Genomic DNA, 122,202 nt, shown 5'->3' on the forward strand with positions numbered 1-122,202 from the left:
GGCTCAGCTGCAAAGTGCGTCCCCACTGGGCACAGATATGAAAGGATGTAAGGGCTGCTCCCCGACACTGTGGTTCTCCAGAACATCGCTGTGCTTTATCGTGCAGCACTTCACAGTGTCTTGGAGTACCTTATTGTGTGTCCTTTTATTTATCTAATGTGTGCCTCCTCATTAGGGCAGGGGCCTTACATGTCTTTCTTGTTTTGTATCCCCAGGGATAAGCATCAGACATAAAATAATAACTCAATATACATTTATTGAAGAGATGAATGAATGCATGATTAGGTGGGAAAATATATTAATGAATACGATGGTTAAATTATATGGATGGATAAATGAATAGATGGCTATGGATGGATGGATGGGAGGGTAGATATATAACTGTATAAATGGATGGATAGAATGACTGAATGATCTGGAGGGATAAATCAATATAAATGGATGGCTAAGTATAGACGGATGGATGGGCAAGGGATGGGTAACAGGATAAATGGATGGAGGGAAGGATAATGAGTGATGGATGATGGGTGAATAATGGATAAATGGGCCGATGGATGGATAGATGAATGGGTGATTCAATGGATGGATGGACACCTTAGTGAATGTACAGGTAGATAAAAAGATGAAAAGTATAAAGGAATTAATGGATAAATTAATGAATGTGTAAATTAAAGGATAAATGGATAGTTCAAAAAATGGATGGATGGATGGAGGGGTGGGATGGATGGATGGGTGGATGGATGAATGGATGGGTGGATGGATGGATAGATGGATAAACTAAAGGTTAGTAGATGGATGGATGTTTGCCAGACTCCATACTAAGCACTTTACACACATTATCTTGTTTTATCTGTACAGAAATTCCATGAACAAAGGAATATTTCCATTTTACAGACAAGGTGTGTGAGCTTCAGAGTAAGGAAAAATCACTTTCCATATTAGACAAACAGGAAATGGTGGGCAGGATTCAAACTTAGGTCTGCCTGACACCAAGCCCTGTGCTTTTAACCACCATGGAAACCATCCTTCCCTTTTCTCCTCAATTTGAGAGGCAGAACTGGGGACCCCAGCCCCCATCCTGATGCCCATGCTCTGACAGCATCCAGATTGCCCAGTCCAGGTGTCCGTGTTGCTCCTCTGTCCACCAGTGAGTCAGCACCACAAATCTGTGCGGGCACATGTGTGAGCATGTGTGAGGGGCTGTGAGGTCTCTGCAGACATGTGAGTGTAGAATGAGGTGACAGAAAAACAGATCCAATCTCTGGGATGCCCCCTAAGTATGAGGGACATTGCACAGCCAAAGGCAGGTCCAAAGAGCCTGGTAGTGACCGCCACTGTCTGTTAGGTGGCTGGGGACCAAGCCCCAGCCTGAGGTCATTCCCAGGAGAGGCCAGGTCCAGCCCCCTAGGTCATGTCCCAGTGGGGAAGCCTGGAACACAAAGGGGGAAATGGAAGAGAACAGGGCCGGGTCAGGGAAGGGAGCTCTGGCAGGCAGCCCCCGGGCTCACCAGTGTGCCACACAGAGGGGTCACGAAGCCCGGGCCCTGCCGCACAGGACGAGCAGGACACGGGGAAAGCGAGCTGGAGGAGGGGACTGTGGGTGCCTCTCAGACTCCCGATCCAGGTCCCTCAGGGGAGCGGCCAGGTGGCTTGTAGTCGAGAAGCCAGCAGACCTCAGCAGGCCTTGTCATCAGCGCTGACTTCCACGTAGGGCAGCCCCACGGGCCAAGTGTCCCGAGGCCAGTAGCGGATTTTGAGGATTTGGTCTGGCATCTCGTACCTGGCGTCCACCATGGCTATGGTGGCTATGCCATAGGGGAAGGTGATGCTGATGAGCACATGCCTGCGGGGAGCAGGGAGGTGAGGGTGCGGGATGCCACCAGCTCCCCCCTCCCCGTGGTCCTCATGGCTCCTGACCTTCCCAAGGGGCCTCCTGGACCTGACCCCACTGACCGCGGCTGGTCCCGCTATCTGGGCCTCCCCTCTGCCCCCAGGTTTCTGCTCTGAGCTCTGGCATCTGAGGCTATTTGGTTCTGGGGCCCCGGACCACAGAGCAGGTGCTTACCAGATGCTGTGCATGTAGAAGAAATTAATCTGCTGCCAGAAACTGCAGAGCAAGCGGTCACTGATCCAGCTGGTCAACGCAAAAGCCCACAGAACCACGGAGACCTCCATTAAATGCCGAAGCTCCTTATTGTTTGTCCTCAGGAGGGAAGAAGGGGAATCAGAGCCTGAAGGGGCTGATGGGAAATTCCTCCATCCAAGGAGATGAGACTGGGAAGAGGGAAGGATCAAGGGTGGCAAGGGGGCGGGGCGTGATCTGGGCTTCCTGCTAACATTTGCTGAGCGCTCACAGGATGCCTGGCGCAGTTCTGGAAGTCCTGATAGACTCGACTCTCAGTCCCCACAATGACGCCATATTCCCATTTTGTAGATGGGAAAACGGAGGCATGTGAGATTAAGGTCAGACTCCTGATCCAGGCCCCTCAGGGGAGTGGCCCGGTGGCTCCGTAGTTGAGAAGCCAGCAGACCTCAGCAGGCCTTGTCACCAGCGCTGATGTCCACATAGGGCCGCCCCACGGGCCAAGTGTCCCACCCCCACCTGAAGTTCCACAGCTAGAAAGTGGCAGAGCTGGGGTCTGACCCAGGGCTGTCAGATGGCAGACTGCGTCACCAGCAAGCCTTTCTGTGTTTGCTTGGGGCTGTGACTGTGTGAGCGCCTGTGAGTCAGCACATGGGAATGCATGTCTGCGTGGCTGTGAGAGTGTGCATGTCCGTGTGTGGGAGGGTGCATTCTCCAGAGGCCACATCCTGGGACAAGTGAAAATCAGCATTTGCATTACCCCAACAGAAGTGCTGACCCAGTGTCCCTTAGGGAAGGGCATATGGGGGATTAATGAGGCAGTATCTCCTTTATGGGTTAAAAGCGTAACCTAAACCGCTGGCCTAAAATGGGACAGTTTGACCATCAGAAAAGAAAAATGAGTAAGAAGTGGCGAGATCTGAATAAAGTCTGCAGTCTCGGTAGCCATACTGCTCCATCGTCAGTGTTCCCCTTTTGTGATGGTGTTAGGGTTACAGAAGATGCTGCCACCGGGGGCCCCTGGGGGAGGCTGGGGGAAGCGTACACAGGATTCTGCTATTTTTGCAACTCGCTATAAAAAGTTAACGATATAGCACAGTGACTGCTATGAACTGAAACCCTTCTGAGATATAAACATCCATGCGTTCATAATGCCACTTTAAAAAAAACCCCACTTCATTGGTCCCAGCTAGAGACAGCGAAGGCACTAACTCATGACTCTGGAAACCGGTAAGTACAGGGAAAGAATCAACGATCTACCCTGTCTTTCCAAACCATGTTTCAAGGTTTTGCTGAGCGCAAGTCCCTCCTGATGGCAGAGCTCCAGATGATCAATGCAGAAGAAATCACAGATTCCACAAAAGATGCTTTTGCAAAACCGCTAATGAGATCATAGGTGGAGGCAGCATGCATCGCTGCTGAAGTCATCAGGTGAAAGGTCAGTGGGAAACTTTATAATGAAGGGACAGGCTGACACTAGCTGAATCTACTGATCAACCTTAACGGGGCTAAACGTGGGAGAGCCGCTCGTTACGGTCTCCTAAGCGGATGGAACAAGAAGCACCCAAGGGCCACACATGAAACACTCCAGGCTAAAAAAAATTTAAACCTAAATCTAGATCAAACTATTAATCCCCACGAAATACAAAAGCAGGAATAATAATAATAAGGAAAAATGTTGAAAGACACCACAGGAAGCAGTCAGCCAATATTCTACAGGACAATTGATCAAGTTTCTGTTATCAAGTAAGAGGCCCAGAGAAAGAGGGAGAGAAGGGAAACCGGCTGCGAAGTTAAGAAGATCGAAGAGACTGTGTTTGGATCCTATTCAAAGAAGACCAGGTGTAGGAAGGCCCCTTGGGGAAATGGAGGCGAATGGCGCACTCTGGGTATCAGATACTATTTGAAGCAAGTATTGTTAACATCGTTAGGATTGCGCGCACCATATTTTCCATTTGTCCCTCTAGAGCCTTTCCTTCTCCACTCTGCCTTATGCTCCAGGGGTGCTGAGCTGCGTAGACCAAATCCAGGGGTTCCCTTGTCTTTGGGCTTCCAGCTGTGGTTGGCCCTCCGGAGACCCAGCAGGAAATCAAAGGCTGAGAGGAGGGCACTGCTTGGATATTTACTTCCCTGGCTTCCTCCCTGCGGAGTCGGCCCAGGCTGGCCACAACTAGTAACTGCTCTTGAGGCCCCAGCCCTTGCCGAGGAGACCCTCTCCTCGGGGCTGTCTCTTTCCAGACTCTTGCGATCGCTCTCTCCCCTAGACCCCCCACCTCAACGTCTCCTGATGGTCACGGAATCTCACTCTCCTTAACACGGATTCTAAAGGATCCCTAGTGATTCCCTTACACCTTGCCCTCTCCTTTGGAAAGAACCCTTTTATTCAGCTCACCTCAAACGGCCCCCACTTGAGAGCTCCTTCTCTATCTTGCTAAGACCTAGCATGGGCTAAAAAAAATAATTCTTTATCAGGTGAGTTAAATCCTGAAAAATTAATGGGTGCATGATATGAAATCTGGAGGGGGGAACATACAATGCAGGTGGGCAAAATGCTGATGGTGGCTGGGACTGGCTGGCAGCACATGGAGGTGTATGGTGCGACGCTTGCTATGTGCATGTGTGTTGGGAGGTTTGCATGATAAAAAGGACAAGGTCTGCAGCCAGACAGCCTTCCATTCTAACCCTGCCCTTTCCCCTTGCTAGTGGATGACCTTGGGAAATGGGCACCCCCTCCTTGAGCCCGGGGTGAGAACTCTGTGCCTGAAATGCGGTGAGTATTGTGGGGGTGCTGGAGGGGGGAGGGAGCCACCTCCCTGGGTGCCTGCAGCCACCACCCACTTCTTATACTCGTGGAAAACGATGTAGAGGATGTGCCCGGCGATGCTGTTGAGGGCATATGCGTTGACCATGGGCCTCAGGAAAGACAGGAGGGTGCTGACCACGGCGGTGGCAACGATGAAGCAGATGAACCGGGACCTGGGGGGGAAGGGCGCGGCTACAGAGGAGGCTGTTGGGTAGGGAGAGGCCTGGAGGTTCAGGCAGGGCCCGAAGGCCTGTGGCTGAGGCAGATGGGAAGAGGGAAGGGGATCGGGGGAAGGCCTTGAGGCTCCCAGGGGAGTTCAGCAGAGGTCCCCAGGGGCCCAGAAGCATCAGATGAGACATCCCAGGGGGCCCAGGTGAACCCGAGCAGGGGCCGGAGGGAGTCCTGGGGCAGGGGTACTAGGATGCCATGAGGGTCTCAGGGAGGCTCAAGAGGACTTAGGTCAGCAGAGGGGACCAGGGTCCGGGTGAGTTCAAGGGAGGAAGCGCAGGGCCCCAGAGGCCAGTGAGAGAGGTGTCTCAGAAGGCTCAGAGGTCCAAGCAGGGTCAGGAGAGAGATTCAGAGGGGTCTCGGGTCAATAGAGGGGTGCAGAATCCTAGGAAACACTCCAGGGAGCCCAGGTGATGGGCTTGGGGGAGTAGTCCCTCTGACCCAGGTAAGCTTGGGGTCCTGGGACACCCAGGTAGGCTCAGACAGCATCTGGAGAGGGTTCCCAGGTTATCTAGGTAGGATCAGGGAAGGATTTCCAGGGGAGGACTTGGTGTCCTGAGGACACTCAGAAGAGGGGTCCCTGGAAGCCCATTTAAGTCAGGCAGGGTCAGGAGAATATCCTTAGGTGGTCAGGGGTGGGATTCCAAGGACTCTAACAGGGCTTGGGGAGGGGACCCAGGAGCCCAGGTGGGTGCTGGTGGGATCGACAAAGGGCCAGTCCCTGCCCCACCTGTTCTCCCCCAGGAAGGTGGGAAAGTAGCAGCGGGGCATCCATATACTGTAACCACTGGCCAGTAGCCACAGAATAGAGATCTCATCCAGCAGCTGACCCAGGAAGCTGAGGGTCATGTGGAAGTACGTGGAGAACAGGCCTGGAGCAAGAGACAAAGGCAGGTGGTCAAAGGGGCTGTGACTCCCCGCCCCTACCACCCCACTGTTGCAGATCCCCACTTACCTACAACCATGAAGAGGATAAAGGTGACATAAGAGTAGCGGGAGCGTTTCTGGGCATAGGGGTGCATCAGAAACATCATGAGAGGCCCAAATATGAAGAAGGTGACATTGCTGAACTGGAGAAGAGGAGGAATGGGGAGGGGATGGTCAGGCAGGGTAGGCAGAGGAGGGCTGCCCCTCTGTCCAAACGGTCAGACATCAGCCAGTTGGTCACTTGCTCCCTTTAAGACAATCAATCAACCCAGAGGTTGTCAGTCTTTCAGCTGATCTTGACAGTCAACTGGTCATCAATAATGGCACTCCATCCATTATTCTGTAGGTTCATCCATTCATTGAATGAATGTGGCAGATACTACCTACTAACCTTCTACACACCATCTCCTCCTTTTTCTTTTAGAAGTGATATTCCCCAAAGTTTAGCTGGGCACACAGCTACTCAACTAAAGACTACATTTCCCAGCCTTCCTTGCAACTCATCGTGTGTCCTTGTGACCTGGTCTGGCCAATGGGATAGGAAAGTAAATGAATACGTTATCTCCTGGCCAGTACTTAAGAAGCAATTTAAGGCTTGCCCTCCCACTTGCTGTGGACTGAAATGCAAATGTGGTGGTCATGAATAGGCCTTGGCCTTGTAGACAAGGAAAGACAATGTAGAGTTGCCAAGTAGAGATGAGCCTTTCTTACCAAACCTTATCTGGATCACAGACTTCAAAGCAGAATAAAAGTTACTGTTTCAAGCCACTAAATTTTACAGTGAGTTGTTATGCGGCAGTAGCTAGCTGAAACAAAAAGGAAATATTACTGAAGGCAGGATGGGTAGGAAAAACTTCCCAGGAGAGGAGGAAGGGACACAGAGGCCAGCAGATATGGCTATGTCTTGTTCAAAACCCCACAACTGAACAGTTATGTTGTTTGACCAGGTTACCTGTCTCTCTATAGTTAGACACCTACCACATTCCAGGCCCAGGCAATGTTTATTACTACCAGAATCTTATCTCAGCCTCAAACCAACCATACTGGGTAGGTATTAGCATAACCATGTTATAGAATAAGACACTGGTTCTCAGAGTGGTCAAGGTTTGGCCCAGCTCACCCAGGTGGTAAGTAGTGAATCTGGGATTTGAAACCAGATCCCATGTAAGTGTCTTGTGTAAGAATCAGAGTCCTGTTTATCACAGCAGCAGAAACTATTTCATAGGCTCCATTCAATGTTTGAATAGCATATGGGTCAAAGTAATAACTAACAATGACCACTAAGAATATGGCAATAAGGGAGAGAGTGGGGATTGCAACCCACCAATCATCCTCCCTTCTTCCTCATTAACCAAACTGTGATTTGATTTAGTATTAGGAGTTCATGTCCTTCTTGGGAAGAAGGCCCCAGACAGAACCAGCAAAAGAAAAACAATTAGTGCAAGCAAATCTGTTTCTTCCCTTCTTCTAACTTGGCCACTCAATTAAAGACTACATTTCCCAGATTCCCTTGCAGCTACACATGACCATGTGACTAAGTTCTGGCCAATGAGACATTGGTTGTGTTCTTAAAGGCAAGGGCGCGCCTCCCGGTAGTCCTTTCTGCTGGAATGCGTAAGTGGCAGGGTAGCTTCTTGGGCCATAGGGATGAGGGCAATGGCCTAGAGATGGCAAAACAACCATAGAGAAGGAGGCTCCTGGGTCCCTGGCACCACAGAGCTTTCATACTAGCCCTGGGAAGCTTATGATTAGATGTTATGTAAAGGAAACATAAATCTGTATCTTCATTAAACCACTATTATTTTAGAACTCTGCCACAACAACCAAACCTTTACCTTACCTTATATAAACCCCCTTTCTCCCTTGCTCAATAAACCTGAATTTTGTTCATGCATCAGCAGGGCATGGCCCTCAGGAAGACAGGATTTAGCTGCAGGCCGTGAGTCAGCCCATTGCAATGACTGGTTAAGGAATGGATGTGTGATATAATTCTGACTAATGAAGCATGATGGAAGTCCGATGGACTTCTGGGAAAGTTCTCTTTACCAGTGAAAAGGCCTTGGGACATTGCTGTGATGTTTAAATGCGGTAGCCATTTTGCAACCTTGAGGAAACAAGGCAGAGAACAAAAACAAACTGTCCAGGACAGTGGTTCTCAAACTTTTTGTTCTCAAGCCCCTCTTACATCTTTAAATGTCATTGAGGAACTCAGAGTGTGTTTATGTGAGCTACATCTTTCAAGATTTACTGTCTCAGAAAGTAAAACTGAGGGATTTTCAAAACACAGGTCCACATAAGTACACGTTCCCTTGGCCGTCAGAAAGATGGTGTCATCTCCTGCCACGAAGCCACTGGAACCCCACTGCTCTCATGAGATAATCAGAGTGAAAAAGGCAGATAATATCTCTTCATATCACCATGAAAATTATTTTGACCTTGAGGAACTCAAGGGGGGGGTCCCTGGCAATATTTCAAGAACCGCTTCTCTAGGGACGGCAGAGCAGAAAAATGGAAAGAACCGAGTAGCCTGATGTTGTGGAGCTGCTGAGTTAACCTATTCTGGAACTATCTACCTTCAAACTTCCTCTTATTTTTTTAAATAAGATATTGTCCTTTCTATTAAAGCTGTCTTTAGTTGGGTTGTTTTGTTTGAAACCAGAGCGTCCCAGTTCATGGGCCTCAGAATCCCAGGGACATGGGTTGAGATCCATCTCCCTCCCTCACTAACTACGGGTCGTCGAGCAGGTGAGTTCAATGCCCTCCTCCCCTCATGTCTGCATATGAGACATCTGCACAAGGCCATCTGCCTGTTCGTGTTCTTGCCCCAAAGGTCCCCGAGCCTTACTAGCCTATGAATACAATTAATGTCATAAGAAAATTTGCACCAGAATTTCAAAGGCTCAGAATTTCCAACTGCTCAAGCAGGACTTCAACGCCCTTCAAGGTCTCCCCCAGGTATCTCTGAGCCACCGTGAGTACCTCACATGAGCTCAGAAACAAGTGTGATGGTCTTCCACCAGCCAACTTGAGGCCAGCCAGCTTGCTTGCACCATTACAGCCTCCCACCCCAGGTCTCATAAAGGTCTCCTCCATTGCCTGTGGCCCGTCTTAGAAAGTGCAGAAATGGCACTCTGTTAGCTGAGGAGCTTTGTTATTTCTCAGAACGCCGGTCTTAAGGATGCTGGCTCAAAATACAGAGCCCAGTGGTGGGTGTGGGAAAATAGTCACCCAATACAAGGTCACCACCTATGGGCCTAGGTCCTGGGTGTCAGCACAGGTTCCCAAGGCAGAAGTTCTCTTAGTTCTAGGGAAGCCCACAGCTGTCTTTGGGTGACGGTGAACCAGCTCAAAGTACACAATTTGAGAACTCAAGCCTGGCAAACTGGTTTCCCAGCCCCTGGTCCCACCCATGCCCGTGTTTTCTGTGCCAAGGTCTCTGGTGCCTGCCACTGGGCAAGGTCAAACACATTTCTGAGACAGGCATTCAGCACACACACACAAAAACACACACACTTGCCCTGCCTGTATCCTGAGACCCAGCCCCACTGGAGCAGACACCTATCCCAAACAGAGCCAATCAGATTTTCTCTTCTGAGAATTTGAAACTTGAAGCAGACACAGAGCCTGGGAATCACCAAAATGGAGTCACGCTCTTGGCAGCTCTCTAAAGAGACCATAGGATATTGTCGAGATGTTTAAGATATGGCAACCATGTTGCCACCACGAGGAGACAAGATTGAGAACAAAAGCAAATCCTTCTGCCGAATCCTCCCCTGAACCCAGACTTGCTGGGGTCCCTGCCTTCCCAAGCAACTCTTCTTTCCATTTTCTAAGGTATCCCAGTATCTATCCAGGGCATTGTCCCTTTTTTGTTTGTTTATTTTAGATTTTTGCTTAAGCTAGCTTTCCATGGGCTGAACCCAACCCAACCATCACCATCGACACATTATCTAGGGTTCTTTGGTAGCAAGCAACAGAAAATGACTTTGGTGACTTACACTGTAAAGACAAAGGTGTATGTGTATTTATTTACTCATTCACTCATTTACTACAGGAAGCACATTAATCAAAGGAATCACAGAAGACAAGAAAAAACAGAAACCAGAACAGCTCTGAGCCTCAAGTGGACAATCTCTCCGGGGGGCGACTCTGAGCACACACATGCACACGAGGCTGTGTTCCATCCTTAGGCCCAGACCCAGGAATCAAATTCTGGAGAATATGGCCTGGGACACATCCCACCCTTTGCCAGAGGAGCAGGAGCGCTTCAGCTGACCGTCCCATCAAGACTACCGGGAGGAGCAGTTGGATGTCCAAGGACAAGGACACTGTGGATACCGGATGGGCGAAAGCCCAAGCACAACCAGCGCCCCCCTGCCCTCAACCAAAGGCCAGCCCTGGGCACTTCGAGCATGCCCGGAGATGCTGAGCCAGCCAGTCTCCCAAACTCCAACCCTTCCATTTAAAACAGATCTGTGACTCCCATCAATAAAATCCAAACTCCTAAACGTGGCCTATAAACTCTCTCCATAACTCACCTATCTCCACCTTTATCTTCAGAATCCAGGCGGAAAGGATAACTCAGCTCCTCTGACTGAGCCACAGCTCTTACTCTTAGCTCCAGGGGTTTGCCATGCTGTTCCCACTGCCTGGAACACTCTCTGCTTGCACTTACCCTCCTTTGCAGGGCCAACTACTACTCCACCTTTCACCTGGACATCACCCTCTCCATGAAGCCTTCCCAGGCCCCCAAGGCAGAGTCAGGTGGCCTTCCTTCGGACCCTGTCCCTCTTTCCTAACACTTGTCCACTTGACCTGGAACTCTCTGGCTCTCCTGCTAAACGTGACTTCGAGAATAAGGGGCTTCGTCTTCCCCCTTGCCCACCGTGACCTCAAGAACTGGAACTCAGTGGGACCACCAGTCACACGTGCGAAAACACTTGGCAGAGAGCCCTGCACCTAGAAAGTTCTGGACAGAAGGCACCACGATCAAGGGAAAGGGACTGGGGAGGGTGGGTGGGAAGGAAGGGAGAAGGGGAATAAGGGGCATTATGATTAGCACACATAATGTGGGGGGGGCACGGGGAAGGCAGTGTAGCACAGAGAAGACACGTAGTGACTCTATAGCATCTTACTACGCTGATGGGACAGTGATTGCAATGGGGTATGTGGGGGGGACTTGATAATGGGGGAGTCTAGTAACCACAATGTTGTTCATGTGCTTGCACATTGATATCAACATAATAAATAAATAAATAAATAAATAAATAAATAAATAAATAAATAAATAAATAAATAAATAAAAAAGAAGGCACCACAATCCTTACTTTCTCGTTTTTTGACCACATGAATTTACAGAGGTTGTTTTTAACCTTCCCACACACCCCCAGCTTTCTAGTTCTTGTTAGGAAGGGAGGAAATGGGATCTCAAGAGGTGGGGCGAATTCTCTGAGGCGCACGGCTCTGGGGGACTCCGCACTGTGACTGACCTCCTGCCTTGAGAGACGGGAGGACTTAGACGGAGGGGCAAATATTAAGAGGGGGCTCCCTGCTTCAACAAATAGCAAGAGCTGCTGTTACTGTTGTTCGGAGAGATAATAATAGCAGGCTTATGGCTGGGACAGCTGCCCCGAGCCCAGGGGCGCACAGACCCAGGACAGGAGCAGGCAGGTCAGCCCCGGAGCAGAGCGGACAGAATGAGGGCGGAGCCTGTGACTAATGGGCTTCGACCAGATGCAGAATGATAGCATCAGAGGCCGCCCCAGTTCCAGGGTCTCCCTCCCTTCCCTCTGGGGCTGGGTCCCCACGTTTCTCAATCTGTGGCCCCACCCAGACTCTCTGCCAAGCTGGCGAGGCAACTGCCCGGGCCCCCGTGTCCAAAGCCAGCCCAGCCCTGGACACGCGTGGGCTGGACTCCCAGGCGAACCCCTGTAGGATCTCCGCCTTCATTCATTCATTCACACAGCCATCCACCCATCTATCCATTCATTCACCCAGCCATCCACCCATCTATCCGTTCATTCATTTGCTCAACAGCCGTTCTTTCAGCGCCTACTATGCACACAAGGCCCTTAGTAGTGCCCAGAGCCCCTGCCCTCACCAGGGACATCCGCACAGGGTTTGGGGGACATTCTGTTCCTCATCTTCCTCCTCTACCTCTGAGCACCACGGCGAGGATTTAGAGGACCAAGCGCCAGGGGCCAGGGAGTTCCGGCTGTCTGGGTCACTGCTGAGAACCTCCGGCGTCTAGAACAGTGCCTGGCACACAGCAGAGCTCAGTAAGCTTTGTGGAGGAGGATGCACGCGAAGAGGGCGCGTACGCGACGTGAATACGCCTGGCGTGCGCGCTCCAGTGGCTCGCATTCCACAGTGGTTTGCTTTTGATCGCCGGCACCCCGGCAGAGCAGCTGGTAAATAGCTGTGGCTGGGATAGCTTAGGGCCGGACGAAGGGGAGGGAGGGGAGAGGCAGGCAGGAAGGAGGGACAGGGAAGGAGAGAGAGGGCAAGGAGAGAAGCAGGGAGAGAGGGAGGGAGGGAGGCTGGGCGACCTGCACGACTCGCCATCGCTGCCCTGAGGAAAGGCAGCAGGGGGAGCCCTTCCGCATTCGCCCGGCTGCCCTGGGCTGGCACCGCAGCCCCGTCCCAGGCCCACCGCGCACCGCTCCCGGTCCGCCGCTGTTCTTCCCGGCATGCCTCCTTTACTGTCTCTGCCCTCCCCCTGTTACTGACCTCCCGTGACTTACCCGAGCACCGGAGACACACCTGTTTTACCCCCCAGCTGCGTCCCCAGCACCCACCGTGCTAGGCACCCAGTAGGCACCCCGGGAACATTTGTTCCATCCGGGGAACCAACCCTGCATCACCAAACACCCTGGGTGCTTTCTTCCCACTGGCAAGGCTCAGACCGCCACCATGCACATCCCGCCCTGTCACCTGTCTACACCCAGTCAACACGTACCTGTGAATGCGGGTGCAGGGTCGGGGCTGCGGGGCCAGAGCACCAGCCGCAGTGCCTCCCTGCAGGAGACTCAGTGGCACGAATTAAGATGCACACAGGTCACCATCAGTAGCTGAGTGGCCTCACCGTGCCAGGGTTAAGTGAGAGCCTCTGGGACCAGGTAGCTGGGGTTTAACTCCACAGCTTAAAGCATTCGCACCTCTCGTGTGCTTGCAAGCGACATGCTGTGCAACCTTGGGGAGGAAACGCCCCCTCTCTGAGCCTTTATTTCCTCTGTAAAACGCAGAGAATAAGAGTACCTACTTACAGAATTGTTACGAGGCTTCCAGTAAGTGCTGTTTGTTAAAGAGAATTAACAAATGTCAAGTAAAATTAACTTTTGCATGTCTATGCTGTTTCCTTCTATTAATAAAGCTCAATGTATTCAATGCTCAGGGTGCTCCAGGAGCTGTAAGATCTCTATTTTAAAAGATCTCTAGTCTTTAACTGATATAACTTTTAAATTTTTTAATGTTTAATTTCTATTTTAGAATTGATTAAAAAATGAATTTGATTTTTAGCTCTGCTTTTTAATTCACATCCTGTACGATTCACTCTTTACAAGTGCACAAGTCAGCGGGTCTTGGTCTCTTCACACAGTTGTGCAGCTATCACCGCTATCTAGTTTCAGAACACCCATCACCTCAAAAAGAAACCCCATCGTCATTAGCAGTCAGACGCCATCCCTTCCCCCAGCCTCTGGAAGCCACAGACCCACGTTCTGTCTGCGTTGCTGCCTGCTGTGGACGTGTCACAGAAATGGGGTCACACCTTCTGTGTCTGGCGTCTCTCACTGAGCACCGTGTTCAGAGCCATCTGCATTGTAGCGCGTGTCGGGGCCCCACTCCTTTTTGTGGCTGCGTAATATTCCTTTGCAAGGACTGACCACATTGAGTTCACCCACGCATCTGCTGATGGACACTTGAGAGGCGCAGCAGCTGTTTTATCCTCTCAACAGTCCTGTGAGCCCCTGACAGCTGCCCCCATTTTGAAAAAGTACTTGCTCCATATTTGCTGGATGAAAGGAATGAACAAGGTTTTCTTCCTAGCATGTACCACCGCTGGCATCCTGTCGTCTTAATTTTGCTCCTCCTCCACCCAGGACAACAGCCCCTTGAGGACGGGAATTTTGTCTGCTCTGCCCACCAGCATGTCCACAGAGCCTGGAATGGCGCCTGACTCAATCACTTATTGAATGGCAAGCAAAATGAAGGGGTCATTCTTCCCTGGAATTGGACCCCTCCATCACCCCAGGGGGCCAGGGTCCGACCCCCCAGCTCTTCTGTGCCCCTGCCCCAGACTCCTCCTCATTCCCACCCCCGTGCGTTTGCCTGTGCGGTTCCTGTGCCAGGCACGCCATCCCTGTGTTCAGTATCAGATCATCTGAGAGGGAGCTTCCTGGAGAAGATGAGACGTGGGGCTCCTGAAGCTCTGGCAGGACCCCAGGGAGGAAACGCAGCAGCCCAGCTGCCGCTGGGAGCTGAGGGGCCTTGAAACTGCTTCCCATGCCACTTGAAACTCTCCTAAGCTATCAGCGGCCGAGGAGGAGGCCATCAGGCCACACAAGCAGGTGCAAACTGGAGCGGTCCTAACCTTGACGCTTCAGCCTGACCCACCCAGCCCAGCCCTTCCCACATCCCCAGCCTCTGTTCGTGTTGGCTTAGCTTCCTGACCTCAGCCCATCTGTGAGATGCAACCAGGTACCCCGCTACACCCCTTCCAACATCACTGATTCTCCCCTGCTCAGAAGTCACTCATGGCTCCCCAGTGCACTCAAGAGTGGCGCACACATGCCTCTAGCTGGTGTGCCTGATTCGGCCCCTGGAAACCTCGCCCACCTTTTCTCTCACCTGTCGGTCCCTCCCCCACCGGCAGCCTGGGCTCTGGCTTCACGCCACCAACTGTTTCTTGACAGGCTGTTCCCTCATCTCACCTTTGCACCTGCTGTTCCATTTGCTGTGTATGCTTAAGAGCACGTCCACTCATTCCCTCAGCGCTGAGGAACCCTCCCCACGCAGCACGCCGAGGCCCGATGCCCCACTCCACGGCCCCTATTTCTGACCCCTTTTTCCTGCCCTCGGCCTCGAGCTAACCATTTCTAATTCTGAACCTGCCCCCTCCACAGCCTGGAAGTACTCAGCCTCTCTGGGACCTCAGAATCACCATGCACAAACTGGCTGACAGCATTTTAGTTGAATGAATGAGTCCAGAAATGAATATGGGCTAAATTTCAAACACTCCGACCTGCTACCCAAAACTTGTCTGTCTTCACCTCCTCCCAGATTCTAGCCACAGGAACATACCTTCCCAAACTGGTCCATTCCTCTCTGACTTCCAGCATTCAGTATACCCTTTTCCTCTCATCTCCCTTTTCCCCAAGGCCTACCCCACTTGGTGAGCTCCTATGCATCTTTCAAAACCCCACTCCTAGGTGGCCCCTCCTGGGAAGCCCCTCAAGCCTCAGCTGAGGCCTCTTGTGCTTCCTTCCTCCATCCCCCAACCACATGGGGCTGGGCTCTGCCTTCCCTGGCCCCAGACTCAGAGCACCTTGCAAGCAGAAAGCATAAGGCCTTTCCAACCATGAGTCATGTCTCCTAAATGGATCATGATGAAATCAATGCAAACAGGTTTTTTTTTAATTTCTGCTACATATTTTGTCTTTCATTTACATACCTAAATCAAAAGCATTCTTTTAAATAGCAGCAGAGTATATCACCAGCACGTATTTGGCCCTACACAGATTGAGAAAATGTTATGGCTTCCTTTTTACTAATTCATTTATTTCTTGCAAATGCAAATGACTCAGTGATGACTGTCTACAAACCTTACTGTCTATTGGGATTCTCTCTGGAGGTATAATGGTGGAGACAGGGGGTAAGGGGAACGTAAATTTGTCAATCCACATCTTGACTCAACTTGGCAGACTGCCCATGGTCACCACAAAATAAGCACTTTTTAAATTGCTGGTTTAAGAGGTCAAAAAGAAAAAATTGTGTTGTTTTCTGTTTGGCTGGGTTAGCGTGTGTATGCGTGTGTGTGTTTATTTATTTATATAAAACTATATCAGAGGCTGGCCAACCGTGACCCTCTGCAAGGCCAGTCCACCATCCTGTCTTGTGTGGTCCAAGAGCTGAGAATGATGTTTATGTTTTTTAATGATTGAAAGAATTAAAAGAATATCTTGTGCCGTGTGAAAGTTGTGTGGAATTCGCATTCCAGCATCAACAAATAAAGTTTTATTGGCACGGGGCCACGCTCATTTGTTTACATGAGCTGTCCTGGCTGCTCTCCAGCTACAATGGTTTCCATCAGTAGTTTCAACAGAGACTGTATGGCCCCAAAAGCCAGAAATATTTAGCGTCTGGCCTTTACAGCAAAAGTCGGCCAACCCCTGAACTCTATGATTTCTTAGCTGGGGTGATGGGCTTGGGGTGTTCAGATGGTTTTAGAGGAGACAGCCTTAGGGCATTGGTTTAAAACTTCACTCAGATTCAATGCTTCATCCCCTGACTGTTTTTGTTGGAACCTTTTTGATAGAAGAGAAGAGAAAAAACTCCAAATGTGTTCATGCCAGGAAAGGTTAAGTTTTATTTTGTGAAACTTTTGCTTCTGTTTGCTAAGTATCTGGAAATGTACGTACTGGGTGATAATGACGTAGACGTCCCCTGGCCCATGCCATGACCGGAGGAAATCTGAGACCTGCAGCCTTGGAGAGTTTCCGTGGGTTATTTAAGTCACTACATTTAGAGTTGGGCTGAAGGAGGGCTGGATGGAGGAGAATTCTGTAGGGCGGCGCGCACCCGGCCCACACCTCAGTCAGCCCTTTCTCCGTGCCTTATGGGGGAGCCCCCACCTGGGGGCTGGGCTGGACAGGGAACGTCCTGGACTGCCACAGAAGCCAGGGAGAAGGGTTCCAGAGCCCCAGATCCTCTTCACAGCCCCCAAGGATCAGCACACTCAGCCCCCTTCCATTTTTCAGGCGTGGATACAGCGGGTCAGCAAGAGTCAGTATCTCTGGCCAGAAGGAGACCACAGGGAACCCTTGGATCTCAAACCCCTGCCTCCCTGCTCTGGGAAGTGGTGAGGTCAAAGGTATCAAGGTCAGAGCCACTCAGGCATCCCACTCCTCCAGCCCCCGCCAAAAGCTTCCAAGGCCCAAGTTCAAATCCCGGCTCTGAGCGCCAGGGTGACCCTGGGCATAGCTTCCCACCTCCGCAAACTCCCGTTTTCTCCCCTGGATGGTGGAATCAACTCTGTCATATATATCGCACCTTAATCTCAATGTCATTGGGCGATTAGGTGAGATTTCTCACACAGAGTGTTTAGTATTTAGTATAACACCTGGCATACAATAAGTGCTCAATAAACATATTGCATTTAATAAATAAAGGATTGCATTGCCCACCATACATGGGGCGCCTATATCACATGTGGGGCATGGAGAGAGAGGCGCATTGCCTGCATTACCCACCATCCCAGGGCTCCACAAGGCAGGCACTCTGCCTCATTCAGCGCACCATCCCCCAGCATGCACAGGAAGAGCGTAGCTGCAGGTATCTTTGGCTGCTTACATCTTTCAAGCATTGGTTAAATGCCACTGTCATTTAGGCATCCAAGATTTCTGAGCCCTCCCAGTGTGGCCCAGTAACAGGGGCTGACGGAAGGATGGCCAGCTTTCCTGGTAAGCCCAGAACCGAGGGGTCTCCTAGGACATGGGACTTGAAATGCCGAAACCAGTACAGTCCCCAGAAACCCAGGATGAGCTGGTCAATCTGGGCTGGGAATACAGCTGAGAACAAGGCAGACACAGTCACTTCCTCCAGGAAGCCCTCCCTGATCCACAAGCCCCCCTCCACCGGCTCAGAGGCCACCTCTGGGCCCCCCAAAGCTGCCTATGCATCCCCGTCACAGCACCGTCACCCTCCGCTGTGAATGCCTGGACTCCCATCTGTGTCCTCTGCTCTGGGAGGGCAGAGACTGGCTCTTTTCCTAGTCCCTGTTGCATATTCAAAACCCATCCCAGAGCCTGATGCCAAATGGATGGATGAGCCAGCACTCCTTGCTTAACAGATGAGCGAACCGAGGCTCCAAGAGGCGAGCGCTCAGGCAGGATTCCCCGGTGGGGCTGTGGAGAAGCCAGGCCGCGAACCCCGGTCCAGTGAGGCTGCGCGCCCCCCCCATGGCCAGCCCTCCGGCCTGGCCCTCACCGTGTTGTAGAACTCGGCCACGAGCTCCGAGTGCTGGAAGTTGGTCTCGCACCAGTCCACCTCGGAGCTCTGGTAGGCGAAGATGCTGGGCATCCTGGCGCAGCACCTGCCGTCTGCCGGCTGCTTCTGGCAGAGAGGAGCCCGCGAGCCTGGGAGGGCCAGGCCCAGGCGAGGCGGGCAGAGGACAGCCCCGTGCCGTGGCAGGTCAGGAGGAAAAACCTGCCGGACGGCTCCCCGGTTGCACCAGGGCAGCCGAGTTGTGCAGTGGCGGCGGCCGCCTGGGATAAGCCAAGGGGCTGGGACCCTTCAGGCAGCGCAGCGGCGTGGGTGGGGACGGAGCCTCCCTTCCCTGCCCACTAGGAGTGGGAGCTAGGGGGACTGATTTCAGAACAGAAATTTAAAATAACAACTAGTTAACCCACCCACTGAGATGAGTGGCCTTGCTATCCCCACTTAACAGATGAGTAAACTGAGGCAGAGGGTGAAAAGTCGCTGGCCAAGGGCATGCTAGGTGATAATGCCCAGGCGTGAGAACAGGCAGGTGATGCAGTCCCCAGGCTCTTCCCCATTGGGTTTACTGCCACAGTACCATCAGAGCTCCAGCGGCACCTGCCCTTGGGGCTTGGCTCAGCTCCCTGGAACCCTGGGACCCTCGGCTATGTAACCTTCCCCAGTCACCTCTCCCTTGGGGGTCTCAGTCTTCCTATCTGTTATGGGTGGTTGGCTTGGATTGAAGCCATTTCTCTCGCATAGTTAAGAACCTCATATGCCTAGGGCACCCCAACTTCCACCAGGGGTCATCTTCAAAGCCTCTGTGAGGGGAGGAATTTGCAGAATCCCAGGTCTGAGGCCCCCAGTCCTGACTTCCAAGGGCTGTGGGAAGCTCTGGTTTTAGAGTCAGAATGAGTTTGAATTCTGAGTTTCTCCCCTTCCTATGCTGTGTGACCTGGGCAAGCACATGTACCTCTCTGAGCCTGTTAGCTCATCTGTACTATGGGGAGGATGAGGACAGACCCATCTGATACAAAGGCACACAGAGATAAAGCAGGTCAGGGGCTTCCCTCACTGCCTAGCCGGCAGTGGGCCCCAGATAACTAGAAACGGGTTTTCTTACCACAGGCTGACCTTGAACTTCAAGGCAACCTTACGGGAATAACAATAATAATGGCACACTTTTACTGACTACTTACCAGTACCAGGCTGTTTTCTAAGTTCTCAGCATTCACAATCATTTCATCAGTGCTCTTAACAGCCCTAAGAACGATGAACTATATTGCTATCTCCATGTCACTAGTGAGGAAACCGAAGCCCAGAGAGGTTAAGCAATTTACCAGCGCCACACAGCTAAAAAGAAGAGAAGGCACGTCACCTCAACTCTTAGGCCTCAGTTTCCTCATCTGCAAGATGAGAATAATGACAGTATCTCCGTCTGCGGAGCGGCTGTGAAGATTCGAGGAGCTGATAGAGTGTTTGCCTAGGAAGCCACTTCCCGGGAATGCGGGGACCTGCATTCAGAGTCACCGGACTGGGTGGCAAGTACCCCACTTCCTTTTCAATCCCCAATTTGAAGAGAAGGGCTCAATGGGTGCTAAGACCTACTCATGCCTCTTAACACTTAACCCCTTTTTGTTTGACCGAAAGCCCTTCATCAGGTTGGAATACAGGGACATTGTTTCCACTGCATTTCTTTTTAAATAAGCTTCTCTTAGGTCTGGCCATGTCCACTTCCCACTTGTGGCAAGGTTCCAAAGTTTCTTTTTTAAAAATTAATCAGTGTAAGCTTTATAATTCTGGAGGTGGTTCCACAAATCTATATATGTGAAAGAATTGCATACAGACACATATGAATGTAAAAGCTCTTGAAATCAGATCTGTAAATCTTATCAATATAAATGTCCTGGTTTTGAATTTGCATAGTTACATAAGATGTAGGCCTAGAGAAAACTTGAGTACAGGGCACACAGATCTTTGTATAATGTTTGCAACTTCTCGTGCTTGTATAGCTATTCAAATATACAGAGGTTTTTTTTCAATAATCGATTTAGGCTTTCAATTGGCAGAAGAAGCAAGAAAACGTAGTCCGTCCACACACTGAAATATTACTCAGCCTTAAAAAGGCCATCCTGACCCCTGCCACAGCGTGGAGGGACCTCGGGGACACGGTGCTCAGTGACAGCAGCCAACACAGAAGGACAGACCCCGTCTGACCCCACTCCCGGGAGGTCCCTGGAGGAGCCCCGTCCACAGAGACAGAAAGTGGGTGGCGGGGCTGGGGGCAGAGCTTTGGGAAGATGGAAGGTTCTGGAGATGGACAGTGATGAACTGGTTGCATGACAATGTGAATATGCTTTCCACCGCCAAGCTGGACATACAAAAATGTGTAAGATGGTACATTTCATGTTATGTATACTTTACCCACAATTTTTTTAAAAGTCATTGATTGAGGTTCTTAAAGGGGGCTTTACTTCACAAAGTATCTTAAATAAGGGTTTGGGTGGGAGATGGATATAGGAAAATCCTGAGGGTGTCCTGTGAAGGTCAGAACCTTGGGAAATATCAAGACTATACAAGCTGAGGACTCAACCCAGAGCTGACCCTGAAAGACAGGAGGCTAAAGCTGGTGTTGTCACTGTTATTATTATTATTAGCTACATGGTGTCAAATGCTCTATGTTTGCACTCTGCCGGGTGCTCAGCCAGCCAACTTTCTAGATACTCTGGGTGGGAATGATGTCAGGTTTGGAGATGAGAGAGAAGTTCCCGGAGCCTGGATTAAAAGCTCCGCCTGCCTCTCGGCTCCCCTAGGGCAGTCCCACCAGGTAGCCATGGCCGGGCCCCTAAGTCCCCTCCCCGGGTGGGCCAGGATGTGCGTCGCTCCCCGCAGCCACCCAGCCTCCCATAGCCTAGCTAAAGGCAGGGACTGGACTCCGGCCCACACGGGGGCCATGAGGGGGCGGGCAGGAGGCTCCCAGATCCCTCAAATCCAGGGCAGGGCACAGTGGCTGGGATCTGGCTCTCCTGGGCCTGGGTGAAGGGTTTAGCAGCAGGAAGGAAGGTGGGGTCAGGCGCCCACACCCAGCCCCGCCTGGGGAGTTTGGGAAATCACTGTGCGTGCGTGGAGTCAACTAGGAAAACAGGGCAGCCGGGCAGGTGTGCGAGGGCCGACGTCATGCTTTCTCTCCGTTCAGACGGTAGTTTTATGGTATGTGTACTTTACCAGAACTGAAAACAAAAGCTGAAACAAAACAATTACAGGGAAGAATGCTTCTAACGATGGAAGGGCATGAATGACATGCTAAGTGAAAACAAAGTAGGTAATGAACATGTAGCAACACCCAAATCTTTGTAAAAAAATATATATATACATACATATACATATACATACATGTGCATATATGTATGTGACTTCTTAGAGCTGAAAGTGATCAGTATCGACCGCATGACTTATCTCCAGACTACAGAATCATCAGTGACTTTAATTTCCGCTTTGCAAACTTGTATTTTCTATGATGCACCTGTTACTTGGTGGTTACCAAGACCCAGAAAAGTCCGGGCACCTGGTCAGCCTCCTCGCCACCCCCCATGGGGGTCTACCTCCCACCCTGATCTCCCCAGGGTGGGATGCCCACGTTGCATGAGACGGCCCAGGGGCAGGTGAGCGGGAGAGATGGAGGGCTGGCTTTAGCTGGCCTGGGTTTCACCACGTGATAAAGGAAGAAGTAGCCGAGGGGGCTGGGGATACACGTCCGGGAGTCACTGTAATGGCGTAGTGACAGGCCGCGGCTCGCAGGTGGCGAGGGGCAGGCGGAAGGGGAAGGACCCGCAGGTGACAGGGTCTAGCGGAGCTCAGGGCTTGTCTGAAGAGGAACGCCAAACGGACTGCGCTGGAAGGGCAGGAAGCGAGGGTCGGTGGGCAGGGTGCTCCCGGCGTTCGCACGCTGGAATGTGGTGCCGTTTGGGGAAATGAGAAGGTCCCGAGTAAGATGGGGAGAGCTGGGGGCTGAGGCAGAGCCGTAGGAATTGAAAGGCACGTGCCCTGAAGGATCAGCCAGCTCCGCGGGCCTCGACTGAGGACGATTCTGCCCCCCTGGGGGACACTCAGCTGTGTCTGGAGACATTTTGGGTTGACTTAGGGATGGCGGGGGGGCTTCTATTGGCATGGAGGGGGTGGAGGCCAGGAATGAGGTTCCCCATCGGACACTGCACAGGGCAGCCCCTGCAAGCGAGAATGGTCAGCCCCCCACGCCAACAGCACCGAGGTTGCGGAATCCTTATGCGGACACTGAGGTCACTGCGCGTGGTGCCCAGAGAAGTTTCCAAGCAAGGAGAAATGAACCAGGAGGCAAAATAGCCAAGGGCTGGGAGGACATGACCTAAGGGTCGCCAGACAAAGCCTCAGGGACGGGTAGCGGAGTATTGTTTGAGGACCTGAGATTCGACATTGCAGAGTTTCAGGGAAGAGTCAGAAGCAAAGATGGAACCAGGACACCTACCTCACCCCAACAGCGGCAAGAGCTCAGGGAGCAGGGAGGGCAAAGAGCCACGATTTAGGAGCTTACAGTCCTCAGGAGGCAGCCAGGTTTCTGTTGGGGGAAATAGGTGAAGGCAGTGTTCTGAGGACAGGTTGAGAACCTAGGGAGTTTTGCTGTGGAAGGACTGTGACTTTCTGGGGGGTGCACAACGGAAGCAGTTCAAGATTTGAGGAGGGCCATTAAAAAATGAAAAGGCATTCCATTAACTGGAAGGAGATATCTGGAAATATGTATCTGATGAAGGACTTATGGCCACAATATATAAAGAACTCTTACAGTTTAAGAAGAAGAAGGCAGACAAAATGCAAAGGGCTCCACACTGATGCTTCGCAAAAGATGTAGAGATGGCCAAAAGGCACGTGAAAAGATGCTCACAATCATTAGTCAGAGGGGAAAAGAATAGCGTAACCACAGTGAGATACGGCAGCACACCATTGCAAGAACTAAGATTTGAAGACAACCACTGTCCATACAAAGTCATACTGATGAAGTGGAGCAACTGGAACTCTCATACGTTGCTGGTGGGCCTGTAAAATGGTGCAACCACTTCGGAAAATGATTTGGCAGCTTCTCCAAAAGTTAAATACACATCTTCCATATGATCCAGCCATTCCACATTCGGTATTTACCCAAGAGATGCAAAAATGTATGTTTCCACAAAGTCTCGGACACAAATGTTCACAGCAGCTTTATTTGTGAGAGCCCCAAGCTGGAAATGACCCAAATGTCTATCAGCTCATGAACAGATGAAACTCCAGCACATCCACAGCATGGAATATTATTCAGCCATGAAAAAGAATGAACCAACGAATACACACAATAGCACTGTGAATTTCAAGATTATTATGCTGAATGAAAGGAGCCAGTCACCAAAGACTGTATTCCATATGATGCCACTTATACAACATTCTAGTAGAGGGAAATCTAATCTAGAGTGACAGAAATCAGATCAGTGGTTGGGGATGAGGATAGGAGAGGGCTGACTGCAAAGGTACTGAACACATCTTTTGGGGCTGACAGAAATGTTCTCTATCTTGATTGGAGTAGCATGGTGGTTATGCAGATCTGCCCAAATTAATCAAGCTGTACCCTTAAAATGGAAATCTCTAGTATCTACAGGATTCCTTTTGCTTATGACAATTTCTGTTGCTTTTGACCAACAACCATGACTGGCGCATCTGCCCCCACCATTACCTCACACACCCACTCTCCACCCATTACCGTTCCCTTGTTGATTGAATAAGTGCTCACTGAGTGCCCACTATGTGCCAAACGCTGTCTGAGATGCTGAAGTAAGCGGTTAAAGGAAGTGGAGAAAAATCCTTGCTCTGGTGGGCTTACATATCAGCAGAGGAGACAGACAGTAAACAAAATAAGCATTAAACGTATAGTATGAGAGCCCTTCTCCAACGCCAGTGCCCATCTGGATCGCCTGGCAATTCTGTGGACAGGCAAATTCCTATTCGGCGGGTCTGGGGCGTAGCCTAAGAGTGCATATTTAACAAGAACCGGCTAACGGTGACACTGCTGGCCATGAAGCATGCTCTGAGTATGAGGTACTCTGCTAACAAATTCTGTGTCAAGAAAAATAAAGCAGAAAACAGCGATAAGGTGTGCGAGGAGATGAGGGTAGAGTCTTTTATTTGTTCTTATCAAATGTACATCACAGTGGTTCAACAGTCCACCTCCCCCTCATCCCACCCCTGCCCACAGCCCTCCCTCTTCATAACCACTACTCACTTCTCAGTGTCTATGAGTCTAATGCTGTTTTTGTTCCTTCTGTTTTGCTTTGTTTTTATATTCCACAAATAAGTGAAATCATATGGTATTTGCCTTTATCCATCTGGCTTATTTCACTGAGCATAATACCCTCTAGCTCCATCCATGTTGTTGCAAATGGCAGGATTTCTTTTCTTTTTATGGCTGAATAATATTCCATTGTGTATATGCACCACATCTTCTTTATCCATTCGTCTACTGATGGACACTTAGGTTGCTTCCATATCTTGGCTATTGCAAACAGTGCAGAGATAAACATAGGATGCATGTATCTTTTTGAATCATGGATTTTGTTTTCTTTGGGTAAATTCTTAGGAGTGGGATTCCTGGGTCAAATGCTATTTCTATTTTTGGTATTTTGAGGAACATCCGTACTGCTTTCCACAGCAGTTGCACCAATTTTCAGTCCCACCAACAGTGTAAGAGGGTTCCTATTTCTCTACATCCTTGCCAGCATTTGTTGTTTCCTGTCTTTTGGACAGTGGCTATTCTAACTGGTGTGAGGTGGTAGTTCACTGAGGTTTTAATTTGCATTTCCCTGATGATTAGTGATGGGAAGCATCTTTTCAAGTGCCAGAGTGGGATCTTTGACTTTAAATAGAAGCGTCAGAAGGTGAGCATGGACTTGATGGTGGTGGGAGGGAGCCATGGGCGGGAAGAGCATTTTAGGCAGAGGGAATAGCCCATGCGAAGGCCCTGGGTTAGGATGTGCCTGCTGGTCAGGGGGCCTGTGTGGCTGGAGCAGAATAAGCGAGGGGCAGAGGGGAAGGTGGTTAAGTCCGACAGTTACGGGGCCAGAGGGAACACCTATCAGATTGTGTAGAGTGGTGTGGACAGTTCTTAGGATTTTGAGGTGACTGTGGCAGGAAGCCATAGAAGGATCCCAAGAATGACATGAGCTCAGCTTTTAGTTTTTGAAGGCTTCCTCTGGCCGATGCGGGGAGAGGGGCATGCAGGAGGGCAGGAGTGCAAGCCGGGATGCACAGGAGGAGGTGACGGCAGCTGTCCAGGCAAGGGAGGAGGCATGGGGCAGGGGGCAGTGTGGACAGGCAAGGAGGGACTGAGTTCTAGCTAACCTTGGGAGGCTGAGCCCCTGGGATCAGCCAACAGATTTTGGGTACCGTGAGGACAGAGAGCAAGGATGATGTCACGTTTTTTGGCAGGAGCAAGTGGAAGGAAGAAGAAGCAGGCATAGGGCTGGGGACTGCGATTAATAATTCATTCAAACATGTTCATTTTGAGGTGCCTATTTAGACATCCAAGGGTAGGTGGGAGGGAGGGAGGGAGGTCTGGAGCTCAGAAGAGATAAAGCTGGGAAGCATTACATGCGTGAATTTAAAGCCAGGACACCAGAGGAGATGACTGAGTGCATGTGAATAAAGAAGATCAAGGACTGAGCCGAGGGACTCTCCAAGGACAGGGGTCTCTTTAAAAGACAAATCTGATAAGAGAAAAAGGAAATCTTTCATCACAACCAAGACACCCATCAACAAGGGGCTGGTGAAATAAATGATGGGTCTTCTACAGAGTGGAATGCCATGCAGCCCCCAAAAAAGTGGAGGGTGGGTGGCAGCCTGCCTGCAGTGACTGGCATGCACCCTCTGCCTGTTCTTTCCTCCCTTCCACCCAGCTCTTGGAAGGTGAGGAGGGCCCCCAGCCTAGGGATGGTGGAGGGGTGAGTGGAAGGAGGTCTCTGGAGACTTACGGTGCAGCGCCACCCTGCCCACCCTGGGTGCCCACCTCCAGACTATGACTTGGAGAGAAAGACATTTCTATCCTCAGTTGCTGGCGCTTTGGGGCTCCCCTCCCTTGAAGCCATACCTAACTAATAAACCCTAGATCAGAGCTGGCACTCAATAAATATCAGTCATATTCCACCATGGATACTTGATCTTTTTTTATTAATTTAGAAATTTAGATGATTTAATCAGGCCCCTCTTTCTAGACACATACGTCCAATTCCTTGCTAATGTCAGTGTGGCAGTCGGTCTCCGGAGATAGCCACGGTCACCTCCTCCTATCTCCTGTGCCCCCACCCCTCCTCACACCAAGAGGCGACATCCCCTCCCCCTGCCCTTGAGTCTAGGTTGGGCGAAGTGACTTGCTCTGACTGACAGAATGTAACAGAAGGGCTGCCACATGATTTCTGGGCCAAGCTTTTAAGAAGAAGCTGGTTACCGTGTGAGCAGTAAAGACCACCATTCTGTGAGGAAGCCCAAGCAGCCACGTGGAGAGACGTCCAGCCAGCCCAGCTGAGCTCAGACACATGACCACAGGATGTTCACGTGGCTCTTCCCACCCCAGCAAACCCCATGGAGACAACAAGCACTTAGCTGAGCCCGGGCCACATTCCCAGATAGCGACAAATAACAAACTGCGGCTGTTTTAAACGCCTAAGTGTATGGGAGGGATTTGTACGCAGTAAGAGCTAACTGAAACAACAGGTGTATAAACAGCCCTGCCATAAAAAGCCTGCAGTGAAATCTTCATAATCTCCTTGGATCACTTCCTAAAAATTAATAACTAGAAGGGGACTGTGAGAATTTAAAATTTGGTGTCAACTTAGTTTCCAGATTAGTCGTGGTAATGTCCACCGGCCATTTGTGGGAGTACCCATTTATCTAGTCTCTACAGCCCTGAGCGTTTCCATTTCTTTCTTAAATTTTCAGTTTCTGTCAGTTTAATAAGGCTGTTTTGCATTCATCTCAGAAAAGGTAACAGTGATCGGAGCTTCTCTCTCTCACTATGGCGGACAGCCTAGAAGGAGTGGGTGGGATGAGCTAATTTGCAGCCAGGAATCAAAATACTTCTTCCTTCTGAAAGTTCTGAGCAAACAAAATTTGGAGGAATAAGGCACATATTAAATATTTGAGCGTCTACAATATGTCATGTTCTGTTCAAAAGCTGGGTTTTTTTGTGTGTGTTTTTTGTTTGTTTGTTTCTGCTATTTCAGGTCACTACCTACTATGAGAAGTGATTTTTTAACTGGGAGCAATTCTGCCCTCTCGGATGACCCTTGGCAATGTACGAGACATTTTTGGTTGTTATGATGGAGGCAGGGAGTTGCTATTGACATCGAGTGGGTGCTGGCCAGGGATGTTGTTCGTTCAGCATCCTATGACACACGGAATGGCGCCCCCACAAAGATTTATCCAACCCAGAGAGTCAATAGTTCCAAGGCTGAGAAACCCCAATATTTAATAAATGACATAGGATAGATAAAATAGGAAATATCAGAAGGCATTGCTCAAAGTAAAGGTAAGTATCATTTCATAAAATTTTTGTGTTTTTGTGTACTTGGACATTATATAAGATGTATTTCTCCTTGAATTGTAATAAAAAAGATTTAATAAATACCGTCCCAAGACCCACAAAGCTGAGTAAGACCACAGAGCATCTGGCCCCTGGAGCTCACATCCCACAGACAATAAAGAGGGAAATGAATGAATTGATGGACCTGTTTTGGGTAGCCAGTTAAAAAAGGCAAACGTTCCAGCAAGAGGAATCAGGGAAGGCTTCTCTAAGGAGGTGACGTTTGAACAGACATTTATGTGTTGGAAGGAGTTCAATTCAAGAAGCAAAAGCTGGATGGAGCTTCATTTGAGGAAAAAAAAGCCAGCCCAAGTTGCTGCTGGAGCCCAGGGAGGGAGGGAGGGTGGAAGGAGCTGGGAACAGAGGTCAGCAGGGGTGACTGGGAAGATCTCAGGCAAGGGAGGGACATGGTTCAGTTAGCTTTTAGAGGATCACTCAGGCTGTGAATGAAAAAGTAGCAGTGGTGCAGTGGGCCAGGGTGATGCTGGACCAGTGAGGAGCACATTCTCAAGGGCGATTAAAAAGGATGGAGAAGGTGAAAAGTAGTTGAACTCTGGACAGACAGAGCCGGTGCAACAACGGAGGCAGTGAGGGCCAGCGGAGAGGGGACATGCCCAGGTCAGGGACTGCGGGGGCTGTGGCATCTGATGGCCCAGCCCTTCTCCCTGGGGCAGGGTGGGAGCTCCAGCCCTAGGGGAACCGGTTGGGCAGGGCAACCCACCTGACTCACAACAGAAACTGGCACAGCCCATGCTGCCCACCTGCCTCCTCTGCCCCTGCTGGGGACATGCCACTCCCAGTGCCCAAATGCCAGCTCACCACCACCACCCCGCAATCCCCACCAGTGAGGCCTGGATCTGGGCCTTCTGCCAGGGGTGCCTCCAAGGCCTCCTCCAACCTCTTCTACTCCCATGTCCTTCTCCAGGTCTTGCCCCTGATTCCATAGGCAGGAGTGTCTGTGCCTTCCATCTCCCCATTCGACTGGGCCTCACTGCGAGCATGGAGGGGACAAAAACCACCCTTATCAGGGCACCCAGAATCAGTTTTAGAGACCAGCACCAAGGTTTTGGCTCTCTAGTGAACTCCTACCTATGTGTCAAAACCCACTTCAAATGGACCCTCATTTAGGAGGACTTCTTGGACCCCCATGGTTCCTGGTCTAATACATCAATAATTAATATTATCAGTTGCTAATACAAACTACGCACTTCCTATGGTTCAGGACCCATTTGGAGGACCTTGTGCACAAGAACCCTAGGATTTATTATCCTCATTTCACAGATGGGACACAGAGGCTCAGGGACACACAGCTGGTGAGGAGCAGAGCCCAGGCTTGAGCTCAGGTGGCTTAATACGCTGCCTCAGCAGCCGGTATCATTCAGTCCTTCCCTGCGAGGTGGATTTGATCATTGCCATCTTCAGATAAGACCCTTCAGGCCCAGCGGGTTAAGTGGGTGCAGCACGTGGGGAGCTGTTGACAAGACCATCAGCTCTTAACCTACATCCTTATCACCTCTTCATCTCTTGGTTCAAAGTGTAGTTGGTGAACACCTACTGTGTGCCAGACACCTTTCTAGGCTCTGGGGACAAAATCGGGGACAGTTCTGAGAAGGTGACATGCGAGCTGAAAGATTTTTAAAAGTCCGCTTTTGAGATGACATGGAAAAAGAGAGGCCCCAAATGGTTACCGGAAACTTTCCTGCTTCTGTCCCTGGACTATTCTCCTCCCTCTGCCAGGAATGCTTTTCCCCCCTTAATAAACTCCTATCCATCCTACAAAACCAGTTCCAATGCCCGGCCCTCCTGGGAAGCCTTTCCACACCGAGGCCCCAGGCTGGTCCACACCACCCACCTTTGGGCTCTTCCCAGAGTCTGGGGTCCCGCCCTCTGTGCCACGCACGACCGTAGATGAATGGGAAGGTCTCCGTTGCAGTCAGCCCCACCAGGTTAGAGGTTCACTGAGGCCAGGGGCCGAGCGGGTACGACGGAACTGACGTGCAAAATGAGGAACAACGACTGCGTCGGGAAGGGAGGTGGAACCCACGGCTCTAACAGCTCTCGGGCTCAGCACAGACCCACTTCCTCCTCTGGCCCCGCCCCTGCCCCGCCCAGCTTTCCTCTCGCGGGCGGCCCACTGGGCCAGGAACACGCGCGCAAGGCGCGCCGGGAGCTGTAGTTCCGCCATCGGACGGAAGCCGGGACGGTCGTGTGGCGGGATGTGGCCCGGAATACGGGTTGGGGGGGCCCGGGTGGCGACAGGCAGGTGCCCCGCGCTGGGGGCTCACCTCGCCGCCCGCCTCTTCCCGCAGCGGACGCCCGGGGTTCGCCTGGCCCCGCAGCAGAGCCTGCACGCGACAGCGGCCCGCGCCCTCCCGCTCATTCCCATCGTGGTGGAGCAGACGGTGCGGCGGCCTCGGGGACACGGCCCGGAGCGGGGGCCGGCGGCGCGGCCGGACCCGGGCCCTCACCCCCATCTTTCTCCCCCAGGGCCGCGGCGAACGCGCCTACGACATCTACTCGCGGCTGCTGCGGGAGCGCATCGTGTGCGTCATGGGCCCGGTGAGTGCCCCGCGCCGGCGCGGACCCCACGCGCCCCTTCGCTTGGAGCCCCTGGACCGTCTGACCTCTCCGCCTCGACTTTCCAACTAGGCTCCGCTCTGGCGCCAACCTGACACCCGCTTCCTGGGTACCTAGACCCTCCGACGCCCCCTCCTGGCCCCCAGTATCCCACCCCCGTTCACCAGCCACTTCCTCAAACCTTCTGATCTCTGACTTCCTCACCGATGATCCTCCTCCCCGTTCCTGGGCTCTAATCCCTCTTCCCAAGCCTCCTGAGCCCTTGCCTTACTGTGTCCTTAGCCCACTGACTCCCCTCTTCCTGCGCTCTAAACCCCCTAGGTCCCCAGCCACCCCCACCACATCCTCTCCTGGCTCGTGAAATCTTCCCGGCCTTCCTACTTGGGCTCTGACGCCCATGCTGGTTCCCTGGCGCGTCCTGTAACCGCCTCCCTCCATCCTCTCCCCACCACCCTCATGTGGGGCCACCCCCGCGCCCCCCACTTGCAGATTGATGACAGTGTGGCCAGCCTGGTTATCGCGCAGCTGCTGTTCCTACAGTCTGAGAGCAACAAGAAGCCCATCCACATGTACATCAACAGCCCTGGTGAGCAGGGCCTTCCTGCACTGCGTGACTCGGGACAGAGACCCCCTATCAGGGATGTCCTCTCTGGAGAAAAAAAGGCCGTGGAGATGCCTTCAGAATCCCAAAAGCATCTTGAAACGTCTAAAAGCTGCCTGTTCTTTGCTTTTTAGCCTGGGTTCAGAGTCGGCAGCTGGACCTGTCTCTTTGATCCCACATGTATCATTTTACCAACATTTTTTAATTGATAGATTCTACCACCCCCAATGCCCCCTGAAAAAAGAATAGCCGATTTTGAAGGTCTCCTGTGCCAGCACTTTTCTAAGCACTTTACAGGCATTCACCTCACAGCGGTTTCACGGGATAGGCGCTACTTAGTTATCCCCAATCTACGAGGGGACGTCGTGGCTGGGTAACTTGGCCCGAGTGACACAGATGATAAGCTGCCCAGCCAGGGGCATACCCAGGCGGGCTGGCTCCGGAGCTTCACTCTCAGCCCACCCCACTCTCCCGATTTCCAGTTTCTCGTGAAGATTTGGCAGACCTAGCTCCTTAGTCCACGTGCACATGTGGCCACACAGCTCACTCTGGGGGACGCACTCTCCTTTTTCCCCCACCACACTTGTGTCACCTGTTCTTGCCACCTCCCTGTCCCTGGAAGTATTTGCATTTGGGACCCCTGCATTAAAGGGCTGCTTCTCCACCAGTGTCCCCAGGACCAGGGGCTGCCATAGGGAAAGGATGGTGGGAGAAGCTGGCACAGGCCCTCACTTGAGCTCCTGCCCACAGGTGGCATGGTGACCTCAGGCCTCGCCATCTACGACACGATGCAGTACATTCTGAACCCCATCTGCACGTGGTGCGTGGGCCAGGCCGCCAGCATGGGCTCCCTGCTTCTTGCCGCCGGCACCCCAGGCATGCGCCACTCGCTCCCCAACTCTCGCATCATGATCCACCAGCCCTCCGGGGGCGCCCAGGTGAGTGCCAGGCCCTGCGAGCTGCTTCGGGGTGCAGGAGAGACAGGGTCTGGCCAGAAGGACTGACTGGGCAGAGGTCCAGGGGTGTCAGTGTTTTAAAATGCAGGTTAATTGTTGTTTAGACATGGCAAGGCCACCGTATCAGGAGAGAACTGCCAGCAACAAGACAGCTTGTTAGTTTCCAAGAGGAGGGGGCACAGCACACCCCAGGGCCACACGGGGACACACCAGGATCAGGCAGGAGGCAGAGGGGGCAGGAGGCTTTACTGTGGTTTCTGTGGGAAATAACGGTTGAGGCGAGATAAATGGGCTTAAGATTCACTGGCATGAATAATTTCTCGGGCTCCAGGGTGTAGGGACTGCCTGAGTTGTCTGGCCCTGGCCCTGGCCTTGGGGTGATCAGGGAAGGGGAATAGTGTCCCTGAGTGTGAGCACCCCAGACAGGAGGTGGGGGGCTTTATGTAAAGGTGTGCTTGTAGGTGAACTGTTTGCTCTCTACGAGTTAGCTGTCCTGGGAGGGGTCATTCCTTCCAGTGAGTGAGGCCCCACATGCAGAAAACCAAAAAATGAATCAATACAGGAAGCCTTCCTGGGGTGGTGAGGACAAGGCAGGATGTGGAGGGACTCACAAAGCCCTGTCCCACCTGCTTGAAAACACACAGCCTGAAGCCCAGGGGAGACTCCTGAGCCCCCATCTCCAGGCTCCCTGGGAGCAGTGACGGTTTCCATCTTCCTTGCCCCTCTTGCCCCACCCCTCCCCTGGCTGCATGTCCTCCAGGGCCAAGCCACAGACATCGCCATCCAGGCAGAGGAGATCATGAAACTGAGGAAGCAGCTGTACAGCATCTATGCCAAACACACCAAGCAGAGCCTGCAGGTGATTGGTGAGTGCCCTGCCCCCGGCCCCAGCCTCGCCCCCTTTACTTTACCCAGCACGCCTGTCCCCGCCAGGCCTTGCACCGAGCCTGGTCTCCCTACCGCGGCATTATTGACAATGGGGTTGTTGGAATCATCCCCAGTTGCAAAGCCCCTGTTCTAAACACCTTAAAAAGACCAGTTCACAAAATCCTCACAAAAACGTCATTGAAATAGTGCAAAGGTTTGAACAGCGGCCTCAACAAAGGACATTGTACATGGCCAAGAAACAAGAAAAGAGGCTCATGATCTTCTGTGATGATGTGTTAAAAATAATCGTTAGTTACTAGACACAGGCAAATTACAGCCACAGGGAGACCGTTCCAGCCCAGAACACTGAAAGCAGGAAATAGTGACACCACCGAATGCAGACAAGAGTGCGGAGCATCTGGAACGCCCTCCACCGCAGGCGGGGAGGAAGTGGCACACCTGCCCCAGAAAGCCGTTTGGGCTACTGGCTGAGGCTGAACATGCAAAAGGTGCTGTGGTTCCCCCACGGCGAATAACTGTCAGCAAATAACCAAGAGAATCGAGCACTTGCGTCCACCCACAAAGCTGCACCCCACAAAGCTGCAGACAGGAATGCTGAAAACTGCCCTGTTCATATGAACCCCCAATGGGACATTGCCCCAAATGCCCAGTCAATAGAATAGGTACCCTGGTGGCAGTTTATTTGCATGGCAACTAGATAGCGCAGTCCACAGCGGCACCCAGCAGCCTGGATGAATCTGGGTGGAAAAAAGCGAAGGCTCTATGACCCCACGTATTTAGAGCATAAAAACAAGCCTCGCTCATCTCTGGCATCAGGCCACTGTCAGCGTGACTACTCTTGGGTGGGAGGCGTTCATGGCTGGGGGTGGGCTCCAGAGTGGTGGTGTCAGGGCGTCTAACGCTGTCCTGTTTCTTGATCTGGGTGCTGGCCATGGGGGCCGATGGTCAGTCTGAAATTCTTCCCACTGTCCACTTACAATTGTGTCCTTCCCTGGATGTGTGTTATACTTTGATAACAAGTTAAAAAAAAAAGTGAAAAAAGTGAAACAGGTATTTTACAGATGGGGAAACTGAAGCACAGAGAGGGGAAGGCCAGGGTCACACAGGGAAGAAGGATGTGCACATACGGGCTCTTCATCTTAACCACACACATCCTGCCACCCACTTGCCCCGCAGAGTCGGCCATGGAGAGGGACCGCTACATGAGCCCCATGGAGGCCCAGGAGTTTGGCCTCTTGGACAAGGTTCTGGTCCACCCTCCCCAGGACGGTGAGGACGAACCTGAGCTGGTGCAGAAGGAGCCGGTGGTTGCAGCGGCAGAACCCGCCCCAGCAAGCACCTGAGCGCCAGACCCCATCCTCGGAGGAAAGTTGAGCCAGGCGCCTGCTGGACACCCTACTGCCCCTCCTTCCTGGGCCTGGAAGGACCCCTTGAGGAGCTCTGGATTGAGGGGTGCCCCTAAGGGCAGGTATCCTGGCAGAGACACTGATTTTCAATTAAATCTTTGTAGTCTTTGTTCCTGGTCTTTGGTGCTTTCCCTCCCTGCTCTCCACAGGGCACTTGCATGTGCCCTTCATGAGGTCCCTGCTGCTTTTGCACTGACCCCGAAGCCCTGACCTTGGACTCTCCAACTTCAGCAAAGTCTACGGAGCAAACACTATATTCCAGGCACTGTTCTAGGAGCCCTGACATATCGTGAAGAGAACACAAAAATCCCTGTCCTCAGGGTGTAGACAGTTTAAAAACAATCAGGGGACAAGGTATGCAGAGAGAGAGAGAGAGAGAGAGAGTGTGTGTGTGTGTGTGTGTGTGTGTACGTGCGTGACACTTTTAGATAGGGTGGTCAGCAAAGGCCTTGCTGAGAAGATGAAGTTTGAACAAAGACCTAAAAGGAGGAGAGGGAGGGAGGCAGCTTGGTATCTCGGGACACAGCAGCTGGACAGAGAGCATAGCAAGTGCAAAGGCCCTGTGGCAGGGCCGTGACTGACATGTGGAGGGATCAGGAGGAGGCTGCGGTGGAGTGAGCAGGTGGGAGAGTGGACAGATGAGGACAGGAAGGGCAGATCATAAAAGACCTGGTGGGTCTGAGCAAGGACTGAGGTGAGCCGGGGAGCGGTTTTTTTGTTTTTTTTTTTTGAGAGGGCATCTCTCATATTTATTGATCAAATGGTTGTTAACAACAATAAAATTCTGTATAGGGGAGTCAATGCTCAATGCACAATCATTAATCCACCCCAAGCCTAATTCTCGTCAGACTCCAATCTTCTGAAGCATAACGAACAAGTTCTTACATGGAGAACAAATTCTTACATAGTGAATAAGTTCTTACATGGTGAACAGTACAAGGGCAGTCATCACAGAAACTTTCGGTTTTGATCACGCATTATGAACTACGTGGAGGGTTTTGAGAAGAAGAATGAAAAGCAGGAGAATAATGGCCCCAATGGAGCAGTGGGAGAAAGCAGCCAGCACAGAAACCTGGAGACTAGTTAGAACAATCCAGGTTTTAAAGGCAGGGCTGAGAGGTGGGATGTGAAGTTTAAGAAAGAAAGTAATCTCCAAGTACTCTAAGGTTTTGGCCCAAAGCAGCTACACAGATGGAGACGGTTAACTGAGATGCAAGGGCCGCAGGGAGGAGGAGGTTTGGGGCAGGGATCGGGAGCTGGTGTGGGACATGTTATGTTTGATGTGCCTCAGACATCCCAGACGATGGGCAAGTCTGGGCGCAGAGTTGTGAATAAATACGTAGGTGACATCAGCCTGTCACTAACTTCCCAGTCAGGCCCAGAGCTGGCCACTGGGTTTGGCGCGGTGGAATCCCTGGCTGCCTTAAGCAAGAGCACTTTCGGCTTTGGGGGCCAAAAGCCAGACTGGAGCGGACCCATAGAGAAGGGGCAGGGGAACATCGCAGCCAGGCAAGTCTCTCGAATTTTGCTGTAAAGGAAAGCAGAGAACATGGGGCTGTCGCTGGAGGGAGAAGTGGGGCCAATGTACTTCTAAAAAGATAAGCCATCTTTAAAAAGGACCACACCACCTCATTTTCAAAAATTAGGTGTTTCATAATACCCAAATTTTCAAGCCTAAAATAAAAACAGTACAATACTCACTACAGTCAAATATTCAACCAGTGTTCAAGTTTCTCCAGTGTTCTTTCTTTAGCTTATTCAAACCAGCACCTAAACAAATCACATACCTTGCAACTGGTTGACGATATCTGAAGATTTCCCCTTGATGTCCCTCTCCCTCCTTCTCTCTTCTTGGAATTCACTCAGAGAAACAGGGTCGTCGGTGGACTTCCCGACCGCCTGGAAGTTGATGATGGGGCCGAGCAGCGCTGTGACAGCAGTCCCTGTTATTTCCCGTAACTCAGAAGTAATCTGTCTGATCAGATTCGGGTTCCACCTTTCGGCAAGTGACCTCCTGGCTGGAGGTGTGTGCTTCCACGAGACCCTGAAGTGGCCTGTCCCTCATGTTGACAGGTTAGGAGCCCACGAAGAGTCTCGTCTGACCCACTAAATATTCCAATAAAGGCGCAAAATAGTGATACGCCGACTCTAGCATTAGAGGAACAGGGATTTGGGGGTTTGTTTTATTTAGAGGGTGGAAGCCGGCCCGCTAGCGGGAATGACCCGGTAGATGGGGGGAAATGGGTGATGCCTCATTTTGACCTCAGACCGAAGCCCCTAACTCCACAAACTTGGTCCCACGCCCTAATGATGGCCTTGACGTCACTCCCCTGACCTCAGTACCCTTGACCCCTTCGTCTCAACCCGACTAGTTAACCTCTAATCCTAGACGACTTCATAACCACGACCTCGGCCCAAATCCTTCTATGACCCCTGACCTCGGACCCCAGACCAGATCCCACCGTCGCCCCACCCTCTGGAGGACGGACAGCCAATAGTCTTAGAGGCAGAGGTCGATAGCGTCCAATGACGGGAGAGAAGGAAGGTTCGCGGGATCCAATAGCGCGAAAGGACAGGCTGAGCAGCAACCAGTAACCTTGAGCAAGAGGCGGGACTCTGGGGAAGGCCAATCGCTGGAGGGAGCCGGCGCAGCCACAGCCAATGGCTCTGGGGCGGGGCTGCCCTGACCGGCCGCTGCAACGACCCGGCTCCGGGTTATGGCTGGGAGTGGGCTGCAGGTGCTACGGGCGCTGCCCGGGCCGGGCTGGGTGCGGGGCTCGGGCCCAGTCGTGCTGAGTCGCCTGCGGGACGCAGCCATGGTGCGGCCTGGCTTCCTGAGCGCAGCCGAGGAAGAGACCTTGAGCCGCGAGCTGGAGCCCGAACTGCGCCGCCGCCGCTACGAGTACGACCACTGGGACGCGGTGAGGCAGGCGCGCCGAAGGCGGGGCCTTGTCGTGGGGGCGGGGCCAGGGCGTAGAGGGCGGGGAGGGGGCAGGACCTGGGGGACGGGGACAGAGCCTTGCAGCAGCACGCGGATATTGGCCACGAGAAGTGCACTTTGGTGCTGAGGGCAGGGCCGTAATGGAGGCAGCACTGAAAGTGAGGCGTTTCTGCGGGGACAGGACCAACATTAGGGACGGAAACGGGTGTGGGGCGGGATGGAAGGTCACCGGCTGAGACGTGTGGGATCCAGTTGTGGGCGGAGACTGAGGCAGAATTGAATACTGGGGCGGAGCCAGCTCTAGGGCCGGGATCTGGGACTGAATTGGAGCCGAGCCTTAAGGTGGGCACAAAGGCCTGAGGCCCGACTTAGAGGGGCAGTGGTTGTGTTTGAGACCCAGGATCATGGGGTAAATAGGACCAAGGCTGTGAGTTGAGGTTGGGGTCTACGGTCCTCTGGGAAAACCAGCCGTTTGCACCCTGCCATGCCCCCCGCCGGGCCTGTGTCCCCATTCCCCCTGAGACATTCCTGGCTTGACCTGGGCTCTCTGTGCAGGCCATCCATGGCTTCCGAGAGACAGAGAAGTCACGCTGGTCCGAGGCAAGCCAGACCATCCTGCAGCGCGTGCAGGCGGCGGCCTTTGGCCCTGACCAGACCCTGCTGCCCTCGGTGCATGTACTGGACCTGGAACCTCAGGGCTACATCAAGCCACACGTGGACAGCGTCAAGGTGGGCAGAGGCCGGCGCCTTGGAGCTGCTGCTGCGGGGAGGGAGGAAGGGCTCCCAGGCCAGAGCCTGACCTGCCACCATGCTGCCTCTTGCAGTTCTGCGGAGCCACCATCGCTGGCCTGTCCCTGCTGTCTCCCAGTGTCATGCGGCTGGTGCACACGCAGGAGCCCGCCCTGTGGCTGGAGCTTCTGCTGGAGCCAGGCTCCCTCTACATCCTCAGGTACTGCCTGGCCAGGAAGCTCCACCCCACAGTGAGTCCCCAGAGGCCCGCCCAGCACTTGGAGCCGCTTCTCCTTTCAGCCCTCCCGGCAGAGGGTCCGCCTCCCCCTGCGCAGCCTTAGCCTCTGCCCTCTCTTGCAGGGGCTCGGCGCGTTATGACTTCTCCCATGAGATCCTTCGGGATGAGCAGTCCTTCTTCGGAGAGCGTCGGGTTCCCCGGGGCCGACGCATCTCAGTGATCTGCCGCTCCCTCCCAGAAGGGGTGCGACCAGGGGAGCCCAGGCAGCTACCCCGGACTTGCTGACCACCACGCCCTTCCCCCAGCTTCTTAGAGACGCTACCTGTGAATAAATTTGGAGAATGGACAAGCTGGCCTTCCTTGCACTGGCCGTTCGCTGGGGCAAGCAGCTGCACAAGAAGCCCAGGGCACCACCTGCTTGCCCACGGGGCACTAAGTGGTAGGGTCAGGGCACACACTGGCTGAACACAGTCACGAGGCTGCAGGAGCAGTTGCCTTTATTATGTTCCTTGCTGGCAGCCCCAGCCCACCTCCCCTTCTCATCTCAGCATCCCAAGTCGTCAATAAATAAGTCCACAGACCTCTCTAGCGGCTGCAGGGCCCAGGCTGGGCGGCCTCAGCCTTAGCCGCAGCCACAGGCAGCTGCCGAGAGCTGGGGCAGCCGCTGCCAGTGGTGGCGGTCGTCGAGGAAGGCCACGTCAGCGTAGCGGGTGGGCCGGCAGCAGGGCCCGCCATGGGCTCGGCCCTGGCCCCACAGCCGGGCCAGCGTCAGGCCATGCTGGGTGCGGGCACCACGGGGACAACTGCCGGCACAGTAGTGGAAGATGACCGTCTCCTCCGAAGTGTAGCCCAGGCCCAGCTCCACCACTGGCAGAGACAGGCTCCACAGCTGGCACGGGCCGACCAGGGCTCTGCGCAGGCGGGCACCTTGGGGGACAAGGGGCAGCTGACAGCCAGCAGGGTCTGGGTGGGACAGAGTTGGGGAGCCACGCAGGGTCCCATGGGTCCTTACCCAGCTGTGGCCTCCAGGTCCCTCTGTCTGCTGCAGCCTCAGACAGAATCTCTCCCTCCGCTGCCACTGTAGTCCCGCGAGCCCCAGGGCCCTCGCCCAGGCCCAGCTGCAGTGACAGGAGCAGCAGAGAGCTGAGCAGGGCTCTTCCCGTGGCCATTGTGACAGGCAGGTCCTGTTGGTGGGGATGCCCTGCACCCTCAATTTATCCCCCTGCTGGGCTGTGGAGTAACCTCTTCACTGCCAGCTGCTCTCTAGGCACAAAGTTCCCCACATCCCACACTAGCTTGTCTCCCAAGTCCTCCAGCCCAGGCTGGCTGGCTCCTTCTGACCCACACCGTCCTTCTGAGAGTTAAGGGCTCATCCCCCCAACCCCACCCAGACATTCCACAGACCCGTTTCCGACACCCCTCCACCCCCTGATTTATGAGTCTTGTGGCGGCCAGGGCTAAGCCCAGGGCAGGCAACTGGGGTCCCCACCCCACCTGCTGTCTGGAGAGGTGGGGGTCTCCACAAGTCCCCAGATGTCCCTCCCCACTCAGCCAGGGTGCTGGGGCTCAGAGGTCCCCATGTGGGGCACCAGGTGGAAAGGATGTGTGGAGATGAGGTGTTTGGCAGGTGCTGAGCTGACAGGGACGCCCCGTCATGGCTCCCATCTCGAGGATTAAGACATCATGCCCTTGTCTCCGGGCCTGGCTGAGCCGGTGTCAAAACAGGAAAAGGGAGAGGCTGGGGGACAGCCAAGAGCTGGGACACGGGGCAGGAAGCTCGCCCTGCAAGGACTCCAGTCTATGCCAACCTGAGGGCCCTAGGCCCTCAGCCCTGTCCCCGGGTCCCGGGGCATCAGGGTGGGAGGGAAAGGGAGCAGCAACTTCCATGCCCGTCCTGTGACCCAAGAAAGAGGTCTGTCCCTCACCCGAGAGGGTCCCTCCCACACGGGCTTCTGAGAACGGAGGCACGGTGCGTTCAGTGTGTGTGGCACGGCTGGCACGGAGGGGCTTGCGCAAGCTTCTGAGGCTGAGGAAATGGTTTGAAAGGCGCTCAATCTCAACACAGACAACACTGAGTTAAAACTCAGGTGAGACTCTGCACCCAAGAGCCAAACTCAGCATCTGAGCATCTGCTCCACACGGCTGGGTGTGGGACAGGCATGCCCCCGTGCATGGCCAGGAGCGGACACAAAACAGCTGGCATGTGCTGCTGCAGCTCCCATCACAACCCTCGGGCCCACGAGACCCGCTTCAGGAGCCCGGCTCACACCAGGGGCAAAGACAGGAGGTGTATTCACTGCCTTTTCCTATCAGCCAGACTGGAAATGACCAAAACCGCACCACAGCGGCTGCTTCAGTAAGTCTGGTGTGCTGGTTCTTAATGCTGTGTTTGCTAAGACCACTCGCAGTACCTGTCTAAAGGCACCAGAATTAAGAAACAGCTGGGATTTGGCTCTGGGTCCGGCTGAAAGCAAGGCCCTTGCTCCTAACCACTGGGACGCACAGCCCGACGGGGAGAACTCAGACTGCTGTCCTCGCAGTAGGGAGGGCAGGTGCAAAGCTGCCAGGGCTGGGGGCCAGCACCTCTCTCCCGCCGTCCCCAAAGGCCTGGCGGAAGGACAGGGAGGGAGGTTGGACCAGCCTGGGGCATTCTTAGGAATTAGCCTGACATCGCAGGCATTCCCACTCGGCGGCCAAGGACCTACAGGGGGAGTTTTCCACCCACCATCTCTAGCCAAGGGGAAGACAAGCCCAATACCCTGCCCCTGCCGGATCACTCAGGTAGAAGGGGCTCAACAGTAGCACCTGCTGCTGAATTCCAGCCCCATTACCATCAGCAAACTTGAAAAGCCCACCCACTACAGAACACCTGGAATGCTGGATAGAGTAAATGCATAACCAACTTGTAAGAAAACAAGGGAAACCCCAGAAACATCAGTTAAACTGAAAAATAGAGCTGAGATGCCAGCATCAGTGACAAAAGGGTTGGGGATTTTGTGGCCAGATAGGAACAGAGCCCCTGAGCTGAGAACCCCCCAAAATGGACTCATGCCAGGACCCCTGTGGTATCCAGGCCCCTGAGCTGAGAACCCCCCCAAACTGGACTCAGGCCGGGACCCCTGTGCCACCCAGGTAGGGGGCAGAGGCAAAGACCATCTGGGAGGATTTGCCTGCAAGTAGACCACCCCAGAGGCCCCCAGACACAGCTCCCGAGCTGGCCATGAGACCCCCCCCACTGAAACTACAAAGGGAAGCTTAGGGAAGGTCCCGAAATACAGCCAGAAGATAGAACAGGATGCCCGTGAGCTTCTGCTACCAGGTGTGCCTGGCAGAGATTGTGAGACAAGGATGCTTAAAAATGTGGAAGAAGGGACCACAGAATCGGGCAAGACGCTCCAAACAGACGAGCTGATGCAAAGAAACAAAGATATCTTCCAGAATTGGGCAACAGTCTGGGAAGGAAGCATGAGGCGGATCAGTGGTGAGGAGCGCAGCTGCGGGAGGAGACAGAGCAGGAGCCGTCGGCCACGCGGGGAGGCAGAGGCCAGGGGAGGACGAGCCCAGGCGGCGGCTGGCGGGGAGGGCGGGGTGGGCCCTCACTCCTTGAGGGAGAAGTGCATCTTGTCATTGACCATCTTGCGCTCGGGGTTGAGCCGCTTGAGGATCTGGGCCAGCACGTTCACGGTCTGCTCACTGCTCAGCCCCGTCTTCTTGGTCTGGAACTTCTTCAGCAGGTCCTTGGTGGTCATGGGCTTCCGCGTCAGGTAGCGGCGCACGGCGTCCTCGGTCACCTGCACATCACTGGGCGGCCGGCAGGGAGGTGGCGTCAGCAGGAGACCCTCCCTCCCTGCCCCTGGCCCTGCCCCTGGCCCCTTGTCAACTCACCTGCCGCTAGGGGTTGACTTCCCAGACGGGGGCTGCGGCGTTGACTTCCCCGACAGGCTCTGGGGCCCGGCGTCCAGCCGCAAGCGCTTGGCTGCTGGTGTCTCACCGGTCCGCTTCCCTGGGGGGCAGGCTGGGGCTGGGTTGTGGAATAGGGGGGGGGACGCCCAGGCTGGGTGGTGCCAGGATTATGGTTACAAGGGGCTCAGGGTCACACAGGCTCTGCCCTGGACGTGGCCCAGTGGGGAGGGCACGTGCAGAGGTCAAGGGTCATGGTAAGGGGCACTCACCCTGTTCCAGCTTGGTGGCGGCTGCCCGCAGGGTAGACCACGTGGTGCTGCTGTCTGCACTGGGCGTGCCAGGCCGGCTGTTGCCCCTCGAGCTGCCGCCGGACAGCTTCCGTTCCCTCTTCGGGGGCGTCTTCTTCTTCTGCAGAGACCCGGGTGAGGACGTGAGTGTGGAAGTGGATGCCACGCCGGCCTGCCGCGCCGCGCCGCCCACCCGGGCCTTACCGCCATGAAGAGGGCGGAGGAGGCCTCGCTGTCGATGTCGCTCTCCTCTGAGCTGTCCGACTCATCGCTGCTGTCTGCGGGGGCAGGCGGTCGTCAGCCGCAGCCTCAGGCCCGCCCCGGCCCTCCCCACGTCGGGCTCCCCGAGGCCCACCCCTCCTGCGCCTCCTCTCCTGCGGCGCGGCCGCCTTCCTCTCCTCGTCCTCCTCCTTGTCCCCCTCGGGGGGCGGCTTCTCCTCCTCGCTGTCCTCGCTGCTCTCGCTGCGCTCATCCACGCCCTTGGGGCCCTCCTCCTGCTGCTTGACCTTGGTCTTGCTCTCCAGCTCGTCCTGGGAGCTGCTGGAAGGCAGAGGGCAGCGGAGGGTGGGCATGAGCCCCACCGGGGCAGGGTGGCACCACCTCCTGCCGGTCTCACCTGGAGCCATCGGACATGTAGTCCACCTCCTGGCCCTCAAAGTCCCCATCATCGCTGTCCTCAAAGGCCTCATCATCCGACCCCTTCTTCTTCTTCTTCTTCTTCCCACCGGCCTTGGCGGGCACCGCCTTCTTCTTGGCTTTGGGGGCTCGGCCGCCTGAGGAAGCACAGGGCTCGGCTGGGGGCTCGGCAGCTCCTGTGCCTTGTTCGGGGGTCTTGCAGGGAGGGGCACGCCCGGGAGCAGCCAACTTGTGGGGGAGGCCGAGGGCTTGCCGGGACGCAGCCCCCACAGAGAACCAGCCACTCCCAAGTCTATCCCCGCAAGAGCCGCTCTCTGTCCCTCGGGCACTCAGGGCCTCCATCCTCTGCCCTAAACCACCCCCAGGTGCCCCAGGACAGGCATCCACAACTAGCCCCAGCCCCGGAGCCCGGAGCCCCGGCAATCGTTCAGCCTGGCCTGCCGCACCCTTCCACGGAGAGCCCCATGCGGCCGTGGGCGGCCTTCCCGCCGTGCCCTCTGCTCCTGCCGCCCTGGTGCTGCCCTGCGCGGCCCACCTGCGGCACCCTGGGCTCGTTCCCACGGGAACCGCCTGTGAGACTCAACTCTTCCCTCCCTGGCTTTCCCGTCACTCAGCCACCCGGACTAATGACAAGCCAGGCACAAAGGAGGCGCCACGCGGGCCTCACCCTCCTCGTCGCTGGCCTCGCTGTCCTCGGACGACATGTCCAGGTCGTCCTCCAGGTCATGGATGCGCAGCTCACTGGCCCTCCCGCGGCCGCGCCTCTGCTTGTCCTCCTCCTCCTCCTGGTCCTGGTCCTTGAGCCGCCGCTGCTGCATGATGCTGAAGTGGTTCAGGACCTTGTTCCTCCTGCAGCGGGGTGCGGAGGTGAGGGACGGGCGGGGCTCTGGAGCCACCCAGGGAGCGGGGGGGTGAGGGGTGGCCTGGCCCCCCGCAACTCCCCGTCAGCCGAGGCCTCAGGAAGAGGGTCCCGGGTGGCACTGGCGGCCCAGCACCTCTCAGCTCTGGAACTTTCTCAGGCAACAGCATCTGCCACAAGCAGTTAAGCCCGGCTGCTGTCACTCTCATTTGGGGGCACCTCCTTTCTTATGGCAGGGGCACTGGTGTTTCCGCTGACTGTGGCGATGCAAGTTTTTAAAAGTGCAACTGCATTTAATGAGAGTTTAATGAGAGCTGGGACTGTACATAATAAAGAGCACGAGCCGAATTCCCAGGACACGAAAAAGGAGCGAAGGGCCAGTGCACCGTGAACAAACTCATCTCTACTGGATGGACGCTGACAAATGGCTAAGGTGGCCAATTTTTGGTGTTGTATAATATAATTAAAAATTTAATTTAAAAAAATGAAGCGCTGACCCCTGCTACCATGCGGAGGGACCTGGGGACACAGTGCTCAGGGACATAAGCCTGACACAGAAGGGCAGATCCCGTCTGACCCCACTCCCAGGAGGTCCCCAGAGGAGCCCCTTCCAGGGACAGAGTGACAGTGAGGCCGGAGGCTGGGGGAGGAGTTGGGGGGTTAGTGTTCCATGGGGACAGAGCTTCCGTGTGGGATGATGGAAAGTTCTGGAGATGGGGGGTGGAGGGTGGCTGCTGCACGATGATGGGAACGTACTCTGTGCCCCCAAAGCGTGCACTCAGGAATGGTTAAGAAGGTAGATTCTGCACTGCGTGTATTTTACCTCCAGTTGATCCAGCCACAGATCTACTGCCAGGGGGACGCCAAGCGGCCAGGACAGCCCACCCTGCCCTGCCGATTCCGGCTCCAGGGCTCAGCTCAGCCACTGCCTCCTGGCACCCAGCGACCAGCATGTCCCAACGGGTTCGTGTGTCTCCCCAGCAGACTGGGGGTCCCTGAGGGCCTGGCAAGTCTGAGCCACTCACTCACCACTGAGCCCCCGGCAACCAGCTGGATGCAGAGCTGTGGTAAGGCCCCCGTTGCTAACCATGCTGGCTCCCATAATGGGGATGCGGGGAGATGCCAGCGTCTGTGCCCACTCACCTTTCCCACTCCTCCTCGGCCTCCTCGGCAGTGAGTGTACGGTGCCGGGCCAGCGGCGTGAAGTTGTACCAGTTGTGCACTGGGAAGGCCTCGAAGGCCCCGTCAGGGCACTGGGTGAAGACGTAGTAGGACGTGTTCTCTGTCACACCGCCCTTCTTTACGCCCTTGAACCTGCAGAGGGCCATGGTCACAGCCCGGCCTCAGGACCAGCCCCCGCCCATCTGCACCCTTCGCCTGCCTCCTCTCCAGGGCCCTGTGGATTAGCTGAATCCAAGGCTGGGGCGCCTCGGCTGGCCCTGCGGCATGTGAGTCCCGATTTCCACATCTGGAAACCAAGGCCAGCACACCCAGCCTCCCACAGCGCGCTCAGTGCTCCCCACCTGGGAGGACCTGTTAGAGGAGCCGGGAAGGGCACACACCCTGCAGGAAGACCCCTCTGCATTGGGCCCTGGGCCCCGCCTCGTGCCAGAACCACCCTCACCCTTTTCTTCCCCAAAAGCCCAGGCAATCTTATGGTGTGACCCTTCCAGTGCCTACAGCCTTCAAAGCTCCCTGGGCCCCGACCACCCCTAACCAGTCCAGCTGCATCCCGGCACCCACTGCCCTTTGCTGTCCACCTGGCCTGTCACCGTCATGCACTGTGACTGTCCCCTACGGCTCAGCGGGCCATTCTGGGCCTCTGTGTGCACTATCCTACCAGGAGTGCCCTTCATTCACCCCATCTGTGTCCTCCCAATTGTCATGACCCCAGGCTCTGGGAGGCCCCTTAGCACGCACACCCAGGGCCAGCGCCCAGCTCCCTGCGTCCTGGTGCTTGGAGCTCCTGCACAAACACCTGCCCAGTTTGTCCTCGACACTAAAACCCCACGAGGGAGGATGTGCTGCCCGCCCTGTACATATGGGACATCGCAGTTTGGCAAGGGCACCCAGCAGAGGGGGAGGACACTGGGGCGCCACCACCGCTACCTCTCACCTCCTGCCCGATTTGCCATTGACGCGGAGCAGCCAGGGCTGGTCCTCTGGCCTGAACTCCTTGAGGACGATCCCATGCTTCTTCCTCCGGGCCTCCTCCCGGAGCTTGCGGTTGAACTCGCTGCCGGCACCCGACTCAGGCATCTCCTCCTCCTGGTAAATCTTCTTGTTGCTCAGGTCCCGCTCCAGCCGAGCCTGGGGGAACGGGGACGGGAGAACAGGAAGCAAACCCCTCATCAGGGGGCCTGCCTTTGCCCGGCTGTGCCCTCTGCCAAGAACACCCTTTACTCCCATCAGGCTGAGCTGCACTCAAAGCCAATTTCCTGCCCGGCACAAAGCGGGTAGAATGTTGGCACTCAGTGAGTCCGGGTGAAAGAGTATGGATAAGCCTTATGCTATGTCTAGTTTTGCAGCTTTTTGGAAGTTTGAAATTATTGCCAAGTGAAAATTTGAAAAGAAAAAAAAAAGACAGTAAGATCATTGTGGTGACAAAACAAAAGCAGAAACAATGAAAACTCCCTGCTTGGACCTGGCCCTTTTCTCTCTCTGCATCTGACTCGACAGCCCCATGAGTTCAGGTGCTAGTAAAGGCTGGGGTTTTCCAAATTTCAGTCTCCAGGCAACTGAGCAGCAGATATTAAATCCTAAAGTGCACACACTGCCTACACAGGGTATTCTTCCTCTCGACACTAGAGGATGGAATGACCCACACTTCAGGGTGCCGCCTGCAGAGTGCACGTGACCAGACCACCGGCTACATACCCGGGCTCCTCCACACAGTAGAATACTGGGCGGCCCAAAACAGGAGGCAATCACTCGGAACAACCCCCAGGACACATCAACTTAAAAATGCAGGATGACCTACATTATTTCCCACTGTCAAGATTTCAGACCGCTGGGGCCCAAAAGATCCTGTGGGCTGGCCCTCTGTTTTTAAAAATAAAGTTTTATTGGCATACCTATGCCCACCACTTACATATCATCTACAGCTGCTTGCACTCAACAAGGGCAAAGTTCAGAAGTTGCAACAGACACTATCTGGTCAACAAAGGCCACCATAATTACTAACTGGCCCTTCAAGAAAAGGCTTGCTGACCCTGACATCCAGGACCCAGAATGAGAGGCTGACATCCTCAACAGCCACAGCAGAAGCTCAAAGACCACAGAACCAGACCTTCACGATTGGAGGGAACGTGGTTACCACACCAGGAATTGATACCCAGACAAACTATCCCTCCTGAGGCTAGAATAAGGTCACTGGTAGGGATACGGAGACTCACAATGTACTTCCCACACCTCCTTTTCAGGAGCTACCCCAGGACATGCCCCATTAGGACAGACGAGTAAACAGCTCTGACCCCCTGAAGCGGTCAGCCCTCGAGAGTGCAGGGCCCCTGCCTGGCTTGTTCCCCCGTCAGTCCGGGAGAGGGCCTCAGGACAGCTGCTGAAAGGAGACTGGCACAGGTTTCTGCCTAACCGATGCCCCTGGGGGATGAGTTGACTGCTGGGGGAGGGGCCGTCCCTTGTGGCTGTTAAGAGAGCTGTACCCACCACCGCCCGGGGGATTTGTAATAAAGGGGTGTCAACTCCAGGAGGTGTTTTCCAGGTAAAGTAATCCCCCCATTAGTTTTTTAGGGGATGCACCCCTCCATAAATTAGGATCTTATGGGCTGTTGTCTCCCTGTGATTAGGTTTTTAGGGGAGTGACAAGATGTGATAAAAGCAAGGGATGATTAGTGATAGATGCATGTCCCCCCACAATGATCAGGAAAAAGGGTATAGGTAACTCTGGAGTTACTAGTGGCTGGGAGGTCACATAAGGTGACAACTACTCGGGTGCTACACTCCCCAAGGTGACTGGTGATAGGGTATGGCCCCTCCAAGGGGATGAGTGACTGGGGCACATATTCTAGGTTTTCAGGGATGGTTGGGGGCTACCCTTGTTGATGAGGGATCAGGGGTGGTACGTTGCCAAGATATTTATCAATTTCTTCCTCTTGGCCCCATTCAGGGGCAGGCTTCCCATGATGGGCGGGTCATGTCTCTTCTGCATGATCAATGATGGGGGTGCTCCCCCACCGAGTGACCCGGGACTTGGAAACACTGTGACCTCTTGGGATAATTTTGCTGAGGCCAGCGTTAGTGTGAGTGTGTTTGTGTATGAACAGGTGTGCCGCTGGAAATCCTGACAGGCAGTCACCCAGGCAGCTCTCAGATGAACGGCAGTTTGACTCCCTTAGCAGAGGGAGTCCTGAGCAAGCATCCACCTGCCAGCATCCACGCGGGCTGCTGTCACCTCACTCAAATACTCTTATCAGCTCAACTACATGATAGCGATATTTTCGAATAGCCAAATAGTCACAAGACAGACCTGTGCTCACAAACAAGAAGAGAGGTAGGAGTTGCCAGGCTACGGGAGGCTCTGAGGTTGCCATCTTTAGACTTCCAGCCTGCTAAGCGGAAGCAGCCTCTGTGCCTTCCAATGCCACCCCAGATACCCAGACCCTCCATCCCAGTCTCCCAAGTCATATATCCAACTGCTTGCTTACTATCTCCTTGATGTCTAATAAGCAGCTTGAGTAAGATGTCCAGAACTGAATTCTCAAATACTCTAAACAAACTGCATCTTCCCCAGGCTTTTCCATAAATGGCACTGTCTGGAATTTTGCTCTGGCCCCCTCACCCCTCAATATCCAGTCACCAAACCCACTAGAATCCAACCACTTCTCATGATCCCTATCGGCTCCAAGCCCCGCATCACCCACTGGGACCAGTGCCGATGCCCCCTCCACCCTGCTCTCCCTTCCTCTACCCTCGACCCCACTCCTTCTCCCCACAGCAGCCAGATCACCTTACAACTTCAGCTTAAAACCCTTTAATGGCTCCTGCTATAGCGTGACTGTTGGTGCTGCCCTACCCCTGCAAAATGCATATGTTAAAACCTACCCCCCGGTGTGATGTTAACTGGAGGTGGGCCTCTGGGAGATTAGGTCCTGAGGGTGGGGCCCTGGTGAATGGAATCAGTGCCCTTATAACAGAGACCCCCGAGATTCCCCTCGACTCTTCCTGTATGTGAAGACACACGGAAAATGACCATGTATGACACACGGAAAATGACCATGTATGAACCAGGAGGTGGGCCCTCACCAGACACTGCGTCTGCTGGCATCTTAGTCTTGGACTGCTGTTTATAAGCTGCTTAGTCTCTGGTATTGTTAAAGCAGCCCAAACAGACAGCTCCCAGAGTTCTTTCCAGAGCCTGTGACAAGCTGGGGGTTTGGACACCATCTGTGGGATGCCACCCCCTCCTTCCCCCAGATAAATCTAGACCAAAAACGCCCATCAGTGGGCACAAGTTCTAAATGTTCTCCTTTAGGGACAGGTTCCTGTGGGGCCTGCCAAGTCTTACAGGGATACCCAGCGGCTCAGCCTGGGCCTTAGTCATGATTTTATGTCCACTCAGGGAGATCTGAGGAAGCCAAGCCAATAAGGAACTATTCATTACCAACCCCAAGTCCAGGATCAGACTCTCGCACCCCTTCAGAACTGGGACTCACCTGATTCCAAGTAGTCAAGTTGACTTTATCAGCTGCATTGAAGGCCATGATATTATATTTTTTGGTTGTGTTTCTGGAGTGGGCAAAAAAAAGCAGTACTCAGTCAATCATTCATTCAACAAACCCTCCAAGGCTCAGCCCTTTCTGTGAGCCAGTGCTGGGGGACCCACTGAAGACCCCAGAAGTTCCCTGTCCTACAGTGAAGCCGGATCCGTTCTCTCCCAACTCCAAGCAGAAGAAGAGCAGAAGGAGAGAGAGAGATGTGGGGGAACCCAAGATGTGGGGATAATGGAAACTCTGCCCTGGAGATGGGGGAGGGCGGGCAGGGTATGTGTCCTGGAACTCGGTGTTGCAGGACAGTCTAGAACGCACCCAGCAGTCACAGCCGGGGAGAGGGCTTTCCTGGCAGACGGCTGCACCGTACTGCGTGTTACTGTACAAATGTATTCATTCATTCTCTTTTAAAAACAGTGACGCCCGCACAAAGGCCTCAACCTCGGCTCCGCCATCAGGCCGCTGCCAGTCTGGAAGGGGAACTGCTTCCACGCCTGGAACCTCTTGGAAGTTTTTTTTTATCCCTTTGGGGGGAAGTGGGAGGCGGGATCAGGAACTTACTTGGGAACTCGCACGACATACTCCGTGACATTCTGGCTGCCGGGGCCCTGCGGGGAGAGCAGGCGGGATGCTAAGTGCGGGGCTGCGGAGGTCGCCACACGGACCCCTGAACCCCGCCCCATACTCACGAGGGCCGCCATGGGCGATGGTTGGTGACTGGGATCCGGTCGGGTGTGGGTCCTTTTCGTCTCCTCTGGGGTCCCCGTCTTTCAGTCCCGGGGCAGCCGCCCTCGCGATGTCGAGTCTCCAGTCGAGGACACACAGCGTCGGTGTCACTGATCCTGGGAGAACTACCCGAAAGCGGCGCTGGGTCACCGCACCGCCTCAGCGCCGCGCCTATCACATTTGCGCCTGCGCCGCAACCTACTCGGAAGTGCGCTTCTGCGGCGGGCCTCGTCGCGATGGCAACCTCGTCCTCGGTGTCGGGCCCCTCCACGCGCTTCACGTGTCCCCCAACCTCACTCTTCAGAGGAGCAAGCCCCGGCTGAATCTGAACCGAAGGACACCCCTGTCGCTCGCGCTCTCTGTCACCGCCACACACAGGGCTGCCGATTTAGTCAAGACGTGTGGGAACGCCTTTCCCGTTACGTCCCACAAAGAGCGCAGGGCATCCTGGGAGAGGAGGGAAAAGCAGGCTCAGCTTGAGGGCGCGCGTGCGCCTTGCGCAGGTGCCGCCCCACTACGGAAGTGAGTCGCAGCCGGCCTCCTCACCATAGCAACCGGGGCCTGGGGAGCGCAGAGCCGCTGCGCCTCCACCTGAGACTCTTTCGGGTTCAATTCCTCCCCCTGCCCTGGACAGGGGACCCCATCATCTCGCCAAAGGATCGGGCCAGGGGCGCTTATGTCGTTGAGCTGAGCCAGGAGGGGTCAGGGCCTGGGTGGGGATGGAGTGCGAACACCGCACAGGCCGCTGGCGGAATGGTTCTTGGGGCAAGTCCAAGCTGCCCCCGATGGGCAGGCCCCCGAGGCCGCAGGAGAAGGGTAACAATGCAGGGAGGCTGGCTTACTAGGAGGAGAGGAAGGAGGCTGAGGAGGGCAGGAGGGAGGTGCAGGTATCCCACCCCCAAGTACAGGTGTGCACACGCCCCCTACCCCCATGGTAGTAATAAAATTGCGCATGCTCACAGATCAGCCACTCATCGATCCGCCTAAGCGCCTGCTGTGCTGGGTTGGGGCGGTCCACGCGGCCTGTGTCAAACCGGCTCCCTGTCCTCTCGGACGTGACAGTGTAGTAGGGGAGGCAGCCTCAGAAGATGGTATCTGCAGCCCAGGAGGAAACGGCTGCCACAGGAAGGAGCAGGCGGCTCCGAGGGCCCAGGGAAGAGAGGAGGTTTACGCTGGGCAAGAGTGCGGCATTGGAGTTGGCTAAGCAAAGCGGGGAAGGAAGCAAGACACCAAAATTGCACCAAAAACACAGCACCCCATGGACATGTCTGGAGGTCGTGAACATTCATTCATCACCCACTACTAGAGTGTCAACTACTAGAAATACAGGGACAGGTGGGACAGAAATAGTCCTTGCCCTCATGGAGTGCAGTCTGGCTGGGCTGACAAATAAGAAAAGCAACCAGGCAAAATCAGTATGGATCATGGTGTAAATGGAGCTCTGAGACAAGGAATGACGGGGTGGGAGGCTCTTTGGACCAAGCTTGGTGAAGGCCTGATGGGTGGAAGGCAGTGGGGCAGCGACTTCCCAGATGGAGGGAACAGCAGGGAGGAATGAGTTTGGCAAGTCTGGGGGGAAGGGCAAGTATCTGCCCCTCTCTGGGCCTCAGTTTCCTCAACTGTACAAAGGGAGGATAATATCATTGTGACGCTTCAAGGAGATGCTGTGTGCACAGAGCCTGGCCTGCCTGGGTTGACATCCGCATCACAGCTACCCACAGCAGCACTAGCCCTCATCATGCCTGGGTATACCACCAAGCAAGACGCAACCTCCCCCATGCCACCCCAGGGCCAAAGTGAATATGCCAGCAGACCTGTGTCCAGTGCCCCCCACGGATACCCACTAAACTGTGGACACAGTCACCTGGGTGCCTCCTGGCCCCTATGGGCACCAATCCCTCTCCCTCCTCTTCCCTGGGCACCACAGGCATCCTCAAGTCCCCTTGGTCATCTTTGTGATGGGTGGCCCAGGTTGTGGCAAAGGGACACAGTGCAAGAACATGACAACCAAGTATGGCCTCTGCCACGTGGGGCTGGGCCAGTTGCTACATCAGGAAGCCCAACATAGCACCCGGCAGGGCCAAAAGATCCCTGATATCATGCTGCAGGGGTTCCTGGTGTTCACAGTGAGAGCACACGGGCACAGGGGAGGGGCCGGAGGGTGCACATGGGGAAGAACCTCCTGAAGAGGCCCTGCGGGAGCCGATGGGTTCAGAAGGCCACGGTGCCCAGCCTGGCCATGCTTTGCTGTGTGAGCCTTTGTGTCCTCATCTGTAAAATGGGAAAGCAGCTGGACTGACAGGCAAGAGGTTGTAGTGAGGGTTGGATGAGATCATTCCTACAAAGCGCTTGGCAGAATGCCCGGCACTTGAGAAACATGCAGTAAAATTACCTGATGTTCGTTCCCTTTGTGACCCTGGGCACATTTATCATTGGCTCCTTCTGCACCCCTTCCCTTACCATAAAATGAAGTTCACCCCAGTGCCCACCTATAAGGTAGCAGTGATGAGTAAATGGGACCCAGCAAGCCTAGCACACAGCAGATGCCTGCCCAGTGGATGGTCACTGGGCCTCCAGAAATGCCTCTAGAGGTCCCAGGACACCAGCGCTGTCTCAGAATCCCAGGCACTGGGCAGGGAAGGTGCTCCCCCAAATTCACCCTGAGGTCCAGACCCAGGAAGAGAACTTGCCAAGGGGACCACACAAGTGAGGAGGTCCCCAGGGCAACAGACCCACCCACCCGTTTCCCCCTCAGGGTATCATCCTGGATATGGTCAGTGACAACACGCTGTCTTGCCCAGAGAGCCAGCGCTTCCTCATTGACGGCTTCCCCCGGGGGCTGAAGCAGGCCAAGGAGTTTGAGCGCCTTGCGAGTGACCCAAAAGTGACTCACAGGGGGTGGTGATGCGTGGAGCTCCTCCTCTCCCTACCTTGGATGGAGATGAGGAGGGGTGAGGCTCAGGGCAGAGGAGCTGACAGAGGGAAGTGGAGTTTGGTATTAAGGGGCAGTCAGGAGGTTGCTGGAAGTGTCTAGAACCTGGGTGGAGGGCAAGGACAAAGGCATTTTAATATTTCCTGCACCATTCTTGGTACCTGGTAGATTAACCAGAGTAGCAGGTGGTTTAGCTTCATCTCTAGGCCGTAAAGGTGGAATAGAGTTACTCAGCCACCTATTTATTCAACCATCTGGATAGCTCTTGAGGACAAGCTCTGGGCTCAGGCATTCATGGCACAGACTTTGTCCCTGCTCTTAGGATGCCAACAGACAGGCACAGAGCAGCACATGTCATGCCACACAAAACAGAGCGATTTCTGGGAGCAGTGCGTGCCGTGAAGAACAGAGACAGAACGTCATCCTGCCGAGACGCCAGCAGGCCTTCCGTTTGGGTGGTCCAAGGGGCCTCCCTGGAGCAGGGCCATCGGAGAACTGAGTGTGAAGGGGGCGCCAGCCCAGGGTCAAGGGAGTTCCTTCCAGTTACCTGTGCACACCAGCAGTGCCTACTTTAGGAAACCGCCTGGTTGGGCCCCTGTGCGACGAAGAGGCACAGCATTTGGAACCGGCTGAGCAGGGAAAACGAACTGCCGATCTGCAGGCTGTCCCAAGACTTGGACTCCAGTTGAAAGGCCTCCCAAGAAGTCCAGGCGGGAATCAAAGGTAGCCAGAGTGGGGCTGCTATGCCCCGGGCAGGTGGGGCCCTGACCTTTGCTGGAACCTCTACAAAGCCACTCCATCAGTCCTGGGCAGGGAGCTCTGTGGGCAAAGCCCTGGCTAGTGGATTTCTCTGCCCTCCTGGGCCCCGGGCCAGCACCCAGTCACACACGCCAGCCAGGTGGACTGTGCAAATGCCAAAGAGTATCGGAACTGAGGCTACCGACTCCCGGCCCAAGGGCCCCATTTGGCCCGTCGATGTGTGTGGTTTGGACTCCACAGCACTGACACTTTTTTTGAATTAGTGACCAATCTTAAAAAATACAAGATGCCACATCAACACTCCCAGCTTCTCTTGAAAATCGCCTGACTTGGCAACACAGGGCCTGCACATCCCCATGGCAACGGCGCGTGAACGCGTCCTGAGCTTTTTACTGAGCCCAACGCTGTTCTCGACAGACCACCGATGAACTCTGATCCTCTGGAACATTCCAGAAGAATGTTTCTCGCACTGTCAAAATCCTGCATTTTCATGGCGGGATCGGGCAGCTTGCCCAGGGCCACACTGTTTAGGTGGTGGAGGCAAGACTTGAGCCCCAGCAGTCAGGCTGCAAGGCCCCAATTTTAACCACGCTGACAGGGTGTGCTGGGCTCTTTCCTGAGGTTGCATGGTTTTACCCTGAGGTGAACAGGACACACGGTCACCTCTTGTACTTGTGTGTCCGTCAGAAGTGAGAAAATGACAAACACCCGGTTGGGCTGTGTGGGAGCATCCAGGAACCTTGTCCCCTAAACGCCTATGGGCAGGGGCCCATTCATCTGGGTCCTGTTTCTCCCAAAGCCTCACCTGTAGGGAAACACCCCTGTTCACAGAAGAACACTTTAGAATAATTAGGGGTTCTTAAACGCTTTTTATTAATTATAGCCTCGCAGGAAGTTGCCAAGACACTGGTGAGGTCCCCTTGGGCCCCTTCAGCCAGCTCCCCTGAGAGGTGACATCCTTTTGGACCATCTCAAAAACCAGGCCACCAGCACTGGTTTTTGTTTTGGCAAGTGATGCTCACATTACATTTGCCAAAGTGCTATCAGGGCCTTAAAAAAAAAAGGTATGTAGAAAACAGAAGTTGCTGGAATGCAGGGTCTTAAATAACAGAGCTGGAAGTGACTCTAAAGTTGGACCATGAAACTATGCAAAGCCTCCTGCTTAGAAGCACGGGATAGACTGAAGGCACACACGTCCCCATCCTCACCAGGAAAGAGAAGTGCGTGTGGCATGTGTGCGCCTCGTGCTCCTGGAACAGAAAAGCCAGGAAGGAAACATCGGCGTTTTGGTGATCGCCAAATTTCAAACGCACACAAAAGTAGAACGGCCTAACGAGCTTCCACATACCCAGATCAAATCCTTATGGACACCTGGCCACATTTGCTTTTCCTGTGCCAAAACATCCTGCCATGACTGCCCAGGGTGTGTTCTGAAGGGCTCCCCAGGTCCCTGTACAGGAGCGCCCTCACCCAGCACCTTCAGAGATGACTAACATCAATCCCATGAGGCCATCTGATGCCCAGGCCTCCTTCGCAGTTCTACATTCTCCCGCTTCCTGACACGACTTCCCACCCCCGTCTTTCATACATCCCGTCCCGTCCTGGAATCAGCCATCCCTCCAAGGAGCCCTCTCTCAGTGGTGTCCAATCTGGGTGCCCAGGTACACGTTGCCAATGGGCTGTCATCATTCTCAGGCCTCTCCAGGGGACAGAGCTGGGAAACATATACTTCTGAAAGGAAAAAAAAAAATCGCAAGTTCATCCTATTTCCAGTTCATACTTAACATTAGTCATTTGCTGCTCTTTCCTCTTTCCCTAAAAAGTGTGGTTCCTACAACCACTAACATACTCATTTGCATGACACCATTAGATGCAAAATCCTTTCCAAGGGATGAATATACAGTATCAACTGCTAAGAATAAAAGCAGGAAGTTTCTGCTCTCTTTGCCGCTCTGCCTTCCCTTACAATGTATCTCGCTGTGTGTAGTATGAACACCTGGTGGCTTGGGATAATTGTTTTCTCTGTGTAGTTGGGTACATTTGTTTTCAGTTTGGTTTTCAATATTTAGGGATTGCTTTTTAAAATTTAACTTCTGAATTTGTAAATTGATGACTCTAATGTCAACACCACATAGAAAGGTATCTCCAGAGAAAGCCTGGCCACTCCTGATCCCAGACTGTGCCCTCATTTTCCCCATAAGCAACCTTTTCATTAGTTTTGGGGTTGTCCTTCTGGTGTTTATTTTTGCAAATATAAAGCAGGTGTGTGTGTGTGTGTGTGTGTGTGTGTGAGCAATCCACACAAAAACTAACAGCTGATAGATACAAGTCATTATTTTAAGAACTTTACGATACATCCTGAATTCATGTCAGCAGCATGAGGACCTCCTCACCGCTTTGTGCTCCCGTAACCGCTGCATGCGGTCGCCCGTCGTTCATTCAGCGCATCTCTCAGAACAGGAAATTGTTGGACACTTACTGCTAGACAATAAGCTATTTGCTCTCTTTTGCCTCTGGAAACAATGCCATGCTAAATGACCTTCGCATGTGGTGTCATATGTTGCCTACCGTCTTTAGGGTGGGTTCTTAGGAAACCGATGCTGTGTGAAAGAGAAATGGGTGGAGCACTTTGCTAAATACCACCCCCCTCCCTTATCAGCAATAGATGAAAGTGCCCATTTCCTCACAGCCACATCAGCAGAGGTTGCTGCTGAAACTCTGGGTCTTAGTCAGCCTTCCTACGTGTGAATGCTATTTCAGTATAGTTTTAAATGGGCATTTCTCTTACTATCGGGTTAAGCATCTTTTCCAAAGCTTAAGGGCCATTTTTATTTTCTTATTCTGGGCACTCTTTGTATCTTTTGCCTATTTTCTTTCCATTGGTCTTCTTGATTTCTAAGAACTCTTTATATATTAGGACTTTTAGCCCTTCGTAAGGATTGCAAATTTCTTTTCACCCAGTTTGTCAATTATCTTTTGATTTCTCTTTGTTGTGTTGCTGCCATGTGAGTTATTTTTTAGATCACATTTATTAACATTTTCTGTTATTTCTTTTGGATTTTGAGGCATTTTTTTTTTTCCAATGCTAGGTTCATAAGGGAATTCATCCATAGCTTATGTGGTACTTGTATTATCTTATTTCTTTACATTATTTATATCTCTGATCCACTTAGAACTTCTCCTAGTTTTTGGAATGACTAAGTATTCAGTTTGAACTTTTCCCAAATTGCAATTCTGTTGTCCCAGCATCATTTAAACTTTTGTCCCTTCTCCATTGATTTGAGATGCCATGCTAGCCATTTGCCAACTTACTGTTCACTTGGGTCTATTTCTGGACTCTCCATTCAGTTCCAGGGGTCTGCTGGGCCTCCTGTGCGGTGCTGTTTTAATTACTGTGTCTTTTGGAGGTGTTAATATCTGGTAGGGTTATGTACTCCTTTAATGGTCCGACACCCATGGCATGTCTGCCATTGCCGCTTGCCTTCATAAATGAATGGTAGAATCAACCCAACTCAACTAAAATATGTCACAGTTGGATCAAATTAAAGTTATAAACTGAGAACTCCTGGTTCCTTTAAATGTTGAATCCTCCTACCCAAGAACCTTTATATTTTCCTTTTGTTGCAGTCTTCAAGTCACTTAAGAGTATTTCATTGAAATTTTCCCAAAGACTTTGCACATTTTTGGAAAAGTTTTCCCCAAGCATTTTATCTTTCATTCTTGTTGCTGTTTTAAGTGGGGCCTTCTTCCTAATGGGATAACTGCTCTATCCTAGTTATCAAATTCTCTAAAGTCTGTACTAGTTCATGTTATTTTCTTGAGTTGTCCAGTAACATAATCACATTATCTGCCAACAGATGTGGCTTTCCCTTCCTTCATATTCAGGTTTCTCAAACTGCCTTATTTTCTCTCCTTGCTTCAGCTAATCCTCTCAGAGTGGCCATTTCGTCTCGCTCCTCACTTTCGGGGGAAAGCAGATTTCCCTCAAGTAGGGAGCTGGCTGAAGATGTACTCATCAATTCCTAGCAGGCTTTTAAGATAAAAATCAGGAATGTGTCAATTTTGTCAATTTATCCCCTCTGTGTTTGTGAGGATGGGTATTGGGCTTTGTCTTAAGGTAGCAGTAGGATAAATTTTATTGAACCATCTTGCTGTCCTGGAATGAATCCCACTTGGTTGAAAAAAAAATTTTTTTAGTGCCCTTTTGGATTCTGTTATAAGGAAATCCTGGAAGAACTTGAAGGAACTGAGACTCACAGTGGGCGGCCATGGAGATCCAGGTCTCCGTGAGGCGGGGCCGGTTGGGGAAAGCAGAGTGTGGTGTGGGCAGTGGTGAGCCAGGGACTCGCAGTGTCCCCTGGGTAAGAGCAAGGCAAGTAAAGACTTAGCTTAAACCCAACTTAAAAGGGACATTTCAATCTAAACATCCGCCGACCTAGAACTAGCTAAGTAAACTGTGGTACATCCACACAGCACAATACTATATAGTGGTGAAAAAGAATCGGGAACCTCTGTATGGGCCAGTATAGAATCATCTCCAGTTATACTGAGTGAGTGAGATTAAGGGACAATCAGTATCTTCACCATTTGTATAAAAGAGGAAAAAAACATCAGAGCTGGATTGGCTCCCAAAGCATATGCCTAAAATAACTCCAGGAGACACAGGAAACAGATAACGTGGTTGTCTCCAGGAAGGGTGTACCTGGGTGGCTGCCCACGATGGGGAACTCTCCGCTCTCTCCTTTCAGTGTTGCTTGGCTTACCGCTCTGCCAGTGCCCCACCTATCCAAAAAATAAACAACATGGAAAACAAAAACTTGGAACTAAAAACATATAGACCTGGGGGTCCAGTGATTCTTTACTGGCTGGCACAACCCTCGATTTCTGACCTCTGGGGGAGCGTGGTGGGCCACTGCACCCAGCCACTTTCTCATCCAGTCCCTTTATGGCTGCCTTGGTGGGCCAGGCTGCCAACATCGTCATTGTGTTCGACTGTTCCACGGAGACCATGGTCCAGAGAGTTACACGCTGGGGCCGGGTGAAGCACCAGGCAGATGACTGCGAATCTGCCATCCACCAGCGCCTGGAGACCCACTATACCATGTGTGAGCCCATCTTGACCCTCCATCAGCAGAAGAACCTGCTCTGAAATGTACATACTCCTGGTTTGACACCCACTCCATGCTTCCCCAGGAAGCAGGTCCGGCTTGAACAGCACAGGGGTCATGCTGTGACCTCTCCAGGCCTCTGTTTCCCCCTTAAGGCAGTACATGTACAGACTCTGGCCTCTGGCTATGGCAGTATTTCAGGTCTAGAGGGCCAATCCTTGGCTCCAAAAAACTGCCAAACTATATACAACCTAGAACATAACTGCAAGACGTAGGATTATGACAACTCGTGAACCACAGTTTACCTCAAATCCAGTCATAGATTCTCAAAGTGGACAGGGACCCATCCCATTTCTGTACTTTCCATTGCTATCAAAACAGGGAACTTCGGGGGCGTTCCCATTCTCAGCTGGACAGGAGCCTGAGCTGAGCTACCGTGAGGGACTGTGATGCCCTATGGAACCAGCTTCCACGAAGATGGGATGGCAGGGTGGGCGGGTGACCCCAACCACTTATGGCCTATTCCAAGGGACAGCGTCTCTGCAGAGCTTGTGGCTGAGCAGCCGCTGTGAGAACGTGTCGCCTGGTGGTGCAGCCTCCCTGAGCCCTCCCCTTCCCTTCCCTTGCCTGGCCCTGGGATCACACCTCATCCCCGACTGTCACTTAATAAGGTGTCTGCGGATCGTTTCCCCCCTGCTGGGGGGCAACGTCCCTGCCGGCTCAGAACGGGCCCTTTCACCCCCGCGCCTCTCCATCTTGGCAGAAGACTCCAGAAAACATTTTTGCTAAGTGCTGCTCTGTCACTGAAAGCCTGAAGGGAGACGGCAGGGGGCTGGGGGTTCTGCCATTCCCCTCACCCCAGAACCCACACAGGGCTCAGAACGGGGTGCAGTAGCTGTGAGGTAAGATGTCTGGTAGCCCTAGTCTAAGCGGACTCCCCATGTGAGCCTGGAGCAGCACCTCCCTCTTTGTGGGCCTGCTGCCTGTGAGGAGGGCTGGCCAGGGGGGCCACCGATGAGGACCCTCACAGTGCAGCTTCCAGACACATCTCCACAAGGTCTCGGGGTTGTGGCCGGCCCCACCTCAGGTGGCAGCGGTTGGGCTGCTGCTTGGCACGCCCATTCCCAAGCCTGTGGGCCCAGACCTCCGGGTTCTCAATCTGAAATCCCATTCTTAGGAGCACAACACGCTTGCCTGTCAGGTTGACTGCCCCCAGGCCAGGCAGCACCAGGTGGCCCTCAGGTCATGTGCCAGAGCTGTCTTTACCTAGGGAGGCCATGGCCTGCCCCATGCATGGGAGCTGGTGCCACTTCCTTGCCCAAGCCAAGTTCCACCTCAGGGCCCGCTATCACAACAGGCCACAGCCAGTGGGTACGGAGGCTAGGCACCTCCCGGGAGGCATGACCGCGCGTCTGCTGTGGTGACAGGCTGCATCCACGGCAACACCTGTCCCCAGGGCTCTTCCTGGGCCCTTGCTCCCAAGTTCCCAGAGGGAGAAAAAGGGTGGGGGAGACCGCTGGGGCCCAGCCTGCTATTCTCTTCCCGCCAGGCAAGACCAGAAGAGTTCTCTTTGGGGGGCCCACACCCCCTCTCTCATCAGCCCACCCTGTACCTCTAAACCGGTTTCCTCTACAAACACAACTGCGGCCAGCACGCAGATCTTAGACAAAAAGCACTTTATTTAACCAAAAAAAGGAGGGGGGGTGAGAGTTAGGAAAGCACAATGCGCCTGCAGAAAACTATTTTCTTTTATAATTCTGTTCTTAAAAAAAAAAAAAAGAAATAAAAAACACAACACAAAGCTTGTAATTTCCAATCACCATTATCAGGCCTTTACAACATCTATAAAGAACAAACATCTGCTTCAAAACTCTACAGGGGGAGGGAGCAGGGGGGAGAGAGAGAGAGAGAGAGAGAAAGAGAGAGGGAGAGAGAGAGGGAGAGACGGCACCCAGCAGACATGGGGAGGTTTTGTTATCATTTATTTGTGAAGTTAAAAACGAGCGATAAAAAGTAAAAACTGCGATACAATTTTTGTTCTCAATTTGTTTTCGGTTTCAACGTCCTCTTGAACAGATGACACAGACAGAGCAGTCCTGGGGTGGGGAGCCGGGGAGGGCGCGGGGGAGCGAGCACGGGGAGCCTGGGAGGGCAGAGGAGCGGGGCAGGAGCAGAGGCTGCGGAGCTGGACGGGCAGGCAGGGGGGGGTGCTTCCCTGCCTATCAACACCTGGTCCAAGGAATGTTCCAACTCTAACTAAAAAAAAAATAGCAAGAGTGACTTTTTTTTTCCTTTTCAAAAGTTTATTTTAAAAACATGAAGAGCGCCAAGGGTTGTGGGGAGAAAATGAATTGCTTTCCCCTGAAAGAGGCAGTTTCAGGAAGGAGGGCGGGGGATAAAGATTTATATATATATATATATATAATTTTATAGGTTTTGCTTTTTGTTTTTAGTTTTTAAAATTTTTTTTAAATTTTTTTGCAGAGATTTAGTTCTATCTTCTATGGCTGGCTCAACATGAAGGATCCCAATTTTGAAAGAAAGCAAGCATGAGACACACAGAATGGGCGAGAGAGCGAGAGCCCGGCATGGCAGTACCCGGCCCCCGAGCCACTCGGTGAGGCTCCTGGCACCCCGTGGCAGCCGTCGCTCTCTCACCAAACGTAGAAAAAAAAAAAAGAAAAAGAAAAAGAAAAAGAAAAAGAAAAAGAAAAAGCCCCCAAACAGAACAAAATGGAAAAAAATAATAATAAAAGATTTTCACAGATGAAGAAGTTCACATTCATTCGATTCACTGAGCCTGCAGAGAGGGAAGAGATAGGAATCGGTCACTGCGGGGTGGGTGACGGGGGCTCCGAGCCTTGGAGGCCCAGGCGGGAAGGACGTGTCTGCACCAAGTGCTCCAGGGACTCGGCCCACGTCAGCCCGGCGCCTTGATGGCAGAGGAGGAGTGACACAGAGGCAGGAGAGAAGCAGGGGCCGCAGGGAGAGACAGCGGGGAAGCGCGGAGAGGGGGTGCCCTGTGTCTTCAGGAACAGCACAACATGACAACCAGAGATCACGGTGTCCCCACAACACCCCTGTGAGGTAGGTTGGAAGGTGGCAGCGATCATCATGCCCACTTCACAGACAAGCCCGGGACACAGAGGCGGGCGCAGCGGAGGGCCCGGGGCCGGTCCCCGCCACAGCCAGGGTGGACTGCAACACGCAGTCACTCAGACACCAGGGGAAAGATTGTGGGGATAAAAATAGAAGAATAAAATGAACAAAACCAAAAAAGTAATGCAGAAAGGGGAAAACATCCATTTTCTTCCCAAGTGGCCAGATTTCGAGTGAGTCAGCAGCCAGGATGTGCCCAGCGTGTGCGTGGCTGGCCTGCCCCCACCCCCAGGACTACCCACCAGTTCCACAGTTTCGCCTTGTACTGGTTTTGCGCTCTCCCCCAGCATCACGACAGCGTTACACAGGAACAAGCAGGCCGGCGGAGGGAGGCCTCTTCGTTTAACCTCTGGACCCAGCGCACATGTCCCCCGGCTCGTGGGGACTCCCGGAGACTGGCCACGCGGCCCCCGCTGCAGGCATCAAGGACACACCCCGCAGGGGAAGGGATTTCCGGCGCTACCCACTAAGGCAGGATGGACGGTGGCCGGGGGTTGGAAGGAAAAAGGAGGAGGAGGAGGGTGGCAATTCCCACTTGCCTGCTGCTGTCCCTGCTGTGTGGGTGGAGGTTGGGGGCCGCCAGGACCTGGGGTCTGTCCGTAGTATGCAGCCTGCTGTCTGTAATACTCAGCCCAGGCGGCACTGTAGTCCGGCTGGGAGCCTGGGGGAGCTCCCGGACCTCCTCCGGTGGCCACTTGAGCTGCATGGGACCAGAGGGTGAGTGGCTGGGGATGACAATGGGGCCCACCCCTCCCCAAGGCCCCCCGGCTCACCCTGCTTCTTGTAGTACTCTTCCCAGGCCTTGGTGTAGTCCTGCTGCGGGGGTGCTCCCGGCTGCTGGGGTTGCTGGCCTGCGGGAGGCGAGCGCAGGAGGACAGCATAGGGACGAGGCACCTCCCACCCCTCTGGCTGACTTGAGCCCTTGTGACAGCCACATACTCACCAATTTTTTTATAATACTCTTCCCAAGCCTTGGTGTAGTCCGACTGGCCGGCGGGTGGGGGCTGTGGGGGCTCACCCTGGGTTGGGGGGGCTGCGGGGGCTGGCGCGGGGCCAGGCACAGGGCCTGGGGGCTGCTGGTAGTAGTGTGAGTAGTAGGCGGCCCAGGCGGCGTTGGGGTCCGCAGCAGCTGCAGCGGCCTTATCTACAGGGCAGCAGTGCGGGCTGAGATGGCACAGGAAGCCGGCCCGCCAGCCCTGCCAGGCACCCAGGCTCTGCCCCAACCCCACTTGAGCGGCCTCACTTACTTGGGTCATGAGGAGCAGGTGGTTGCCACTGGGGGTACGTATTGCCCCAGCCCTGGGGTGGGTACTGGTGAGGAGGGGGGCCCCCGGCACTGCAGGACAAGAACCGAGGAACATGTGAGAGGGGGCCGCTCCTCTGCAGGGGCAGGGACTGCTGACAGGAAGGGGCCTGGGCCAAGCCTGCCACCCAACGGGGCTGCGGGTTCTTTGCCAAAGGCCAGAGACAGCACAAAGAGCGTGGCCCACACTGACTGAGGACACTAAAGCCTCCTCACCCTAAATCAACATGTGTGGTTTGTGTATAGGTTGACACAGACGAGGATCTTCTTTAAAACCCAGTGTCTAGGAAATAGGGGCTGGAGGGGGTATCCCTGTGCAGCCTGAAAAATCCACACTGCTGAAAGGTAGGATGGATCTCTTGGTGGTGGGTGAAAACAGGACCTGCCGCTATTCCTGCCAGCAGAGCTACCCCCGCATCCCAAATCCCAGGAAGCTGGAATACTCACTGAGGGGGAGCCCCGGGTGGCCCCTGATTGAAGGGTCCGGGGTTGAAGGGACCCATGGGGCCTGCAGGACCTGGTCCCCCAGGGCCTGGTCCGACTGGGCAGAGGGGACCCTGGAGGAAGGAAGGTGGACGCGTCAGTGGGTGGGCGCCAGTGGCTGAGCCCAGGCTCCCAGAGCCCCGCCCGGAGCCCACCTCGATCTTCTCCTCGATGAGCTGCTTGGCATGGTCGATCTGCTGGGGTGAGCCCCGGATGATGAACAGCTTGAAGTTGGGGTCCCCATTGGGAGGCAGCTGCCGGGAGATCTCCACGAAGGCGCCTGTCTGCTGGTTTATGGCTTTCACGTTCTCACCACCTATGGGGGCCACAGGCAGTGAGAGCAGGCGGCAGGAGGGTGGGTGAGGGACAGGTTAGTGGAGGGCTGCTCACCTCGGCCGATGACCAGCCCACACTTGTGAGTGGGGATGGAGAAGGTCATCTCCCCGCCAGGGGGACCCCAGTTGCCTTGGCCCCTTCCACGACCCCGGCCCCCTGGGGGCATGCCAGGGCCCCCTGGAGGGCCTGGAGGACCACTCTGCAAGAAAGGGAGATGAGGGCAAATACAGGAGGCCAGCCTGGGCCCTGGTCCGCCCTTGAAGGCTGGGCCAGTCCCCTCTGACCTCACCAGCCCTCAGCACACCCCGTGTCACCTACCCTGAGGCTTTGAAGGAGGTCATTGATAATCCGCGCTGCGTGCTCACACCTGTCTGGGGGCCCCATTATGTGGGCTATCTTCTCGGGACCTGTCCCGTCATCTGAAGCCAGCAACCAGAGATCAGAGAGACAAATTTAGAGAAGCACAAGTCCGAACCCTGGTACCACCACCTCCTTGAGGCAGACACCATGCCTGACGAGGTGTTAAAGACACCACAGGCTCAAAGGGCGGCTCTCGCACCCCATGCCCTCGGACAGGGAAGGAGTCAGGCTGGTCCACGCTCCCCCGAGAACCTGCCAGCTGCGGCAGACGCTTCCTTCTGCACTTGGCACCCCCATTACTAACAGCTGCATCTTTCAGAGCTGAGAGCTACTAGAAATCCCTGAAGAGCAGCAGAGGGCCCCCTCCTTCCAGACCTGTGTGTGAAGGAACCCCGAGCTGGGCAGTGACCTGATCCAGCCCATGATACACAGCCGGGCCAGGCCATCTGGTGGGCGGAGGGACCAGGTGGATTTGATGGGTGAGGAAACCAGCCCCTGGGGACTTGGAAACTCTGCCCGTCACCAGCTCTGTGTGGCTATTCCACAGGGGAGGCAGACAAGATGCATTCACAGAAGCCCCACAGCCTGAACGCAGTGCCCAGCTGCCTGCAGTGAACCCCAAGAGGGATGCCAGGACGACGGGAGCCACCCGCCCATGCAGCACGGCCCTGACCTTGCTTAAACTGGATCCGCACTCCAGCATCATTCTGGATCTTCTTGATCATCTCCCCACTCCGGCCGATGACCACTCCCACCGAGTGCCTGGGCACCGGTACCTGAGGGATGGAGCCGAGGGTCAGCTGGCCCCCCGTAGCACTGCACAACCCACCCGGGGAGGCCTGCACTCACATCGATGCCCCCGCCAATTCGGGATCCATACTCGTTCCGGTCCCCAAAGCTGCTCTGGTCACGCTCCCGGAGGATGTCCATCACCATCTCGCAGGCTTGCTGCGAACACACAGCACGTGTGCATGCCTGGCACCGTGACCCCAGCCTCCCCAGCCGCAAGGGGGCCCGGGCCTGGGCTGAGGACTGACACACGGGTGTGAGCCCAACACGGAGCCCCATTCACCTGCTACCCTAAGAGGCAGACACAGCCAGCACCCCTGTTTTCCAGGTGAGAAAACACAAGATGAGAAACCTTAGGCTACTTGCTTACATACAACCCGCTGATGGGGAGAGCTCGGCAGGAGAACAGTCCTGGATGACTCAACACCAGGATTCCTGAAAACCCCTCCTTTCATTCTAACCTCCAGCCGTGCCCTGAACATGCCCGCTCCCACTGGCACCCCTAGGGTGCGCTCACCTGCACTTTGTAAGGGTCGCCGATGATCCGGAGAGGCTTATCCACGTTCGTGTTCTGGGAACCGTCCTGAATTAGAATCATCTTCACTCCAGCTCGTTCCTTTACAACCAAGGGTAAGGGTCAGTGCTGGGCTTTAAGGGGCTTTCTGGGGCCCGTGCATGCGGAGGCAGCAAAGGGCAAAGGCTAGAAGCTGGCGGGATGGCTGGGGTGTGTGACCAAGGCACAGGAGAGCTGTCGGAATGGGCTGGAGAGGCTGCCCAGACCTGCAGCTGCTTGATGGTCTCCCCGCCTTTGCCAATGACCAGGCCAGCCTTCCCCGCCGGGATCATGATCTCCTGCACCGTGCCATTCTGGCCCCCGTTGGCGTTGTCATGGAACTGTCCTCCGGGGGGGCCCCCACGACCCCGGGACACAATGTCATCCAGCATCATCTTTGCCTTCCTGGGAAGGAGAAGAACTGGGTGCCATCACCTCGAATGGTACGGGCTGGCAGCCCCACCCAGCTTGAGGAGGGAAGGTGACCCCACGTGTGCCTGACCGAGGCAGAGGGTCCAGCCCCTGGAGCTGGGGCTATTCGGGCTCAGGCTTCCCCGCTCTTTGGAGTAAGGGGAACCAATGTGTCAGAACAGACCCTGGGGAGGGCAGGGATAAGAGACATGGGAGTCACCCCCAGCTTTTGAAAAGATCAAAAGAGATTCTGCCTGCTCCCTTGTCATAATGATAGGCCCAGACAGGGACTTACTGGACGGACTCTGGGGCTCCTGTCAAGGACACGCTGCGCTCAGGCAGGCCACCGCTGTCTGGAGAGAAGAGGGGACAGGCCAATGCCTTCCTGTGTCTGCAGACACTGGAAAGGCCTTCTGTGGAGATGAGGAAACTTCCACAACAACCAACGGCCACTTCCACCACCACTGGGCAGCCTGACCCATCACATCACCTCCCCAAACAAGAGACTACTCTGCACAAGGCCACGGTCAGGAAGCTTTAAGTCCATGATGGGAGGCAGAACTTTTAGGATAAAAGGCAAAGTGGAAGGAGAGGCAGATCCCAGAAGATCCAAAACCCAGGCCACTCCCACCACCACGATGACGGCACAAGCAGCCCTGTCAGCCAGACCCAACTGGAGAGAGCCCCGCAAGCCCACACAGCAGCACAAGCACGCCGGCCTCCAGAACTGGGCGCAGAGCTGTCCTTCCACACACTCCCACTGGGCTTCCCACCAGATGTTCAGTCCCGGTGGCAGCTTAACCTGATGGTTCTAAGCAGGGCCTGGAGCCAGGCTCCCTGTGTTCAGCCCTTGCCCTGCCACCTCAGCCCTCCCCTGGCTGTAAAATGGAAGAACAGAAGTGGTAGCTACACCTCTCGGCCCTAAGCTCTGCACACAGAAAGCGCTAAACACTGCCCCCGCCTCACATCTGTGGTCACTCAAGCAGACAGCGGGGCCCAGCTGGGTCAGCTCTCATACCTGGGGAGATCTGAACCTTGCAGCCTGAATCCTGCTGGATCTTATTGATCTGCTCACCACCTCTGCCAATGACTAGGGGGAGACAAGGAGAAAAGCAGAGGTTGTGGTGGGGCCCTGCACTGACATTCAGGGAGCAGCCCGTCGGGTGGTCCCCTGCCCCGACCGGAAAGGCCAGGTGAGAGCAGAATCCGGGAGGCCCCAACGACCAAAGCTCTGGGCTGGCAGAAGCTCCCAGGAACTGTCCCGAGAGGAGGGACAATGGGCACCCCACAGTGACCCACACTCACTCAGTCCCACCATGCCATCTGGGACCCTGTACTCTTCTGTCATTGAAGTCCTGCAAAGAGAGACAAGAGTCAGTCTCCATAGGAAAAGTGGAGGGGGGATGGAAGAGCCAGAGGATGTCCTGGAAAAAGGCCCCTGAAGCCACAGTCCCTGCCCGGGGCAGGCCCTTGACCCTGCTGTGACATGGGACCGGGACTGCACAGGCCTAAGCAGGGTCTGACAATGGCACAGCTTGCTCCCCACAGCCTCTTGACCACTCAAGGCCTCAGCTTCCCCATCCAGGCCACAAGAGGCTTGGTCTCAGGCAGTGTGGCCCCTTGACCAGTGTTGCCCCCCCTGACTCAAGAAGGAAGTGGGCACATGGACACTTGTATGATGATCTGGCCAAATCATTTTACATCTGTTGATTTAAACAAAAATTTGATTTTCTTTTTCACTTACTTTTCCTAGTAAATCACTTTATTTTACAGTACTTCTGGCCCATTAAAAAAGAGAAGTGAAGTCCTTCAAAGATTCTATGCTGTGTTTGCTGAAGTCACTCTGGGGGTACTGAAAAGGTGGAGAAGACCCCGCGCTCCACCAGCTCTCGGGAAAGCATGTTTGCAGAAGACAGAGAAGAAAACCAAGGCCGGCCCCCACCTTTTTAGGAAGATGGACACCTGCGCTTTTGAGTGTCCCCACCCCAAAAAAAGGAAGCAACAGGGCATGGACACCCCCCTTCCTTCACTGCAGCTGCCAGGACCCCCCTCCTCCCTGCGGCCCCACAGACAGGCAAGTCCTGGGAGGAGAACAGCCCCCTGCGCCTCTCACCCTCGCCCTGCTCGCCCGCCATGAAGGCACAGTCCTAAGCAGCATGACCCCCACAGCCTCCCCGCTCGTTCAGGCTTGGAGACCGCTGACAGATGAAGAACCGACATGTCCCCCAAGCCACAACTTACCTGGGAGGAGGATGGATGGGTCCGAGTTGAGAACTCATGGCTATAGAGAGAAAATGGAGAGCAAAGGTTGGCCTGGCTACTCTTTGGGACCCGAATGCTGCCAGCTCCTGGCTACTCCTGGTGGCACAAGGGTGCCTAGCCCATATCACAGGGCTCCTGAGCCCCCCTGAGCACCAAGCATGACAGAGCCGCCCTCACAACAGCACACACATGGTGTACTTCTGCCTATATGCCAAGGGCCTCAGGGACCCCTAAAGCTCATGGGCTCAGATAATGAACACCCAGAGCCTCCATAGAGAGGGGCCGTTGGCTCAGTGCTGCTAGCTCCTGACTCCCCAAAACCTCCTAAACTATGAAGCTGCCCTCTGCCTCCGTCACCCAATGGACTTACAGTCTCCCTGGGAAGCCAATTTCTTGCTCTCGGGCTGGTCTGTGAAGAGAGAGGATGTCAGATGCAGCACCCACCCACCCGCAGCTGCCTCAAATCTGATGCTGGTGCCACACGTCCCGGCAACCCCCCAGCCCCACCATCAGAGCCAAGACAGGAGAACAGCATAGACCAACCCCAGAGCGGGGGCCAGATGTCACCAATCCCACCACCAGCGCCCAGGGCAAAAAGGCCCTTTATAACAGAGGGACAATGATGGTGGCACCCAAGTCCTTCCAGCTTAGGACGGGACCTGCCTTGGGAAGCAGGGGGTCCCGCGTGAGAGAAGTCAGGGGTCATCACCAAGCGGATCACGGTGGCTACCGTGGGTAAGGCTGCATGCCCCAGGGCCAGCCAATACAACCGCCAGCGTTTCCCCAGCGTACCAAGAAGGGAGGGACGCTCCTGAGAACTTACAACTGGAACCTAGTGGCGATCAATCTGCCCTCCTCTCAGCCACCCGATACCTCAGGATGGCAGGCCAAACAAAAAGAATGAACAAAGCTGGGACTGCTGAGGTTTTACAAGACCAAATGGCAGCAGGCTCCCATCCCAACTCTGAACTGCATTCAAACAAAGGCTCCTCATTCTGCACCTCGACCCTCCCTCCCCACAGGTAGTTACCTCCATCTTCTAACTGCCTCTTTTGGCCCCCAAAACCAAAATCGGGAGTACTGTTATTCACTGTGGTAGCAGCGTCGCCTCCAATTTTGGCTGCAATCTAGAAATAAAGTTGTGAGCACAGGAGAATTACCGCCAGAATCAACTCTTTGTGGTGCTAAGAACCATCTCTCAGAATCTCTCCAGTGCATGAAGATTGACAGGTCTGGCCGTCTGGCCTGGGACTGGCTTCCCCCTGACTTAGGGAAAAGCCTGTTAGTGAGGACATTCTGGAAGCTGTCACGGAAGCCTTAGAGTTCAAGAGTTACCCAGGAATGCCAAGCTCCCCTTCTGCATGGGACTTGTGCCTAAGCTGCTCGTGGCCAGGCTGTGAGCCACAACGACTTGTCTAGGGGCCAAAGGAACAGCTGCTCAGGTGCCGGCGAGGGTCCTCAGGTCACCTGCACAAGGGAGGACTTTCAGACACTTCCTCCCGGGAGTGGCCGGGCAGAGAGAGCCAGAAAGTGTGACTGCAGCCTGGCCTTCCTGGATGCCGAGGAACACGACCTTCTTCAATCTCCCTCACCCTCAAAATTTTTATGTTAGCTTAACAATCTTAGAAAGTTTTTGCTTCAAAGCATCTGGAGTCTTCATTGGTCTGAAAGACCCTTTGGGAAACACGTCATATATTAGACGCGTGAAGAACAACTTCAAATAAACCCCAATACAACACATTTAAGACCAGAGACTGTCTGTGGATTACGTTTTCCAGAGAAACACACACCATGAGCTAAAGATCCATCTTTTCACCTGTTTTGTTTTGTTTTTTAAACACTTCGAGAGGGCCGTATCCCACCCAACAGACAGCACCAACTCCTCCAGTTGTCTAAACTGCTTCTCAGTCAAGACAGTTTGGTGGGCAACCACAGCAAGCGTTCATCAGAACCCTGTCCCACTCAAGAAGGGAGAGAGCCAGACCACTGGGTGGGGAACATGGCGTTCACCTAACGGGACCTCCCACCCTGCCCTGGAGGCGCTGGGACAAGCCCGGCTGGGACTATACTCAAGCAGGAGCAGGGTCCGCTTCCTGAAAGCGCAGCAAAGTGCTGCCTCTGTACCTGCCCCCACAGCCCGCGGGGAGGCCAGTCACGCCAGCCTGTGACACGTCTGAGTTGTCATGTCTCAAAACACATCGACGGGACCCTCGCCCTTTTCCCCAAGAGACAGACCACGCTTTAAAGCCACCAGAACCATCAAAAAGAGCCAGCGACGATGCCCGCCCTAAGTGCTGGGCCACTCTGGCAGCAAAAGGGTCCACTTTCCAGGCTCAATAAGGACTTTTCTTCCCCCGAAGTTCCTTCTTCTTGGGGAGGGGAGCAGAAACGGGGCTGGGCTGGGAGCAAACAGGGCTCTTTTCCCCAATGAGAAGATGCGGGAAAAGCAAGACCTTCCTCCGGGTAAGACGGACACTTTATTTCCAAGAGAGGGGAGTATGCCCTCGTGCGCGTCCTAAGTGGTGGTGGTGGGGGTCCCCAAAGTGAATCCCTAGGCTTAGGCGCCTGCACGCTCAGGGGCCGCTCCCGGTGAACCCCCGGATGCCCCTTCCCCTCGCAGTGGGTCACCCGCGGGAGCGCCCACTCGAGGCGCCTCGGCAGCCCAGGCCCCCGCCTACCGCCCCACGTGACCCCGAGGCGGCCCAGGCCCCCCCCCACCGCGACCCCGCGCGCGCGTGCGCGCATGACCCCACCCCCTCCCCCGCCCTCGCCATCGAGCGCGCCCCTCAGGCCCGCGGCCTCCTCACCTGGCGGGCCCGCTGCACAGCGTCGGCGAAGGCGTCCTTGCGGATTCCCGGGCCGCCCCCGCCGGGCGGCTGCGAGGGACCGCCGGCCGACCCCCCGCCTGGGCCGCCGCCACCGGGGCCGCCGCCACCCCGGTCCCCCGCGCCCGGCGGGCCCGGCGGAGGGCCTCCCCCAGCGCCTCCGGCTCCTCCGCCCCCGCCAGCAGGCGGTGGCGGCCCAGGCGGGGGTCCTCCGGTGCTGTAGTCCGACATGGCGCGGCGGGGCCGGGCCTGGCGCTGAGGCAGAAACTGAGGAGGAGGCGGCGGCGGCGGCGGCTCAACGCGGGAACAAGGCCTCGCTCCACACTGCCGCGGAGCACTCTGGGAACCGAGCGGCTGGGAAGACGACGAGGGGGGAGGGACGCCCCCCCTCCCGCCGCGGCGTGACGGACGGCGCCGCCGGGCCAATGGGAGGCGGCCACCGCTCCCCGGACACCAGTCGTGGACTCTGGAAGCTAGCAGCCAATTGCAGTGCCTCGTAAGGCAGTGGGCGGGAGGTGCCGCGTGACCGACAGCTCTAGGCGGCAATGGGCTGCGGGATGCAGGCGCTGGGCGGGCAAACCGAGGCTATCCCAGAAGCCTGAAGGCCCAATGAAGGGGGAGTTCCAGAATCGCGGGGCGGTTTCAGAACCGGATTGACTGCATCCAAGAATCAAGCGGACAGGAAGGCGGGCCTGGCGAAAGGCCCCTTTGAACGGGCTGAGCGGGCGCCTGATGAGGTCGTCGTGTACTCAAACCAATGAGTACGCGGAAGGCGGGGCTTGTAAAGATTGGCAGTCTACTTAACCCAATCCCTGATGAGTTCTGGGTTTAGACGCGATTGCTTTTCTGGTTAACCAGAATCCTTTTCCAGCCTTGCCTTCTAAGCCAATGGCTGAGCGACAGGGGCGGATGTAAAGTGACGGGTACCACTCTCGACCCATGAAAGTGAAGGAAATAAAGGTGTCCGGTTTTGGTGGGAGCCAGTGAGGTGCAGCTGCATTGGGGCGGAGCCGGCCGCCAAGAGCGAGAAGACATTAGCTGGAGCCTGAGTGAATGGCAGCCGACGTGGGCAGTGACGACCGGCTGCCGGAATTCGGGCCAGGCTCCCTGGCCGGGTAGACCGGGCACGTGGCCTGCTTGAGGCCTTGGCGATCCGGTGCTTTGCGGAGGTGGGGTGGCCCGAGAGCCCCTGTACCCACTCCTGTGTTCACCCAGGGACCTAGAGCCCCCACTTCTCTTCCAGGACTCACGGAACCCGCTCCCTCCCGACCTGAGTGGAGTAGGGCCACTGGCTCCCTCTCAGGACTGAGGGGTCCCGGACCCTAATTCCCCACCCCACACCGCTTCACATAAAGGTCCCGGGATTCAAGCTCCGAGCTCTGATCCTAAGCTCTCAACTCTCCTGAACCCAGGCAGCACCCAGACTTCCAGTTCTCATTTAGGCCCCAGGGGTCCAAGATACCCAGACCCCCTCCAGGACCCAGAGTCCCAGGGATCCCAGAAGCCCAGTTATTCTCTTGGACCCAGATATCTGAAACACCTAGCTCCCCTCCTGGACCCAGGGATTCCTAGACCCAGAGATTCTAGATACTCAGATCCTCTGCTGGACCCAAGTCTCCCACGCACATTCAGCAACAACCATCTCTTTATTCCAAATTGTCTCCATGTTCACCGTTTTGCTTAGGAGCCGGGACAAGGGACAACAAGCCAAACTGAAGTCCAGACAAACCCCAGGCTGCACCCTGGGGTGGGGAGCCCCAGGAATCTTTTGACCCAGGCCCCCAGCCTGCTTTCTCACAAAAGCTGTGCCTGCCTTGAGCCTGGAGGGCTCACTGGGGCCGGAGGACACTGGAACCTCCTGGCCCTTTCTTCCCAAGGTGTATCACCTAGCTCACCGCCTATACACCGAGCGTCTTCTTCATGGCTTCATACACCACGTAGCTGAGGCAGCCTGCTGGCAACACCTTCAGTAACATGGGGGTCATGCCTCGGTACAGTCCCAGCCAGCCCTGCTGGGCCAGGATCCGCCGGAAGACTCCTTGCATGGTGGGGTTCGAGCCCTCCACGGTGTCTGCAGGGATGATGCAAGCTTAGAGCTGGAGGCAGAAATGACCCGGCCTCCTGGGGGAGCTGGGATGTTAAAGGGTGAAGCCATGAGGGGGACCCTACGGGCTCAATTGGAAAGGAGTTTGGACGACTTTTAAGATAAAATTGGGCAGTTTGGTGAGTGCAAGTAATCACTTTAGGGAGGAATTTTCAGGAACGTCTTAGAAAACACTTGCGGTTATTTGCAGTGGAGCCTTTAAGATCTAGAGTATTGGAGTGCGCCAGGTGGTAATTTGGGGGACATTTTCAGGATCTGAGTAGGGCCTAAGGACCTGTTGAGGGACTCAATTCATCTGGCAGAGTCACATTTGGGGAGTTTTCAGGGGGCAAGTGGTATGAGTTTTGGGGCACCTGAGGTCACATTTGACAAATTTAGGCACCATTTTGACTTTTGGAGCCAACTGAAGCCTGGGTCTAATTTGGACAATTTAGGGGGTTACTTGGGGAATATATGTCTTGAAGTCAGTATGGGGGTCTGGGTCCCAACTGTGGGGAGTTTTGTGGGGGGTCAGTTGGGAGATGGAAAGTGCATTTTACTGATTTATAGGGTTAATTTGAGGGCTGGGGTCTGGTTAGGGGGTGAGTATAAGCCTTGGTGGATTCAGGGATCAGCAGAGGTGGCCAGGATCAGATGTGGAGAGTCTAGGAATCAGTTTGGAGGGATGAGAAAGCTAAGAGAGCTGGAGCAGTGGGGGTGGGGCACGGGCGGTGGCCAGTAGGCCAGGCTGACCTTGGGCCTGCATCCTGGTGCGCACTAGAGTCAGCGGGTAGCTGGCCATTTGGCCACAGGTCGTGGACAGTGTCACAGAAGACAGACTGACCAGGCTACTAGGGTCCTCCATGTCCCTGCCTGACTTCAGCCAGAAGCGTCTGAGCATCTGCAAGAGAAGGGGGGCCAGGAGGACGATCAGCACAGGCCTCGGTTCATGCCACCCCTGCCGGCCCCCGGCAGGACCCATACCTCGTAGACGGCCAGGTCGGTGCAGGCATAGGGAATGATTCCAAGCATGTTGGGCAGGTAGCCGCGATAAAGGGCACGGAGTCCTTCCCGCTGCAGGATCTGCCGCGTGCAGTCCAGCAGCCCCTTGTACTGGCCTGTCTGGCGCAGGGTCAGCCTCGTCTTCAGCACCTGGGGAGGTGGAAGAGTGAGGTGGCTCTCAGCAACCCTCTGTGGGGGCCACTGTCCCATCCTACAAAGGATGGGGCTTAGGAATGCACAGAGCTGGGTTCAGTTCCAAAGCCATCTGATCCCTTGGCCTGTGTGTGTGCTTGACCCAGATTTCAGACCCTCAAGTGCCCCAGGCCAAGAGGGAAAGGGAAGTGACAGGAGCTAGTGGGGTCTGTGGCAACTTTGACCTCGTGTGAGCCAAACATTGTGCCAACCTCCCCCCTCCGTGGGGTCAGTGCCCAAGTCTGACCCTAGGTGGCCAGATCTGCTAATTTTCCAAAAGAAGCCAGACATTGAAATTTTTATGAAATGCCTGGTGTCAAAATATTGGCAACTCTTATGATTGCACCAAAGACACAACATTAAGTGTGTTAGGCAAAAATCATAAGGTGGTTCCCAAGATTCCCATCCTCCCCAATATGCATGTTATGTGTGATGCCCACCCGCCACCTTGAGCATGAACTAGACCTGTGGCTCTGATGAGAGATCACTCTGCCGATCAGGTTACCTGACAAAGGTGAGGGATTCTGCAGATGGGATGAAGCCTGGGCAGATGGAACTGTCCTAGGCAGACCATATCAGGTGAGCCCTTTTAAAGAGGCCATTGCCAAAGAAGAAATCAGAGAGATTGAAAGCATCAGAGACACCCTCTGGTTGGACTTCAGCAAACTGCTGTGGAGAACATCACATAACTGGGACCACTGGGTGGCCTCTCGGGAGCCTAGGACCTCAGTCCTACAACCACAAGAAACAGAATCCTGCCAACAACCACAGAACTTGGCCGAGGACACAAGCCTCAGATGGGTTCATTGGTAGCCCAGCCAACACTTTGGTTTCTGCCTGATGAGACCCTGAGCAGATGACCCCACCAGCCAGTGCCCAGACATGACCCACATAAACAGAGAACACATCTGTATCACTGTAAGCTACTGATTCGATGCTAATTTTGATAACCAGCAATAAAAGATGAAAAATGTGATGGGAGAAACTTAACCCAACAAGGGCAAGAAGTACACGAAGAAAACTTTAAAAGACCATTAAAGGACAAGCAAGGAGACTTGAGCCAACAGAGGTGTTCGTGGATATGTAGACCCAGCATCATACGGGTGGCCACAATCTCTTAATCTATATATGAGTTGGACACCATCCCAATGAGAAACAAGTACATGGGTGATTTTTTTCTGAACAAGACAAGTTGCTTCAAAAGTTGACATTGAAAAATCAGCACAGGAGAACAGCTTAGAAAAACAAAGAAGAGTGGGGATGGAGAATGATAAAAACTAGTATCAAGCCTCAAAAATTACAGACGAAAGGCAGAGCTATGTAGACAGTAAAATGATCAGCGGTTGCCTGGGATTCAAGGAGAAGGGGTGACATTCTGGAGCAGCGAAACCACTCTGTGTGACACTGTCATGGTGGATACATGTCGCCATACATCTGTCCAGACCCAAAGAATGTAGGACACAGAGATTGACCCCTAATGTTAACTGTGGGCTTCAGAGAAGAATGATGTGTCAACCCTCTTAATGCAAGATCACAGCTGGAACTTTGTACACCTGGGGAGAGGTAGATGGGAACCTTTTGTTCACTTTTTCTGTAAACCTAAAGTGGCTCTATAGAATAAAGTCTAATTGTTAAAAAAAAAATTAAGACAGTAGTGAGTAAATGGACACCAGGACAACAAGAGAAAGGCCAGAAATAAACCCAAATATAAGCAGGAATTTAGTTACACAGGTGGCATTTACGATCCTTGTCAGGGAAAGGATGGGACCCATCCAGTAAAGAGTGTTGAGACCACCAGGGGGCCATCTAGAATAAAAATTTGATACATAACATATCTCATATGAAGAAGAAGGAGAGGAGGCGGCAGTGACAGCTGGCTACTAATTTTCATCTTGTTTCACCTTCCACGGGTCCGACACTCTTACCTCCATGGGGTTGATGAGCGTCTGGGAGGTGGCCACAGCCAGGGACCCTGCAAGGAGACGTTCCTGAGGGGCCAAGGAGCCATGCGTTTCACAGAGGTGATTCTTACACTGCGGCAGGAGAGAAGAGCATGAGAGAAAAGCTAACCAGCTCCCCACCTGACACCCCCTCCCGGGGAGAGGCCTGGAACCTGGGGGGGAGTTCAAAACGGGATGAGGATCTGGGCTTTTTGGGGGGTGTAGGATGGGTTTGAGTTTGAGGGTGGAGCTGGGAAAGTGGACCATCCCCACACCTGTTCAAAGACGGAGAACTTGATGGCGTACTCGGGGGCGATCTTGAGCACATTGATGCCATTGCCCCGCCACAGGGAGCAGAAGCCCCCCTCCTGGACCATGCTCCGTAGGCCCCCCAGCAGGTTCGTGAAGTTAGTCTTGGACGAGTAGACCTGGAGAGGTCCCGGCTCTGTGAGGAGCCCTCCACCCAGCTCCATGCCCACCCAGCCACCCAAGCCCATTCCTTCTCCAGCCTCCTTCCCTGGCTGGCCCTGGAATGCTCCAACCCAGCCCGGACCCCCGTTCCCATCTCACCCACACCCCTCCTTCCTCTCCGTCCAGCCCCCTCATCGATGGCTCCAGCTCTGTGCTCCCCACACACCTGCATGTGCACCTTGACGCAGTCGAGAGGGGCCGTGCTGGTGCGAGACACAGCTCCGGCCATGGCTCCTGACAGCAGAAGCTTCCACAGGGCACACCCGCTGTCTGCTTTCAGCACGTCCACAGGGACCATCAGCTGCTCTCCTGTGTCCAGCACCTGCTGGGAAGATCCAACTCCCACCCATACTCAGCCAGCCTGGAGATCCTCTCCAGATACACCTCCGAACCCCCTCCCAGACAAAGGTCCATTCTGGTCCCTGCTGCTTCACGGTGGAATTCTAGGCCTACTTGGAAGGGAATGGGCCCTTCTCTACCAGGCTAGAGGTTCTGGAAGACCTGTGGTCCCCAGACTCACCTGCTGAGATGGAAGATTCTCCAGGTTGTTTGCAAGCACATGCCCGACCTCGTACCCATACCCGTGCGTACAGCCCAGGTCCTGGGAAAGGGGTGGCGGTGGTGTTGAGGGTGGGGCTTTGGTGAGTAAGGCCTTGACCCTCTTAAACAGGGTCTGGAACCTTGAGTAAGGCTTCTGAGCTTCCTCAGGTTGAGACCCCATGGTCACGACACCCAGGTTCAAATGCCTGGTGAGAAGTCTGCCCCCCCACCAACCACATGGGAGGGTCACCTTGTGACTCAGGTTCCGAGGGATGGTGAAGTCACAGAAGCTATTGTGACCTCACTGGATATGGTGGCAGGGAGAGGATCTGCCCCTGAAAGGGTCCACTTACTAATCCCCCTAGACCTATGAATGTATTATGTTACATGACAAAGGAGAAATTAAATTTACAGATGGAATTGAGGTTGCTATCTAGAGATTATTGAGGATTAACCACTACTGGGCCACTCTAATCTCACAACTCCTTAAACAGGGAAGAGGAAAGCAGAATACTGGGTATTAAAGACTCAGCCAGCCCTTGCCAACTTTGAAGAGGAAGGAAGGGGCTGCGCCCCATGGCCTGCAGGTGGCCTTTACAATCTGGAAAAAGGCAGGAAGCCTCCAGAAGAAGCCAGCCTCGCTGACAGCTTGATTGTTAGCCCAGTGAGATCCACGTCAGGCTTCTGACCTCCAGAGTAATATATGGTTTGAAGCCACCAAGTTTGTGGTCATTCATTACAGCAGACACTGCGTTTCACTGTCCTGGCCATGGGAGACGGGAGGGAGGGAGGGTGGGGAGGCTCTGGGACTTCGGGAGATGAGACCCAGCCGGTCCCTAACGTAAGACAGGCGTAGGTGTGGAGTCCGAAGGACCTGGGTTTGAATCCCATTCAGGACACTTCTTGCTGTGTGATCTTGGGGCACCTGCCTTACTTCTCTGAGCTTTGGTTTCCCCATATGGAAATTAGCAGCAATGGGAAACTCTACCACCACGCGTTGTGGGATGCAGTGAGTCTTTGCCAAGGACACCTCTGTCCTCCTTGTTTGAGTCAAAAGCCCCGATGTCATCCTTGATTCATCCCGTTCTCTCATGCCCACTCTCTGTCACCAAATCCTGTGGGCTTCACCTTAAAATATAGCCAGGATCTGGCTGCTTCTTACCATGCCCACGGCCACTCTCCTGGTCCAACCCTGTCATCGGTTACCTGGACCAGGGCCCTCACCCACTCCTCAGTCGGCCGTCCCCGATGAGGCCACCAGAGGGCACCCGTGAGCACCCGAGTCAGGTCCCCTCCCTTGCCCCTCAGTCTGTCCCCCCAGAGGCGCAGGTGAGCACCTGCTCCAGGTCTCCCCTCTGCCCACAGCCCTGCAGGCTCCCACCTCCCTGGGGTATGAGCCCAAGTCCTCCCTGCGGCCCACCAGTCCCTACGCCAGCTGCCCGACCCCTCCTCCATCTCTTCCCATTGCTTATTCTACTCCAGACACACTGGTCTCCTCACCGTTCCTCCAACACTCCAGGCGTGGTGCTGCCCCAGGACCTTTGCATACCCTGTGCACTCTGCCTGGGATGCTGTTTCCCTAGACATCCCCACAGCTCCCTCCCTTACCATCTTTAAATCTTTACTCAAGTGCCACTTCTCCTTGCTGCCGTTTCAGAGCACCGTATTTAAAATTTAAGTTCTGCCCTGCACAAAATCATGGGGACAGTTTCAGTTCAGGAAAATGAGAAACTCCTAGAGAAAGATGGTGGGGATGGTTGGACAATGGACAATGTGAACATGCTTAATACAACAGGACTGGACACCTCCAATAGTTAAAATGGTACATGTTATGATATGTATTATTTTACCACAATAAGAAAAATATAACAATCTAAAAACCTTGGTTGCTTAAGACCCCAGTTTATGATATTTTATTACAGCAGCCCTCATAAACAAACACACTTGTGTGATTAGAAAAAGTACAGGAAAAACGAGAAGGGCTCACGAATGTGGCCGCTCCCTGCTCCTGCCTTACAGATGTGGAAACAGGCTCTAAAAGGGAGTCATTTTCTGGTCTCCTGGAACAGTGTGTTACTGGAGACGGCCCGTGTCCCTTCCCGGTGGGTAGTCTAAGGTGGCCCCACATCCACCCATCCCCCTTCAGTAAAAACCACAAGGAAAGAGCTTAGAAAATGTATTTCTTTCGTTCTTTTCCTTTAAAATCACACATACAGGTGGGAAGATGTGGTGTGGTGCAGGTGGGGAGAGGTGGAAGACTTGGGGGGTCCACCAGCCCCCCAAACATTCCAGCTCCTCTTTCACAGTCCTTTAATGGGGTTCCCCAAGGACTTGGGAAGCGTAGAGGAAGGGGTCCCCCCATTATTCTATACTCAAGATCCAAACTATAAAGTGCAGAATGTCCAGGGTGGGGCTGGGGGCTTGGTGGGTTGGGGATGCTGGGGTGATGTCTGCTCCTCTCTGGTAGAAAAATAGACCTGGAGTGCGTTTGGGGGATTTGGTTCCCTTTTGTTCTGCATAAGTGGGTGCCTGGATTTGGGGGAGGGTGGTCTGGGCAGGCTGGCCCCTGGTTTCCAACCCTAAAGCCTGGGGGTGGGGCTGGCAGTGCTGAGAAGTGGGGGGTCCACTCAGTGTGTCTGCGGCCTCTAATTGCCTCCATGAAAGTGCAACTGGTGCCTCCAGACAGTCCCAGGCTCTGCGGGTTATTAGCCTATAGGGTGGGGAGTGGCTGACGCTGCAGGGTGTGTGAGGGAGCATTTGAGGGTACAGTTTCCCCACAGGGCTGAGAGGTGTGGCTGTGCTGGAGAGATGGGGAGGTGGGGGAGGATCCGGTGTCTGCACAGGATGTGGGAGGTCATCTCCTGTCCTGTTGTCCGGCCTCCAGCTGTGTCAGGACTCTGGACAAGTCCCAGGAGTTTTATGGAGCCGGAGGCCAGGACCTGGGCTTACTGTAGGAATCTCTAGACTATGGGGAGCGTGCCCCCCTGGGGCGGGGCTCTCAGCTCTGGTGTGTGTCTGGGTTGGGGGTGTGTGGGAGTGGTCTTTGGGATCTAGACTTGAGCATTCAGGTCAGAAACCAGGGGCTAAGGGGTGGGGACCCGGTGTCTGGGAGTGCCCGGGTCTGCCCCCGTGGGTGAGGTTTCAGTGCCCAGTGCCCGCGGTGCAGGTATTTGGGGTCCAACAGCTGCAGCCGCCAGGACCACTCACTCTGCTGCCGGGCTCTCCCAATGGTGCTTTGAGGAGCCAGCATTGGGGGCTTGGGAGTCTGGGATCCAATGGTCAGGGATTGAGAATGCAGTGGTTGAAATGTAGGGGTCCGGTAGTCCAAGCACAGCGATCCGGGACCGAATGTCAAGGTAAAGGAATTCAGGAATCCAGGTTTTGGAGTGAGGGGATCTGGGATCCATTGCTTGGGGCCCTGGGATCTAGGCATCGCATTGTCCGGATCCAGTTTGTTGATATCCAGAATCCAGTGGTCGAGCTTGGAGATCCAGGGCTTGAAATAAGGGGGATCTGGGACCTGCCAGCGGTGGGGGGTCTGGGGTCCAGTGCTGCGTGAGGACAGGAGCTGAGGGAGCTGGGTATTTAGATCCGGGGAATGGGCTCCCACAGTTGGGGTGGCAGGGCCCATTAGCTGGGTTGTGGGGGGGTCCAGTGGTTAAGACATGGGGGTCCAGGACCCAGTGTGTGGGTCAGGGGAACGTGGGATCCAGAAGGGGGACCCAGTAGATGAGCTGGAGCTTGCAGGGCTGTCTCCAGGGGCTGGGGTGTGGGGGGTGCCGTGATCGTGGAGGGGGCTCTGTGTCCCTCACCTGGACGTGACCCCCAGGGCCTGCTTCATATTCTCGTAGACCACATAGGAGATGCTCACAGCCGGGATAACCTTCATGAAGTTGGGGGCGATGCCCCGGTAGAGACCCCGCATGCCCTCCTGGGACAGGATGTGGCGGAGCAGACCCAGCATGGAGAGCTGGGGGCCGCCCTCGATGGAGGCTGGGAGGGGTTGGGGAGGCCAGGTAAGGCCAGAGGCCCCCCTCTCACTTCCCCCTCCTGCCCCCAGGAGCTGGGCCAGGTGGCCATCGCAGCCGAGGGAGGAGGGTTAGACAAACAGTGGGACCTCCCACTCAGCCAGGATGTCTACCAGCCTTGGACTGGTTCACCTGTTCTCCCCCAGTCTTGACGATGAATACAAACAGAACAGGCGTGTGTGTGTGTGTGTGTGTGTGTGTGCGCACAGGAATGTCCTCTCTCCTGGGACTCACTCCCTTCCTTTCCCCCCAGCTACCTCTCTCTCACCCTTCCAACCTCCATTGGGAAGCCTCCTCTGCAGGGTGCAGGGGAGCTGTCCTTGGGGCCCCAGTCTTAGTCTGGCGCTTCCTTCCCCCCATGAGTCACCCCTAAATCCGTGCTTCATCGTGGAATGTTTATTCGGCACCTTTCTCCCTCCCTGGCCTGGGAACTCTCAGAGGGGGGACCGTCTTACCCACTCATACGCCCCCAGTGCAAATCACAAAACACAGACGCTAAAATTCCCAAGGAAATCCTCAAAACAAGATTCAAGGACGGGGGCGGAGGGTGGGTGGTGGGAGGAAGAACTCATTAAAAAAAAAATGCAGAGGAAAACAATAAAACAGTAACCAGCCTGGCCCTGCGTCTCCTTAACCTGATCCTTGCCTTCCCCGCTATAACCCAGCCCTGCAAATTAGAGCACAAGTTACCAGCCTGCAAAGCTGCCTCCAGGCTAATTGCTAGGGCGCTTTTTTAGTGAATGATACATCTGGCCCCCTACTTCCTGTCAAGGGCACCCACCCCAATGTCACACATGGGCAAATAGCCCCCCACAAAGGTAGGGACTTTAGACAAGGTCATCCAGATGGTGGAAGACCCCAGCCCAGCCTACCCAGGAGGAAGGGCTGGGGGTAGGGAGGTGGGACCCAAGTCCCTGCCCCATCCCCCTGCCCCGCCTCACCTTGGGCCTGCATGCGGGTCCGGACCAGGGCCAGGGGGTAGCTGGCTATCTGGCCACAGGTGCTGGAGATGGTGCCGCAGGCCAGGAGCACAAGGATGCCCGGATCGGCTGAGTCGTGGCTATACTGCTGGAGCCACCGGTTCTTCAGGGTCTGGCAGGGGTGAAGAAGGGAGTAGGGAGGTTGGAGATGGGTGACCCCAGGACCCTGACCTCAGAGACCCCGCTGGCTGGCTTCTTTATCCCTCGATGGCTGGTTAACTAGCTGAGCACTTGTACCTCCTAAGGGCCACACAGTTACTTGACCTATGTCCCATCACTGAGTCCTCACCTTGACCCTCTATGATGTGTGGACTGATGGTCCTCTGACCATCCAGGTCCTAGTCCCTGGAACCCACATGGCAAACAGTCCCTATGGTCCCTCACATGGCAAAAGGGACTTTTCAGAGAGGACTGAATTAAGGACCTTGAGATGGGAAATGATCCAAGAACGTCCAGGTGGGTCCAACGTCATCACAAGTCACAGTCAGAGAAGGAGATGCGATTATGGAAGCAGAGGTCAGATAGCGAGAGAGATTAGAAGATGCTATGCTGCCGGCTTTGAGGATGGAGAAAGGGCCCATGAGCCAGGGTGCAGGCAGCAGCTAGAAAGTGGAAAATGTAAGGAAACATATTCTCTCTCAGGGTCACCAGAAGGAGCCAGCCGTGCCCACACCTTGATTTTAGGCCACTGAGACCACGTTGACTTCTGACTTTTATGAGACAATACATTTACACTGTTTTAAACCACTAAGTTTGTGGTCATTTGTTACAGCAGCTGTATGAAACTAATACACTCTCTGGGGTGGGCACCCTGCCCCTATCCCTTTACCATTTCGCCTCAAATCTGCTGACTTCCAACCACCAGCATCCATGGTTCTGCATGAAGACTTTCTCTGGACCCAGGTGAGGCTGCTCTGAGCACTGAGTGTGGGTAGGAAGGACAAGCAAGAATCGGCACCCTGCAGAAGCAACCTTCAGGCGATGACTGACTTGGTTTACCAATACCCCAGTTCCCTCTCTGGTGGGGCACATTCTACACTGCCTCCCCGAGGTGCCCCTCACGATTACGCTCCGCCTGCCCTCTGTATCCATCACTTGCTTGATAACACACTGTTGTAGGTTCAACTGCAACCCCCCCCACCAAAAGGTATCTTGGAGTCCCAACACCCAGGACCCCATATTGTGACCTTATTTAAACAGGGTCTTTGAAGATACAATCAGTTAAGAAGTGATCATACTGGAATAGGGCGGGCTCTATTCCAGTCTGATTGGCATCCTTATAAGAAGAGAAGAGAAACAGAGGCCGAGGTACACCAAGACAGCCGCACTGTGAGAGAGGGCAGAGGGTGGAGTGACAGGTCTACAAGTCAAGGAATGCCCGAGGTTGCCAGGACCCACCGGAAACCAGAAGAGGCCAGGAAGGATTCTCCTCTGCAGGTTTCAGGGGGAGCATGGTCCTGCTGACACCTTGGTTTCAGTCTGGCTTCAGAACTGTGACAATAAATTGTCTGCGGTTTTAAGCCACTCGGTTGGGGCTCTTCGTCAGGGCAGTCCTAGGAAATGAGCGCACGCTCACTTTTCTGTTTGCCTTTCTTCCTCGCCTTACTACTGCCCCTCGAGCCTGCCTGCTTCTGGAAGAACTCTAAGACAAGGACTATTGCTTCCATTTGACTGATGAGAAACTGAGGCCCCAGGTACTAATGCCCAAAGCCACAGAATGAGGGCGAGAACCGACCTTCAGAGACATACCCGAGTCAAGGACTGCGCACTTAGTCTTTAGGGAAGCCCATCCCTTCTGAAGCTTCTGCAGGGTCTTTGGAAAGGCAGGACCGTCGTTTTTTGTTTTGGGAGGAGAGGGGCTCCTACGTTTCATTTATATGTTAATTCCAACCCATGGTAATGGCTGCCCGGAACTGTATTCAGAGGGACTTAGGGCTGGGATACATTAGCGGTGTCCGGCCTGGGTACGAACCGTGCAAAGGAGAACCAAGTGTTTACTATTATTACCTTTGCAATTGTAACGATTTTCTTTTGGGGCTGGAAGAGCATTTGCCAAACAGGTGTTGAATGCATTTTTAAGAGCTGTTCTGTTAACATGCTGATGACTGGATAAATATGGCCGACACTGGGCTAAAAGCTTTTCAACACTTTTCTGCAGGACTTCTCAGAGCCTTCAGGAACTAACCTAGAATTTGAAACTCCAAGAGGGCTCAGGGTTTCCCAAACTACTGAGACCTTCACACTCCTTTTTTTGGTGAGGAATGGATTAAACAAGATGCATCTCGTTCACGACCCTCCATGGCTTCCTACTGCCCTTAGGATGATCTCAAACCCCTTGTTACTGAGCCCTCGCTGACTCTTCCATTCCCTGCAGCCACTCAAGATTTCCACTCCCCCAAAAGGCCGAATTCAGTCCTGCTTCCAGGCCTTTGCACTCGCCATGCCCCTGGCCTTGTTCACCCTCCTCCTGATATGTGCTCAACTCATTGCTCCCATGTCACCTCTCAGAGGCGTGCCCAGACCCTCCTGCCCACTGACATTTTCAATTGCACATCCTGTTTTATTATCTTCTGAGAACTTATCAGGATCTGAAACCACTTATTTGCTGGTTGGCTGACTTCCCTGTTCACTGGAGTGGGCGCCCCGGGACAGCACAGGCGGATGCTTATAAATAGCTCCTAAGTGAGCAAGGGACCGGGAGAATGAATGAATGAATGAATGAACGAACGAATGAACGTGTCTCATCTGACAGCACAGATGGGGGTGCTGGGAAGGGCAGGCGTGACGGCAGGTAAGTCTTGTAGATCAGGACCAGTGATGTCATTTGCAAAATGAAAGCACGTGAGGTCCCTTGTTCCCAGGGTATTAGGAATTTCAAGACGGTGACAGCAGAGCATTAGACCAAGTGAGGGACTTCCCTGAGTGTGGGCGACTGCACAGGCCGCCTGCCTCTGAAGTTGGCCCTGCCCTGGATACAAGAGCTTTACGGGAGGCCTGGGGATATCTGGCGCTGTACTAATTGGGAGAACCTCATGACCACCGGGAAAAGGTGAAAACAAAGAGCAAAAACTCCCCGCTCCTGCCTTGTTCGATCAAGGTCCTAAGATGCCGGTCACAGGGAGTGCTTTCAAGGCGACGACAGACAGAGAAGTGGGCAGGCTCTGAGGAAAACATCGGCCTGGAGAGAGTCTGGGGCCAATACAGGGCGTGGGGAAGATGGGCATCTTAGAAAATGACAGTTTCCCCGGCTCCCGTTATTTTGTGAGCTCGAGCAGTCGGTCCCTGACTTTCATGCGTCCTGAGACCTAGGAAGGATGACTTATAGATAGAAGGTTCTCGGAACTGGGAGGTGGAAGGGTGGGAGAGTCCAATGCCAAAAGGGGCCCCTGGGCATCTCCACCCAGCACTGTGTCCCCTGGCTATTCAGGTCAACCGAGTCAGCCTCGTGGGAAGACCCCAGAGGGGAGAAGAAAAGAAGGAGGGGCAGGGTGCCCACAGACCTCGTACACAGCCAGGTCGATGCCCGCATAGGGAATGATGCCCAGCACGTTAGGCAGGTAGCCGCGGTAGAAGGCACGGGGTCCTTCCCGCAGCAGGATCTGCCGCGCACAGTCTAGCAGCCCCTTGTACTGGCCTGTCTGGCGAAGGGTCAGCCGTGTCTTCAGCACCTGCAGAGAACCCAGTTATCCCTGGAAAAGCTGCCTCCACAATCACTGTGGCCAGGAATGAAGACACCTAGAAATAGCCTCTCCTAGAAGGGGATACCCTGAGAATAATTGGATTTAACAAACCACTTACCCTACAATCTTCTGCTCCCCCCAAATCTCTGAACCTAGAAATGGTTACACCTCTCAGAGCTGCATGTGGCAGCCACTGCTGTCTCCTAATACCTTATTCCTTTCTCCCCTTAGTAATAGAAACTGTAATTTTCAGCAACTATACAGCCACTAGAATAAAGACTGCATTTTTTATTTTTCCTAGGTGTATGGCCATATGACTATGTCCTAGTCAATGAAATAGAAGGAGAAGAGTATGTATGACTCTCAGAAATCACCCTTAAAGGCAGGGAGGTGTTCCTTCCTTTGTCTGTTATTCCTTCTTATCTGGAATGTGGGTGTAATGACTGGAGCACAAGCAGCTATTTTGGTCCACAAAGTAGGTGCTAAATGCTGAGGTGGTGGAACAATGAGATAGAGGGAGGAACCTGGGTTTCTAAAACTTTGAAACCACTGAACCTGCCCTGAACTGCTCACCTCCAGACTTCATTTATGTGGCTTGAGTTTTCCCATCACTCACAATCCTAACCAATACACTGCACGACCTGAAACCAGAAGTAATTTCTCTGAAAACAGTTTAACCTAGAAATGATTTTCCTGGGAACAAGCATCCTGGAAATCAATACCCTTAGAAGAGGCATATCTGTAAATGGCCCCCCACAACTGCTGTCTAAACAACTGTAATGAATGCTACCTTCCCCAGAAGTCCCATCACAAATTGTGACACCCAGACAGGTTACACATGAGACAATATTGCTCTAGCGAGCCACGGTCTGCATCACGGAGAGGCAGAGCTGTGACCCCAATGCTTAGCACACCCCGGAGTGAACTGGTGAGTGTAGGGCTCCCCACCCTGTGACGGGACCCTCTCCTTCTCACCTCCATGGGGTAGATGATGGTTTGGGCCGTGGCACCAGCGAGTGAGCCGGCCACAAAGCGCTCCTGCACGTGCAGCGTCTCCTGCTGCCCCCGGATGGCCCGTTTGATCTGAAGGGAGACCCAGACATGGGCAGGGCCTTAAGGGCAGAGCCTTCCATGCACCCGGGCCTCCTCTCCACTGTCCTCCCATTGCGGGTATCACACAGAGGAGAAGACGCCCGCGGCTGGGGTGCTGCAGGCATGCCCCCACCCCCAAGCCAGTCCAGCCTCCCCACACCTGCCCCCACCTGCTCATAGGCCATGAACTTGATCGCTGACTCAGGGGCGATCTTGAGCACATTAATCCCATTGCCACGCCACAGGGCGCGCATGCCTCCCTCTCGGATCATGCTCCGTAGGCCCCCTAGGATGTTCAACCGGTTGGTCTTGGAGGCGTGGACCTAGGTTAGGGAGATGAGGTGGCTTTGGGGGAGCTGTCGGGGGCCCAGGCCTGGGAGAGGTGGCGGGCCTCTCGAGGGCCCCTCACCTGCATGAAGACCTTGAGGCGGTCCAGAGGGGCTGTGCCTGTACGTGACACAGCGCCGGCCGCCGCGCCCGCCACCAGCTGCCTCCACCACATGCCAGTCAGCTTCTCCCGCTCCGAGAACTCATCTGGAACAGTCAGGCACTCGCCGATGTCCAAGACCTGAGGATGCAGGGGCTGGGGTGTCATGCCATGGTGGGGGTGGGAGACATGACTCAACCCTACAAGGGGTGTCTTCCCCCTGAATCCCAGGACCCCCAGAGAGCTCGCCAATGCACTGGGGAGCCCAGAAGATTCCTTTACCAGATCCCTACTAGATCTCACCAAACATCCGACCTGACAGGCTCCCATGTAGGACCCCAGCATCCCTCTGGGACACCTCCACCAAATCCCACCAAAGGGCCGTACCCGAGCCTCAACCACATGAAGATCCCCCCCAAGCCAATCTGAACGTTTTCCCACATAAGGGTTCCAAAAGACCCATCTGGGCCACACGAGCTCCTACCAGGGGGCTCCCACATAAACCGGCAGATCTTACACAGGGCCTTACCACATCCCACTGCCCCCAGGGATCACTCCTTCCCTAGAGTCCACCTACAGACGTCCCAGTCACGCTCATCAGGATCACCCAGTGTGGAAACCTCTAGATCTCTCAAGAGGATCTCAGCAGGTCCCACAGGGGGATCTCCCTCCAGATGCCATCACATCCTACCAGAAGCACTGCTCAGGAATTTCCACCCCAAAACTGGTGATCTAGAGCACCCCCACCCACCCCAGCTTCCAGAGGGTCCCACTGGACCCTCTGAAGACTGCCTTTCTCACGCATCTTAGCAGCAGCAGAATTTACTGGGGTGAATAGGAACCAGCCTCATGGGCGGAGGGTGGGAGGCCACCTGCCCAGTCTGGTGAGTTCTTTCTTCCCTGTGGTCCCAGCCCCCACTGCCTGCCCCCAGAAGCCCCACAATCAGGTTTGAAGGGCTCCAATCAAACAGCAGAGGCCTCCCCAGATGGGGCCCTGGTCCCCTGGCCCCCAAATGAAGGAAGAGAGGAGCAGAGTCTCACCCCTCAGTTGCCCAGCAGCCCCTCCTGCGAGGGAGTCCTGACTCAGCCCCTCCATGCCCTGGGAAAACCAGGGCAAGGTCCCCAGGGGGGGAAAGGGCCTGGCCACCAGGCTGGGAGAGCCACCCCCACCTCACCGTGGAATGTTTCCAGAAATGGAGGACGTCCTCCATGTTCTCCAGCGAATGCAACAGGAAGTGGTCACGCCATTCCTGCCAGTCGATGGTCATGGTGCCATCACGGTCCATGCTGGAGGGGACAGGGTGGGGACAGAATCAGTGCCTGGGGCTGGAGGTGGGTTAGAGGGAGGTCCTGATCCTCTGTCCTGAGGGCTTGTTATTGTACAGAGGAGAAAACTGAAGCTCAGAGATACGAAGCAACAGGCCCAAGATCTGCCTGACTCCAAAGCCTGATTTCTCAGCTCCACCTGTCCTGGGACTGGGTCTGGGACCCAGAAGCTCAAGATGGCTGAGGGATCATGGGACCCCCAGCTACGCACCTGTGTAGAATTTTCTCTGCCTGCTCCAGTGAGATGGAAATGCCCAGAGCTCGGAAACTCTGCTGAATCTCCGAGGCGTCGATATGACCTGTGGAGGGGGTCCAAGGTAGAAAAGGGTATGTTGTGGCGGGGGGAGCCCAGGGGAGCCCAGGAGCTGAGGAGCAGGTCAGCTTGGAATGAGGCTAGCCTAGCAAGCCCAGGGCATCCGGGAGCCCAGGATGAGGTTTGTGGCAGGCTTGGGGGGAGGTCCCTGACCCGCTAAGATCAGAGAAGTAGCCTGGACAAACTTAGGGGCATCCTCGTTCCACGAATGAAATGAATCCAGGGTAACTGAGGTCCCAGTATTGGCGACCCAGAAGAAGTCATGGGGCATCTCTGTCTCCTAGGGAATCTAGCAACAACATAGGGGATCTTTTTCCTACAGAAAAATAAGGGTAATGATGGGGGGCGGGGGCCAACCCCAGAAGAGAAAGGAGGCGGGATGGGCTGACTGGGCCCCAAACCACCTAGTTGGGGGTGAGGAGAACTCCCAAAATAGCCTGTGAGTCATCAGGGAGAAGCAGCCCTGCCCCTCCTCCTGGTGCTGTCAGTTTCGACCCCATGCAGGTCGCCAGGGCCCCCACGGCCCGTGCCTAAGCCTCACCATCCTGGTTCCGGTCCAGACTGTGGAAGAGCAGCAGCAAGCGCTGCTCTCGCTCCTGCAGGTAGCGGGTGAATTCCTCCAGATCCAGTCCACCATCTGGGTCAGCGTCACCCTCAGGGGAGAGGCCCTGGCAGAGAGGAAGCGAACAGGGGGGCTCCAGGAGGCTGCTCCCCGAGATATCTGCAGGGGGCCCCACAAGCTGATGCTCTGGGAGCCCAGGGCCCAGAGGGTGGCGGCAGGGGCTGTCACCTCTCTCTCCATCAGCTCACTTCTTGGCCAGAGGCCCCAGGCCACAGTATGGCTGTGAGGTGCAGAGCAGCGGTCCAGTTTCCCTGGTGAGCAAACTGAGGCTCTCCAAGGTCAAGGAACTTGTTCAAGGTCACAAAGCTGGGAAGTGGGGGGGTAGTCTCGGGCTCTTGTCTCAGAAAGCCTGCGCCCCCAGCTGTCTCATTAAAAAGCTGCCCACATGGCAGTTTCAGGAGCTCCCCTTAGAGATAGCTCTGGGCAATGCGGGACAATGACAGAGCCAAGCTGATCAGCCCGGGGGGCTTTTCTTTTCCCATCTGGCAAGTGGCAGCTTGAACTGGAGGGTTTAGGATTGGGTGGAGACACTCTATCGGCATCTAGGGCTACAGGTGTGGTGGACACCCGCACAGACCTGGGGACAAGTTCCTGCTTCGATGGGTGCACCCCCAGCTGAGGATGGCCTCAGACAGGATTCGGTCCCTGGCTGTGGGCCTGGGGCACTGAGCCAGGCCGGGGAAAGGCAGGCAGCGGAATGTAAACATAGAGGCTGGGGCAGCTGTCTGGGCGGGGTGGGGGTGGGGGGGCACTGGGTGCCGGGAAGAGGGTGGAAGGTTGTTTCTTCTGGGGGTAGGAGCAGAATATGTCTTGAGCTAGGCAAAGAGTTCAGAGGAGGGTGCGTGGAGAGCAGTGGGCAGGGAAGTGGGCTGCTCCGTGCCCTGGCAGACATCCGCTCCCCCACCCTGTGGGGGTTTTTGGTGAGGGGCGTGGGGACCGGGTGTGGGCAGCAGAACTGCAGGCCTGGGGCCTCGTTGGTCCTGTCTTGAGCGCATCCGTTAGGCGCAGACCCGGATGGGCAGGGGGAAGGGGACAGAGCCGCCCAGGCTGGACACAGGTGCTGGAGTCCAGCTACAGGCAGTCAGTCGGTCCCGAGGCTCCCGGCGCTCCATTCAGGGGCTCGGGTTACCGGCGATGGCTGGGCCCGAGCGCCGCGCTCCAGGCGGGGGTACCTGTTGGGCGCTGCGGTCCGGGTCGCTCCCGCCCAGCCGGGCCAGTCCCTGTCGCAACTCGTGCACGTCCACGCGGCCATCCTTGTTACTGTCCAGCTCCTCGAAGAGGCGACCCCAGCGCTGCCGCCGCTCCGCGTCGCCCGGGCCCCCCCGCATGGCGTTCGCCCGGGGGGGGAGGGGAGGCCCGGGAGCGGCGGCCTTAGCGGGGGCTTCGCAGCTCCCCCTCCCCCCCGGGGCCCCGCAGGGCCAGCTCCGCGGCCACGGCCGCCGCAGGCTCTGCGCTGTCGGTCTGGCTCCCGCACTGGCAGGAGGTGGTAACTGCTCGCCGTCGCCGCCCGCGCCAAAACTTGCGTTTCCTCTCCCGAGGAGGGGGCTGGGGGCGGAGCTGGTGGAGGCGGGCTGGGGAGAATGTCAGGGATGCCCTGGTATTGCACATCCTAGGGAGCACCTGGGTTCATTCTGGGAGGAGGGGCTAGAGAGATCAATGGTCTCAGTACTGGTTCCAGAGTTCTGTCTCTGAGTGCCTCAGTTTACCCTCCGCCCGAGGGGGTAAGTAGGGAGATGTCAGGGACTGGGTTTCGTAATCCCTTTTTCTCTTGACCTCCCTCTCCTAATAATCCTCTTCAGGAATTCAAGGTCTCATTTTTCCCAGACATCCTCAAGAACAAACCCTGCTCCAGCTAGCCCTCCATCTGCCCTCCCGCTCATGTCACCTTCCCTCCTCGGTCAGACAAACAGAAGATGAAGACACAGGGCTCTCACTCACAGGGCCTACATCCCGCCCGCGCGCCTCCTTTCTCGGCCCCACTCAGACTGGGAAACGGAAGATCGATACACTGCGCGGCGCGGCCGCAAAGTTGGTTTCCTATTGGCCAGGGCTGCCTGAGCTGCGCCCGCCCGTCCCGCCTCGCCCACCCAGCCTGGGCGGGGCCTGCCCGCAGACCCCATCCCTCCCCCGCGGCAGCCTTAGGTCCCGTGGCCACAGGCTCGCCAGGCAGTCTTAAAGGGGCCGCGGCCATGCAGTGCTGACCACGGACTCCAGACTGGCCTGAGAACCTCCGTGTCTCAGACTGGGCTGGGGATGACGACCCGGTAGCCGTGCTCCGGAGGCGAGCTCCAGCCCATCGCGCTCGCTGCACCTGCCAAATGGCCCTCCCCACTAGTTTCGGGTGCTGTTTCTCGATTCACCATTAGGGGGAGGGACGCCCACATCACTTGACAGCGATTAATAACAATAGCTAACATTGATTTAGTGCGTAGTACATGCCAAATCTTTTACTCACCTCTGGCGTCGTCCTCGCCAAAACCCTGTAAAGTAGGTGGGACTGGCTTTCCCACTTTGCAGATGAGGATGTTAAGCCGCTCTCCCCAAACTACATGCCCAATAAGAGTCCCGGACGGGGGTGGGGGTGGAGGGGCGTCTTTTCCATTATCCAAGGATACAGCCTTAAGAGCACATTTGGTTCCCACTCAGCTTCTGCCTAGACAGGTGGGTTTTAACAGGTGCGCATCCCAAAACCAACGAGCTTTTTACAGAGGGTTTCCTCACAGATGTTTCCATTTACAGGTGGTCCTTGCAGGTGCCCTACAACATGGGGGATACAGATATTTTCCCATGGAGATTCCCCAGACAGGTGTTTCCTCTCAGATACATCCTTGACAGGTGGCTCCAATGCACATGAGCCTCTGTCTTGCTTACCCACTCCCAGAGGTACTCCAGTGCGAGTGGCCACATGCAAATGTTTTCAGATATTTCTCTCATTTGAGCTCAGTTATATGCAGACCTTCATCCAAGACTATTTCCTTCTCAAGTTATGTGTCTTCATAGAAATCCACCCAGGAATGCGTTATACAGCCTGCGTCTCTTTTACTCCTCCCCGCTGAGTGTTCCAGTAAGTATACATCCATACGGATGTGTTCCAATATAACTGGGTCCCATACAGGTGCCCTTAAATGTAGGTGTGTCTCACACAGGTATTTCCAATACATTTCCACACAGGAATTCTTCGTACAAGTGTTGTTCCTTTCACAAGTGAGCTGTGCAGATGCTTTTCCAAAACAGATACACTCTATACCAGAGCGCCTCACTCAGCTGTTTGTTATAATGCAGGTGTGTTCTATACAGCTGTTTTCCACACAGGTATGCTTCCATTCAGCTATACTCCAGACAGATGTGATTCAATGCATAGGTGCTCTTCTTACACATCCACGCAGATGTCTTCTCTACAGGTTCGCTCCCATGCAGGTGTGGACTACACAGGTGCTTTTTCATTAGAGGCTCACCATCTGGGTCAGCCCCAGGCAGGAATGCCTCATACACCGGCGTCTCTCTATCCCGTGTCTCCACCCGGGTGCGATCCTGCAGACTCGTCCGCAATAGAGGTGGGAGGTCCCTCTTACACCTGCGCGATCCAGCCCCTTTTCATGCCCTCCCATTACAGGATTGGGTTCCCGTTACAGGTGCGCCCTCAGTGCGGCCCCGCCCTCCCTTGGCTCCGCCCTCTCATCTAGGCTCAGGTGCACAAGCCGGAAGTGCCCTTCCCTCCCAGGTGAGTGACTAAACTTTCCGGGTCACGTGAGCGGGCGGGGCTGGAGTCCGACTGAGCGACCGACCCACCGACCGACCGACGCTCCGAGGGTTCGAGCGAGGGACCCGGCCCGCGAACCTGAGCGAGGTCGAAGGCCTCCGGGTGAGGTAGGGAGGCAGGTCGGCGACCCCTTCCCCTCCCCTTCTCCTCCCCTTCCTTTCTCCTCCCCTTCTCCAGTCCTGGAACGCGCCGGCCCCAGTTAATCTTTAATCTCTGACCTCCGGCGGCGGGGGCGGGGCGGGACTCCGGGGTGCCCCGCGCCGGCTGCCCCTCCCCTGGGCCTGCGCCCGGGTCCTGCCCTTCCCGCACGCCCAGGCCTTTCTCCTTCTCCAGCCCCCAGGTGCCTGGTTGCAGGTACCCCCCTCGCCCGAGATGCGGTAGGAACGCAGCACTCGAGAAGCCCGGGCCCTGGTGCCACCAGCCCGTCGCCTGTTCCCAATGGCGAGCCCGGGGCTGGGGCCGCTGCTAGCACTGGGCCTGCCACTGCTGCCGGTCCGCTGGGGCCGGGCCTGGGGGCAAAGTAGGTACCAGCGAGGGGGCGTTGGGTACCTGGGACACTGAGAGATCGAGAACTGGGGAGCGGGCAGAGAGTGCCTTGGGGGAAGTCTACAGGGTCACGGCTGGGGAGGGTTAGGAATTCGAAGTCCTTCCCTGGAGGGTGGGAGGAGGCCTGAACCTGACTCTCAGTGTGTTTGGAGTGTTTTGGGCGGACTGGGAGCTAGGAGGAGGCCTGCCTGGCGCTCTGAGCTGGGCTTGACCAGCCTGGCCATAGGTGTGGACCCTGCTTACAGTCCCATTCCAGTGTCGGGAGCCTGGGGGGAGGTGTGAGTCAGGCACTGCCTGGAAAGGCAGGATCCGCCCAGACCCTTAACGGCGCGCCGCTCGGGGAGTCTGAGGGCTGGGCTTCTGGGTACCCATCCATTATAATAGCCCCCAACAGAGCACAAAATGCAAACCGGGCTCCTCTGGGTTGGGGATGGCCCCAGCATACAGGACACCTACAGCGACTGCAGGAATGAAAGACTCAGAGGGCAGAGTTCTAACCGGGGGGCAGAGAGGTGCCAGGGCAGGTGCAGCTGCACCCAGATGGGAGGGGCCGGTGGAGATTCATTTCTCCTCTACCCCCTCCCCACAGCACCAGACCCCACTGTAAATGGCAACCACACCATTACGACCCCTGGCCCTGGCTCCTACTCCAGTGGGGCCCTGGTGAGTTGGAGGTATATGTGGGAGGATTACGGTAGGGATGTTACTCAGGAGGCCCACGTGTAGCAGGAGAGGCCCAGACTCCCAGACAGGGCAGGTGCTTGGGAGCGGGAGCCTCAGACATGGCAGGTGAGGGGAGCCTGGGAGGCCCAGGTGTCAGATAGGGATCAGGAATCCTGGGTGGCGGAGCCACAGCGCCGGAAGTGGTGGGGGTGGGGTGGGGCTAGGGTCAGGAGCTTCATATGCTTCCCAGGTGGGGATGGACAGGGTCCCCACGTTCAGGCGGGTCACACCTGTCCCCTCTCCTGCAGTCTCAAGAGGCCATCACCGCTATCATTGTGGTCTTCTCCCTCCTGGCAGCCCTGCTCCTGGCTGTGGGGCTGGCCCTGCTGGTGCGGAAGCTGCGGGAGAAACGGCAGACAGAGGGCACCTACCGGCCCAGCAGTGAGGAGCAGGTGGGTGCCCGTGCACCACCGCCCCCCAACCTCAAGCTGCCGCCGGAGGAGCGGCTCATCTGAACAGTGGGGCCCACTGCAGCCGCCGCTGCCCAGGACTGCCCCGCACCTCACATGCAGTAGCTGCCAGCGAGACACCAGCCTCTGATGGCTCAGGAGACCTGGGGGCTGAGGGGCACCTGCCGGGTGGGCTCTGAAGCACGTGCCTCTGCCTCCACCTGCAGTTGGGGGTGCCAGGGCTGGGGGTCCCCGCTTGCTGCACCATCTTCACTTGGCCAGCTGTCCTGCCCTGCCACATGGGCCAAACAATCCTCCTTTCCTTTCCTTTCAGTTCTCCCACGCAGCTGAGGCCCGGGCCCCCCAGGACCCAAAGGAGACGGTGCGGGGCTGCCTGCCCATCTAGGTCCCCTTCCTCTCTCCATCTCCTGTCATTGCTGTGTGACCTTGGGGGAAGGTGGAGCCCTCTCTGGGCAATCAAACCCACACAGTGCTTACAAATATAAGGGAAGATGGTGCTTTAAGAACTCTGTCCCTGAGGCAAGGAAGGTGGGGCTGCTCACTTTATATGTGTGTATATATATACAGATATATACACACACAGCACACATATAAAGTTGGTGGTGAGATATAAAAAAACCTTATTTGGAGCTGGGGGGGAGCAGGAATTGGCTTGGATGGAGGATATAAGTCAGGGCTCATAGGCTATTGAGAGATGAATTGTAAGGTTGCAAGGATCCTAGGGGCTGGGAGGGCTTCCAGGAAGGAAGGAGTTTTTAGCGGCACTTAGAAGCCAGGAGGAAGGTACTGGAAGGGATGGGTTTCTGAGCAGAGAGAGGGCCTCCAGATAAACTCACGGGGAAAACCAACTGTGGGCTTTTGTGGCTTTATTGAGGGACTGGGGTCTCATCCAGATCCCCAATACTTAACCTTCAAAACACTTCTTAAGCTCAGCAACTCCAGGCCGGCTCCTGACCTGGGGTTCCTGCCCAGTGCTGGCCAGCGAGGCAGGAGATCTGAGGGCTCCCAGTTCCTCGGGCTGCAGGTGAGCGTGCTCTGCTGGCAGGGCCTTGGAAGGCTGGGATCCGAGGTTCTCTGGGGAACCAGGATTCAAGCAACAATCAAGAGGTTGGGATGTCTGGGTGATGTGCAAGTTGGGCTTTGTGGGCACCAGAAGTTGGGGGCTTTCTGGAGGGCTGGGCACTGTGGAGAGCGGGGGGCAGGGGCTGTCCTGGGCTCCTGGGTTCTTGGCTGCCTTGTGGGGAGGAGAGGGATGTAGGCTTAGAGACTGGAGCTCTGTATGAGGGGACGCAGTGTCCCCATGGCTGCCGAGGTCTGCAGAGGCTGCTGAAGGCTGGGATGGAAAAACGATTTCTTGGCTAGCCTCCAAGGATGGCTGGGAAGTGGGGTCCTCTAAGGAGGTCATGGCATCCGAAGGCTGGGGTGTTTGCAGAGATGGCAGGCTGCCAGGCAGGGACAGGGAGTGGGGCTGTTCTTCATCATCTGGTTGCCACCTGGGTCTTCCGGGTATGTTAGGCTGGGCAGGGGTGGGGAGAGGGCACATTGCTGGCCTTTAGATGCTGCAGGGGAGGGCAAGTTGGATGGGCATATGGGGAGGACTGGGTCCCCTCACCAGGCTGAAGCAGCTGTCGGGGTCCCCTCTGTGGCAGCAGTTGAAGCTCTGGCTGGGCCGCAGGCTGCCTATCCTCACGGCTCCTGTGCTCAGACTGTCGAGAATCTCACCCAGCAGATCCAGTTCTTCTCCAGACCCCAGGAAGCTGCTATCCAAAGCTTCCTCTGCCCACAGGTCCGGGGTGTCGTCAGGGCTTGGAGAGGGTGTCCTGAGTGATGGTGACAGCCTCAGATATCTGCCCCAAGGCCCCCAGCCCTGGTTCCTCTGCTCTGGAGGGTCTGGAGTTTGGGGGCTAACCTCCCCATCAGTCCTGGCCTTGCACTTCCTACGTTGCCCCCTCCCCAGCCTTCGAGCCTTACCCCTTTCCCAGGGACTCAGGTCTCTCCCCCAGCCGGGTTCTGCTGGGGCGGATGGGCCGGTTCTGCAAAGGACAGTTTTGGGGTGTGGGGTGGGGCTCAGGAGCTGTAGCATTGGGCTTTCTGGAGGAGGGTAGGTGTGACGTGGGCACCAGATATTGGAGTAGGTGAGGAGGAAGGGAGATTTATGGATGGGTGGGGGGAGACTGATTAACCAGCACGGTGGTGGGGCGGGGGGGACATTCTTACCTGTCCGAAGTGCTGGGTGATAGGCAGCCGCTGCTGCAGGCAATCTGAGCGGCTAGTAAGGGTTGGGGCCCTCAGGGAGCCCCCCCTGTGCAGGCCAGAGTCCCCATCCTAGGAAGAGTGTGGGTGAGCCAGGAGCCCCACGCCTGCTGCCCCCTGGCCATTGGCCATTGGCCTTACCTTGTACATCAGAAAGCTCTGCACACCCTTCAAGCCACTCTTGGCCTACAGATGAGCCGATAAAGAATCAGACTGGAGAGAATGGACCCTGGGCATTTGAGAACTCAGCCCTTCATCCCCTAAGACAACTTCGTCTTGGCCATTGGTGTGTTTGTGCCTCGCAAATATATTTACAATTCCCCATGTACCACCTAAGAAGGCAATACAAACTCTCACCCTCTAATATAAAAGAATATTCCCAGAACAAAAGCCCTGAATGAAATGGGGAGTGTCAGAAACAGATCACAGAAATGTGTCTGTTCAAAAGCCGAGAAGAATGAAATCCAGTGGACCATTCAGAGCTGCAGAAATTGGCCTAGGAAATGTTTGGACTATGGAGAAGAAAAGGGACACAAACCAGGGTGGTAACTGCCTGAGAAGGGCTAAAGAGGTTTGCTAGCGAATCTTGGTTGTCAATTTTAAATAGAAAAAAAAAAAGCAAGGATCCTAACAAAAATAATTATGGTAAATGGAGAATAAAATTGGGAAGATGTGTTAGTGGTGAAACTGCCGGTTTGGTTCTGATAAAAATGTGGTATTAAGGTGTGTGGTCTCAGGGAGGCATGGAAATGTCCTCTGTCCCCTTGCCTTCATCCCCCTGGTAAGTGGCCTGTGTTGAGAAGCCTCACCGAGCGGTACATGTTTCTGACGGCTGGTTGGGTCTTGGCTTTGACCGAATGCAGGAGGGCACCACCGCCTTTCTGGGGGGGAGAGAATGCAATGGAAGGAGGCTTGGGCATCTGGGGTGTCCCCAGACCTCACCTCCGCACCCTGGCTCTGTGATGCTGGACAGGCCCCTTTCCCTCTCTGAGTCTGGATTCCTATTTATAAATAAGCATAATGATGATCTACCTGGGGACTGTGGTGGGGCTAAGCCAAACCAATAATGAACATTAAACAAGTGTTTGGTGTCCTTACCTTTAGGTTGTCTGCCCAAAGCTGGTAGGAACGAAGGGTGCCTAGGTAAGGAGAGGTAGTCACGGCAGGCTCAGGCTGGGGTGCTGGGAGTGGAGGGCTCCCGGGCTAGACGCAGGGCTCACCTGAGGATGCCCCGCTGCAGGTGATCGCCTGCTCAAAGAGATCTGAGAAGCCCTCTCCTGTGTTAAGCTTCTCTAGTCGGCCTTCGATGAACTGGGGTGGGGTGGGAGAAGGGTCGGAAAGTCAGACGCGGCTGTGCCCCCCTCAATACATCCGAATTCCAGGGCCAGGGAGTCCACTCACCCTGCATCCCTGGCCCCTCAGGAACCCGTCCCAGGACTCGAGTCCACCTCGCGAAGCCTGAGGTCCAGCCCTCTCCCCGCCTCCCAAGTCAGGACTTGACCTCAGAGACCCCGCCCCGGGACCCGGAAGTCGGGCTCCACCATTCCAGACCTGCCCACCTCTTAGTGACCCTAGAAGAGATCGACCTCACCTTCAGGGACCCGAGAATCCACCCCAGCACTGAAAGCCCCTGGAGTCCCGCCCATTCCTCCCCCGCCCCCCACATCCCTAGGACCCAGGAGTACCAGACCGCTTTCCCCTCCCGGGCAAATGGAGTGTGCACTCAAGACACGCCAACTCCGGAGTCCGGCACGGACCCTCACCCCCGAGCCAGGGGCCGCCCCCCTAGGGACCCAGGAACTTGGTTCCACCCCAATCTCCCCAAGGACCCAGGAGTCGGGGGTTCCCATCTTTAGGGACCCTGAAGTGGGGGGTTCCCACGGAACCGACTCCAGCCCCTCCTACAGGACCCGGGCTTCTGCGCGTCTTAGCCCCGCCACTCTGGTCCCGGCCCGGTCCTCCGGACCCTGGAGCACCTGTTTGAACAGCTGCAAGTGGACGGCCCGCCGGTGGAAGGCCTGCAGGGGCGCCCCGGGCTTCTGGGCCAAGAAGGCGTCTTCGTTGAAGGCCACAGGCTGGCCCTGGAAGAAGCACTCAAGTCCTGAGTTACCCGCGGCTCTTCTGGACCCCAGCTGCCGGCCTCCCTCCCTAGCATGCGGCAAACATCGATTGAGCGCCTGCTGTGAGCCTGATCCTGTGCAAGGCCTCATGGAGGCCTTGGGCTTTGAGGCTTTGACCCCAGAGAAATGGCAGCGCTGGAGAGCTGTGGGCAGAGGAAGGGGGCCTGACACAGGTGCTCACAGGTGACTTCTGGCCGCTGCGGGGAGGACAGACTGGGAAGCAGAGGAGTCGCAGGGGAGGATTCAGGGGGACGTGAGCGCGCTGATCCAGGTGAGCAATAACAGGGGCGAGAGAAGGGAAGGAACGGACAGATGCGGGGTGTGCTGTAAAGGCAGAGCCGAAGTTTTCGTAGAATAGTTGTGAAAACCCTGCAGGGACGGCGGGAGGGTTGAGAGTCAGCAGATCAAGTCCTGGCTGCAAAGCTCACCCCCTGTGGGCCTTCCACAAGCCCTGATTTCCTCATATGTAAAATGGGACCTAATATATCCATCTCAGAACACCACTGTGAGCATTAAATGAGATCATAGTAAAACCTAGCATTCACCGAGCGCTCACGACGTGCTAGGCACTATCCAAGGATTTTGCACATGCCCACTCACTGACACGACCCTTTGGGTGGGTACCCGCAGGATTCGTTTTACAGGTGAACACAGAGTAAGCACTCCATAAACGCTGGATATCATTACTATCAGTCTGAATCCTCAGGGACCTCCAAGGCCTCTCCGCCTGCGTCCCGGGTACTCACTGGATTGCAGGTGAGAGCTTCGCGGTATCCCCCAAAGAGCAGGGCCTGGGCTTTGAGGAACAGACGGGACACCCCTTCTCCGGGGGCCAGCGCGACCTTCCTTAGGCGCAACCTCAGCAGGGACACCTGCAGGACATGGGGGCGACCTGAGAGGGCAGGGGTGGGGCCTCCGACTCCCAGGTGTGGCAAGAGCGTGCAGGGGGTGATACCGACCACATCCGGGGGCAGCGCCTGCACGTCATCGAAGGGCGATTCCAAGGTATTGGAGTCCACGTTCATCATCACGACGTCCTCAAGGGCTTTCTCCCTCACCCTCTGCGTTGGGGAGTATAAGGGGACATGGCCGCTCAGAGCCCAAGGACTCCTGGCGAGGGGGTGGTACCTGGCGATGCAGAAGGAGGGAGACCCGTCCGCTCCCGAGGTTCGGGTCCATCTCCACTCACCTCGGCGAGACTGGTGTGCACCCCGATCAGGTAGGGCATGGGCGCGCTGCAGACGACAGAAGGGGGCAGGGTCATGCAGGCGCCGCCGGGCGGAGGGCCTCCAGGACTCCAGGACTCCTCCCCAAGCCCTGCCCCTTCCCAGCCCCGCCCCTCACCAACAGTAATCCAGCAGATGCGGCGGCAGCGTGGGGATCAGCACATGCTCCCAGCGCATGGGGTACAGGAGGGCGCAGGACGCGTGGACGCACGACGTCAGCTGGGGACGGCGGGGGGCGGGGCGCCGTGGAGTCAGGGCCGGGGCTCCTCGCTCCGTTTCCCACGTGCCCTGTCACCGGTCCCACCTCCCTCCCCATCCTCTACAGGGTAACAGGTGAAAACTCAGATCTTCTAGGAGTCACGTGAAGATCAAGAATTAGATAAATTACAATCTGTGTTGCTGGCGGAGCCAGGACTGCACGTCCCACCCTGGTTCTGTAGGGGGCGGAACTAACAGGCACCCCTTCTTGGACCCCACCCTAGGGATGGAGACTCGACTCAGCCCAGTGATTTCACCTCCAAAGAGGCGGGGCTAGAATTAAGCCCCCCTTGGTCACGCCCCTAGAGGTGGAGCCATGACGACCCCACCCCTAGACTTCAGCTCCCTTGACCCCCGCTGCCCGCCCGGCTGCCCCGCCTCACGGTGCTCAGCTTGCTGGCGAAGATGAGGACCCTCCGCTCCGCCAGCAGCGCGGCGAACAGCCCCACGATGTTCTCGTCTGTCACCGCCACAACCAGCTCCGTCAAGTTCCTCTGAGGACCAGAGAGGAGCGCTGGGCGCGAGGGACCACGGGACCCGATCGCCCCCTGTCTCCAGAGCTCCCTCCCAGCGGTCCACTCACATTCTCAGGAATGGATGGCAGGCGGCCGGAGTCGGGGGCCACGAAGCAGGAAAGCTGCGGGGGTGTTGGCAGGGGGAACCGATCAGTGGGGGGTTGACCTCACCTGGATGGTCACACCTTCCGGGGTCCCCAGCTCCGCTCACCGGCCTGCTGTTCCCGGGGCCAGGGAGCGGGACGCCACGCGCACTGCAGATCAGCACCCCGCTGCCCTGGGGGACAGGTGTAGCTGTGTGGTTCCCAGGGCTGGGGGGCAGCCCCGCCATGCACCTGAGGTCCGGCGCCAGGGGAGTGGCGACTACTCACCAGCTCCACCGAGGCCTGGGGCCCCGGCAGGGGCTGCTGCAACAGATTTAGAAGAAGTTCCTCCACCTCCGAGACCTGCGTGGAGGTGGGGTATCTGAGTCAGATCGTAGGTTGGGCATTCCCAGGGCCTTAACTCAGACTAGGTGGTCTGAGAGGGGCCAAGGGGCTCAGGTCAGGCCTGGGGGTTCAGAGCTAGGCTGGGGTCTTGGTGGGATGCGGGCTGGGATTACGGTGGATATGAGAGGGGGGTGGTCTCACTTGGTCCTGGGCCAGGAGGTCCCCTACTGTGTTCAGTAGCTTGTAGAACACCTCGAACCAAGGCAGATGGCTGTGGAGACAGGATGTGGGTTCCATGAAGCACCTCTAGGCTTCGCCCCTTCCCGTTTCACCCATAGGCCCCATTTCCCATACCTGAGGATGCAGAGGCAACTGTGGGCACCAGCCCTCAGGCGGCAGAAACCAAATCTGCGGGTGCCAGTCAGGTCGGTGAGGGTGAAGGTGAAATGCTGGACAGCAGGGCTGGGGGGCTCCCTGGAGGTGGGAAAGGCTCTCAGAGCCCCAGGGTTCCCAGCTCTCTGACCTCCCCCATACTTCCCAAAATGCCCCTAGTACTGTGTCCACCAGTCTCAGGCCCTGGGTATTTTGGGCCCTGGTTGTCAGGGTCCCTGAGTGCCTGAATCCCTGGGTCCCTGGGTGTTTGAATCCTGGGGGCCCTGAGAGTCTGTGATCCTGGGTCCCCAGATACCTGCTTCCTTCCATACCTTAACACATCAAAAGGGAAGCAGAATCTAGGCACCATCAGCATAGCTTCCTGGGGGTGGAGAGAAGACACACTGCTTGGCCACTCAGGTTGACCGCAGCCCTGAATTCCCAGTGCAAAGCAGAGAGTCCCCTCCCCCAGAGGGACTGGCCCCTGGCTCCAGGTGGGCAAAGGGCCAGCCCACATACCTGGTCCCTGAAGTCTGGGGGGAACTGCCGCAGGATAGGGGGATCTGCAGGGAGATCAGGCTTCCAAGTTCAGGGCCCCAGGCCCACCCTCCATCTCCCCACCCCCACCTGCTGCTCCCTACTCACCCTCCTGCAGGGAGGCAGGGCAGGCGGCTTCGAAGAACCAATCAAACATGGCAGGGGGATCACCTCTGTGGGACAGGAATAGGCAGAGTGGGTCCAAGAGCTGGCTTCTCTGTGTGCGGTTGGTCTGCGACTTTGTACATGTGATTGTGTGTGCACATGTGACCGGTGTGATTGTGTGTACATGAGCCTGAGAATTTGTGGCAGTGAGTGTGTAGGTCATGTGATGCTGTGTGAACAACAGTGTTGATTGTGTGTGCATGTCCTGTGTGAGCATGCAGGGGTGTGTGTACATATGTGCCTTGTGCAAGCGTGTGTGTGTGTGTCTATTCCCATCCCGTGTCTGCCCGAGAGGATGGAGCTGCCAGTGCATGTGTCCGGTAGGGGGCTGCTCGGCACGAGGGTGAATTGCATCCAGGATTTCTTGCATGGCTGTGAGTGTGGCGTTGTAAATGGTTGAACATCCCTGTGGTCTTGAAAGCAAGAATCCATCTCCCTGAGGCTTCATGGGGCCCCAGGGAATGACCCCCACTTTCTTGTCTGAGAAAGGGGGCAGCGTGCCCTGGTACTTCTCTTCCCTCCTCTCTGTCCCCTCCTCCTCCGCCCACTACAAAGGGGATGCTGGGACTTGGGCTCAGGGAGGGACACAGAAAGACCTGCGGGGTGCAGAGAAGGGGATGAAGTCCCCAGCGTGGGAACTCCCAGCATGACGCCCTCACGCTGACACAGTCCACACGGCCCTCACACACATGGACACACATGGTCCCCTTCCCCCACAGACCCCTGGAAGCCATGTTCCCCATCACTGAGATACACCAAGAGGTGCACAGTCGAGAGTTTCAAACTGAGACAAACGGAGCCAGAAAGAGAGACTGAAAGACGGAGGGGGGGCCAAGAGCAGCCCAAGTGTTTCTGAGATCAGAGTCCATGCTGCAGGCCAGCTGGGCATCCAGCCCCATTCCAGCCACCTGCCCCTGAGGCTCATGGTCCCTCCCGGGCCTGCCCCAGCCCAGCTCCCCTTGGCCCCCTTACAGGCCTGGTCTGGAGCTCTCCATCCAGATGATGGGGGAGGGCACAGCTCTTACTCAGCTCTGGATCCCATGGTCCCTGCTGGGCCGGCCCGGCGGGGCCCTTCCCCAGGGGTCCTGGGGGCCTGTGCTTGTGCAGGGCTGGGCCCTGAGCTGGCTCAGCTTCCTGTGTGGCCGAGAGAGGAAGTTTAACGGGTGACGTCCCCAGAGGGCGGCCTCTGCCCCCACCCACTGTGAGAGACCCAGGCATCCTGCCTCCTAGCCTTACCCAAGATGGGTGGACAATAGGTGGTGTTGGCTCAGGGACCAGACCCCCAAACCCTGGCCCTGCCAGGCCAGGCCACATCTGAACCCCACCATCACACCCAAGCCCTCCCTTCTCTGCGACTGCTAAGGATTCAGTTTGCCTCAAACGCTTCCTCTTTCCCCCCATTCTTCTTTCCTTTGGTCCATTGGCACAGGCCATTTCCTGTAGGACCAGCAGGGGGAGCCTGGTCAGGCAGTGGACACGGTCCACTGCTGAAGAGGTGGACAGACAGCAGTCAGAACACAAGGACAGACACACAGACATACACATAGCCAGGAAGTGGCTGACACAGAATAGTCAGACAGCAGACATACGTGGAGAGACACCATGTCATACAGGCAGAAGGTAGTCACAGGCAAAACCCAACAAGTGCAGAGGGACAGCACACACACACAGTGGTCCTTGTCCACCCAGGTGATAGAAGCAGAGAGGCAGCACCCAGCAAAGAGTTCCAGAGATTACAGACGGGACACACATGCAGAGACCGCCACCATCAGTACCAGCAGGATAACAGAGAAATAAGACTGCTGTGAGACAGGAATGCATAGAGAACATAGAGCTGTAACAGACAGACACAAGGCAGGTTCACAGCCAGACAGTCACACATCCAGAGACATAGCCAGGCACACCCAATCAGAGTCACAGACTCAGAGGCAGAATGCTCAGTGGACAGATGTTAGGTTGAAACACAAGGATATGCAGACACCCTTCCAGACACAGTGGCAGAACACAAGGGAGGTACTCGTGGTCACATATGTGCACATAAAATCCCAGACTCAGACATTGCAAATGCATGAGAGTCTGCAAGATTATCAGCCTCCTGCGAGACACTGAGGATGTCTTTGGATCTAGGTGCACATTTGCACGAATCCACCTGCCTGGAATGTCCTAGGTTATCTGGGGGTGCACGTGTGTGTCTATGTGCCTGTGGAATTTGTGTCTAGTCCATCAGACTGTGCAAACATGCAGATGACTGGGTATTCTCATTTATATGCAGGTCCCCATACGACTGTGGGTGCAAGATCTTTCCACACCAAGGAGGGGGATGAGCAAGCATACAAGCAGGTGCACACACACACACACATCTCCAAAGCCTCTCTACTCTCTAGAGGTGAAGTTTATATCCCATCCCCTTGAACCTGGACAAGGCTTTGTGACCACCATCGATTAGGAGTCCAGAGAACACTATGTGACTTCTGAAGCCAGTCAGAAAAATGCACAGCATTCTGCCTTGCTCTCCTGGGATGTTTGCCCTTGGGGAACCCAGCCACCTTGCTGTGAGAAAGCCCAGACTATGGAGAGGGACTGATGCCCTTCTTTTAACCTGCCCGCTGCTGAGTCCCCAGCCAGTAGTTGGCATCAACACAGCAGCCATTTGAGTGAGCCACCTTAAATATAGACCGTGGCCTCCAGGTAAGATCTTCTGGCTGGTGTCCTAGGGACCTGAGATGAGCTGCCCTGCCACTCTCTGCCCAAAGTGCAACTTTGGGAGCAAAATAGCTATTACTTTAAGCCCCTAAATTTGTTACACAGCAGAAGCTAACTAATACACTTTGTCTCTCTAAACCTTGGTTTGAAAGGGAATAAAAGCTCAGACCTTAGAGGGTTGGTGTGAGGGTTACATGTGACATGGCATGTGCTAGGCCCTCACAGTGCTCCATCTGACTGTTAGCAACTTCAGCCCCTCCACTGCCAGCCCTAGGCAGCCAACTCCCCAGAATCCTTCCCTACAGATTCCCTGCTTTACACACTCGCACATGCGCTCCCCCACCCTACCCCCGGACTGACAGGAGCTCCATTGTCAGGCACCCACTCCGAGCCACGCACTGTGCCCACAAGATCTTGAATCCTCACAAACGTCCATCCCTGAAGTGGGCACGCGGGGATAGTGGCAGAAAAACGTGATCCCGTGTTATAGGCGCGAAAGTCAAGGCTTCAGAGGGCGTGGCTTATTCAACATCAGTTAGTCGAGTGGCACAGCCTGATCCGTCTGACTCTGGAATGTCCACCCCTCTCTCCCCCACCCCAGATTGATGTCCCTTCAGAGCCTACCTCCAACCCACACGTAGGAGCCCTTGCTCTCCAGCCCTCCTCCCACAGGGAGGTCAAAAAGGCACTCAGCAGAAACATGGCAGGACAATAATTTACTTATGGAGGCGGAGGCGGGTGGGGAGGGTTGGGGTGCAGCCCTTTGCCCACATGCTCTAGGGCTTCTTCCTCAGGAGTTGCCATCCACTACCCCAGGAAATCAGAGTGGGTGAGAGCTGAGGGGGTGAGTTCAGGAAAGAAACGGGGGCTCACGGGAGTCAGAGGGCAGGCGGGGCTCATGGGGTCACAAGTGAGACGAGGACGGAAGTTAAGGGAGGCCCAGAGGGAAGAACCAAAAGTGAACTGGGCTTGCAGGTCTGGGGAGGCAATGGGGTTTGTGGGCGGGGCCAAAGGTGAAGAAGTCAGGGGTGAAGGAGAGCTCATGGAGCTAAAGGTGGGGCTCTCAGGGTCAGAGGTGAAACAGGGCCCATGGGCGAGTCGAAGCTGGAAGAGCTTAAGGGAGTCAGAGGTAAAGTGGGGCTCCAGGGTCAAAAGTTGGCTGGGGTCCGAAGTGAAGTGAGGTTCACTGGATTCTCAGGTATATTAGGATCAAGATGAAGTGAAGGCTGTGGGGTTAGCAGGGCAGAGGTGAGTCACGCTTGGAGAAGAAGTGTTGCCGAAGGTTTGGGGGTCTCTCTAAGGGGTCAAAGGTCAGCAGGCAAGGCGGGGTGCATACACGAGGCGAACCAAACGGCCCTAGGCCACCTCCTCCTCTGCCTCCTCCTCGAACTCGCCCTCCTCGGCCGTGGCGTCCTGGTACTGCTGGTACTCGGACACCAGGTCGTTCATGTTGCTCTCGGCCTCGGTGAACTCCATCTCGTCCATGCCCTCACCCGTGTACCAGTGCAGGAAGGCCTTGCGCCGGAACATGGCCGTGAACTGCTCCGAGATGCGCTTGAACAGCTCCTGGATGGCCGTGCTGTTGCCGATGAAGGTGGAGGACATCTTGAGCCCACGGGGCGGGATGTCGCACACGGCCGTCTTCACGTTGTTGGGGATCCACTCCACGAAGTAGCTGCTGTTCTTGCTCTGCACGCTCAGCATCTGCTCGTCCACCTCCTTCATGGACATGCGGCCTCGGAACACCGCGGCCACCGTCAGGTAGCGGCCGTGGCGGGGGTCGCAGGCAGCCATCATGTTCTTGGCATCGAACATCTGCTGGGTGAGCTCCGGCACCGTCAGGGCACGGTACTGCTGGCTACCCCGGCTGGTGAGTGGGGCGAAGCCGGGCATGAAGAAGTGCAGGCGGGGGAAGGGCACCATGTTCACGGCCAGCTTGCGCAGGTCGGCGTTGAGCTGGCCCGGGAAGCGCAGGCAGGTGGTCACCCCGCTCATGGTGGCCGACACCAGGTGGTTGAGGTCCCCGTAGGTCGGTGTGGTCAGCTTGAGGGTGCGGAAGCAGATGTCGTAGAGTGCCTCGTTGTCGATGCAGTAGGTCTCGTCGGTGTTTTCCACCAGCTGGTGCACGGACAGCGTGGCGTTGTAGGGCTCCACCACCGTGTCGGACACCTTGGGCGAGGGCACCACGCTGAATGTGTTCATGATCCTATCTGGGAACTCCTCGCGGATCTTGCTGATGAGCAGCGTGCCCATCCCGGACCCGGTGCCCCCGCCCAGCGAATGGGTCAGTTGGAAGCCCTGCAGGCAGTCGCAGCTCTCCGCTTCCTTCCGGACCACGTCCAGGACGGCGTCCACCAGCTCGGCGCCCTCCGTGTAGTGGCCCTTGGCCCAGTTGTTGCCGGCTCCGGACTGGCCTGGAGGAGGGGACACGTGGGCAGGTGTGAGGGGACAGCTCACCCTCAGTCCCACCCTCAGCCATCCTACTAGTAGAATAATAATAAAAAAATTAATTTATCATTACTACTGTTAATTGTTCTCACTGCTTTGTTCTTTGCTGCCCTTCACCCAGCAGCCAGAAGGTGTTGTCCTTCTGCTACCATTCCTGGGGACCTATTGTGCGCCATACCCACATAGGAGCTGAATACCTGCACAGACCAGAGAGGGGAAGTCACTTGTCCAAGGTCATCCAGCTTATCCTGCCAATCCCTAGACCCTAGACTCTGTTAAAACCTAAAACAAATTATGCTCCGCCTTTCATCAAAATCATCTCACCAGGGCTCAAAACCAGTCCCATCTTGAATAAAAGCCCAAATCCTCCCTGAGGCCCAGGAGGTCCTGCACAACCTGCCCTGTCCCCTCCCTGCACTTCCCTCCTCCCTCTTGCTTTCTCTGCTCCAGCCACATGGGCCTCCTCACTGCTCCTCCCACACACTAGGCCTGGTGCTGCCCCAGGGCCTTTGCATATGTTGTTCCTTCTGCGCCCCCCCCCACCAGGTACCCACATGACTGCCTTACCTTCAGGGCTCTGAGTAAGGTTTTTGTTTACTCACCTCAGAATAAACAAGATTTGAGCCAGGCAGTCTGGCTCCTGGGTCTTATCAACCCTCTCTCCCACAAAGTCTCCCAGAGGCCATACAATCTCTTGACCAGACTGGAGCAGCCCATGGTCGTCTTAGAATTCCCCACATCCTTTGGCCAAACTCGTGTTGTCCTTCTACTACCATTCCTGCGGACCTATTATGCGCCATACCCACACAGAAGCTGAATCTTTGCACAGACCAGAGAGGGTAAGTCACTTGTCCAAGGTCATACAGCTTATCCTGTCAATCCCTAGACCCTAGACTCTAAACCATAACCCTGCCCTGAGGAGAAGTGCCTCGGGTGCTGGGAGTGGGTGGAGCCTGGGGTCTGAGACCAGGTGGGGGTGTGCAGCCAGGAGGCACCAGGAAAAGCTTCCTAGAAGGATGTTCACAGAGTGTACACCCCTTCAATGTGAGTGCTACCAATGTGCCCTTTGTCTCTGCATATGCTGTTCCCTCGGTCTGACAAATCTCTCCTCCCTTCCACCCCCCTTGTCAGCCCACCTACTCACCTTTTAGGCTGCAGATATTCATAATGAAAACAACAAGAGATGCTAAATTCCTTTGTGCAAGTCATGCTTGTGCAAGAGCCTAAGTCCTTTACACAGATGAATGGCTTTAAACCTCATAATCCTGAAATATGGGTCTTTTTATAATCCGTTTTAAAGACCAGGAGACTGAGGCATGGAGACCAAGGAGCCCGTTCACAATCCCCGAGCCCACTCCATCTGTGGCTGAATTTTACTTATTCTCTTCCCTGTTGCCCATGTCCCTCTACGAGGATGTCAGCTCCAGTGGGGCAGAGAACCCTGCCTGCATTGTTCTCAGCATCTGGGAATACAGTAGAGCCTGGCATGCAGATTTTCTGTATTTGTGGAATGCATGAAATGCCAGAGCTGGTATTTTCATCCAGGTAGTCTGGCTGAGGTCCCTACTGTTAAGTTAAAATGTCACTTCCTTCAGGAAGCCTTCCCTAACCCCCACCTTGTAACAGATGCCTCCCCTGGGCTCCCACAATGACCCATGTGTTTCTGCATACAGCCCTGACTGCCCTGTCTGCCTCCCCCACTGGGATGCGGGGCCCTGTGGTCACTGCTGGGCATCTGATGCTAAGGTGGAGAATTTCCACCAGGTATTGGGAAGTGAAAGGAATGAGGGAGATTCCCATGCCCGCAACTCACCAAACACGAAGTTGTCTGGCCGGAAGATCTGGCCAAAGGGGCCAGAGCGGACCGAGTCCATGGTGCCGGGCTCCAGGTCCACCAGCACGGCTCTGGGAACATAATTTCCTCCTGCAGTGAAGCAGATGGAGGGCGGCTGGAGTGAGTGCCAGGACATCCTGTCCCCTCCCAGCCTCCCCCACTCCTGCAGGTGCCCTCTGCGCCCTACCTGTGGCCTCATTGTAGTACACATTGATCCTCTCCAGCTGCAAGTCACTGTCCCCATGGTATGTGCCCGTCGGGTCGATGCCATGCTCATCACTGATCACCTCCCAAAACTACAGGGGCGTTGGCAGTAAGGATAGAGAAGGGGATGGTGAGGGGCCTGCCCCTACTGCTGCCTCCTGGGCCCAGGACCCCAGCCACCTCCCCACCTGCCACCTGCCCCCAGCAACATGAATGGGAGACCTAGAGGCATGGTGGGCAGGCAAGGATGAAGCAGCATGAGGCACGCAGTGGGGGTGGGGTGAAGCACAGTCACCACCCCAGCCTAGCCTGCTGGTGTCAGCCCGCTCCGGCTGCAGCTGCGGGGAGGGGCGAAGTCTCTTTGTGCGTGTGGAGGGGACAGTGGGCCAGCTGTGCAGCCAGCTGTGGCCAGCGGATAGTAGGCTGGGCCCCACTGCCATCGGCCTCTTTGTTCCCAGTCTGGCCCTACCCTTGCGCCCCTCCCCCACCGTCCCTGGGGCGGGGGCTGGCTTCCTGCGGACCCTGGCCCCAAAAGTCCCAATGTGGGGAGCTCCGCGGGGCTCGCGGGCCCCGCTGCATCCTGTCGGCCGCCCCCCGGGGCCCGTCCCGCGCACCTTCGCCCCGATCTGGTTGCCGCACTGGCCGGCCTGCAGGTGCACGATCTCCCGCATGGCAGTGGCACGGAGGACTGACGCGGCGGCGGCGCTGAAGCTGTGAGCTGCGGCGCGGGTGGGAGGTGACGCGGCGGCGGCGGCGAAGCACGGTCCCTGCGCCCTGGGGGCGCCTCTATATGAGCGGGCGGGGCCCGCGTCACCGCCGGTCACCGCCCCGCCCCGCCCCCTGGCCCCGCCCCTGCAGGGAGGGCATAGGGGTGGAGGGGTCTCCCTCCCCAGCGGTTTGGAGACCCCCCGGAGGCACGTGCGGCCCCACCCCGAGGGGAAGGGGTGAGGCCCCTCGGGTGCCGTCAGTGCCATCTGCTCCCGCCTCAAGCCGGTCCAGAGGTGGGACGGGAGGCAGGGAGAGCCGGCCTCTCCCCAACGCCCTTCCCTGCCTCGGTTTCTCGGCCCGCAGCCTCAGGTTCATTCCATTTAGGCCTCATTCGCCAGACCTTGCATTAACTTGGGGCGGAGGTGGGGGGCGCTCCTAGCGGGGTGCTCCAGGGTAGCGGTTTGGCAGAGGGGGCGGTGGGGTTCTGGAGACTTGCCTTGAAGCTGCGTAATAAATAAAACCTTGATTTCCCTCCGGTGTTCGGGGATGCTCTGGAAGCTGCTGGAGGTTGGGGGTGTGTGTGCTGTGGGCCTCCCCTGGTCAGCTGTGTGGGGCTCTGGGTCTGTGGCAGATGGGGTCACCTCTGGCCTTGCTTGGGGTCGAACATCAAGGAGGAAGATTTACAGCTGGATTACATATTGGGGGGGATAGAGAGCTCCCCCCAGATCAGCACCTTTGTGCTGGGTGTTAACAATGTACAACGAGTCACAGCCCCACCTTCGCCTTTATTAGTTGTGTGACCTTGCATGGGCCACTCCGCCTCTCTGGGGTGGAATTCCTCATCTCCCAGATGGGGTCATCAAGAATGCCTTCCCTCTTGGGTGGTGAGGAGGGTGCAGCGAGGTGGCCCCAGTCTCCCCTGCACAGAGTAAACGACACATTGTAGCAGTTAGTATTAGTTATTATCAGGGGCTGCACTAGACTTCTGTGCTGCCCCGAGTTGAAGGCCAGACCTCTTGGGGCCACTCCTCCTCATGTGTTGGCATTTCTTGATTTTTTTAAATATATCAAGAATCATAAAAAACATAAAAATGGAAGTGGCCCTCCTGGGAGGGGTTGATTTGGGCTCAGTCACCCAAAATGGGTTTTCCTGTGTCATCCCACTAGGCAAGGGCTGATTTAGGGTGTGGACTGAGCCCCGGAGAGGCTCCCTGACTTAGCCCACCTGGGAACTGACCTCAGTCGGAGCATCACCATGACAGTCCTCAGGAACAGGGGCAGAGGTGGGGCGGGGGGAGGGAATGGGGAGCACGGGCAGCCTTCTGACACCTGGGCCTGCTGGGACCCGGCATTGCCTGAGATGGAGACATGCCAGAGATACAGAAAGCATGTAGGAATGCAGCGGGGGAGGGTTTGGGGGGAGGGGTCTGATGTCACCTCACCCCATGGTTTCCCCATTCCCAAGCTGACCTCTCCTGGGCTCCTCTCCTAGGTAGTCAAGTGCCAGGTGGGCCCACAGCTTGCAGGTAAGCAGACCCTCTCTGGTACCACAGTGTCACCTCCCACCCAGCAGGCCATCAAGGCTCCTTGCAGGAATCAGAAGACTGTGTCAGGGGGGTGGTGCCAACAGGCCAAGACCTGGCCCTGTAGCCAGTGAACAGAGCCAGGGACAAGAACAGGAGCTGGATGGTGGGCTGGGAGAACCGGGTGTCCTGTCCCTAGGAGATGGCTTGCATAAAGATGGCCTGCTGCACACAGGCAGCTCCTTAAAGCCCCCTAGAGGAATTCCACCCCGGGGCTGTGCTACTGTGCCTACCTGTCTGTCCAGTCCCAGGCAGCCACGAGGTCAGGCAGGACAATCTACCTTGCCACTTTTGTATGGAAATGGATTTCAGCATCTGAAGAGGGTACTGGCTGTGGCCCGGAAGCATCGCTGTGAAAGAGCTCAGAGTTGGAGGGAGGGTTCCCTAAGCAGTTAGGTGGGTCCCTATGGCAGGCTCATACTGTGCCCAGTTCTGCCAGTGTCAGAATGCCAATCAAACCAGGTCAGCCTTACCAGGAAGTCCTCAAAAAGTAGGCGCTGTGGCTCCTAGCTTTGAGATGGAAAACAGAACAACAACAAAAAAAAATCCCGTTTTTAAACACCAGGTTAATTTACCTCCTTGGTATGAACGGAACAGGAAGTGGCTGTTGTCCATTGAGGCAGAAAGCAGGCATCAGCACTTGGGGAACACTCACGAGGTGGGGGAATTCCTGGAGACCCAGAACATTCTGCTCGTTAATTCTGCGGTCTGCAAAACCAGGGAAAGGCCCACCTCCTCGTTGCGTGTGACCTGTCATATCAGGGGCCACATTGCCACCTGCTCTGGGAGCTCCACGGCATTGCTGACATGCAACGCACACCCCAGTCCACCCCAGGGGACGGAGGAATTCTGTTTTATCCATTAATAATGTTTGACATTTAGGCCAGATCCTGTTCTAAGTCCTTTGAGTGTATCAACTTGTTTATGTTTTAACTCATAAAACCAGGATGTTACAGAGGCAGGTGCTGTTCGCATGCCCATTTTACAGGAGAGGACAGGGAGGCTGGAGGAGGTTGAGTATCTCACCATGTCACACTCAGTTAAGGCTGGGAATAAAGCCCGTACCTCCCAGCTCCAAAGGCCCTGCTTTTTGATTGCTACAGGAGGCAGCAGTTACTTTAAAAACAGAAAGTAAGGCTGGCAGTTGAATGACTGTCTTTCAGGAAGACAATGTTGCTGGTGTTAGCTGTGTGACCATCACGTGCTCCGTGGCCTGGGCCTCTGTAGGTGTCACAGTACGGGGACTCTGGGCTGGCTCCGATATGTGCCATCCCATTCCGCCGCCTGACTCTGCGCTCTTTGTCCACTGGGGCTGCGGGTCAGACTCCTTTTTGAAGGCTCCCCTTCTCCCCGGTGCCTCCTACCACCTCACCGGCCAGCCCTCAGACCCACACCTCAGCTGGGTGGGATTTCCCTTCCCCCTGCCCCCGATGGGGCCGGGCCTTGGGCATGGACCCAGCCTGGCACAGACCCTCTCCAGCTGCAGGGAGGGTGAGATAGAGGGTTCTGGAAATTGCTGTTCCAGCACAAGGACACTGAATGAGCCTTAAGAAGAGACAGGCCCTCCCAATTCTTGCCTTCCAACTCCAGGGGCACACATAAGCTCTATGGAAACTGCCCAGCACTGCTGGCACCACGCACGGCTGGGGGCCCAGAGGACAATGGCACATTCTTTGGCCTTGCTGGGTGTGTGCCTCCTGCCAACACTCACCACCAGATACAACGCAGAGTACATCCCAAAGGCGTGCTTAGAATAGAAGGATTTTCTGGGAGATGGGCAGGGGAGGGCTGACGTCAGCTGGGGCTGGGGTGTAGATGCGTCCTGGGTCCCCTCCCCACTCACCCACTCGCCTGGCCTTGAGGACCTCCTCCAGTGCCCGGTGCAGTTGTGTTTAGTGATGTAACCACTCTCACAGCAGAAGGAGGCTGGGTCAGGCAAGCACACAGCCAGGAAGTGGGGCTGCAGGTGGCCCGTGACCTTGGCAATGCCAATCAGGAGCATCTGGCCATGTTGGCAAACATAAAGGTGTCCAGCTGCTTGTAGACCATGGCTACGCAGGTGCTGCTCATGAGGGCCTGCGAGCTCAGCTGCGGGCCCTGGACATGGATCATCTCTCCAGGCTGACCTCTGGGGCCACACTGGATGGGGAGGGATCACTGCTGAGGGCAGGGCTGGGGGCAATAAGGGTGGGAAATCCTCAATCCTTGGTCTCAGGGAGGGTGGTTTCCCACTAAACCAGGCAAAGGGTGGGCTTCTCATTTCATCACACACATAAAAATGGGCGACTTCTTCCACCCCTGTGCCTCACTAAGGCAAGGGGCAAGGCTTCCCATTTTACCAACAAAAAAGGGTGGGACAATCCCCTACTTTATGGGCAGTAGTCCCATATTTAAAAGGGGTGGGACTTCCTGTTATATCAAGAAAAGGGGTGGGACATCTCCTTGGTTTATGTCAGACATAGGCAGGATTTCCTGTTTCAAATTGGAAAGGAGCTGGGCTTCCTGTTATACCAGGATGAGAGGATAGACGTCCTCCTAGATGCCTGCAAATGGTGGGACTTCCCTTTTGACCAAGAGAAAGAGGAGGGCTGTCCCCTCTGTGATTAAAAGGATAAGATTTCCCAACTCCCCAGAAAAGGGGCAGGACTGCATCCTGCTTTATGCTTAGAAGGGCTGGGGTTTCCTTGTCCACTGGGGGGAAAGGGCTGAACTTTCTGTTGTTCCATGAATAAGGCAGTGAACTGGACGGTTCCTCTACTCTGTCAACAAGGGGTGAGCCTTATCTTTTCCCTTAGTAGAGGGGCTCTACCCATTGAGCAGAGAGTTTTCCCATTTCATTAGGAAAAGGGGTGGTACTTCTTCCCACCTTAGGCTTATAGTAGGCTTACACCCTGCCAAAAAAGGGGTGCATCTTGCCCAAGGCATATCACCACCGCATGGGGTGAAAGTGGCCCACTCTTACCATGAGGATAGCCACTAGGCCAACGGTAATGAATGCTGAGCCCTCGTTGATGTGATGGGCCACACAGGGTATCTGATAGTGGTGTCACTGCAGATCCCCAGCTTCCGCAAGGCCAAGACCACGTGTGTAAATTTATAGACTACTGCCGGGGACACTGGGGAGCGACAGGGTGGGCGCGCCCACGGGGAGAGGGATTAGAGCTCACGGGCTGGGCGGGGCCACAGCAGGTAGAAGAGGGCCTGGATGGTGACCCCGGGGATGAGGGCAGGGGGGGGATCCCATTGTAGGGCGCTACTCAGAAGGCCAAGGGGGCGGGGCCTTCCTGAGAAAGAGTGGGCAGGGGCTACTGAGGCCTCTGTCGCTCCATTATTAGCCAGGAGCCCCCATTCCACACCAGGGACTTGGCAGCTTTGGGATAGGGTCTTGATAGTGTGGTTGGGCCCTGGGAGAAGGTAGAGCGGAACAAATGGGGCGGGGCATTAAGGAATAAGACAAAATGGTTAGGGACCCGAAATCCGTGGAGGCCCCAAGGAAGTTAGACTAGGGATGGGGATGGTTCGAAGGCTTGGGCAGGGGAGGGAGCGCAGGGCCCAGGAAAGGGGCCAGGATTTTAGATAGCGGGCTATAGAAGCGCGGCGCCTGGGGAGAGGGTGGTGCTGGACTAAGCAAGGTAGAAGAGTGAATCCGGTCGGAGAGTGGGCAGGGCCCGGGAGAGTAAGGCGGGGGAGGTGGGCGGAGCTTAGGGAGAACAACGTGGGTGGGTGGGCGGGGCCGGAGAGTGGGCAGGGCCTGGGAGACTGAAGGCGGGGGAAGTAGGCGGAGCCTAGGGAGAAAGGCGAGGGGAGTGGGCAGGGCCCGGGAGGCTGAAGGGCCGGAATGGGCGGAGCTTAGGGAGAAGAGCGAGGGGGAGTGGGCAGAGCCCGGGGGACTGGTGTCGGCCCTGGAAGGCGCAGGCCCACCTTTCTCGGAGTCCTGCGGGTCACAGTCAGGTTGGAGGTGGTGATAATCCTCCAGGGCCAGCAGTCTTCCCCCTGGGTATTCCGGCCTTGGGCGATTCACGGCGGTCATTTTCTGGCTGAGAGTTCTCTGGTGGGCGGGTTCTCTCCGCTTCTGGTCAACTGTCAGCCCGTCCCGCCGGCGCCCTCGCCGCGCCTCATTGGTCGGGTGCGGACCAATGGGAGTGCTCCTCCTGGCTCCCTGGGTCTTCCAGCTGCCCCAGAGCAGCAGGTGCTCACAGTGGAGCGGGGCCTGCGGGCGAGGGTCTCCCCACCTGCTTCCCCATCCTGTTCGTGCGTCCAAGGCCCTGCCTGATCTGCCTCCGGCCGCCTGTCTCCTCGCTCCCCGGCGGCCGCGCTCCTTCCTCTCCGGGTTTGCATTTGATGCGGAAGACCTGCAACCACCTTTTCCTCCTTTCAGCCTATGCCCCTCGCCGCCAGCCCCCACTCGGTGCAGCCCTGGAGAGGCGCCTGCTCCACCAGTGGGCGCCCGCGACCTGTCCTAGGTGCTGCTGCCGAGAAAAGGGCCCCAGAGGTTCCTCAAGGGAGGGACAGGCCTGCAGAAGGAGAACCTGGGTCCCCTCCGGGGATCGGGGGAGTCCTGGGCGGTTTGAAGGATGGGGCTTGGGTCTCCACTGGAGGAGGGTCCCGGCCACGTTCTTTTGTACTTTGTGCCTTTGTTTCAAGCGCCTTACGTGTCTCTCCAGGTGGTCCTGCGACAGTGTATGACTTGTATGCCTTCGGTGGTGTGTGCGTGACTGGTGTGTGTCTCTGCTTGCACGTCCCAGAGTGTTTGAGTGTCCTTGAGGCTGTGATGGGCTAGTGGGTGTGTGTGACCATGGCCTTGGGTGTTCCTGTGTGTGCCTGTCCTTGAATATCTACAATTGTGACTCCAGGCATCTGTCTCTGTGCATATGGCTGTTGTGTATGTCCATGTCTATACTGGCATGTGTGTGATGGTGTGTCTGCAACTGTTCTATTCTCTGTGTGCTTGATCGGATATGCCCTGAATATGTATCTTTGTGTCCTTGTGTGTCCTTGTGCGTGCCTGTTGGCTGCCTTTGGTGGCTGCTCTTGTGTATGTATGATGTTCTGTCCAGGTATGTCTCAGTGTGTGTGGGTGAGTGAATGTTGACTGTGTTTCTCTGTTTATGGCCTGAATGGAGGTGTCGTCTGTAACCCCTGTGTCTGTTTGCTGGCTCCCCTCCTGAGTTGGAGAGTCCCTTTCAGGTGGCAGCTCTGCCGGGACTTCCTTCCTAGGGCAGGCTGGCTTGCTTCCCAGCAGAATGAGCCGGCTTCTCATGAGCCAGGCTCCTTCAAGAGGTCCTCGGAGACCCACCCTGGTTTGCCTGGGTCTTCCCCATCTCTCTGTCCTTCCACTGCCCTTAGCAAGGAAACACCATTTCCTGCCTTTGATGTCACTGGTGCTAAATTTTCCCTTCCAAACAGCTCAGGCCACTGGTTTCTTTGTTCATGTATGCACACCTGCTCATGATTCTGGGCTTAACTAAAAAACCAAAACAAAGCAAGTCATGGTGAGAAACACACGGAAAATGCAAGTGGGCAAAAACACGTAGAGCGAAAGCATCACATTCTCTTACCATGTGAGTCCTCTGCTTCTTACACACCTTCCAAAAATGTGCTATGCAAACATCTCTGCTCTGAAAGAAAAGCCACATTCTACACATAGCATCCTGCAGCTTACTTTGTTTTCTTAGCCCTTAGAGATCTCTATCGAGCCCCAAAGAGGGGACTCAGCCTTCTCTACAGCTTGATCACCAAACCAATTCTCAAACAATAATATTAATCTTCAAAGTGCCAGGTATTTTAGCAGCAGAAATGGGTTTATTCAGGAATAGTAGAGAATCGCAACTCAGGACACGCCAGTGGTGACAAAGCCATCAGCAAGCCCAACAAGGGAAGGAAAGGGACTTATTTCGTGCAGGAGGAGGAAGTGGGGAGGACTTCGGAGAGCAAGAATTCGGGTGACGATGGGCGCTCAGTGGCCGAGTTGCTGGGGTAGTCGATTTCTTGTAGAAGATACAATGTGTATCTTTCTTTCTTGGGGCCTGGAGTTGATGTTCTTTCCTTTTGAGGATTCTTCTGTTGGGGTCTGTGATGAACAGTTCTTCCCATAACTGACGTGGAGTGGTACAGACTCCTAGCCTCCCAACTTCCCTTTTGTGAGGTTTCCCTTTATTAATTACTGCTGTCCCACTGGCAGCAGTATGGCTAACCTGATAGAGCACTTACTGTGTTCTGACTCCCTAGGCTGGACAATAATCCTATGAAGTGGTCCCTGGTAATTAGCCACACTTCCTAGATGGGAAAACTGAGGCACAGAGGTGGAGGAATTTGCTCAAGATCATAAAACCAGCAAGAGACAGAGATGAGATTTGAAGCCAGGTGGCTGGGATCTAGTCTCATCTAGAAACACACCTATACATGCATGGATTGCCTGCCCACTTCCTCAGCCCTGAACAAGCAACATCAGAAACATGCAATTCCAGAGTAGCTGGATACGCACCCCAACTTCACAAAGCTTAATTGCTTTGCCCCACCATGCCTGGCACTACAGTGCCAAAGGTGTGCACACTCCCATGCTGGGCTTGGGTTTTCCTGGTCTATGGAGGGCTGAAAAATCAAGGCACATCTCCTGAAGGAGGTGACTCCTCCTTGGGCCTCAGAGGGGGAGGAGGAATGCTCCTTCCTGTTGCTTCCTGTCCAGTCCTTCCCATGAGCCCCATGAAGCTGATGGTGAGAATTCAGGTCCTCCCCCTAAAGTGGGAAAGCTAAGGCCCACGCTCATCTCGGGGCGATGGCTGAGCACAGAGGTGTGACTCCATGGGGCGTGGTGTGCTAGGAGGATGCTGCTAAGAGTCCTGTGGTAGGTGGTGCCGCTTGGCTCAGATGTCCCGACCACAGCAGTACGTCATGGTGCTCCCTGCCTGTGGCCTCAGCCTTCCCCAGACTACCAGGCCTCCTTTCCCCTCCCTGGAGCGGGGGTGGGTACAGAACTCTGTCAAGCCCCTTGGCGTGGAGAGGAGTCCAGTTACTGTGAGTCCTTGGCTAAGTGGCTTCAACCTTGATTTCTACATCTACCTATAGGGGATGATGGTGTACTGGAATTGTAGAAAAGATTCAGGGCTCCTAATAATGCCAGCTCACCTTTCTGGAGCGTTTCCTATGTGCCTAGCATTGTGCAACCTCTCAACCACTCTGAGATCGATTATAATCCCATTTAACAAGTGTGGGGCTCAGAGAGGTGAAGCAGCTTGCCCAAGATCACACAGCAAGAAATTGGAGAGCTGAAATGTAAGACTCTAGAGCCGAGGCAGCAATGTTTTCTGAAATGGACCAGAGGGAATAAATATTCTGGGCTTTGTGGGCCAGACAGTCTCTGTTACAAGTATTCAACCTTACAGTAGTATTGCAAAAGTGGCCCTAGACAACACGAGACAACACGTAAATGAATGAGTGTGGCTGTGTGCCAATAAACCTTTACTTGTGGACGTTGAAATTTGAACAGTAGGTAACAATTTTTTGAGCAAAACAATAAGCAAGCGAACAAGGGAACTAGAATATTTCAGGTGGTGGAAACTGCTAGTGAGAAAATCACACAGGGTGACGTCACTAGGGACTGAGGGAGGGGCCCTTTCCTTTGGGCAGTCGGTGAAGGTGATGTTTGTGGTCCCCCTAATTCTACTTTTTGTTATTTTTGTCATCCGGGGCAGTCCTTGGCTGTGGCCTGCTGTGGAATAGGGTTTAGTGATATCCAGATTGGCCCATGGCCTGTGAGCCTCTGGGCACAGCAAGGATATCAGGGGAGAAACTTTTGGCCTCAGTATCTTTAAATCTTTTTCCCTGATTGGTCAGATTCCTTGGAGACGGACTTTTTACCATCTCATCTTCCATGTCTTGGATGTCTAGTGGGGACAAGGCTTGAGGGGGGTAAATTTCAACCCCTGCATTCAAGTTCACAGGTCTGTTTAACCTGTTTTCTCTGTGATTCCGCTACCTTCCACTGCATTCCTCTAAGCAGAAACGGCTGTTTCCACTCTCTGGAGGAAAAAACAACAAAAAAGAAAAAACCCCAAACCACCAGCGGCTATCTACCTAATGAGGAGGGGAGCTGTCTCTCTGGGGGACGTTAGCTTCAGCAAACTCTTCTGTGTTAGCTGTCACCCACCACATTCTCTTTCCAAGTTGGCACTAATAATTTGAAGCCCTGACGGGAAGGGGAGATTATATTTGGCTTTCCACACTGCTGGCTTACGATTCTGGTTTAGGTTCTAAAACAAGCGCTTCGTGCTCACTACAGTGAGATTTCAGGACTGAGAGTGGAGTCTGATGCTCAGTTTATCATCTCTACCAGGAAGGAAAGCTGGAACCAAGTTGTGGATGGGGTGGAGGTCTGCTGGCTGCCTACCTGGGGGAAGAACATTCCAGGCTGAGAGACAGCAGATGCAAAGGGCAACCTTGGTGCAGTGCAGTGTGTTTCCAACCCACGCAAGCATCAGAATCTCTTGGAGGGCTCTTTCAAACATTGATCGCTGGGCTCGGACTCCCAGTAGGTCTACATGGGGATGGTAGACTATGCATAGCTAACAAGACCCCCCAGGTGAGGCTGTCGCTGCTGGTCGGGCATCACACTTTATATTTGTCAACAGCTTCACAACGGAAGCACTTAGCACCTGCACAGCCACACAAGCTGGTATCATTATTGCTATGGCCCCTTAAGTCCCCAGGGAGGCCCAATACAATAAGATCGACCGCAGCACCAGCATCCGATACTTGCACAGTTGCACCAAAATTCCCCTACATTTCCCGGGCTGCAGGTGGAGGGCTGAGATCTCTTGCTCCATCCACCCTCCCGTTTTCCTTGGGGAACATGAAGCCTGGAGGGGGTCAGGAGTCAGCCATTGTCCACTAGGCTGGTCTAGGCAGAGCAGGGCTTCTGTGGAGCCCAGGGCTTTTCCAGGGCCGCCCGTCTCTCAGCCCGGTGTTGCTTCCTCTTTTTGGGCCCAGTGTTTTGCCTGCTGCCTTTCTGCTCCTCCTCCCGCCCCCGCCTCCATCACGGGAGAGCTAACGGGAAATTTGGGTTTCCTAGGCCTTACTCAAGACTGTCTTTTTCCT

General features: G+C 55.2%; 11 protein-coding genes across 24 annotated transcripts; 3 read left to right on the forward strand and 8 right to left on the reverse strand.

Moving 5' to 3' along the window:
• Positions 1 to 236: 236 nt before the first annotated feature.
• On the reverse strand, positions 237 to 36,763 carry ACER1 (alkaline ceramidase 1). Of its 4 annotated transcripts, none has more exons than XM_017674767.3 (6): positions 36,083 to 36,763; positions 6,070 to 6,184; positions 5,845 to 5,986; positions 4,922 to 5,059; positions 2,066 to 2,203; positions 237 to 1,843 (listed from the first exon to the last, which is right to left on the reverse strand). In XM_017674767.3, exons 2-6 carry the CDS (start codon positions 6,146 to 6,148, stop codon positions 1,675 to 1,677), a joined length of 666 nt encoding a protein of 221 aa, XP_017530256.2. In that variant the 5' UTR covers positions 6,149 to 6,184; positions 36,083 to 36,763; the 3' UTR covers positions 237 to 1,674. The 4 variants fall into 4 exon arrangements, with proteins under 4 accessions (XP_017530256.2, XP_036874441.2, XP_017530255.2 ...); XM_037018546.2 differs by lacking the exon at positions 36,083 to 36,763 and adding an exon at positions 29,720 to 29,863; XM_017674766.3 differs by lacking the exon at positions 36,083 to 36,763 and adding an exon at positions 18,246 to 18,506.
• On the forward strand, positions 30,033 to 34,405 carry CLPP (caseinolytic mitochondrial matrix peptidase proteolytic subunit). Of its 2 annotated transcripts, none has more exons than XM_037018544.2 (6): positions 30,033 to 30,269; positions 30,355 to 30,426; positions 30,934 to 31,030; positions 31,796 to 31,983; positions 32,762 to 32,867; positions 34,066 to 34,405. In XM_037018544.2, the coding sequence occupies exons 1-6, from the start codon at positions 30,084 to 30,086 to the stop codon at positions 34,230 to 34,232; spliced, it is 816 nt and encodes a 271-aa protein (XP_036874439.1). In that variant the 5' UTR covers positions 30,033 to 30,083; the 3' UTR covers positions 34,233 to 34,405. The 2 variants fall into 2 exon arrangements, with proteins under 2 accessions (XP_036874439.1, XP_036874440.1); XM_037018545.2 differs by having other exon boundaries at positions 34,155 to 34,405.
• Positions 36,764 to 36,876: 113 nt separating the features above from the next.
• ALKBH7 (alkB homolog 7) lies at positions 36,877 to 38,556 on the forward strand. 3 transcript variants are annotated; one of them, XM_017674769.3, is made up of 4 exons: positions 36,877 to 37,216; positions 37,792 to 37,965; positions 38,061 to 38,216; positions 38,326 to 38,556. In XM_017674769.3, exons 1-4 carry the CDS (start codon positions 37,013 to 37,015, stop codon positions 38,341 to 38,343), a joined length of 552 nt encoding a protein of 183 aa, XP_017530258.3. In that variant the 5' UTR covers positions 36,877 to 37,012; the 3' UTR covers positions 38,344 to 38,556. The 3 variants fall into 3 exon arrangements, with proteins under 3 accessions (XP_017530258.3, XP_017530257.3, XP_073076631.1); XM_017674768.3 differs by having other exon boundaries at positions 38,061 to 38,185; XM_073220530.1 differs by having other exon boundaries at positions 36,877 to 37,197.
• A 127-nt stretch (positions 38,557 to 38,683) lies between these two features.
• On the reverse strand, positions 38,684 to 41,945 carry PSPN (persephin). The gene is made up of 4 exons (XM_017674771.3): positions 41,804 to 41,945; positions 40,129 to 40,229; positions 39,216 to 39,387; positions 38,684 to 39,130 (listed from the first exon to the last, which is right to left on the reverse strand). The coding sequence occupies exons 1-4, from the start codon at positions 41,829 to 41,831 to the stop codon at positions 38,826 to 38,828; spliced, it is 606 nt and encodes a 201-aa protein (XP_017530260.2). The 5' UTR covers positions 41,832 to 41,945; the 3' UTR covers positions 38,684 to 38,825.
• GTF2F1 (general transcription factor IIF subunit 1) lies at positions 41,613 to 50,775 on the reverse strand. Its single transcript, XM_017674764.3, has 12 exons — positions 50,304 to 50,775; positions 50,176 to 50,222; positions 49,561 to 49,633; positions 46,005 to 46,198; positions 45,032 to 45,202; positions 43,697 to 43,878; positions 43,010 to 43,166; positions 42,749 to 42,933; positions 42,598 to 42,671; positions 42,376 to 42,514; positions 42,089 to 42,206; positions 41,613 to 42,004 (listed from the first exon to the last, which is right to left on the reverse strand). The coding sequence occupies exons 1-12, from the start codon at positions 50,313 to 50,315 to the stop codon at positions 41,800 to 41,802; spliced, it is 1,557 nt and encodes a 518-aa protein (XP_017530253.3). The 5' UTR covers positions 50,316 to 50,775; the 3' UTR covers positions 41,613 to 41,799.
• A 10,329-nt stretch (positions 50,776 to 61,104) lies between these two features.
• Positions 61,105 to 72,027, reverse strand: KHSRP (KH-type splicing regulatory protein). 2 transcript variants are annotated; one of them, XM_073220532.1, is made up of 20 exons: positions 71,603 to 72,027; positions 69,826 to 69,922; positions 69,166 to 69,204; positions 68,775 to 68,814; positions 67,839 to 67,888; positions 67,552 to 67,623; positions 66,829 to 66,886; positions 66,350 to 66,527; positions 66,087 to 66,185; positions 65,630 to 65,728; positions 65,454 to 65,556; positions 64,739 to 64,839; positions 64,475 to 64,619; positions 64,240 to 64,400; positions 64,049 to 64,158; positions 63,546 to 63,634; positions 63,242 to 63,442; positions 63,072 to 63,149; positions 62,838 to 62,998; positions 61,105 to 61,939 (listed from the first exon to the last, which is right to left on the reverse strand). In XM_073220532.1, the coding sequence occupies exons 1-20, from the start codon at positions 71,849 to 71,851 to the stop codon at positions 61,931 to 61,933; spliced, it is 2,139 nt and encodes a 712-aa protein (XP_073076633.1). In that variant the 5' UTR covers positions 71,852 to 72,027; the 3' UTR covers positions 61,105 to 61,930. The 2 variants fall into 2 exon arrangements, with proteins under 2 accessions (XP_073076633.1, XP_036874054.1); XM_037018159.2 differs by having other exon boundaries at positions 61,105 to 62,998.
• A 1,491-nt stretch (positions 72,028 to 73,518) lies between these two features.
• Positions 73,519 to 79,594, reverse strand: SLC25A41 (solute carrier family 25 member 41). Its single transcript, XM_017674789.3, has 7 exons — positions 77,829 to 79,594; positions 77,475 to 77,630; positions 77,113 to 77,265; positions 76,823 to 76,930; positions 74,688 to 74,855; positions 74,457 to 74,604; positions 73,519 to 73,691 (listed from the first exon to the last, which is right to left on the reverse strand). The coding sequence occupies exons 1-7, from the start codon at positions 78,027 to 78,029 to the stop codon at positions 73,519 to 73,521; spliced, it is 1,107 nt and encodes a 368-aa protein (XP_017530278.1). The 5' UTR covers positions 78,030 to 79,594.
• On the reverse strand, positions 77,494 to 91,824 carry SLC25A23 (solute carrier family 25 member 23). Of its 3 annotated transcripts, none has more exons than XM_037018163.2 (11): positions 91,489 to 91,822; positions 90,236 to 90,362; positions 89,593 to 89,680; positions 89,231 to 89,342; positions 88,038 to 88,196; positions 87,799 to 87,951; positions 87,512 to 87,619; positions 86,357 to 86,524; positions 82,818 to 82,968; positions 81,661 to 81,841; positions 77,494 to 77,630 (listed from the first exon to the last, which is right to left on the reverse strand). In XM_037018163.2, the coding sequence occupies exons 1-11, from the start codon at positions 91,642 to 91,644 to the stop codon at positions 77,606 to 77,608; spliced, it is 1,428 nt and encodes a 475-aa protein (XP_036874058.1). In that variant the 5' UTR covers positions 91,645 to 91,822; the 3' UTR covers positions 77,494 to 77,605. The 3 variants fall into 3 exon arrangements, with proteins under 3 accessions (XP_036874058.1, XP_036874056.1, XP_036874057.1); XM_037018161.2 differs by lacking the exon at positions 77,494 to 77,630 and adding an exon at positions 79,731 to 81,399 and having other exon boundaries at positions 91,489 to 91,824; XM_037018162.2 differs by lacking the exons at positions 77,494 to 77,630; positions 91,489 to 91,822 and adding exons at positions 79,731 to 81,399; positions 90,485 to 91,021.
• Positions 91,825 to 94,028: 2,204 nt separating this feature from the next.
• Positions 94,029 to 100,042, forward strand: CRB3 (crumbs cell polarity complex component 3). Of its 2 annotated transcripts, none has more exons than XM_037018165.2 (5): positions 94,029 to 94,183; positions 94,410 to 94,596; positions 95,212 to 95,285; positions 95,594 to 95,737; positions 99,916 to 100,042. In XM_037018165.2, the coding sequence occupies exons 2-5, from the start codon at positions 94,515 to 94,517 to the stop codon at positions 99,937 to 99,939; spliced, it is 324 nt and encodes a 107-aa protein (XP_036874060.1). In that variant the 5' UTR covers positions 94,029 to 94,183; positions 94,410 to 94,514; the 3' UTR covers positions 99,940 to 100,042. The 2 variants fall into 2 exon arrangements, with proteins under 2 accessions (XP_036874060.1, XP_017530271.1); XM_017674782.3 differs by lacking the exon at positions 99,916 to 100,042 and adding an exon at positions 96,069 to 96,603.
• On the reverse strand, positions 96,605 to 105,481 carry DENND1C (DENN domain containing 1C). 4 transcript variants are annotated; one of them, XM_017674778.3, is made up of 23 exons: positions 104,655 to 105,481; positions 103,573 to 103,637; positions 103,447 to 103,490; positions 103,260 to 103,309; positions 102,910 to 103,029; positions 102,757 to 102,826; positions 102,499 to 102,573; positions 102,339 to 102,404; positions 102,196 to 102,249; positions 101,996 to 102,106; positions 101,473 to 101,573; positions 101,318 to 101,363; positions 101,088 to 101,189; positions 100,875 to 101,000; positions 99,985 to 100,089; positions 99,229 to 99,319; positions 99,107 to 99,147; positions 98,818 to 98,889; positions 98,150 to 98,194; positions 97,973 to 98,080; positions 97,727 to 97,788; positions 97,368 to 97,575; positions 96,605 to 97,271 (listed from the first exon to the last, which is right to left on the reverse strand). In XM_017674778.3, the coding sequence occupies exons 1-23, from the start codon at positions 104,669 to 104,671 to the stop codon at positions 96,660 to 96,662; spliced, it is 2,391 nt and encodes a 796-aa protein (XP_017530267.3). In that variant the 5' UTR covers positions 104,672 to 105,481; the 3' UTR covers positions 96,605 to 96,659. The 4 variants fall into 4 exon arrangements, with proteins under 4 accessions (XP_017530267.3, XP_017530266.3, XP_036874052.2 ...); XM_017674777.3 differs by having other exon boundaries at positions 104,602 to 105,479; XM_037018157.2 differs by lacking the exon at positions 102,339 to 102,404 and having other exon boundaries at positions 104,602 to 105,480.
• A 1,548-nt stretch (positions 105,482 to 107,029) lies between these two features.
• On the reverse strand, positions 107,030 to 111,617 carry TUBB4A (tubulin beta 4A class IVa). Its single transcript, XM_017674779.3, has 4 exons — positions 111,433 to 111,617; positions 110,802 to 110,910; positions 110,594 to 110,704; positions 107,030 to 108,746 (listed from the first exon to the last, which is right to left on the reverse strand). Exons 1-4 carry the CDS (start codon positions 111,487 to 111,489, stop codon positions 107,689 to 107,691), a joined length of 1,335 nt encoding a protein of 444 aa, XP_017530268.2. The 5' UTR covers positions 111,490 to 111,617; the 3' UTR covers positions 107,030 to 107,688.
• Positions 111,618 to 122,202: the final 10,585 nt, after the last annotated feature.

The sequence above is a fragment of the Manis javanica genome, chromosome 13 (assembly GCF_040802235.1).
Source record: "Manis javanica isolate MJ-LG chromosome 13, MJ_LKY, whole genome shotgun sequence".
Lineage (NCBI taxonomy): Eukaryota > Metazoa > Chordata > Mammalia > Pholidota > Manidae > Manis > Manis javanica.

Coding starts and splice junctions, on each gene's coding strand:
- ACER1 (XM_017674766.3), bottom strand. CDS start 18,338: ATGCCCAGCATCTTCGCCTACCAGAGCTCCGAGGTGGACTGGTGCGAG. Junction 5,987..6,069: donor TATCCTCTTCATGGTTGTAG/GTAAGTGGGGAT, acceptor CTCTTGCTCCAG/GCCTGTTCTCCACGTACTTC. Junction 2,204..4,921: donor GTTTTCCACGAGTATAAGAA/GTGGGTGGTGGC, acceptor TTCCCTCCTGAG/GACAAACAATAAGGAGCTTC.
- CLPP (XM_037018544.2), top strand. CDS start 30,084: ATGTGGCCCGGAATACGGGTTGGGGGGGCCCGGGTGGCGACAGGCAGG. Junction 30,270..30,354: donor CCATCGTGGTGGAGCAGACG/GTGCGGCGGCCT, acceptor TTTCTCCCCCAG/GGCCGCGGCGAACGCGCCTA. Junction 31,984..32,761: donor AGCCCTCCGGGGGCGCCCAG/GTGAGTGCCAGG, acceptor CATGTCCTCCAG/GGCCAAGCCACAGACATCGC.
- ALKBH7 (XM_073220530.1), top strand. CDS start 37,013: ATGGCTGGGAGTGGGCTGCAGGTGCTACGGGCGCTGCCCGGGCCGGGC. Junction 37,966..38,060: donor CACACGTGGACAGCGTCAAG/GTGGGCAGAGGC, acceptor TGCCTCTTGCAG/TTCTGCGGAGCCACCATCGC. Junction 38,217..38,325: donor CCAGGAAGCTCCACCCCACA/GTGAGTCCCCAG, acceptor CCTCTCTTGCAG/GGGCTCGGCGCGTTATGACT.
- PSPN (XM_017674771.3), bottom strand. CDS start 41,831: ATGACAAGATGCACTTCTCCCTCAAGGA. Junction 40,230..41,803: donor ATGCACTTCTCCCTCAAGGA/GTGAGGGCCCAC, acceptor CCATTTCCTCAG/CCTCAGAAGCTTGCGCAAGC. Junction 39,131..39,215: donor GACCTGGAGGCCACAGCTGG/GTAAGGACCCAT, acceptor TTGTCCCCCAAG/GTGCCCGCCTGCGCAGAGCC.
- GTF2F1 (XM_017674764.3), bottom strand. Junction 46,199..49,560: donor ACTTGACTACTTGGAATCAG/GTGAGTCCCAGT, acceptor CCGTTCCCCCAG/GCTCGGCTGGAGCGGGACCT. Junction 43,167..43,696: donor CGAGGCCAGCGACGAGGAGG/GTGAGGCCCGCG, acceptor GTGCTTCCTCAG/GCGGCCGAGCCCCCAAAGCC.
- KHSRP (XM_037018159.2), bottom strand. CDS start 71,851: ATGTCGGACTACAGCACCGGAGGACCCCCGCCTGGGCCGCCACCGCCT. Junction 66,887..67,551: donor CAAGGTTCAGATCTCCCCAG/GTATGAGAGCTG, acceptor TCTTCTCTCCAG/ACAGCGGTGGCCTGCCTGAG. Junction 64,840..65,453: donor GCGGATCCAGTTTAAGCAAG/GTCAGGGCCGTG, acceptor TGCTGGCTTCAG/ATGACGGGACAGGTCCCGAG.
- SLC25A41 (XM_017674789.3), bottom strand. CDS start 78,029: ATGGGGTCTCAACCTGAGGAAGCTCAGAAGCCTTACTCAAGGTTCCAG. Junction 76,931..77,112: donor AGTTCTCCGTCTTTGAACAG/GTGTGGGGATGG, acceptor CTCCTGCCGCAG/TGTAAGAATCACCTCTGTGA. Junction 73,692..74,456: donor CACCAGGATGCAGGCCCAAG/GTCAGCCTGGCC, acceptor TCATCCCTGCAG/ACACCGTGGAGGGCTCGAAC.
- SLC25A23 (XM_037018161.2), bottom strand. CDS start 91,644: ATGCGGGGGGGCCCGGGCGACGCGGAGCGGCGGCAGCGCTGGGGTCGC. Junction 82,969..86,356: donor TCGACCTGGCTGTGTACGAG/GTCTGTGGGCAC, acceptor CACCCCTGCCAG/ACCCTGAAGAACCGGTGGCT. Junction 81,400..81,660: donor GCCCTGGGGGTCACGTCCAG/GTGAGGGACACA, acceptor GTCCTCACGCAG/CACTGGACCCCAGACCCCCC.
- CRB3 (XM_017674782.3), top strand. CDS start 94,515: ATGGCGAGCCCGGGGCTGGGGCCGCTGCTAGCACTGGGCCTGCCACTG. Junction 95,286..95,593: donor CCTACTCCAGTGGGGCCCTG/GTGAGTTGGAGG, acceptor CCTCTCCTGCAG/TCTCAAGAGGCCATCACCGC. Junction 95,738..96,068: donor GGCCCAGCAGTGAGGAGCAG/GTGGGTGCCCGT, acceptor CTTTCCTTTCAG/TTCTCCCACGCAGCTGAGGC.
- DENND1C (XM_017674777.3), bottom strand. CDS start 104,624: ATGGAGAGCTCCAGACCAGGCCT. Junction 101,364..101,472: donor CATCTGCTGGATTACTGTTG/GTGAGGGGCGGG, acceptor TGTCGTCTGCAG/CGCGCCCATGCCCTACCTGA. Junction 100,090..100,874: donor AAGCTCTCACCTGCAATCCA/GTGAGTACCCGG, acceptor TGCTTCTTCCAG/GGCCAGCCTGTGGCCTTCAA.
- TUBB4A (XM_017674779.3), bottom strand. CDS start 111,489: ATGCGGGAGATCGTGCACCTGCAGGCCGGCCAGTGCGGCAACCAGATC. Junction 110,911..111,432: donor GCAACCAGATCGGGGCGAAG/GTGCGCGGGACG, acceptor ACGCCCCTGTAG/TTTTGGGAGGTGATCAGTGA. Junction 110,705..110,801: donor GTACTACAATGAGGCCACAG/GTAGGGCGCAGA, acceptor GCTTCACTGCAG/GAGGAAATTATGTTCCCAGA.